The following is a 144,179-nucleotide window of genomic DNA, read 5'->3' on the forward strand; positions in this document are numbered from 1 at the left end:
CCACTAGGGTAACTGTCAGACCAAGACCCCCACCGTCCCTGAACTTGAGAACAGGGACCCTGCGTCTTCTCACTGTTAAAGATGTTGTCGAGAAGAGGACGGGATGTAAGTTAGTCCTCCTCGGAGGGGCTCCCCCCGGGCACCGACACAGGCCTCACCCCCTGCCGCCCTGCTCCCTGCCAGGACGCTCTCCTTCACCTGGATGCTGGCCCTTGAGGAAGTTTTGAGTGGAAAAGAAGCTCCCTAACCAGCGTTTATATAACAACAACATAAGCATTTTATTTTTTCATTAAGCTTCTTAGTTTCTTAGTATCACAATGGAATGATGAGAAAACAAGAACAAAAAAAAAAAACCCCATGGGTCTGCAAATCTCGGACAAACAGCAGAGACTTCAAGGCAATTGAGGGGGAGGGAGGGAGAGGCTTGACAGAAGTGCCAAAGTAGTTCCAACATCATGCCTCTCCTTAGCCGGCTGGGCCGGGAGGGGTGGGGAGGTGGAATGGTGAGAAGGTGGCACTGTCACAGCTGTCCTTGGCGTTTCTGCCTCGTGACTGATACACGCATGATCTGCACGGACCACCCCACAAGGTTTCCCGTTGCCTCCCTGGTACCTGGCCGCATGATCCCTGCCTGCTCCAAACCCCGGGACACCCCGGAGCCAGCTCTGCTGGGTGGGTGGCAGGAGAGGAGCGTGGAGGGGGGGTGAGGGCAGGCGACGCCGCTCCGGGCGTGAGAAGCCGAGGAGCAGCCGAGGCCCGTCCAGGAGACACCCGTGGCAGCAGGCGGAGGTGGTGCAGGTGGCGGCGGCAGGAGTCCACGTCCCTTGGGCGGTGAGCAGGCCGCGGCCTAGAGCTTCACGGTGCCGGGGGGCAGGCTGTCGTTGCAGAGTCTGTAGTAACGCAGGTCGTTGACGAGCCTGTGCACACTCTGGGTGAACGAGGGCAGGTCCTGGAAGGCAGGGGCACAGCTGCAGCCCAGCCCCACCCAACACCCCAAATCACCCCCACCCCACCAGCCACTCCTGTCCCACAGGGCGTCCGGAGCTCTGAGAACATTTGACAAAACGCGAAACTTCACTCATTCTTGCCCCACGTGTCAGCAAAGGCACGGTGGGAGAAAAAGAACAACAGCTGATACTGCCCTAGTGCCCACCACGTGCCAGGCCCTGTCCCAAGCAATTCAGAGACAAAAGTCATTTAATCCTCACTGCCAGCCTGCGCGGCAGGTTGTTAGTACCATCATTTGAAGGATGAAGAAAGCGAAGCGCAGACAGATTAAGAAACCTGCCCCGGGTTACACAGTCAGGAAGGGAGGGGATCCAGACTGGAGTCGCTCCCGAGCACTGATACGGCTCCCCTCCACCACGGCCAGCCGAGCCACATCTGCAGAACCCATCTCCACCCAGGGCTCCAGGCAGGCCCTGCCAATCAAGAGTCACAGTGGCCCATATGTCTCATGACACCTAGCCTGCTAGGCCGCAGAATAGCAGAATACAAACAGAGAAGGCCCCTCACAGCAGGAAGCTCACATTCAACCATGGACCACTACAGGACCACCCGAGGTCTGCTTCTTCATCTTTGGATTGGGATTACTGAAGGCTGGATTGCAGGTCCACAGGCAAAGTAACATCAATGGTGCCTGTCCACACCCCCAAGGCCACCTGGCTAACCTCTCCTCCTCTTCAAACTTCAGCTCAAAGCCTGCCTCTTCCAAAAAGGCCACTCGGATACGTCCTATTTCCTGGCTCCAGCGGGCTAGGTCGGTGCCTCTGCTCCAAGCTCTCTGTGGCCCTTGGTTCACCCTGCCTGTGGACAGTGAGGGCAGGCTCTGGAGCCAGAACCCCCAGCTCCAGATCCCGCTTCCTGGCTCTACCAATCCCAAGTTCTGTAACTGCCAACCAACTGCTTCCCTTTCTGAGCCTGGGTTCCTCTGTGAAGTGGGGTTAAACAACAGGACCTACACTTCAGAAGGCTGTTGGAAGGCTAAAAAAAAGCCGAGGCAAATAAGGTGCTTGGCTCAGTGTGGTCCACAGAGGGCGCTGTTGCCCATCTTCCCAGCAGGACTCCTTAAAGGCAGGGAGGCACGAGCTCCTGGACACCTGGCACAGGGCTGGAGAAGAAGCCAGCTTCAAATACACAGTGGATGAATGAATGAATGAAGGCGCTGATTCCTTTACTTATTTCATCCTCAAGAAAACAAACCAAGGGATATTTTTAAAATCAGTGGCACCCAAATGCCAAATTCGAATGTCTTGAATGGAACACGGCAGTACACTTCTGCATTTTTAATAAGCACCCCAGGTGCTCTGATGCATACCTATCAATAGCTTTGAAAACCACTGCTTTAAATCAAGAAGTTGACTGAGAATGACATCATTAGAAACTGATCATTAAATATTAGGATCTGGCCTCCAGGATAAGGATGACAAAATACCCAACTGGCTGAAGTGAACTTAACGAAGCTCAGGAGAAAACAAGATCAATGCCAGGGAGAGAAAGATTCCAGACAAGGGAAAACAGGAGCTGAGTCTAAGAAAGAACTACCCTGACACGTATCACAGACGAGACAAGCAAGGAAGACGAAGAGTTTGCTCCAGCAAGAGCAACACGCAACCCTGGACGCTGAAGTGGAACGTGGACGGGCTGTTCTCGCACGGCGGTCGGGTCAACACCACCAAGAGGATGTGGGAGAAAGAGAAGGTGTCACTGCATCAAGTGTGAGTGGCTGAAAGACGAAAATTACTTATTCGATAGGAAAAGTTCCAGGAAGAGCCTGTTGGCAGGCGAGCAGCCAAGACTTAGCAGCTGAAACTGGAAGGAGGAGGACAGGTGAGGGCCCAGCAAGGAGGCCCCAGGACAGGAGAGGCTGGGCACCACGGGACCCGGACACACTAGCAACGATGGCTTCACGTGCATCCACAGACCTCACCACCCCAGTTCCCACTCAAGGGGCTGCCCAGGCGGAACAGCCCACCTGACCGTCTCTGGGTGGACAGTGGGAGGCAAGAGCGTGAGCGCTGTGAGGCTCCTCCCAGGGCCTGGCAGCAGGTCAGCCCCGCTGAGCCTGGCATCTGGAAGAGCCCAGGGCCCCACTGCTAACCCCTGGTGCTTGGGCTCCCAAGCACCAATCTTCACGGCCTGTCTGCAAGTCCGGGCTGTACTGGCTCACGACCCAGAGGAAACAAGAGCTGGGCCCCAGTCAGAGGTGGGCTCGACAGAGTGCAAAGAAGCTGAGACAAATCAGGCGGACGGCTGGGGCCAGAACCGGGCCCAGTAGCTGAGACGAAGAATATACGTGCTGCAGAGGCCACCACTGGGGGACAGCGTGTGCCCCTCAATCCAGCCACGGCACCGAGTCATCCAGGAACCGCACAAGCTACAGTGGAGCCGCCGGGGGCACAAAGCACGCGCGAGGCAGCCTGCCCCCTCCTCTCGGAACAGGTGCCAGGCTTGAGAGCCCACGCCTGCCCTCCCTTTAGCCTGGCCTCTCTCTCCTCACCCGATCCATCTTGAAATTCCGCCCCAGCACATTTTTCTGGTTGGCATCCACACCGTCACAGCTGGTCAGGAACTCTGGGAGGAAGGCCGCGAAAAAGCCATCGAAGTCCACAGAGGCCATGTTGTAAATGGCGATGCCAATCTCCTCCTGCAGGAGGTCGTGGGACTTGTGAACCAGGACCTGGAGCAGCACGTTCACAAACTGAAAGAGCATGGTGGTCCGGAAGATCTTCTGCAGACAGAGAGGGAGCAGGGTGAGCGAAGGCCGGGCGGGCTCCCTGCCTACTTCCTGTCGTGCTCCGCAGCCACTGACCTGAGGAGGGTGGCCTCGGCCTGGGCCCACGACACCTCTGATGAAGAAACCTTCATCTGAGAGCTGGGGCACTTACCTTGTGGTACAGCTTCTGCTTGGTGTTGAGAGTCTCCAAGTAAAAGAGATTTTGTTTAAATAGGTGGATGTCAGGCTGGAGAAAGGACTGTCCAAAGGCCTAGGAAATAAGACCACCATTTTATAAGCAGCCTTTCAACACCCTCAGATCCAGCCCTTCTAGGGCACCTCCCTACGCCCAAAGAACTGACACTTGGCGGCGGTTCCCCATGCTGACGCAGGGCGGGGGCACCTACTGCCTCATTCTCCTGGCCTGTCTGGTCAGATCTTTGGAACGCTCCTGTGTAGTCTGAGCTCCCAAGTCCTCCCCACTGGGCCTCATTTATTTGGTCTCATCTTGCACCTTTTGTAATTAACCTCCACACCTTCACAGGATCTGTCTTTGAAGGAAGCAGCTAACACCCCTAGGCAAGTACCTCAGCCGTCTTAGCAGATACCAGAGGCTGCCCTCCCCGCCTCAAGCCAACCACTCGCCCGTAAGCCACCCTCTCCTTGGCATCCCAGGTCTTATAAACCACAAATCCTTGAAGGCTCCTTCACACCTGGCTGCCTCTGCCTTAGGGTTAAGCAATAGCAAGTTTTTAAACTGCTTTGCAGTTTCTGGGCTGTGGAAGTTTCCAGTTCACCCCCCACCCCAAACACAAAGAGCCCTGCTCCCCCAGAAAGTGACTGAGGAGGAGTGGGGGAGGCGAGTGAAATGCAAACCCAGTGGTGGGCAGGACACTCCCCAGAATAAGCCGGTGATGGCCTCGTCATTCTGTCCCTGGGCTCCTAAACTATGAGAAGGGGGTCTTATAACCCCTGCTGTAGTGATAAAATCTCCATGATGCCCAATTGTTTTATTTAGTTTTTAAAGTCGGGTTTATTGAAGTGTAACACAGAGTGAAATTCACCCTTTTGAGATTCACCATTGTGTAATTCTGACCAACACACAGAGTCATCTAACCACCACAACGATCAGAACAGAACATTTCCTTCTCCCAAAAAGTTCCCTCATGCCCCCTTTGTGGTCAGTCCTCTCCCCTTACCCCAAGGTAACCACTGCTCACTCTCTGTTCCCCTAGATTTGCCTCTTCCAGAACATGTGTCATATGATGGAATGGAATCAGCAGTATATAGCCCTTTGGAGCCGGACTCTTACACCTGGTGGAATGTATTGGGAGGTCACTGTGTTGTGCGAATGAGAACAGGTTCCTTTTTACTTGCTGAGGAGCAGGTGCCACAGTCTGTTTATCAAGCCACTGGCTGATGGATATTTGAATTGTTTCCAGCTTTTGGCAATTATGAAAAAAGCTACTATAACATCTGTGTATAGGTTGGGGGGAATATATGTTTTCATTTATCTTAGGTAAAATATTTAGAGGTGGGATTGCTAGATCACATAGTAATTACATGTTTAACTTTATAAGAAACTGCCAAACTGTGAAGCTGTTTTCCAAAGTGGCTTTTACCCGCCCTGAGTGGAGGACCAGCCATCAAAAGAGTCTTGAAAGCAAGGACAGAGTGGAAGAGGGAGGTAGGAGGGGAAGGAGAGAAGGCACTTGAATACTCCAAATCCAGGCCCGTGATGGGGTGTCAGAGATGGAAGTGCATGAAAATAACTGCAAAGACCAGGGGTGCGACATCCGCTCTTCCACACAGGGAGAGCGCGTGAGCGTGTGTGTGTGTGTGCGCACGCTGGGAGGAAGCCGAATGGAAGAACGGTAGAATCCCGCTGGTTTCCCCATGACGAAAAGCTAGCACTGAAAAACCAAAAAATAAAAATAACTCTCTACTTCAGCCGAGGCTTAGAATAAAAAAGTTGTACGACTGAGTGCAGAACAAGGAGTGCGCCTGGAAGCGGTCCCTGAGCAGCCCGCCACGCTGGCACGGGGAGGCCGCCTGTCTCCCACAGTGGTGTGTGCTCAGCCCCCCGAGCTCACTCTCTAGGGTTTAACAGTCGCACTTGATCAGAAAGGGAGACAATCACAGGGCAGTGTTTCTCCAAACACGGTACAAGCCAGAATTATCTCTCAAAAATGCAGATCAACTAACACAGTGCTGCAGGTAAGGAGGGCCCCAGGTGGTCCTGACGTGGGCAGCCTCCTCACACGTGGGGCAACTCTGCTATAAGGCAGAGGGAACTGAGACGTATCCAGCATCCTGGGTGCCAGGAACGCTGTGTACACTCTCATTTAACCCCACAACAAACCCACGAAATAGGCACTATTATCCCTACTTCACAGATGGAGAGACTGAGGCTCCAAGAAGTTAACTAACTTCATAGGTACTAAGAGGTAGAGCTGAGCTTCAGACCCAAGACCACGAGGCTTCAAAGTGCCACTGTGTGGCGCCTGCTGCAGTGGCCACGTTAGAGGCAGTGGGACCATATGCCACAGAAGCAAAGCAAGGGACAGTCGGCCAGTGGACCCAGGTGGTGTCCAGAATGATGCGTGTCTGTTCCCGGATCACAAGGCAGCCTCACCAGCTCTGCCCCATTACCTGCATGATGGCACTGAACTGAGGCTCATTCTCCATCTGCTCCTCAGCAATCCCCCTCTGGACACTGGCCAGGACGGTGGACCTGAAGAAGTACCTCCAGTTGTGATGCAGCGTCCGGAAAAGGAGCTCAAACAGCTCAGCCTTCACGTCAGGGGAGGGGCGCTGCGGAGACACACACAGACCCTCAGACCTTCAGGGAGCCACTCACAGCCTGGGCCCAGAGCAGCAAAGAAGCCTGAGAGATGCCTCCTAACAGCCAGCAGCGGGTTGGCTTTCCACCCTCACTCTCGTCCTGTCAAGCCCCCTGTGGGCCAGCAGTTCAAACAAGGAGTTCTTCAGCAGAGACATGGCCACAGTTGAGACACAGAATGCCTGGGTCGGTGCCAAGGGGCCCTTTTTCTGATGGAAGCACTCAGCTTTTTAAGCTAAGAAAAAAAGGCTACTAAATGGAAAACAATTAGGAATATGGATTTCCTGCTGAGCAAGCAGCTGATCTGATCTGTCACATCTTCTTGGTGGTGCTGTTCCTTTGCCAGTATTAAAAAAAAGCTGTCCCAGCTAACCTGTTGGTCTTATGCAACCTCTGAGGATAAAGACAAATAAGAAGGTTTAAAAGAGGTTCTGCCCTCTACAGAAAAGGAGTTTAAAGAGCACTTAGAAACCACCGACAGCAGCGTTAGAGGGCCTCCGGGCGGAAGCAGCACCCCGGGGGAGGCACAGTGTGGCGCTAACTGCTCTCCCAGCCTGTCTCCTTTCTCAGGCAAGAGGAGGGGGTGAGGGAGGCAGGCTCAGCAATAATTTTCACATTTATCCAAAAATCTCCAAGTCACTGAAGAGCATGACAGGTCACGTTATTCCACAGGTCTCGGCAGAATTAAAAATTATAAGGCCCAGATCTATTTAATTCAGCTTTGATTAAAGTTAAATTAAGACCAGGGGGCACCAACTTCCATGGCAGGAATCCTCAGAGGGCGCAGGTGTGTTTAATGATGCAAAGCAACTGGACTTACTTAAGCCTTAGTTTGGGCAGTTAGGAAGGTTAGCCCTTATTTACGTAACTATTACAGAAAACTTAAGTTAAATATATATTTATTCTGAATTTTGTCATGCTGAGTGGCTGTTTTCTAAGAAGGACAAAGAGCTTTCTAATGATGAAAGCTTTGAATGGTTCTAAGAACTTGTTTTGTATCCTTGAGATCATGAAAGTTCTTAATAGGAAAGTGTTATTACTACAACATTTGTTACGTTTGCTGGAGAAAACCATATATTCACCTAAAGTTCTAAATTATTTGCCATGGGACACTGATCTTACTTACCAACCAACCTTGTGACAATTAACCTGTTATGCTTACACTAGATTAGTTCTAATTAACTCAACCAATATAAAAAAACTATACCAAGCTAATGGCATTCTTTCTCAGAAAAAAAATTATAAGAAAAATAAAATAACTAACAAATTAGCTTTAAAACACAACCCATTTTCCTCAGTATTTCATTCCCTCCCCCATCTCAGGCAGGAGGCAGCACAGGGGACCACCCCAGCCCCTCATACCTCGGCGATGATGGGATACACCTGCTCCATGCACAGGGAGATGATGCTGGGGAGGAAGGGCTTGAACACCTGGCCAGGCTCCTGGACCACCACCTGCAGGATCTTCAGGAACTTCTCAACCACCCGGCAGCCCGTACTGCCTTCGTGGAGGATGCTCTCGGCCAACTGTTCTCTGCAGACAGAGAAAGCACACAGTAGCCAAGAAAACGTTTCTCTGGGGAGCAGTATGAAAACCAACACTTGTGGCAAGTGAAGGAAAGGAGCAAGAAGTCCCGCACTTTGTAGCCAGGTCGCACCACTGCTCATGTGGAGTCTGAAAACCCTGGACACAGCGGGTCTGTGGTTACCTGGTAAACATATTGAGGAAAGTCTGTATGATCTGCTCAGTGAAAGGCACGCCCATCTGTACTCTAAGGCCTCGAAACAGAGTGAGGAAGAAACTCAGCATCTCATCAGTCACATCTAAATAAAGGGACAAAGCAAATGATCAGAGGCACGTACACAGGGATAAACAGAAGCCCTTGGCTTGATGCACTTCCTTCTGCAATCTGCACTATCCTTTCTCTCTAAGGCTTCCTGCTGGAAGAAATTTTCCCAACACCATCACAGCCAATGACGGAAAGTGGGAAATGATTAAGGATGTGCTGAGAAAACTGCTCTGGCACAGAGAACTCTGCCTGATGGCTCACGATAGGAAAAGAAGGTCATCTCGAAGCCGCCCTCACTGCCCAGCACCCAGCGCCACGCAGAATTCTCACTGCAGGTGGGTTATTCTGTACTCGCTGATGCAACTACTGAACTGGGTCAGCCCCTGAGGGCTTCAGCCACTTCTCTATGACTGATAATCTGCAGTTGGGTCCAGGGTCAAGTAGCTGAAAGTGGACAGTGAGGGTGTACTCAGATTGCATGGCCCTGGGCTATTAAATAGATTAACTGCAGAAAATACTGGTTACATTTAGTGTGGCTCCACTTCCAGATCTAAACAATCATATTGTACAGTACGCTCTGGCTTGAACCACACACACTCAGGGGCAATCTGAGTGACTGAGAAGCCCTGGATATTTCTCTCATAAGACTGACAAGACCACTGTAAGTGGTCATGAAAGCCAGGCGAGTACATCCAGAGACCCAGAGAGAGCCTCTCTGAGTGACAGTGACAGTGTGCGGAGGTGAAGCATCTCAGCAAAATCCACCTTGCCATGTAAGTAAATAAGTGGAACTATCAGAAAAGTTCTCTGTCCCGCTGCAATGCCCCTCTTACTCCCATCCATTCATGTTCCCAAGTGACTCAGCGACACACGACATAACCGCCCTCCGCCTTCACCATCTAGGCCGACCGCACCGACTGACTTGGCCTGCCCTGCAGAGCTAAGCAGTTACTCTGGTCCTTGTCAGCACCACCCAGCAGTGAGGCCTGCGGCCAGCTCCTACCTGACTGATGGATAAAAGCTGGAAAGAGGGCCAGGGAGACCTGAACGGATTCCTGCAGGGACTGGTAGCAGATCTGTCGGGACTTGGTGGATTCCCCGGAGATATTCTCCACGATATCTTCTAAGACACTAAGTGTCTGGTGGATAATCACTTTGGCTGCAAACCAAGATTAAGTTGCCTGTTATGACTTGTCTGAGGATAAAGCACGGTAAGAGGGAACACAGGGAAGGGGAAGAAACCTGCAAAGTTATTCAGAGGACAATCACACAGAAGTCTCTCTTGAGTGAGTTATCAATCTCTCTCTGTATCTCTCTTTCTACATCCTTTTCTTCCTTTTTTTGTTCCCTTTTTACTGTCAGGACTCCAGTTGCCTGCCAGCCAGCCTGCTCAGTTTTTTGCCTCTATTCTGCCTGTATCCACCTGAAACATGTCCACAGAGAAGATGAAATGTCCCTCAGGTTAGGTGTCTTGGACTTAATCAAGACTGTAAGATGGTGAATAGACCAGTGAGAATGTTAAGTGTCACAAGGTAATCATCACAGGCAAGAATGGACACATGCAGATCAAACACCCTCCTTCAACTCCAGACATGGCTCCAGCCCGGTAATCCACACAAGCACCTGCCATGCACATCTACTGCTGCTGTGTTAAGGAATCAACTGCCTGATCAACCCTTGGTCTATTGGGCCTGAGGGCCTGAAAAAATATATACAATTATTGTTATTATGTTGCATTATATTATATTGTAATATATATTGTATTATATGTTACTGACAATAAATACTTCTAACAATCCCCTGATGTAAGAGCTCACTGATGACTCCATACAGCACACAGGGGAAACAGAGGCAGTGGCTAGCAAACAGGCAGGATCTCAGAGGACAGAGCAAGGGCCTGGGTCAGAGGGGCCTGGATGGGAATTGCACGTTGTCAACACAGCTACACATGGGGGCAGGATCCTCATCGGTACACCAGGGTTGGCCAATAGCCCCCACCTTTGCAGGGTTGCTGTGAGGATTAGAGACAAGGTTCAGAATGATTCTCGCAAAGCACCTGACATATCAGGAGATCCAGCACAGGGAAGTTGTCACCATTCCCCAGCACCTGTGGGGTTTCTCTTCCCACCGGCTGCCTCAAGAAGCCCCACAGGGCTCAGCCTGAGCTTGACAGACTCGACCCTGGCGGAGCTCCAGAGGAGGAACCGGAGCTGGGCTGAGAGCCAGCCTCCACCTGCTAGGGCTCTCCGGGTGGCCCTGACCCCGAGCCCACCAGACTCTGTGAGGGCTGCAGCAGCTTCCAGGGAAGGGGACAGCAGAAAGAATCCAGGCTTTAGAGGTGCACGGGACCAGATTTGACTCCTGACTCTGCTTATTCTGAATCTCGGGTTCCTCATCTGAAAACGTGGAGAGATGATACCACCTCACTCATAGGACTGGGCATGAAAGAAGACAATGGCTCGCAACAGGCCTGGTCCACTCAAGGCTGGTCACAGGGATGCTAGAAACTGAGCTCCTGAAGAAGCCATTCACTCACAACGCTACCAGCACACGGATGCTCACTGAGCCAGAAAACTGCACCTGGCAGATGCTTCCCCAAGAACACACAAGGCACAGGGAAGGCAAACAGAGTCAAGAGACCAAAATCTGACCTCTGATGTGAGCGTATTTAAACAAGAACCAAGATTTATTCACAAAAATGTGCAAGTGGAAAACTAAAAGCACAATTAAGTATGCAATAATAGGAAAATGGATTAAATATGCAAAAATTGGAAATATGTAAATTGGTACTTCCACAGGATAGGATGTTATAAAACCATTAAAAACACTGCTTTCAAGAAGAAAGGCTAATTAATAATAATAAAAAAAAAGGTGTGGGGGGGGCGCTTCCCTGGTGGCGCAGTGGATAAGAATCCACCTGCCAATGCAGGGGACACGGGTTTGAGCCCTGGTCCAGGAAGATCCCACATGCCACGGAGCAACTAAGCCCGTGTGCCACAACTACTGAGCCTGCGCGCTACAGCCCGCGAGCCACATCTACTGAGCCCGTGTGCCACAACTACTGAAGCCCACACACCTAGAGCCCGTGCTCTGCAACAAAAGAAGCCACTGCAATGAGAAGCCTGCGCAACACAATGAAGAGTAGCCCCCGCTCGCCACAACTAGAGAAAGCCCACGCTCAGCAACCAAGACCCAACACAGCCAAAAATAAACAAACAAACAAATAAATAAATAAATTTTTTTTTAAAAAAGAAGAAGAAGAAGAAGAAAGGGGCAATGTGGTGAAGAGCAACGGATCTGGAGCCAGTCAGACCTAAATCACACTCCTGACGCCACCACTTTCCCTGTGATCCAGAGCAATGTACACCTGCCAGGCCTGGGGTGGGGGGTAGGGGGTACGGGATACCTTTATTGTGGAGAGATTGGCAGACACTCCCTGAAGCTGGTGATCACACTGAGCATCACCAATAATGGGATAAACAGAAGCGATGCAGTGGACATACACGTCACTACCTGGGTGGTATTCCTGCCAAAAACTGCTGGAAACAACCAGACAGGATAAGATTATGGGACTTTCTACAAGAAAACAGGTCTGGATGCTTTAAAAATGTCAATGTCATGACAAACAAAAACTAGGAATATTTTTCTTTATTAAGAAACTAAAGAGATGTGACAATCAAATGTAACTCATGATCCTTGAAGGTATCCTTTTTTAAAAAGCAAAAAAGGACAGTTTGATAAGAACTAGGGAAAATTTAAATGTGGTCTATATATTAAACAACATTATTGTAACAATGTTCCACAGCTTGGTTGGCTGTGTTAATGGTGTTCTGGTAATATAAGAGAATATCTTGTTCTCAAAGATAAAGGTTAAGTACTCAGGGATAAAGTGTTGATGTCACCAACTTCCTTTAAATGGCTCAGTTAAAAAGAAAAAGTGTGTGTGAGGTTGGGGAGAACACAGATGTGGCAAAATATTAACAACTGGTGAATCCTGGTGAAAGATATCAGTTTCTCATTTACTTAATCTTTTTTTTTAAATTTTTTTATTGAAATATAGTTGATTTACAATGTAGTTTTAGTTGGAATGGGGGTTTAATTCTGTTTTACTACCATGTATTTTCTTGGTTGCTTTGGGTCTTCGTTGCTGCACGTGGGCTTTTTCTCTAGTTGCGGCAAGTGGGAGCTACTCTTTGTTACAATGCATGAGCTTCTCATTGTGGTGGCTTCTCTTGTTGCGGAGCACGGGCTCTAGGTGCACAGGCTTCAGTAGTTGCAGCACGCAAGCTCAGTAGTTGTGGCTCGCGGGGTCTAGAGCACAGGCTCAGTAGTTGTGGCGCACGGGCTTAGTTGCTCTGCAGCATGTGGCATCTTCCCGGACCAGGGATCGAACCCGTGTCCCCTGCATTGGCAGGTGGATTCTTAACCACTGTGCCACCAAGGAAGTCCCTCGTTTACTTAATCTTTTAACTGTTCTGTAGGTTTGGAAATTTTTCAAAGTATAAAGTTGGGATAGGAAAAACTTTCCAGCCTTCATTTCACCACTTGTAGAATGAGGATAACAAGACATAGCTCAAAGGGCTATAGGGGAAAGCTAGATGAAATAACGTATATAAAGTTCCCAGCCCAATGCCTAGGACAGAGTACACACTCAACAAACGTTAACTATGTTTTTCATTATGTTTACTGTGGAAATCATTATGCTATTCAGCAAATATTTTCTCACATGGTGGCAATCACACTTCCCACTTCCTCTGAAGTTAAGCCCTGGCCCTATAACCATTCACTCTGGCCAATGAAATGCGAGTGGAAATGACAAGCATCACTTCTAGGCAAGAGCTTTAAGAACCACTGCACAATTCGCCATGTTCCTTTCCCAACGTAAGCACAGACTACAACCGAGCCATCATCAGCCTGGGTCCCCGAGTGACTAGAATAAGAACAACCTCCCCAAACCCCTGACGCAAGCTGGACACATAGTAAGAGCAAGAAAATAGATGTTCTCCCTGCATTAAGCCCCTAAGCTTTGGGGGTTGTTTGGTACCACATAGCATAACCTAGCTTATGCTACCTGATATAAGTACATGCAAGATAAAGTGAGAAAAGACCATTAAGCTTTATAAAACACGATTCCACAACAGCTGTATGGAACCCCTAGGCAGGTTACTCGATCTTCACATACCTTAGTTTCCTCATGGATAAAATCAGGATAATTAACAGTACCTAACTCATAAAGCTGATACTAGAATTAGATGAATTACTGAATGTAAAACACTCAGAACGAGATTCAGACAAATACCAGACTTTGAAGGTTGATGTTGGCACAGCCAGAGATTTGATGAGGATGTAAGATCGCCAAGGCAAGAGCCTGGCACACAGGATGCCCTCATTAAGCCAGCCATTCTTATGCAGCTATATAACTATAAAATATTCTTACAAATAGAAAAGGGAAGACAATGAGGAATTAAACCTTAGCTAGACCAGGAGTCAGGACACGTCTGCAGGGGGAGCTATCATGCCCCACCATGTATTACTGTCAATTACTCCAAATAGGAAGGTGTTGCCTACTTATCCCGCAGGAAGAAGAAAACTATTCTCCCACCTGAAGACAGTCCAGCCAATCACAGACTGTAGCAGCCTAACCAGTGAGAAGAGTTTATACTTTGGACTCCCAGGTTCCTCCAATGGACTCTGGTTATTACAGCCCCTAGCAACTCCCCCTTTTACCCTATAAAAGCAAGTTCCCCTTCCTAGTTCTTTGGATTTGCCTATGGTCTGCCATAGTCCTCATATCCTGAGAACTGCAATTCCTCTGGCTATTCCCGAATAAACTCACTTTTGCTGGTAAAATAATTGGCTATTACGGTATATTATTATTAAGGTTGATAACAATAAGACGGTTAAAAAGGTTACTTTCTAAAATACTAAAAATGGTGAGATTTAAGAGTTTCTTTTTCCATCTGTATACCATTCTAGTATTTTTGTACAATTAGCATGTTAATATTTCTAATTATAAAAATAATGCTTTTTTTAAAGAATGTTGAGTATATATGACTAACATTTCACAAAGCATTTTTGTTGATATCAGCAATGTTCTATTATTTTCTTTCTGTGAAAATAGACTGTATTTTCAAAATATTTCTTTAATATTTGTTATTTCAGGAAGATTTTTCAGAGAAAGCTGATGCCTTCTACTTGAACTATTGAGTTCTCTTGATTCTTTTTTTTCCTCCTCCTTTAATATAAAAAATCAAACTTGAAGATACCAAGCTCTTTCAAAGCCTCTTACATATATTTGGAGAAAGGTTAGAAACGGTTTCAAAAGATAGTTTCATGTTTCCCAGTGTGTAGAAGTGAACTGCTTTGATTGCTTATACAAGTATCTGAAATGGATCAAGAATCACTATAGGATGTTTACCCACGGAAGGCATCATCAAATAATGTCTTTAAATGGATGTTTTCCTTATTTTGGACATTTTAAATAAGAGACGGGGGCAACCTGCATTCAAGAAATAGGTTCATCTGATGTGTTCACTGAATTCCACAGGTGAGCAGGATTCTACCCCCGAGTACGACTCTGCTGCTTAGCAGCTGCGTGACTGTGGACAGATGAATTCACCCATGAGCCCCAGATGCAAATCCCATCTGCCACAAAGGAAGAATGGTGCCTGCCCTACCTATCTCCCCAGGCTGCCCCTGCCTAGGGGCCACTTACTGTCATCCAGGGGCATCTTCCTCTGCGGGGCGACAGCACTGGGCTTCAGGTTGTGATAATCCCGGGAGAGCGCAGAGATGAGGCTGGCATGGTTGATGGAGCGCACAGGCCACTGCTGCTCATTCTCTGGGAGGTTTGGCCATGGAAGCAGCAGGATATTAGAGAGGGCTCGGCACACCAACACCTGAGCCTGGAAGAGACCCCAAGGCATCCATCAGAAGTTTACGAGCAACGTGGGCAGCAGAGCGGCTGTGCCTGACACAACCTTCAGTACCTACCGCACACAGTGAGCTCAGGCCTCAGGCTCCTTTCTTAAAACCTGGGCCTGGAACTTTGGTCCAACTCAGATAATCCAGGGAGAAAAGAGAAACTGAGGCAAAAACACCAAATCTGGGTCTAGCACATCTCAGGGCCAGCCTCCACAATCACTCTTAGTGCTGGCACTTCCCCTCTAATTCAGTACTTGAAGCATCAAAGAGGGAGAAATCACAGACACTGAATCCAACCTGTCCCTCAGCTGCCGGCTTCTGACACCCTCCGAGAAGCTACTCACAACAGTGCTGGTAAGAGTCTCTTACAGTCAATGTGCCCTTGGCGTCAAGTCAGAAGCAATACATTCACATCCCAGGTGCTTTTAAGTAACTGCTTTGACTCCCCTATGACCCCACCCGTTTTGTTGTTTTTAAACTTCTAGCCTGAGCCTCCCGGAGGATTTTAGGAGAATATACTTGTCTGGAGTGTCTCAACCCTAAGAAAACAAACATTTAACAACAAAAGCAGACTGTTTTAAACCAGAAAGAATGCAAAGAGGACTCTCCCAACACCAGCCAAATTGCCAGCTCTCAAAGCAGCACAATCTCCACGCCTCTTGGGAGGAACATTTTATGTGTGAATCAGCACACTGACTGTGTTAGGAAGGTCATGACAGAGAGCACTGAGGCTGCATCGGTGCCATGCATATAAGAAATCCATCTATGTTAGCACAGCCTGTAAGCTCTAAGTGCAAAAAGAAAGGCTAGACTCTTCTTCCTCAGCTTCCCTGAGCCTGAGCCACACAGCTCTGGGGACCCCAGGGTAGCCCTGAGGCCTCACCTTATCAACCAGCCGCTGGGCAGAGGCATCGGTGATTCTGTTGAATACTTTCTGTACTGCGGGGATGCTGATCAGAAAGACGGGTCGCACAGTGGTGGCCAGTGAGACCAGTAAATGGCATGCAGATAGCAGCAATTTGTCTTGGACCTGGAGAGGGAAGAGGACATGATATGTCAGCTCACGACATCTCCTGTGAGACTGGTATTAGAAGAACTTGGTGAGGCAGCCACGAGCTAAATACGGCTCTTGGATGCCAAATTATACCACCTAGGCTCTGGCTCAAAGAACTTTTCCTATAATGATGCCCAGCAACAAGGCATCCTCTTCCTTGCCACATCGATAGCTCCTGCCCTCAAGCCAGGACCACCCCCCCCCGCGCCCCCCTCAGTTCCTCCCATTCTCAGTCACCGGCATCTTTGAGCTCAGTCACTTCTCAGCTCAAGAATCTACAGTGGCTCCCGTCAGCTCTTAAATCACATGGCAAATTCCTTGGCATATCATTCAAACAGCTGGGGATTGTTCATCTCGCTCTTCTTGCTCCAATCAAGCCAAGATCTCCCCCCTCGCTTTCTGCACTCCATCAATTGCACCAGGCTCGCCTACTTCCTTCACCTCAACATGCCAATCAAAACCTTGGTTCACGTACCATTCTATCCCTTTCAAATTAGCAAAAGAGAAGACTCTTTGAAAACAGGACCTAATGTTAGTAAGACTGTGGTGAAAACAACACACCAAAGAGTCAGTGGCACACAGAATAATTTAGGAAAAAAAATTACATAATTTCCTAGAACCACAAAATATCCCTAACTTTTAACCCTATAATCCCACTTATTCTAAGAAAATTACCTAAAAGGACAAAGCTACATTCATGAGTACACACATTTCAGAGTTATTCATTACAGAGTGACTTTTTATCAAGCGGAGGCAACGTAAAATACCAGCAATGGGTAGGTAAGTTTTGAAACAACCCCTCACAGGATATCATAACTCATTTACAATTACAAACACAACAAAAATTTACAGAAAACAACACCGTGTTCTGTTAATAGTGGTACAGGATGCCATATATGATTAAAACTACCGCCCCCCACCCAAAAAAAAGAAAGAAAGAAAAGAAAAAAAGTATATGCTTTAGAAATATAAATTGGTGGTCTTCTTGGAGGACGACTTAGAATCTATCAAATTTTACATGGATATATAACCTTCGACCCAGCAATTACACTTCCAGGAATCTACCCTACAAGGATGTACACACAAGGATCTAATTTCCATCAACAGAAAAATCATTATACGCCCCCACTACAGAATAGCGTTGGTCAATTTGAAAAACTGAACTTGCTCGACACGTGTAAAGGTCTCCGAGGCATAATGTTAAATAAGCAAAAGAAGATATCTGAAGATATCTCTCCAACTATCTACAAACTTTTACTTATGCAGTATGTGAAAACAGGAAAAAGTCTGAAGGATATACAACAAACTGTTGACAGTGCTTCCCTTGGAAAGGAAAATGTTTTGAAGGTAGGGATTAAAGAGTACCATAATTTTTTAGTCTGTATATTGGAACAGTATTTTACCTTTTGACAATGAGCATGTATTCATGTGGGACTTAGAGAACTGAAAAAATAGTTATATTTGAATTTGTATGGACTACAACTAAAAAGGAACATGAAATACACGTAGTTCTATCACAGCGGTAAGAACTGGGTCCAATGCTTTGTGGTATTTTACTGTTATAATAAACGGGTCTATGAACAGAAGGACAGACGTGGAGTTAGAGAAAAGGTGCAGCCTTTGCTGTTTCAAGACCTTGGTGCTGATCAGGGGTGTGACTGCATCCATGGTGGTGGAAATGAGCGTAACAAACTGCTGCGTGTTCTGCCGATGAGCCTCGCTGCAGTACTGTGCTAGCCAGTGAGAGTAAGCCTGCAGAGCAGCCAGGGACTGAGCGTGCCTGCGAAAGGAGAGAAGACGCGATTTTAAAGGTTATGGTCAAAATATATTATCACTAAACGTGTTTCCACAGGAGGGAAGAATTCCATCCATCACATTTACTATTCTAGGACACGCGTGAAAGTCTGGAAACCATTTACTTGCTCACGTAGTACCTAAAAGTTAAAACCCATCATCTAAATATTGCCACCATTGCCTGGAACACAGAAGGCAGTTAGTAAATGTCTATCAGATCTCATTCAATCTTTCTGTGACACACGTGAGCTCAGCCGAGAGAATGGTAAATAATAAAAACAGAATCAAAGAACTTAAGTGATAATGTGTTGACTTGGGAACTAGTAAAAATTTTATATCCATAGCTACAAATCAGGATGTAGAAAACTACCAGGAATTATAGCTTTATAAATAAGCTTTGATATGAGTCTCTCAAGTTTAAGCTTCCATCATACCCTACATGGTATCTGGCTAGAGGCTTGAAGTAGCAAAGACTATGTTTGGTTTCTGCCAATTTTGTACTGCACCATACACACAACAAAATATACATCATAAAAGCTCACAATTCATCAAAGATAATAAATAATCAATCTTTTTAAAAGTGAGGCAGTTGTCTCAGAGCTTACAAAACACCAGACCTTCTAATAAACCTAAATGGGCTATTTCTCCCTCTTCTGAAAAAATTAGTAAGTAATCTTGGGGTGATACTTTGAGACTCTAAATAAATATACCATTCCCCAACGAACACCCATTGAGGAACCCTGCCTAAATCATTCTTACACTGGTGGTTGCAAACTAGTGGTTTTTCTAATTCTATCTTTCTTTTTCTGTTCATTAGCTGTATTCTTCTGTAAAAAACAGCTTTCCCTCCCTGATCTTTTTCTTGCTTTTAAATTATATGGATGCCTTATATTCAATATGTTATAACTCATTATCATCCTCATTCTTTCTTAATGATCACACTGTCAAGTCTGACCAGGAAAAACCCTTTCAAGCTAGCCCCTATATCCTTTTCATACGTTCCCAACCTTCCTTACTGACTCAACAAGATTCTCCAGGGTCAACCTGCCCCAGACTTGGAGCATTTCTCCAAGGAACTCTGGTTCCTTTTGATGGAGAATGTATTTTAGAAACCAAGAGCCTGAGTACTAGAGGTAGCATTGCTACTGGAGTGCCACTGCTTCTAGGAGCTTTCAGTGGATATAGCTAGGTTATAGGCAGACACTATTTAAAATCAAACTCAGTATCAACAATCCCAGGGCAAACTGACCTCAAGTGCCTCTAGATACGATGCAAGAAGGACATGTCATCACCTATGCAGTATTCTTGCTAAAACGTTTAACCTCAATCGAATACAGAGAAAAACAACTAGACAAATCCAGATTAAGATTTTCTTTAAAAAAAAAAAATTAGGATCTGGATCTCCAGAAAGTCAGTCTCTCTCTCCACCCCACCCCTCCCAAACACGCACAATTTGGGGAACCTGGTCTAGGCTACAGGAGACACACATAATGTGTGATTCATTAGTTAGAACTCGGATCCAAAATATGTACGTCTATAGATATATATGTAAAAAGGACATTCTTGGGATAATTAGGGAAATTTGAATACGGAATATATATACATATACACTTAAAAATAGGAGATGACATTACTGTATCTATGAAAGTTTCTGAGTGTTGTTAATGGTATTATGGTTACATAGGAGAATGTTCCTAGGAGATACATGCTGAAGGATATATATGTGAAGTGATGTGTTGTCTGCAATTTATTTTCAAACAGTTCACACACAAAAAATGTATGTGTGTGCACTTGTGTATACAGAGAGAAGCACAAGGGAAAAAAAAAACATGATGGCGCAGTGGTTAAGAATCCGCCTGCCAATGCAGGGGACACGGGTTCGAGCCCTGGTCTGGGAATATCCCACGTGCCACAGAGCAACTAAGCCCGTGCGCCACAGCTACTGAGCCTGTGCTCTAGAGCCCGCGAGCCACAACTACTGAGCCGATGCACCTAGAGATTGTGCTCTGCAACAAGAGAAGCCACCGCAATGAGAAGCCTGGCAGTGCAACGAAGAGTAGCTCGCCACAACTAGAGAAAGCCTGCATGCAGCAATGAAGACCCAATGCAGCCAAAAATAAATAAATAAAAATAAATTTATTTAAAAAAACAAAACAAAAAACAGCAAATGTGGCAAAATATTTATCATTGATGAATCTAGCTTGAGAGTATAGTATATGGGTGTTCATTCTATTTTCCCCTTTTCTATAGATTTGAACTTTTTCAAAATAAGTTAGGTAAGAGAAGGTACTAAGTACCTTAAAGTAAGAAAATATAAATATTATTTATATTTAAATATAAATAAGACTCTCTTTCTATTATTTATCTAATTTGAAGCTCAAGAATGCTCTAGAACAGGAGTCAGAGACTTTTTCTGCAAAAACCAGAGTATAAATATTTCAGGTTTTATAGGCTATCCACTCTTGTTCAGAACTATTCAACTCTGCCACTGTAGTGCAAAAGCAGCTCACAGATAATACGTAAATGAATGGGCATGGCTGTGTTCCAATAAAACTATTTACATAAGCTGGCAGTGGGCTGGATTTGGCACAGGCCATAGCTTGCCAACTCCTGCTCTAGTCTAGAGCAAGCCTTCTGGGCAGTGTAATCTCTGGGATATGGCCCCATCTCCAGTCCCCATTCCTCTATCCCTTCCATATGTCACTTTCCTAATGGCTTTTCACTGTCTGTAAAGTTTCTCAAAGTGTAGTCCCTGAATGCCCCGCTTTCAAAATCACTTGAGGTTCTTGTTTAATATGCAAATACCCGAGGCTTATGCCATCCTGCTACATCAGAATCTCTGAGGGAATATGTTTCCCAAGCAATTCTCCTGTACCCTGCAGTTTCAGTCACTGGTCTACAGGGTAAGAGTCATGGCATTCAAGGTGAAACACTTAGCCCTAACATGCCTATCCAGCCCCGCCTCCCGCCACACCAACCGCTCACCACGTCCCTAACTGTGTGACTCTGGAACACTTCTGTGGCTTGGCTTGTGCCGTTCTTTCCTCCTGAAATGCCTACTCCATATACCTTCTGCTGCCAGCTCTCATCTGCCCGATGAATTCCATTCACTCCAACCACCCCGGCCCCGAGATATCATCAAACAATCTTTCTCTTTCTAGGTTTCGAGGTGGGAGATTTTCATCTTTTCATGGCAGCCACTACGGTCCCTTTTTATCTGTAAAATCATTTGGGGCTAGACAACAAAGTCTTTCTGAGAATACACGAACATCTAACTATACTTACACATCAATGAGATCAGGCTTCAATACTGATGGCACGGCAGTCTCAATGTTGTACAATTTTATCTGAGATCCATACAAAGTGACTTTGACCAGCCTGTTGGCAAAGAAGAATATAAGAAAAAACATTCAGCTTATGGACTAAAATAGACAAAATGGACTAGGTACCAAGGTCTCGAGGACAGACTTCTTTTCAATCAAAAAGAATCCAGACCAGGTCTTCAATTTTATCCCAAAGACATAATCTGAGATGTGCATAAAGATTTATATACTAAGATACCAACTAAAGCATTACTTACATTGAAAACAATATAAATATCCAACACAGAGAACATAATGTAATGTAACAATATATACAATAAAAATGATTAGGATGGAAATTTTTATGCTATGTGTATTTTACCACAATAAAAAAAATTAGAAAAAAAGTGAATGTTTCAGGCGGATAGGTATATGACAAAGAAAATACAGCAAAATGTTCACTGTAGAATCTATGGGTATTTCCTACACAATTTTTTAACTTTCTGAAGAGTTGAAATGGGGCTGGGGGGTGGGAGGCCACAAAAGTTTCTAAAATAGATTAAGGTATTTTTAACTTCAAGCACAATTCTTTGAGAAGCAAGTTACTGAGCCCACTGGTTGCCCAAGGGCTCACTATATATCAGTACAAACGAACATTAAATACAGTAACTAATAGCCAGCTCTAGTGGGAAATGGGAAATGCATCTTTCATTAGAGACAGACATTCCTTTCTGAGTAAACATAAACAAACAAACCAAAAAAACTAGAGACCTGGCTAGGTTCTCTCTGTGCTTACTCTGTAAGGAAACCTGGGAGCAGGTCTGAGGGGGACGCCAGGGAAGACGGTGCATGTTTCTCTCCCCCAATCCAACAGTGAGGAGAGTCTCAAACTTCACTGAGCATAAGAATCAACTGTGGAACTAATTACAAATGCAGCTCGCTGGTGCTGCCCCACAGACTGACTCTAGCATTGAGGGGGTTCTGGAAATGTGCATCTTTGAAAAGCAGCCAGGGGACTCTGATGCATGTGGACCATACTCTGAAAAATGCTCCTCTCTGATGGCGGGGAGAAAGCAGGACTTTGTTAAAAAACCACAAGCTTGAGCCACAAGTTATTCACAGTTGGGGAGCAGTCAGAAAGACGTATTTCCAGTCAGTCAAGGAAATAAGGGTAAAAGAGCCAAGGGTTCTCAATCTGAAGTCCTAGGAAGCGGGGTGTGGTGGTGGCAATAACTAGGCATCAAATCAGTCACCATCAATAAGTAAGACGCCAATGCGCAGCCAGTATTTAATTCTTTAAGCTGCCCCACATTTTTCACATTCATACAATAAGTGTACAGTTCAGTGGTATTAAATATATTCACAACGTGCTACCACCCCCACCATCCATCTCCATCACGCTTTCATCTTGTAAAATTGCACCTCAGTACCCATTAAATAATAACTCTCCATACCCCTCCCACCCCGGCAACCAGCCTTCTACTTTCTGTCGCTATGATTTTGACTACTCTAAGTACCTCATATAAGTGAAATCATAATATCGCATGCGACGTTACATTCTGTTTCTTCATTCAACAGCATTCTTTAACGTTCTACACTAAAAATGAACATCTTTTAATATTTCTATGTTTAGCAATCTTAATATTAGGTTTGTTTTATGTAACCTATAAGTGAAAACACTGCTAATCACAGTGGCTATTAAGATCACATAGCCATAACAAGGAGGCTTCTCTCACACTTTATTCTAAATGAAGACAAAACAGCAAAGTATCTTTACGGACTGAGCCTGAAAACCTAAGCAGTGCACAAAGATGTATATATAAGGACCTATAAAATAGCAATCCGGGATCTCTGAACAGTCATCTCACTATGAAGTTGAAATGACTGATGGATATAATATATTGCTTAAGTTTAAATTAAATATAGATTTCAGACAGAAGGACATGTTCTATTCCTACTAACCATCAGCGGAAACAGGCCTAGTGCAGGAAAAAGAGGAAAAAGAACTTGAAGTAGAAGCTCTGTGGTTTGGAAAGAGCACAGTATTTGGACTCAGGAAACTGGTTGAAGTACCTGTGCTCCCACTCATGAACTGTGTGACCTGAGGTAAGGCACTCACCCTCTCTGGGTCAGAATTTACTCAGATAAAATGACAATACCTGTCCCTCAAAGTACAGAATGAAAGAAAATGTACAAAATTACTTTTGAAAATTTCCTACTACTGTATGCTGCTTTTATTATTAATATTAATCTGGCTTTTCAAGATTTATTTAAAATTCTTAGTTATCGCTGCTTTTAAGCTAAGAGTAACAGTTAAAAAAAAATCTGGCATGCAAGTAATTAGGCTTGAGCCCCAGCTACCTCTCATGTGTTACCAACGATACAGCTACTGGGTAAATGAAAGCACCAGGTGTCTCTCAACTTTCGGCTGGACCCACACCCACCCAGTTTTGATCGAATCAACTCACTGGTTACCTTGAAATGATCTGAAAACCTCCTGTCACTTTTATTTTAAGCATATGACTTTTTAAATGTAGGAGTTCATGAGAAGGGAGGGGGCAGACTAGGTAGTAGGAAATGGTCTTCAACAAATGCAGCCGTAAACCCTGTGGGGGACCCTCGAGGAAGAAGTAGTAAAAGGAGCTTGGTGGTGGGAAGGCTGGGATCCACCCCTCAGGTCAGGCTTGGAAGCTGCCCAGTTTCAAATCCTCAGGACCCTAAAAGGACTGGAAAAACCAGTCCCATTCTAAAAGGACCAGAAAAGGTCCCACCTCTGGCATCTGGCTGCCTACTCGGATAGTGCCTACTGCCTACTTGTTTGTCCTTTTATTACTACGGCTTTCTTCACGTCTCTTTATGACCTCACCTGGTTTCTTCTGAGGTTATTCCTGTCTTTAAATATGAGATCTTCTATGAAACAACAGCTTATATTTACTGTTTGCTACACACTAGGCCCTGTGCTCAGTGCCTTACCTCATGTAATTCTCACAATAAACCTACAGGATACTACGTCCACTCCATTTTACAGATGAGGGACCTGAAGTTCAGAGAGGGTCAGTGACTGCTCCACACTCCCCTGTATGTGGCAGAGCCTCAATTCACCTGGCGCCAGAGCACAGCTGCCTGGCAATAGCTGTTCCTCACACAAGCAGGTAAGCTGAGCTCCATGCTGTAACTGCCCACCCACCTCTCCACCACCGTGAGGGCGTCGCTGAAGCGCACGGCGAACACATCCCCGATGAAGTACTCGGCTAGGCGGCCCACAGCCTGCAGGAGGGAGCTCAGGTCTCGCAGGGAACAGTGCAGCCGCCGGCAGTCGTTCTCTGCTGTGATGTTCAACCTGTGTCCTGGAACATAAAACTTCAGATGGTTTTTCAACAGGAAGAACATGCTTTAATTACCACTACAGATAACTGCTCATTCAGGCAAGCTACATTCAGCAAAACCAATTTTTGAAACATAGCAACCCACAGGCTGCTTCCCAGTACCAAGCAGGGAAACTGGGCAGGCTCCACCTACAGCCAGACCCACATGCACCCCAAGGCCAGAGGGAGAAACAGAGACAACAGACAGCCAGGGCCGTGCTCACATGGACCGATCTGATCCATGACTGGATTCCTCTTGACCCTGTGAGGAATGACACCGCCAATTTTACATACAAGGAAACACACCCAGGGGGGCCCAGTAACTTGCCTAACATGGGTCGTATTTCCAGGGCAGAGCTAGACTCCTAAGCTAAGCCTATGCGACTCTGCGGGCTTTCTGCAAATGGCCCTGGTGCAGAATGGAGTCTCCATGGGCTGACAGGGTTCAAAGAACAGGGTGCACTCAGCACTCCACCCCAGGTTCGCAGGTAGCACCGTATGGACCAAAGGCACAGGACTTGGGATTCAGAAGACACAGGTTCCCTGCCACGTGCAAGCTCTGTGCCTCAGAGAGCCCTCTAAGTCTCAGTTTCTTCATCTTTAAAATGGAAACAAGCACTACTATCTAATTCACTATAGTAAGGGCTGAATTAGAATGTGTAAAAACCCTATAAACTATAAAACATTATTCAGTGTTTGTAATTAATAATGAATAACAAAGAGCTAGTGATTTTCTAAGGCCTGAAACTCTCCCTCAACATTTCTTCAAGCTGAGCAAGGAGGAAACAAAGATGAAGGGCAACAACATCCTCAACTCAGCCACCTCCTTGCCCTTTGGACCCCTCTCCCCACACAGGTCTACAAAATATATTAATTATTGCCAAGCCAGAGAAAGCGCTCTCCGTCTGACCAAGTCCTCCTCCTGCATCCAGGAGGAGGGAGGGAGGGGCAGTAACAGTAAGATCACTGCCATAGGGCACCTGCAATCCATCCACTCCCTAAATACTTTTCAAACCTTCTCCTGCCACTGCCACTTCAGGATTTTACTCTGCTGGAGGCAGGAACCTCCCCCCATGGCGCTCCACGGCATCTTCCTAGAACCCAGATCTAAGCACAAAGCTCCCAGCAGGCAAGGTGCCAAACCCTTCTGGGGCTCCCTCTGGCCAAAAGGGAAAATCCCAACCTCCCCAGCCTCAGCTGAGGTCTCTGTGACTTCACCTCCTCCTCCGATCCCACTCTATCACCTGGACCCACTGATGACCCCCTGGTGCCTCGTCTCTGCACCTCTGCACAAGCTGCGGTCTCTGCCTGGAGTCCCCACGTCACTCTCTGGCCACGCACACCTCACGGCCCTCATATAGCCTGCAGGCTCACCTAAGTATCGCCTCTCCTGGAAAGCCTTCCCTCCCCACTCCCCCAACAGAGGGAACTCACTTCCCCTCCTACATCCCCCCAGGGCGCTCCGTGCACATAAGGAGATAAACTACTGATTTATAAGTCTGTCTCCTCACTGACTGTGAACTCCTTCGTGGTGAGGGGCTCTGCCCAGCAGCCAGCACGGCACCTGGTACAGAATGAGTGACTACAGATGTGCGACTGAATTCGATACACAGAACAGAGAGCTAACTAGAGCAGGAGAGAGAAAGCACACACTGGTCAGAATGGCCATCATCAAAAAATCTAGAAACAATAAATGCTGGAGAGGGTGTGGAGAAAAGGGAACACTCTTGCACTGTTGGTGGGAATGTATATTGATACAGCCACTATGGAGAACAGTATGGAGGTTCCTTAAAAAACTAAAAATAGAATTACCATATGACCCAGCAATCCCACTACTGGGCATATACCCTGAGAAAACCAGAATTCAAAAAGAGTCATGTACCAAAATGTTTATTGCAGCTCTATTTACAATAGCCAGGACATGGAAGCAACCTAAGTGTCCATCATTGGATGAATGGATAAAGAAGATGTGGCACATATATACAATGGAATATTACTCAGCCATAAAAAGAAACGAAATGGAGGTATTTGTAGTGAGGTGGATGGAGTTAGAGTCTGTCATACAGAGTGAAGTAAGTCAGAAAGAGAAAAACAAATACAGTGCTAACACATATATATGGAATCTAAGGGAAAAAAAAAAAAAAAGGTCATGAAGAACCTAGTGGCAGGACGGGAATAAAGACACAGACCTACTAGAGAATGGACTTGAGGATATGCGGAGGGGGAAGGGTAAAATGTGACAAAGTGAGAGAGTGGCATGGACATATATACACTACCAAACGTAAAATAGATAGCTAGTGGGAAGCAACCGCATAGCACAGGGAGATCAGCTCTGTGCTTTGTGACCACCTAGAGGGGTGGGATAGGGAGGGTGGGAGGGAGGGAGATGCAAGAGGGAAGAGATATGGGAACATATGTATATGTATAACTCATTCACTTTGTTATAAAGCAGAAACTAACACACCATTGTAAAGCAATTATACTCCAATAAAGATGCAAAAAAAAAAAAAAAGTCATGGTGACCAGGCCTGCCCCTCTTCCCCTTTGGCCCCTGCATCCACGCACACATCTGAAGCATGGCCTTCCCCCAGCCTTGCCCCTCCAGCCTCTTCCTGGACACCTCAACTGAATACTAGAGAGCCCAATGCCTCTTGAGGGAGTCTTCCATCTTTGGACAGCTTCGTCAAAAACACAGGGGCCTCCCTATAATTGCTCCTTATTACCCCTGGTCCCGGCCTTTGAGGGGAGAAAAACAAGCCTAAGCCTGCTGACACATGACAGTCTTGGGGAGATATGCAGAGAGGGGTCACACTCTTGCCAGTCTCCTCTTGGCTGAAATACACCCCAGGGCCCCTTCCATTTTCTGTGTCACCCTCCCTCGAGAATCCTTGCCATCCTGACCACTCCCCTCTAAACCGACCCTAATTTGTCTGACAAAAAGCAGTACCTAGAATGAAAAACAGCTCGCAACTGCTATGTGTGTCTTAAACTATTAGTTTGAACCATATGAAATTGCTGATATTTGACCATCTCTGACCTAAGAAAACTGCAATTCCATATAATTCAACTTAATACATATGTGCCACCCAAGGTTCATATTAATCAAAATGGCAGTTGGCTCTTCCCTGCTCCGTCTGCAAGGCAGACAGACATACAGGCAGTAAGTACCCTAAATCAGTCTCCAGCCCCTGCCCCCCAGCCTGGAAACCACATACTACCACCACCACCAAAAAATCATGCAAGGTACCACACCTCAACCTGAGGGGGCAGGCTAGAGTTGCCACTGTGAAAAGCTGTTCAGATGAACCCACATTTCTTCTATTTGGCTAAGGCTTAGTTCCCTCCCTCCTCCAGTCAACAGCACAGAACATCCGCAAAGTGGAGCCTGCAGGGGAGAACACTGCTACGTACAGGTTTCAGAGACAGAAAATATCATGGCCACACTGAAGTCCTATCTTACAGAAAGCAAGTCACCCTGCAGCTGTCTAGATGTACCCTAAGCCACATCCAAAGAACAGCTCACTGGCAAATCACTGCCCTGGAAAGAAACATCTTAATGTTAAATATAATTCGGTCTTTCTTTTTTTTTCTTTTTTTTTTTTTTTTTGAGGTGGGGGAGGCTGGGAGATAAAGGTATAAAAATTAGCATTTAAGGTATTCCACTCTGAGAGAACAAACAAGTCATAAACGAACCTAAGCAGAACAAAGAATTTAAGTCCAAAAATCTATATATTGTAGATGGAGCAATCTCCTAGGCAGGGAAGTTTGCACAGCTAAACAGAAAAATTAACAGGGCTGCTTAGAGCAGAAATATTGCCCCAATGAGAGAAGATCTCAGTAAGGAGTGGCAGAAGCCAATCACCTACAAAATGGATACCTGAAGGCCACATAAGGACACAAATGCAGCACTAGGGGCACAACAGGGCTTTGAGGATTTCTCAAACCACAAAAGGGACAGACAAACAGCGAGGGCAAAGGATGACTCCCAGGGGTAAGGGAGGCACAGCGACTGACGTACCTACCACAGGGACAGCATGTTTTGCCTTGGACTTTACTGAGGAAGTGGAAGCAGGAGGATCAGCAGAAGCAGAGGAAAGAGTAAGACTCCCATCTCACAGGCTCTGGAATTCAGGCCGGGAGAAGGTCAATGCAAATGGAAGGAATGGGCCATAACCCATCAGGGGAAAGAGAACGTAGTTTCTGGTAAGAGGCAGTAAGGCTGACTAATATAGCATTGAGGTTATATGAGGGGTAAATGACCATGGGAACCAAGGAACAAAATGTACTCAGAGTTTCCATTTTTTAATAGCCTTTCCATTGGAAACTTGGCTTTTGCTTTGTCATGGATAAGAGAGCTCATTTTAAAACAGGAAATAAGGATTTCTCTGGCCTGAGAGGTTCTGCCACTGGAATATATGCACCAATGATCAGTGCTAGGGATGAGGTTTAGAAATGACCTGGAAGAGCCAAGTGCACTGTGAAATTGCCAGTAAATGGGCGGTAATGAGAGCAGGCATATGATATTTCATTTAGGGAAAAATCATTCAGATTATCCTTCTCAGATAAGAAGCTCTAAGTTATCAATTATGTCTCAGAAAAAGGACTTAGGAATCACTGCAGATTTTCACCTGAAGACCGACTCAATGTAATGTAAAAAAAGTCAGCTAGGGCTTCCCTGGTGGCGCAGTGGTTAAGAATCCGCCTGCCAATGGAGGGGACACGGGTTCGAGCCCTGGTCTGGGAGGATCCCACATGCCACAGAGCAACTGGGCCCGTGAGCCACAATTACTGAGCCTGCGCGTCTGGAGCCTGTGCTCCGCAACAAGAGAGGCCGCGATAGTGAGAGGCCCGCGCACCGCGATGAAGAGTGGCCCCCCCTTGCCACAACTAGAGAAAGCCCTCGCACAGAAACGAAGGCACAACACAGCCATAAATAAATAAATAAATAAATAAAATATGTTAAAAAAAAGTCAGCTACTAACACTGACTTTAGGGGTCAATTTTGGGGGAAAGGAATACACGCTCAACTTTTTTTTTTTTTAAGGTCAAGAATGTCTTCACGGTCCTGAGTATATTCTAATTTGAATAGTGGCCCTGAGGGAGAGATCACCACAGTACGATTTTTCCCAAGAATGGATTCTGGAAACATCTGTAGCATTTGTACACAGTCAAATGTCCATTAATACTGACAGCATTTTACAGGCGCATTTGTTTTGAAAAGTGGTCTTTTTAAAGTTCTGCATAAGCTGTTCTTACCCTATCTACACAATCAGGGCCTAAAGCTGGGGCATGCCAAGTCCCATCAACCTCCTGGGGCCCAGTGGATTATTTAGAAGCTAATATAGTCATGGAAACAAGCCGTCACAGGCCACCAAGAAGGGCAGCCTCTCGGGGAGGCTCTGCCACAAATAACAAGCTCATCCAGGCAATGGGCTACACCCTGGCTCATCCAGGCAATGGGCTACACCCTGGACAGCTCTGTGCCAGGCTGAAACAAGAGTTACACAAGAGAGGGGAGCCCGGCCAGGGCCAGGCAGAACTCCTGTAAGGAAAACTGTGAGGAAGAGCAGTGTGAAATGACACGTGTGTGTGTGTGTGTGTGTGTGTGTGTGTGTGTGTGTGTGTGTGTTTTCAGCTGGCAGAATGAATGTCAAATTTTGCTTAATTCAACTTTCTATCATTCCCTATTATACCATCTTGGTACTAGCACCAACAAGCCACATGACCTTGGGTAAACTAACATCTCTGAACATTAATTTCCTCTTCTGTAAAACAGGAGAACTATTATTAGTACTTACACCTCACAGGCCAGTTGAGAGAATTAAATAACATAAGCAAATAACATGGTGCCTGGCATGCAATGTGTGTTCTACAAATAGAAGCTATTATTTTATCATTATTATTAACAAAATAACCAAAAAATGCTAACCCTAAACCCCAAGCTGGTGAAACCTGCCAACAGCAGGCCAAAATCTTTCCAGCCGGCTACGGTCAGGGCTGCTGACACAGGAGCGCTAACAACCCCCCAGGGTGAGCTCTACCAGTCCACCTGCTGCAGGGCTGCTCCCATGTCCTCATGATTCTAAAAGCCAGAGAAGAACGAACTCGTCGCAGGAAAGTCCAAGGCCATTTTTTGCTAGCGTACTAGCTGGCTTAAAGGACACAGAGAAATATTCTAATCACTAGGGTTTTTCAAAAGTCCTACCTCTTTGCTCCAAACCAGCTTCCTTTCTCTCACTGAGACGCCTCTTTGGAATATGCGGTCACAGCCTCATCTCTTACCTCCCCCAAAGCTCCTTTTTAATCATGATTTTTAGTGTTTTTTTTTTTTAATTTTCCCTGTTTAGAAATGGAGAGAGAGGGAGCAGTAGGGAGGGGGCAGTGGAGAAAGCATGTTCTGACAACACAGAAGGCAGTAATTAAATATCAGTCCAATTTTTTCTGAACATTAAATTAGAAAATAAAAGCCAGCTTACCTGACGCTGAAGTAACTATAAACTGCTGTAAACCCAGATAAACTTCTAAATTGTCCTGAAGAACTGGAAACTGAAAACAAAGAAACAAACATTTAAAAACAAAAAAAACACCATAAATGCGAATTGTAACAGCATTTCAACAATGAAAGAAGTACCTATGGTGGGGAGGAACAGGATAAAAAACTTTTCTCTGGGAAGCTTTATATGCAGCCAAGAAGAGGTGGCACCCTTCAGCACCTCCCACCCCCGACAATTTCTACAATTGAAACCACCAGTTAATATTTGGAATAAGAAAGAAAATAACACACCAGTTTGATACTTTTTCTAAACAAAGCACTGGATGCTGGGTATGATTATTATGACTACTATGTTCTTAAAAGAGGACATCAAGCCCCCAAATGATCTACACCTTCTAGAGCTCTGAGACAGGGCCCACCTCCCTTCAAGTCCAAGGAAAACCCTGCCTTTGAAAGAAACAGCAGATTTGCCTTATTAAAGTGTATGGCAGAGTGAAAAGACAGCCAAATTATTTGGAGTCAGTTTGCCTTACTCATTTAGCAGACAGGACCTTCATAACCAGAGCTCTACCTTCTCTTTCTAAAGCTGCTAACTCACCATTAAGATAAAATTAAGACGTTAATACGACAGGTCCCAAAGAAAGGCAGATGGCAAAATAAAATGGCACTCTCCATAAGAGAATACAAGATATAGCTGGGCTGTGCAATGCAAAGCTGACCCCAATAAATTATCTTGCCTCTAGAGGAGAGATGGACTTAATGAAATCTCCTCAAATAACAAACACCACTTAGTAAATGAAATCAGTCCTTATGACTTAAGGATTCTAGCACATAAACACAGGCAGAGAGTACCCAGCAAATAATTTGTCAAGAGTGAGCTTTACAAAGGCTAACTTTTCAACGATGTAATTTTTATAAATAAATCTTCCACTTGGCTTAGCCACTTCTGAGCTACTGATGAAAGCATTAGTAAAATTCATATTACACCCAAGAGTTTAGGAAAGAAAAACAGAGTTTCCAAAAGTTGATTTTAAAATATCTGGGGGAAATGTTAACATTTTTAAATTTGAGGGTTGGTTATGGTAATTATTATTCTGTTTAAAATATATACATTTTATAATACTGGTGAGCAAAAAAGCCTTACTACTCGTGCTATATGCAGGGAAATAATTAGGCTCTTCGTTCCCCTCCAAGTGGTGAGTTACCAGTGTTGAGAAGGCGTGTGTGGGAAGGAGCTCCATCACTTTGGCCACTACCTCCAAGCTCTGGCGTAAGTACCGCTGCCACTCTGTCTGCTGCTGCGGGGCAAACACAGAAGGATCAGCTCTCCCAGACAGGCAGAGTCTCGTGATCTTCCCTGCCAACCTGTCCTCAACCTCAAGTCCACTCTCAGACATAAATATGTGAAGAAATAGCAAAGGATGGAACCAGGTTATTTGGTACTTTAAAAAGGCTAAGCTAAAAAAATTTTTTTAATCCAATGAGTTAATTTCACAGGAAGCTATTTCCTCAAAAAGCAAATGATCCACATAGAATGACCTACTTTTCTCCCTATTGTCATAGGAATAAGATATTTTTAAAAAGTCACCTGTGAAATGCCCAAGTCCCCTTTACGTCATCCCAGCTATAGGAATTGGTTCATTACCTTCTGAGACAGCCCGTTACTAAGCACGTATAAGTATAACCAACCACACCAGTGCCAGGCAAAGTACGGTCCTCAGACAGGCAGCATCAGCATCTCCTAGTGGTTTGTCAGAAATGCAAACTCTGTGCCCCCACCCCAGACCTCCTGAATCAAAGTCTATTTAACAAGCTGTCCCAGTGATTCTTATCCAGGCTAAAATATGAGATGCACTGGCCTATATCAAACAGGTAACGGGAAGTGAAGCTAAAATTTACCAAGCCTCTACTACCCACCAGGCACGTGGTCAGTACATCCACGTGTGCTACCCTCACATGTAACTGTCAACACAGGTCAGTTCAGATATATCCTTCCCCTTTTGGGAGATGAGGAAATTAAAGCTCAGAGAATTTCAGTGACCAGACCTCTACCTCCTTCCTACCCAGGGTTGCAGAGATTCAAATCCAGGCCATCTGATTCCAAGTACAAGGCTATTTTGAACCCAAATATGGCTTCCCTCAAGGTCTTGACCACACCACAGTGGCTGTTATTTTGAGAGTCATACCAGTGACCTGAAATTTTTTAAATGCACGGTGCTTAAGAAAAAGGAACACTGGAGTTGTGTCCTTACAGACATTTTCCTTACAAACGTTGGGCACACCAGCATCAATAAATTCAAGATTGATTTTAAGAGATATCAGTTTACAAAATATATATAGTCAAAAGAGACATCCTTTCATTCTAGCCTTATCATTTAAGTATCTCTTTAACTATTTCCACCAGCATCCAGCTAGCTTTTATTTGTTGCCCAGAGTGTGGGTGCAAGGCAGGGAAAACAGGAGGTAGATGCAGAGTTCTTACTAAACCACTTCTCACTGTACATATGGTTTCTCTACTTACCTCTCTAGTCCATATAGGTAAATGTCTGTAAAACTTTTTTTTACAGTTAATGAACCCAAAGAGACCAGTCGGATACAATTTCAAATGCATAACTCAAACCGTAAGACCACTCTGGCTTAAAAATAATCTCCAGAGCAAAGGGCCACGGATTCCAAGGCTCCATTTCGATTCATACCACAGCATGACAATGATTAAGGTCAATTAGGATGTGCTGCTTACATCGTCATCCAGCGTCTCGTCGTCCAACTCCTCCAACTGGGCCTGGTTGTATCTGAACTGGATTCGATTCAACACCTCCGTGAGCAAGAGGACTAGGGCGTCTTCGTACCTATGTGGCAGGGAGAAATTCAACATCACATGAAAGCAGGCTTTTAGCCTAGGATTTCAAAAAGGCCTCCTGTACTGTGAAGGGAATGGTGTCTGTGTTGGATCACCATACACAAGAAGCATCTAAACTAAACTTAGTTTATGGTTTTGCAAGTGCTATGTGAGAGTGGAACAGTAGCAGGGGTGTTTGTTTATTTATTTAACTATGTTCCAGGCACAGAACATACTGGATTGAACCTTCTTGATGAATTGAACCTTTTATCATTATATAATGTCCTTCTCTGCCTCAGGTAGCAATTTTTGTCTTAAAGTCTGTTTTGTCTGATATTAGTATAGCTACCCTTGCTCTCTTTTGGTTATTGTTTGCATGGAATATCTTTTTCTATCTTTTTACTTTAAACCTATTCGTGTCTAAAATTCAAGTGTCTTGAACAACATGTAGTTGGATCATGTTTTTTAATCCATTTTGCCAATCTTTGCTTTTTAACTGGAGAAGTTAATCCTTTACACTTAATGTAATTACCGATAAGGAAGGACTTACTTCTGCCATTCTGCCATTTGTTTTCTCTGTTATATCTTTTCTTCCTCAATTCCTCCAGTACTGCCTCCTTTTGTGTTAAATAGATATTTTCTAGTGTGCTATTTTAATTCCCTTGCCATTTCTTTTACCATATATTTTTAAAGTTTTTTCCTCAGTGGTTGCCCTGAGAATTGTAAGTACTATATATAAATATCTATTAATTCAATGATTCAGTCCTTTTAACAACTGTGACAGGTAGGTGGTATTATCGGTACTTTTCTGATGAGGAAACTACGGTTAACAGAAGCTAAATAAACTGCCCAAGGTCACAAGCTCTGGGCTTGAACCCAGAGCTCCCTAACTCAACATGTCATGTTCTTCTCTCTACACATAAACCACCAACAGGCTTGGATCCTGCTCCACCCACTCCAGAAAACCTCAATTCTAGTCAATTTGTAAGAACACTTAAAACCTAAAAGGAGAGATGGAAAAAGCCTAGGGGAACCCTGACCCTTTGATCTATGTCTAAGAATAATTTCTCAAAGAAACATGTGGAGCCCTAGGCTTGGATATTTCCCACATGTGATAAGAACCTAACTCAGAAGACACCATAGTTCTATGTGACAGTTGCTACCACAAGGGCCAACAAACCACTAATTTTCAAGAACAAATCAAGCAGCCTGAACGCTTGCCTGTCCTGAAATGTTTCTACGGGAAGTTCAGAGCTCGTCCTACTCACAAGGCAAACCAGCCACGCTGGTTATGCAGCTCTCAGTGCCAGTCCACTCTCCACGTTGTGTGATGCTGGGACTCAGACTACACAAAGCACATTCCTCCTCTGCCTGTTAGGCTCTGTCAACAGGGGCACTGGAGGAAAACTGGAAGGCAGAAGGAGGGGCAAAGGGACCCCAATCTTCCTGGGGGCTTGCTGTCCTGGCCAGTGTCACCCCAACAATGGTCACCCGGCAGTAATAGTTGGTTCCAGCTTCCACATTCCCCAAACCAGCCCCATCACGAACTCTCAGAGGTGCTGGCAGCAGCCAGGATACATCTTCTCAAAGGATTAAGTCCCAGCTCCCTGGGGCCTCTCCTCTGAGCTCCTGTGGCAGTTGGGTGATACCCTCTCCTCAGAGATCTGAGCTCTAGCTGCATGGGGGCCGTCCCTCTGATATTTGACATTTTAATGACCCCAACACCTCTTTCCTTTGTACTGCTAGCCCTAGGGGTGGAGCTGCTTCCCACAGTTATCATCTGTGTTGTCTCAGTGGTCAAGGACATATGGAAAGAAGTCATTTGGTGGGACCTCTGGGAAAGCTTCTTTTGTCTAACCTCTCCCTCTTATTCCTGCTGCCTGAATCATAGGTGTGATGTCTATAGATTCAGCATCCATCTTTGACCATAAGGTGACTGTGGAGATGGAAGCCATGCCTAAGGCTGGTAGAACAACAGGTAAAGGGATCCAAATATTAATTGACAGGGACTTCCCTGGCAGTCCAGTGGTTAAGACTCCACGCTCCCAATGCAGGGGGCACGGATTCAATCCCTGGTCGGGGAACTAAGATCCTGCATGCCGCACGGTGCGGCCTAAAAAACACAAAAACAAACAAACAAACAACAAAATATTAATTGACATACCAAAAAAAAGGAGACACTGAACATTTGTCAAGGGAAAGAAAATCAACAGATTGTCACAGATGACACATGTTGAATTATCGAAGATTTTTAAAGCAGCTGTTATAACCATCCTCCATGAGGTTCTTTCAGCTGGAAGGTGTTTTGGACTGAACTGTGTCCACTCAAAATTCATATGTTGAGGGACTTCCTTGGTGGCACAGCGGTTAAGAATCCGCCTGCCCATGCAGAGGACATGGGTTCAGTTGCGGGTCCAGAGAGATCCCACATGCCGTGGAGCAACTAAAAGTCCGTGCGCCACAACTACTGAGCCTGTGTGCTGCAACTACTGAAGCTTGCGCACCTAGAGCCCGTGCTCCGCAACAAGAGAAGCCACCGCAATGAGAAGCCCGCGCACTGCAACGAAGAGTAGCCCCCGCTTGCCGCAACTAGAGAAAGCCTGAGTGCAGCAACGAAGACCCAATGCTGCCATAAATAAATAAATAAATAAATAAATAAATAAATTCATACGTTGAAGCCCTAACTCTCAGTGTGACTGTACTGGAGACAAGGCCTATAAAAGTTAATAAAAGTTAAGTGAGATCATAAGGGTGGGGCGGGCCTTAATCCACTTATATGAAGCGGAGGAGACATGAGGAAGTACGAGCGTGCTCACTCTCCCCACTCCCCGTTCATGCACAGAAGAGAGGCCATGTGAGGTCACAGAGGGAAGGCAGCGTCTGCAAGCCAGGGAGAGCCCTCACCAGAAACCGAATCTGCCAGCACCCTGATCCATGACTTCCAGTCTCCAGAAGTATAAGAAAATTAATTTCTGTTGTTTAAGCCACCCAGCCAGTGGTATTTTGTTATGGCAGCCCGAGCTGATTAAAACAGAAGGTAAAGGATAATGAAAAAGAAACCTGGAACTTCAAGAATGAAGGGAAAGCAAGAGGACTGACAAATCTCTTGGTAAACACAACAGACTGTTTCTCTATTGTTTCTCTTAAGATCTTTAAAATATGAATGTTGGATGAAAGCAAAAATAGAACACTGTCTGATGAGGTTTTCAATGCACACAGATGTAAAATATATGGCAACCTCAATACAAAGAAGGGAGGGCAAAAAGATCTATATGGTGGTGAGGTTCCTATATCACACTTCAAGTGGTAGTATGTTAACTTGAAAAATTAAATATATATGTATTTTAATATACAGAGCAACCACTTAAAAAACTCACATAAAGAGATATAGTCAAACACTCAATAGATACATTGAAAAGGAAAACTAAACTTGTGTGAAACAACAGAGTCTCAAAATAAATGAAGCAAAAACTGATAGAACTGAAAGGAGATGTAGACAAATCCACAATTGTATCTGGGAGAATTCAACTCTCTCTCAGTAACTGATAGAACAAACTGGATAAAGACAACATGTACACCATCAACCAACCTGACCTAACTGACATATCTAGAACACTCCACCCAACAACAGCAGAATGCACACTCTTCTCAAGTGCACAATGAACAATCACCAAGAAGACTAGGTCATAAAACAAACCTTAACAAATTGAAAAGAATTGAAATCACCCAAAATGTGTTTGCAGATCATAATCAACTAGAAAACAATAATGAGAAGGTATATGGAAAACCCCCAAATATTTGGAAATTAAACAACAAAGAGGAACTCAAGAGAAATTACAAAATATTTTAAATTGAATGGAAAGGAAAATAAAACATATTAAAATTTGATAAAGCTAAGGCAGTGCTCAGAGAGAAACTTACAGCATTACATGCTTAAATATACAATGCAAATAAACCTATAGATCTGGGTGGCTCAAGCCACAAATGTGATTCCAAAAGCACCTCAACTTCTTCTGAGAGTTAAATAAAATTATACACGTTAAGGTGACTACATAGTAGGTGTCTGTAAACATATGATGAATGAAAGAACAAGAGAACAAACAAATGAATAAACATGCAGGCAATAAATAAACAAATCTACAAGTCAGATAACTACGAAGCACTGAAGCATAGTCCTGGATAGCTTTTTCAACTCAATGAAATAACTAAGATTCCATTCCCTTGCTCTCTGGGGCAATCAACAGCATGAATTTCTCGTAACAAGAGCTAGAAAGCTACTGAAGCCCTGGTACAACCCTAGTTAATACCTTTTATTAACTGTATCAAAATGTCATGTGTCACAATGGCACTTCCTCTCTATTCAGCAGAAAAACCCACTCAGAAAAAAAGAGCAGCAATTTTTCTCACGCTTACCCACATTTGTTTATAGTCCAATTGAATGTCACCCGGAATCCCTGGCAGGTCTATGGCCAGCACTTGCCAGTACTTTCATGACAAAGGGGTTCACAGGACATGACTCAATAACTTCAGGTTGCTTAACTCACTTCAGGTTTCCTCATCTTCCTGTAAAAATAAGTTTCTACACAGGTGTCTCCCTTCACATTAACAAGCGTAGAGAGAAGGGAGTGAGAGAGAGAAAAGGGACGAGAACCAATACTTATTTACTGAACACCTACTGTCAGCCAAGGTACTTTACACACACTGGTTCATTTAATTTGCTCAACAACTTGTAAAGTAGGAACAACCGTTCCCAAAGTACAAAGAGGAGAAAAGGAGACTGAAATTTAGGTCTTCCCACACCACAGATTCAAAATGGCAAACCTGGACAGTAAACCCCATTAGCAATTTCGTTCAGCTGGGTATCTTACAGAACATTTATTCCGTTAACACTGGGACTCGAGTTCTCTAAGTCCCCACCAGTTCTGATCAAGAAACTCTTGAGCATCCTCACTGAACAAGGAACATGCAGAGCTCCAATTTCCAAGCTCCTAGGACCAAAAATAAATCCACGTACATTTGTGCTTCTAAATTCGTAGCCTACAATGCCTATCACTTTGTTGTGATGAATGATGCAAAAGCTTTAAACCACAAGGGACAGGAACTGAATGCTTTCTCTGTGACTTAACCACACCTACGTTTTGCATTTAAGATACCAAGAAAACATTCTTGACTACTTCCTGCAAGATCAGTTGCTTCTGAAATTCTGGCTCAAGCCACAAAAGCCCCCCAACTTCTTTCAGATACATTTTCTCAGTTGAAAAACATTTGATTGCATTTACATGCTCTTCATTAAAATGAATGTGGTAATTATCTGTAGCCAGTGCTCTTTAACAGCTGCTTCTGCAAAACAGTGTATCTCTACTCTATTGGGATCTCTAATATAACCTAGAGCAGTGGTTTAACTTTCATTTAAAATTTTTTCAGGGCTTCCCTGGTGGCACAGTGGTTAAGAATCCGCCTGCCAGTGCAGCGGACACGGGTTCAAGCCCTGGTCTGGGAAGATCCCACATGCCGCAGAGCAGCTAAGCCCGTGCACCACAACTACTGAGCCTGCGCTCTAGAGCCCGCGAGCCACAACTACTGAGCCCACGTGCTGCAACTACTGAAGCCCATGTGCCCAGAGCCCATGCTCCGCAACAAAGAGAAGCCACTGCAATGAGAAGCCCGCGCACCGCAACAGAGGAGCCCCAGCTCGCCGCAACTAGAGAAAGCCCGCACGCAGCAACGAAGACCCAACCCAGCCAAAAATAAATAAATAAATTTATTTTTTTAATAAATAAATAAATTTTAAGAATAAATAAAATTTTTTCAGTGCACACTTGTGTAAATATACAGCATAAGAGGTGAAAGGAAAAACATGTAAGTTAAAGTTCAACTATTTTCTTTGCACACCTCAGCAGACTACACCCTTCTTTGTAGTCTACTACCTTAGACCACTAGAGGGTGTCTGATTGACAAGCAGTTCCCCAGATGATGGTTACCATTTAACAGCATAAACGACAGACAAGCTTTGAGGGTTTGGGAGCTTTTTGTTTTTTAAAGGCATAAAAGTGTTATACATGTATGTTTAAAAAAAGAAAGTCACGAAAAATTAGAAAGCCTTATTTAGGATAATAATCAAATGATCAATGAGAAAAATCCCTAGTGCTTTTTTTTTTAATTGGAGTACAGTTGCTTTACAATATTGTGTTAGTTTATACTGTACGGCAAAGTGAATCAGCTGTATATATGTATACATATACATGAATGTATATACATATACATATATTCCCTCTTTTAAGGATTTCCTTCTCATTTAGGTCACCACAGAGCACTGAGTAGAGTTCCCTGTGCTACACAGTAGGTTCTCATTAGTTATCTATTTTATATACAGTATCAATAGTGTATATATGTCAATCCCAATTTCCCAAATCATCCCACCCCTAGTGTTTAAAGCCGTCAGCAAGAACCACTGACAACTGTGACAACAGATGACAGATGCCTAGGCAGGTAAGACAACATCTGCAAGTGGGCTGAAGGCCTTTGCTATCCAGGGACCCTGTCATTTAACTCCACAGTCACCACCTCAGTCAAATGACAGCAACATCTTCTATTACTTATTATTACTGTGTAGTCATTACTATGTCCATTTATTGAGTGCCTAATACGTGATCGATAGTGTGCCAGGTATTTTATATACAATTTCCTTGAATCCTAGCCATTCTGCAAAAGAGGTATTAGTATTAGTATGCTCATTTTGCAAGAGGAAACGTGATTACCATATAACTTGACAAAAAGTAACACTGCTGCCATGAAGCAGAAAAGAAATTTAAACTGCACCACTGCTCCTTCTATTGGTGCAACAGTCTGCACAAGTATATATTTTCTCAATGGAACCATATTCTCCACACCTAAAGCACATTTGTACTGCGCTTTAAAAAGCATTTTCATATTAATCATGTCCTCAGTTTATTCTTCCAACAAGCCTGAGAGATGTGAAAGAATATCTACCACTTAAATATAGCAAAATCAGGCACAGTCCCAGAACCAAAGGATGCAACTGCTCAGCATACAAGAAAGAGAATTTGGCGGAAGTGCCTTTTCTTTGAACAATCTCATTCAACAACACAATTACTCACAGTTGGCAAATTCACCGAAAACAGGATCCACTGTTGTGTAAGAAGGTTTCTGACACACAAATATACTACCCATAACCACATGTGACCTGACACCATAACAAGATGGAAGCTATTTTGCAATCACAAAAATAGTTTTGGAAATGAAAGTACAAATGCTAAACTTGGAACGCAAATACTGTTTCGAATTTTAAAAACGCATAAAACCTCAGCAATGGAAAGGGTTTTAGAGGTTCAGTCCAACTCTCCCCAGTTGGGGGGTCTCCTCACCACCTCCATTTGGCACATTTCTGGGGGAGGGGCATTCACTATCTCCACCATCAACCACTAATACTATTTACTGAGCATCTGTAATGTGCTGAGCGTTCTAGATATATTAGCTTCAAATAATTAGATATATAATGACCACAGTGTACAGGAACCATACTTTCTGCCTGCAAACAAGAAAAAATGGGCTTGAGAAACGTGGGGAAAAAAACATTTCCCCATTTTCTGTTTTTTAAAATAAAATTAGAAGTACAAAAATGATTACCTCTGGATTGCGGGATTATAGATAACTTTTCTTTATATTTTTCTATCTTTGCTAGTTTTTAAAATAAATATTTTTTTCCTGACAAGTATTTATTACTTTATTTGGGAAATTTTCAAGCACATACAAAAGGAGCGAGGCTATAATGAACCCCAAGTTCCTATCAACTAAGTTCAACACCAATTATCAACACATGGCCAACCCACTTCCCCCTCTATCCACAGGGAATTATTTTAAAGCAAATCCCAGATATCATATCATTTTATCCAATAAATACTTCAGCTTGTATCTCTAAAATAAGGGCCATGGGGGAGGATGGGGACCACAAAAGCATTATCATACCTAAAAAATTAACAATACATATTACTTTTTTAATCAGAAAAATGTGTTTTTAAAAATGAGATATTTAAGGGGAAGAAAGAAGAAAATGCTCAATGGCTTTACTACCTAAACAGCTTACATGACTCAGTTTCACTGAAGAGGTCTGACTGCATGGTTGCCTCTTTAGGCCACAAGAAAAACTGACAAAAATGTTTATTTCTAGTTATCAATGTTTCTGCGGTTTACCTGTTGAGAACTGCTTCCTTGTCTCCCAGACGGCTTTTAATTTTACTTGTCAGATAGTCCAAAAAGAGCGTCCAGATATCCAAACAAGAGAAGTAACCTTCATGAGTAGGCTATGGTGCAAAAGAAATCCAGACAATGAAATTACTTAATGCAACTACTCCTTAGAAACACACCCACCAGTGTTTACATCCACCAGAATGCTACAACCATAAGCCTAGGTTCCCTCGGCTTCTTGGTAACCACAATTGGTGTCTTTTATTCGGTCTTCACGATTGGGCCCTGTTGAACCTAACAAGACAAGGGTACCATGGACCACATCATTAAGGAGATACTGTACTACGCAGGGCAAACCAATTTACAAAATAAGCCGAGCGAACACCTGTTTTAAAATCTGAGACTGTGATGCAGAGAGCTCTTACAGATCATCCAATTCAAATCTGTTTTAGAGAAAAAGAAACTGAGATCCAGAGATATGTTCAAGGTCAGGGGTAGGAACAGGTCCCTTTACCCCCAGCCAATGCTCTTTCCACTACATACTATTACAAAACCAAAACTAAGTTTCAGTGGCTCCAAAGTGACAAGTTTACACATTTGAACATTAGCAAAGTAACATTTGCAGTCTTCCTACATAACAGATTGAAAATGAGCTCGTTAAGACTGACCTACAGGCTTTAGCTCATCTGCAAAGTAGACGTGTCAAACAGGCTAACAGCAACCTCTTACCAGGTGTCAATAAGGACAAAGTAAGGAGAAAAGAGCAAGTCTTTGTAGGGTCCTAGCGCCTGGACCACTGCACTGATCAACTTTCTCAAGAGCCTTGAGATTCTATTTCATGCAAAATCCAAGCACTATATTCTCCAACATCTAGTCCTTCTCACACATATTCAGTTTCATCTGTGGCCCCCCAATCCCTTATATATCCACTCAAATTCTTGCTACCTACAAGAACTCTTTGGCTTTACTTGTGATTACTTCATCGAACCACATATTTGATGGCAGGATTAGATATGGAAAGAAATAATACCATCATCTTCTTGAGTCAGTTTCCTTCCATCTCTGAGCCAAAGAAATCCAGAAGTTTACAAGGGCATGTATGGAATCTGTCCAAGAGATAACTACCAATGACAGTGGTGGTGTACCCAGGCTGGGTCTGAGACAGAAAAACTGTCAACTTAAAAAATGTGGCGGGTGTTGAAAGTAAATAGCTCTGAGCGCTGGGCCACCAAAGCTGGGACTTCGGCGCCCCGACTGGAATCTATTAACATCTCGGTCTCCTTCCGCCCCGCCCCGCCCCCTTCGGCGGCTCCTCATTCCCAGTCTTCGTGTGCACTTGCTAATTGTTGGAGACAGATGTATAAAGATATAAGACGGTGAAGAGCGAGGCCCGCTTAGCCTGTGGAGACTGAGGCTATGCATCTCAGCAGCTCCAAGAGCGGAGTAGTGCTGGCTCCAGTGTCCCGAGGTCCTGATGCCTGTCAGATGATAACCAGAGCCCAGCTTGGCCAGGATCCGCCACAAAGAACAGTACTAGGGGTGCTAACTGAGAATGGGCAGTACAGGAGGACCTGTGGCCAGGGGATCACAACACTCAGGTGTTTCTCTGGGTCAGAAAATGTCTTCCCTCCAGCTGGAAAGGAAGTGCTGTCTGACAGCGGGGTTCAGGTGCCAGCCAAGCAAGGATTTGACATGTACATGGATGAGCCTGAGCAAGGGGACAGAGACAGCTGCACAGGGCGAGAGGGGATGGCATTTGAGGATGCCTATGAAGTAGACACCAGCACACTCAAGTCAGACCTTCACTTCCTGCTGGATTTTAACACAGTTTCCCCTATGCTGGTAGATCCATCTTTCCACTCCCAGTCTGAAGATGCATCAGATTTTGGTACAGATGTGATAAATGTGACTGAATATGCTGAAGAAATTCATCAGTACCTTAGAGAAGCTGAAATAAGACACAGGCCCAAAGTGCACTACATGAGGAAACAACCAGACATCACAGAAGGCATGCGAACGATTCTGGTAGACTGGCTGGTTGAGGTGGGAGAAGAATATAACTTTCGGGCAGAGACTCTCTACCTGGCCGTCAACTTCCTGGACAGGTTTCTTTCCTGCATGTCTGTTCTGAGAGGGAAACTGCAGCTTGTAGGAACAGCAGCTCTTCTCCTGGCTTCGAAATATGAAGAAATATATCCACCTGAAGTAGATGAGTTTGTCTATATAACTGATGATACCTACACAAAACGACAACTGCTGAGAATGGAACACCTGCTCCTGAAGGTCCTGGCTTTTGACCTGACAGTGCCAACCACCAACCAGTTTCTCCTTCAGTACTTAAGGAGGCAAGGGGTGTGTGTCAGGACTGAGAACCTGGCCAAGTATGTAGCAGAACTGAGTCTCCTTGAAGCTGACCCGTTCTTGAAATACCTTCCTTCACTGATCGCTGCAGCTGCTTATTGCCTGGCAAACTATACTGTGAACAGGCACTTCTGGCCAGAAACCCTTGCTACGTTTACAGGCTATTCATTAAGTGAAATTGTGCCTTGCCTGAGTGAGCTGCATAAAGTGTGCCTGGGTATACCCCATCGACCTCAGCAAGCGATTAGGGAGAAGTACAAGGCTTCAAAGTACATGCACGTGTCTCTCGTGGAACCACCCGCAGTCCTTCCTCTACGATAAGTTTCAGAACTGAAGCGCTTTCAGAACTTAATCTCCAGATCAACAGAATTGGTCTTGATTTTTATAGGTTTCTGCAGGTTGGGTCAAACTAGTGTTGCTATGATATAGGTGACATATTTTTTAGAATGTAAATGTATTGAGGTTCTCTTAGACATTGGTAGCTTGTAATATAGTCTAAACTTCCTAAAGAATAAACAACTTGCCTTCTGAAAAAAAAAAAAAAAAAAATGTGGCAGACCCCACTCACAAGCCACAGGGCAGCTCTGGAACTGGACTGCTACAGCTCAATCAGGACCACTGGCAGGGCCATCCTCAGAACACGAAATGAACCAGAAGAATAAGCAGAAAAAACGATAAGCCGTGTGGAAATAATATGGGTAGCTTGTGGACAGGCACTTGACTTGCAGCCAGGAGATGTAGTCTCGTCCTGGCTTTGGCTTGCTGTGCTTCCAGTAAGGAGGTCACCCAGCCGCCCTTCCTTGCTTTGAAAATAAATACCTACCAGATCCCTCACCAAAAAATATAACTGATCAGATGCATGTGGAGGTGCTTTTGAGAAAAGCCACCATATAAATCCAAGTGTTATGGCTATGTCAAAGTAGTTTACAATTATACACGTCTTTCTCATGAGTTTGAATTGAGGATTTACTGTGTGGCTCAAGGCTGGAAAAAAAGTCGGGCAAATACACCCTCTGTAGGACCTGAAACACTACCATTCACATCCATCTCTACAGGCCCCACTGTGAGGCCTTATGCACTGCCCACAGTCTGGCCTTTGACAATTGCTCTGGGCACAGATTGCTAAGGTCATAAAGGCAATAGGCTGACTGCACTTTTGGAGTCATACAACTTTGCAGAGCCCTCAGGGACCCATTTTTAAAATGTACCCATATTCAGATTTTTTACTTTTCAGATTCCAGGGCTAGTTAGTCACTAAAGATCCTGGCAAGTTCCTTTAAGAAACTAATGATACTACTCTTCTCTCCAAGTGGTTTGTTTTCATTTGCATTGGTCTATTTGATCTTCACAACAGTCCTGGAAACCGGAGAGATGTTTTTCTTCTTCCCATTTTACAGATAAAGAAACCAGAAGTCAAGTCATCTGCCCAAGGTGACAAGATAAGGAACAAAAACAGAACTAGACTGTGGATCGTAAGACTCCCCCGGTCCAGACCCTTCCCCCTATGCCATACTATCTCAGGCATGTTTTAAGAAGAAGGGGCAAAATGGAAACTGCAAGACCAAGAAGGAATTGGTAATGATACAGCAAGAGAAGGAGCAGGAAGACAGAAACCATATGTTTATACAGACACCTCAGGGGCTCAGCAATGGTAGAGGCAAACACCTGATGAGCACTAGTGGCTGGAGGGACTGTGGCAGGACACTTAGGTGAAAGAAAAAATGCAGGAAAATAAACAGAAGAGAGGAAATGGTTACAGGAAGATACTACCACCATCTTTGTCTTATTACTATTCTTTAAAAATATGTTGACCAGGGACTCCCCTGGTGGTGCAGTGGTTAAGAATCCGCCTACCAATGCAGGGGACACAGGTTTGAGCCCTGGTCCGGGAAGATCCCACATGCCGCGGAGCAACTAAGCCCGTGCGCCACAACTACCGAGCCTGTGCTCTAGAGCCCGCGAGCCACAACTACTGAAGCCCACGCACCACAACTACTGAAGCCCGCGTGCCTGGAGCCCGTGGTCCTCAACAAGAGAAGCCACTGCAATGAGAAGCCTGCGCACCGCAATGAAGAGTAGCCCCCGTTCACCGCAACTAGAGAAAGCCCGCGCGCAGCAACAAAGACCCAACAGACCCAAAGATAAATAAATTAAAAATAAATTAAAAAAAAAAAATGTTGACCAGGACTAATATTTCCATGAATTGTAGGAACAAAAGGCAAAGTACATTGAGAATAACCCTCTAAACAAGAGAAAAGACACATTTTCCCACTTTACAGAGAACTAAGCTATAATACAGGAAGAGCACGCTGTTAATGAACAGATGAGAATTTAAAGCTCTCTCGAGAGCAATTTAATTTCTTATTCTTAAATCTTATCCTAAAGAAATCTTTTACTACCAGCTCCTGGGCCTAGAGTGTGCCCTGCCAGCTTTCTCCCGCCCTGCCTCTCCAGCAAAGGGCAGCTTCCCCCGGAGCCTCTTCCAGGTTCCTGCCTTTCTGGCCAGTGCTCAGAATTGGCTTCTGCCTGCACCTCGAGGCCACCAACCCACACAGCCCAGAGTCTGCACCCAGAAATGCAAGTCTTCGCACAGGAGGCCAGCAGAACACAGGGAGCTCAGCTGACAGTGACCCGCTGGTGAGGGAGGAAGACAGAAGCTTGCTGTTTGCCTCATGACCAATCTATCTCTTCTCCCAGTATGTAATTAAAACATATATAAATATATAAATCCACCACTCTCGGTTCAATGGAAAATTAACCCGTAGGATTCTAGTGAAAGAATCATAGAAGATGAATATGGAAAGACCCTAAAGATGCCCACTGCAGTCTATCTCCTTAGGAAATTTAAAAGACTTGTCCAAGGACAGAAACCTAATAGAAATAACCAGAGCTCAAACACAGAACTTTTGGGTCCACATCCAAAGAAGGAGGCATCAGACATGCATACTTCAAAACACTTTTTAGCTTTCTTCTACACCACGTATACTAAAAAGGTCCCATTTTACACAGGGAGCAAAATCGCAAGACGTTTCATTCTGTTTCCCAAATAAACCCTTCATTCTGCCCCCAGCACTGGCTCCTTATCTCTAGTTCATTTCTGCTGCACTTATTCTAAGGTATCTATCAAATCCTTCCTTTTTTCCTGGTCCCCTTTAAGATTTCTCCAGATCCATCTCAAATCTCTCCCACTTCTGATGCTTCTCTCCTACATCCTCACCCTCCTACATCTCATCACCTCTTCTATCCCTTCTAGGCCTAGTGAGATCAGCGTGTTTCCTTCTTGCTCTGCACTCACCGGCCCCTCTATCAGACATCGTGTCACTTCTTTAACCTTTGATCCTCCTCCATCCGCACCCTTCCAAATCCCCTTTTACATACACACACCCCTCCCAGCCTCCACCCTTACCTCTCCTCTAGCCTCATTAAGTTACAACATCAGTGATTGAAACAACCAAAAAAGACTGCTTATAGAATCAGATGCCCTCACTGACCCAGCAGTTTCATCCCTGGTAATATACCAACATACGCAGAAAGAGCTACGTATGTACATCAAAAGGCAGGCACAAGAATGTTCACTGCGACATGATTCATGACCACCAAAAACTGGAAGTGGCCCAAATCAGCAGTGGAGTGGCTTTTCTAATGACTTCCTATAAAACAATGAGAACAAACTACTGCCACACACAACACAGATGAAGCTCACAAACATAATGTTGAATGAAAAAAGTCAGACAAAACAAATCTACATTGTATGCTTCCATTTAGAGAAGTTCTAAAACAGGCACAACTCATCTGGGATATTAAAGTCAGGTCTGGGGTTACTTCTGGGGAGGATGTGGAGGGGAGTGATGAAGGACATGAGGGGATTTCTGGGGGTGCTGGTAATGTTCTACTTCTTGACTTAGGTGGTGGTCACATGTCTTGTTCATTTTGGGAAAACTCACGAAGCTATACATGTATGATTTATGCACTTTTCCATACGTGTGTGATAGTTCAACAAAAAGTTTTTTTGAGGGGAGTGGGGGGGGCTGCACCGCAATGCTTGCGGGATCTGAGTTCCTCGACCAGGGATTGAGCCCGGACCATGGCAGTGAAAGCCCGGAAACCTAACTACTAGGCCACCAGGGAGCTCCCCAAAAAGCTAATAAAGACACACAAATGGGCACAAGTGATAGGGCATGACAGAAATGTTTAAAACTGGACTCTGATGATGGCTGCATAAGTCTATAAATCTATCGAACATCACTGAATTGTACAATTACAATGGGTGAATTGTCTAGTAAGTAAATGTTATCTCAATAAAGCTGCTGAAATATATATAGAAACAAAAAATATTGAGTCATCAGAATGTAAATTCAGTGAAGGCAAGGACTTTGCTTACAAGGGTTATATGCCTCGCTCCTGGAACACAACAGGAGCTCAAAAAACATTTGCTGAATGGGGAAACAACTGGATCCACCAAAACTGAACTCTTGAGAGCTTCACTATTTACAATCTCCTTGTCGTAAGTCTTAATGACAGTTACAGACTAGAACTAAAGGCCCTAACTTCAGACTTTTTCTATATTTTGCTTCTTCAACGTAACAGTGATTAAGAGCAGACTCTATGGGTTCAAATCCTGGCTCCACCGCTTACTAACTGTATGACCCTCAGCAAGTTATCTTTGTGCCTCAGTTTCTTTATCTGTAAAATGGGGATGATAATAATACCTACCTCATAGGGTTGTTATGAAGGATAAATGTGTTAATCTTCATATAGTAAGCACTATATAAATGTTTGACAAATAAAATAAAGAAGTTCTTTCTCCTGAAAATAACAAAGTAGACATTTTGAGTGGCAAGGGATAGACATGGGCAGTTCCAGTGCTTTACCTGATGAAATGTGTACTTGAACAAAAGTGTCAAAAACTCCACCACGGGGAACTGGGAGTAGGACTCGATTCTTCTTAGGTGAACACTGACAAAGAGCCGCAGAAAGTCAGTAAACTTCTCGATGTAGCTAAAGAAGACAAGAAGACAAAAGGTGACAATGAGAAACTCGGCCACCTCCCTAGAAGAGAACTCAAATTCAATCCAAATTTCTTTCAGTACAAAACTATACAGATTTATAACAAATATATTTTCAGTTAAAAATATAAAGGCCTGCAACAATTACCTACAGGTCAGGCAACCCTTCATTCCATTACCACCTGAAACATAGCAGAAAAGCAACTTTAATCCTCAGACACTATCTAGGTAAGGCATCTTATAAGCTAGCATCCTCATATTTTCTAACTCAGTGTTATGACCCAATTAAAGTGAAAGGAAATGGTACTCAAAAGGTCCATGGGCAGATCATCTGTCATTTCAATGTGGCAAGTCTAGAGGGCTGGTTTTCTTTGCTAGGAGGCCAAAATATTAAAACGAATGTGCTAAAAACCCAAAAGCAAAACAAGGCTATAGGAAAGGGATGGCATCCAGGTAAGATATATTCAGTCTTGCAACCTAATGTTCATGTTTTTTCCCACCCTCTGGCTCCTGGTGCTAATTAAACATAGCACATCCCAATCCATTCTAAAAGTGATTTCAAATGTAAGGGAGGAGGACTGTTAGAGCTGGACAATACTCAGGGACAATTTAATGATGCATCATTTTAGAGATGAAGCCCAGAGAGATAAAGTGACTGGCCCAAGGTCACTCAGCCAGCTCACAAAAGAATTGGACTACCATCTACTCCCAATCCAGTGCTCTTTCTTTTCACATCACAGTGAATTCCCAATTCATTTGTATTCAAAAATCATTTCACAGAAGAGTGTGGGTCACAGCTGCAAGGATAAGATATTTCTGTTATTGAATACACAGCACATCATCACTCTCACATTTCAGAAACTGTCATTTTAAGCTCCTAAATACCAAAAGGTGATTAGAAAATGAGATGGGCATACCTCCATAAACCACATTTCAGAGACAGATTAAAAAAGATAAAGATACACTGGGCCTTAGCCAAATATTGAATGATGGCTAAAAGCAATTCTGAAACTCCTAACTGCAAAAAGCTGTGTTTTTTTTTTTTTTAAAGCAAAGATGTATGAGATAATAAAGGGGAAGAAGACTACTCCTCAGAAGAGCAAAACTGGCCCATAAATAAAACGCCCCATATTGTTCCTGGAACCTAGCACCCTCAGGGTGGCCAATCTGTGTGGCCGCCACACACAGCTAAGCTTATTTGCAGCTTAAAAAAAAATTAATTTGTTTGATAAGGATCATGGGGCCAAATACCTGAAAAACAGTAAGGCACTAATCAACTGTTTTTAGAGATAGCAAAGTACAAAAAAGCTGCTCTGAGGCCTTCAGTCACTAATACTCAAGAGCAGGAACTCCTCATTCCTCGCTCAGCCTATTGCACATTTTTATGTGGTTATTCAAAGACATCAACCAGTTTGCTGCTCTTCAGGAAGATGCACTCAATTCCCTACCACCCATTAAAGAATAAGGAGAAGTCATGGGTCAAATACCACACAATCTCAATTTTATTTGAATCTCCAACCCAATTTTTTTAAAGAATACAAGCAAGACTGTTCCGTAGCTAAAACTCCGATTTTATTTCACCTCATTTTCTTTCCCTTGCCCACCTTCTGGTACAGGTGCTAATGAGCAGTAGAAAGTTAGAAAAAAAGGCAGTAGAGGAGAAGAGAGGAAGAAACCTGGTTAAGCAGCTCCTAAACAACTGAGAATGGACTTAGCTGTTTAGAATTAGTGGTAAGGGACCCAAGAGCCAGGAAGCAAGCACACAGTGTTGTTCATGTCACCTTTCTGCTTCCAGGCACCTCTCAGCTTTCACAGGGCAATAGGAAGCATAGGATTAAAATATAAAACCAAGAGCACAAAAGTTACACGTAACAAAATCAGAACACAGATCATCCATGATGACATTTTTATACCACCCAAATGTAAGCCATAACAAACATTACACCACAAGTAAAAGTCAGAACAACTGATATCTGATGGTTGGTACAAGCAGTTGGGTTACTGTTGTGATTTTTTTAAACATATGAAAATACAGCCTTTCTTAACCAAAGCTAGAAAGGATATAAACATATAAGCTGTGTCTGAATGTTGATGCTTTTGAATTCATATAGGAAGCCATTACCAAATAATGAAAAGTAAAACCAACATATTACCATATCAGATTATGAGTTCTTTTGTGATTATACAAAGAAAATTTCACACAAAGCTTGTTTACAATGAACCAAACCAAAATAATCTCATGTACCAATTTTTTCAACTTTAGAAAAACTTATTAAAATTGCTAAATTTAGAAAGCACTAAAACTGTCTTAACTTTAGGCACTTGACTTTATATCCTGCTGCTTACTCTAAAGAAAAAGAAATGGCTTAACTCTGCATAGCTTAACAACAAAAACAAGCCAAGGAAAATTGATGAAAATACTAACAACTTTTGCTGCCAGGCAATCTATAAATATTTACTAATTCAATACAATTTATCTGCTTGAAAGTCTCTGAACAGTCAACATAATGTTCTTAATATAAGCTTCCAATTTTCCCTTTTGTTTTTACACAGCAGTAGCATCATATTAATGAAAGCTGGAAGATACATAAATGACATCATCTGTAAGGGAAATAAATGAGACCATGCCTCAGCATACTGTGGAATCATCTGCTAAGAGTCCTTAATAAAGAGAGGCTAAGTGATTTTAGGCTCCATTCAAGAGGACAGAAACCAAGAAACACAGGTGTGTGCCCCATTAACAACTCTCCTTTCTTTTGATGAAAACTTGCCATCAGTGTAAAACTCACAATAGTGACAACATTCCTATACACTGCACGACGTTCACTTGAGAAAAGTCAAATAGGAAGAACCAACAAGCAACACCAAGCAAGGAAGGGCAAGTGTAACTCCTGTACCTCCACGGGCCTCCTCTCCTGTGCTTGGCTACGCATGAGCAGCGGTCCCAGTTCCTGCACCACCTCAGACCTGCAGGCAAAGAGTGAGGAGAGGGCGGACAAGGGTGGAAGGGAGGACAGGAGATGGACGGGCAAAGAAGACAACCAACCTACACAATTCACACAATTCACAACTTTTCCAACTCAACTCCTTTCCCTTAACCACCCTAGCCCTTCCAGCTAAGCTCGGACTTACTGGTACACACCTACCTCTCCGTTCCTCACCAGGAGCCCCAGATTCTGAAACCAAAGAGGATTACAGACACTATGCAGTGCAACGTGATAAACAGTCAAGGCCCATTCTCAGGGCACAGCCGATGCCACACCTGTTTTCATTACCTCTCATCGAGTTCTTCTAGCCTGCTCTTCACCGTGTGGGCATTGTTATCCTTGGTGATTTTCTGCAGGAGGTAGAAAGTCTGCTGGAACATACGCAGTAAGTACTCCTCGAACTCCATAGGCACACAGTTCTTGGACATGAGTTCATTGATGCAGGACATGGCCAGGACCCCAAGCCGGCCGCGCTCCTGACCCAACACACAGTTCTGGCTGCTGCCGTTAACTGATGCCATCTTTCTGGCCCGGATGTCACAGCCAAAGCGCGCAAAGTGGAAGATGGTGGTAAGGAGGGATGGGGTGATGCTGGCAGACAGAGGAATCCAACTGAAGAGATGGGCCAGGCACTCCAAGGCCAGGGAACAGATATACTCACTCTCCACATCAAGGATGGGGATTGGCTGATTCAACAGTTTGGCTGAACTAGGACTCTGCAACAGGTTACTCAGTAAGTCACCTGAAACACAAAAGGCTTCTAAGATACACACTATCAAATCTCTTATAAACCAATTTAAGTAATTCTCCTTAAAAAAGAACAAAAACAAAAAACCAAGCATTAGCATAAAGCAGAAGTTCTCAAAGTTTGGTCCAGGGACCCCTGAGAGCCCCCAGAACCCTTTTCGGGGTTCACAAATTCAAAACTATTTTTAAAAGAATGTTATTTTCCTTTTTCACTTTTACTATCTCACAAGTGTACAACGGAGCTTTCCAGAGGTTACATTCCAAGTTACAAGCAACAGAGAAAAAGCAAACGCTATCTATCATTAAGCTACATATTAAAGAGATTTACAAAAATGTAATGCTGCTCTTCTCAGTAAATGTTTTTGTTTGCTTTGGAAAAGTTATTTTTCATTAAGATATATTATTTGTTAATATGCACTGAATTCATCACAGTTACTTTTAAAAGAATTAATAAATATTTCCAAATTTTCTCAGTTTGAATATCAATAGATAAAACCCACAAAGCTCTTTGAGGACCTCAATAATTCTTAAGAGTAAAGGGGTCCAGGGAATTCCCTGGTGGCACAGTGGTTAAGAATCCACCTGCCAATGGAGGGGACACGGGTTCAAGCCCTGGTCCAGGAAGATCCCACATGCTGCAGAGCAACTAAGCCCATGTGCCACAACTACTGAGCCTGCGCTCTAGAGTCGGCGAGCCACAACTACTGAAGCCTGGGGGCCTAGAGCTCGTGCTCCACAACAAGAGAAGCCACCGCAATGAGAAACCCATACACCGCAATGAAGAGGAGCCCCTGCTCCCCACAACTAGAGAAAGCCTGTGTGCAGCAACAAAGACCCAACGCAGCCCAAAAAAAAAAAATAATAATTAATTAATTTTTTTAAAAAAAGAGTAAAGGGGTCCAGGGTGGGCGAAACAGGTGAAGGTGGTAAAAAGGTACAAACTTCCAGCTGTAAGACAAATAAGTCCTGGGGATGTAATGTACAATATGGTGACTACAGTTTACAATTCTGTATTGTATATTTGAAAGTTGCTAATAGTGTAAAATAAATTCTCACAAGAAAAAAATTTGTAACTGTGTGGTAATGGATCTACAGTTACTGTGGTGATCATTTTGCAAATATACATAAATCACTATCTTGTACACCTGAAACTAACACTAACAGTGTTATATGTCAATTATACCTCAATTAAAAAAAAAAAAAGAGTAAACAGGTCCAAAGACCAAAAATTTGAAACTGGGCTAGTCAAGGTGAGGTCTGTGGACCTGCATCATCAACATAACCTGGAAGTTTGTCGGAAATACAAATGATCAGGCAACACCCACACCCACTGAAGTAGAACCTGGGGGGCGGGGGCAGGAAGCTGTGCTTGTACCAGCTCTCCAGGTGATTCTTATGCTTGCTTAATTTTTGAGAAGCACTGAACACTAGAGGAAATCACACAAAATGAAATTGGGGGTGGGGGTGGCTATAAAATGATTTTAGAGAAGACAAAAGAAGAAAAACATTCATAACTATAACAAGAAGAAGCCTTTCCTGAAATAAAGGTGTGACTATACAAAATGAAAGGGCTTATTCTGCCCCAAGAAAAAAAATAAGGCGTAATCAATACAAAAACTTCAGGAATAAGGAAGGAATGTAGGCAGAAAAAGCACATACACAAAGGAGAAAACCCCGAATTCAGACTTCACAGTAACAGTCAAAGCCAAAAAACAGTGGTGCAGTGTCTACAAGTTCTGGGGCAAAGAATGACTTAACCCAAAGGTCCCCTTTGAGTATAAAGGAAGGTGACATTTTTTTCAAACATGCAAAAATTCAAATAATATATTGCCCACAGATTCTTAGGGAGGATACTGAACAATGAAACCATGCAAATAAAGAGATAAATAAAAACGAAGAATTACAGAATGGTGAAGCTCTGGCAAAGGGACTAATGCAAGCACTGAATTAAATACAGAATCAAGACTAAACAAATGGTGGAATTATAAAAGGGTGTGCTAACTAACTTTCTCACCTTTCACAAGCACGAAGTCTCAAAATACATGGTCTAAAATTAAAATATGTAGTAAGAAATTGGTTTTCATAACCTTTTTTTCTTATCCTTGGAGATATCTTTTACAAACTAATATTCCTTGTGGAAAAAGCATCTCAAGGTCAGCAATTCCTTCCATTTAATACTTCCTGTTAAATTCAAGTAAAACTAAAACTGAATAGTCTTCAGCAAAAATATATGATACCAAAAAAAAATACATGATACGATGCCATTTGGTCCTTTTATTCAGTTTAATCTATCTTTAACTGCATCTATGTAGAAAGAGAGGTCTGGAATGATGTTATTTCTGTATGGTGGAATACTGGGTAAATTTTTACATTTTGTTTTTTACCTTATAGCAGCAGTTCTCAAATGTTTTAGTCTTAAAACCCCTTTACACTCTTAAAAATCACTGAGGACAGCAAAAAGCTTCTTTCTGTTTATGTAGGTTATTGATATTTGTCATATTAGAAATTAAAACTAAGAATTTTTCAAATATTTAATTCATTTAATAATGATAAGCCCATTACATGTTAGCATAAACAACATTTTTAAATGAAAAAATTGTATTTTGCCCTCCAAAAAATTAGTGAGAAGAAGAGCACTGTTTTTACATTTTTGGAAATCTCTTTATTGTGTGGCTTGAAAGAAGATAGCTAGATTCTCTCATCTGGTTCTGTACCCAATCTGTTGTACTATGTTGTTTTATTGAAGTATATGAAGAGAACCCAGCTTCACACAGATATACAACTGAAAGAGAAGGAAGTGGCCTTTTCAGATAACGGCAGCTATTCTAATACTAAAATCTGATGAGTACTCATTTCTTAAAGGTTAATTGCAATGTGGAATCTGAATGAGCTTTTTTTACTCGGTATACTCATGAGAGTGAGAATAAAAATGACAAACAACGTCTTAGTATTTTTATGACCACATCGTTGACCTTTGGGACCCTGAAAGGGTTTGGGGGGACCTCCAGGGGTCCCCAGACCTATTGAGAACTGCTGCCTTATACTAATGTTGGATTAATATGAACAGAGTAGTTAACCTTTCTCAGCCTCAATCTCCTCAGCCATTAAAATGAGGATTTTGTGATTTATTAATAAGGAGTTTAATTTCCATTGTTAAAACTAGATTAAAAAGTTGTCCTCTGGCATCTATCTTGAAAGGTGTTTGCTGGTTTCTGTTCTGAAAGAGCTGCATTTGATACCAGATGAGACTCATCATGATCTCAGCTACTCAAGCTGGTAATCAGAAGACCTGGTTTCAAAGAATAATGCAAGAAGGATGTTCAAGCAGAATCTGCAAACGTTTCAGTTTGTTTATTACTGGATTAATCATTTTGATTTTTGGAATTGCTGTGGTGGCTTTCCACTTGAGTCATACAACTTTCTCTCTATCAATGGCTGTTTCTGGTATTGCTTTTTTCATCGTTCATGGAATGACGGCCATTTATGAAAGATGCCAGTTAGAGGAAATCACCATTACCCAACTATTAGAATTATCAGGGCATTTATCAACCAGAATCAAATTGAGGCTTTAGCAATGGAGGAACCAACAGACACCACCTCAGTATGATCTTATACTAAACACTGTTGGGCCCTTGGGCCTTTTTCAAGTCTCTTGAACATTCTTAAATAGAAATAAATTCTGGCTTTAAAAACAAAAACAAAACAAAAAAGTTGGCCTTATTCTTCAGCTCAGAAGAATTTTTCCAGAATGGGATTCTAAGGGGGGGGGGGGGTGTGGGGAGAGCAACACATCAATGATAACACTGGTGTTAAGAACAGCTACTAGGATTTCCCTGGTGGCGCAGTGGTTAAGAATCCGCCTGCCAATGCAGGGGACAGGGGTTCGAGCCCTGGTCCGGTAAGATCCCACATGCCGCGGAGCAACTAAGCCTGTGCGCCACATCGACTCAGCCTGCGCTCTACCTGCGAGCCACAACTACTGAAGCCCGTGCGCCTAGAGCCTGTGCTCCGCAACAAGAGAAGCCACTGCAATGAGAAGCCCGCGCACCGCAACAAAGAGTAGCCCCCGCTCGCCGCAACTAGAGAAAGCCCGCGCGCAGCAACGAAGACCCAACACAGCCATAAATACATAAATAATAATTAAAAAAAAAAAAGAACAGCTACCATTTCATGTGCTATTATTATTTGCTTGGTGCTGCACCAAGCACTTTACATACATATTCTCATTTTATGCTCCCAGCTCTAAAGTAGGTATTATGATTATCTGCACTTACAGACAGAATAACTCAAACACAGATGAGGCATCTCCCCCATGTTCCTCAGCTAGTCAGAGGCAGAGCTGAAACTAAAACCCAGGTCTAGCCCCAAAGCCTATGCTCCTTCCCAGAAGCCAGGTCAGGAAAGATTATGCAGCCAAGAAAAATGATCAGTCAGAAAGCTAATATTCAAATATAGAAAAATATATAAGATCCAAAGTCACATGTAAAATAGCATGTGTACACCATGACAGAAACTATAGAAAGGTATAAGCACAAGGACAAAGACTGAACGGGAGTATGCAAAGGTAAAACCTATTTATGTGGATAGGATGATCTCTTACTATTTTTTCCCCTCAAAACAAGTATCTTTTAATGTTGTTTCTCGATAAAAATTATTTTACTCAACTTTAAATGTTTCAGGGAATTTTAGTAAATCATAGAAGAATTTTTCCAAAATTGTATTTTAATCCAAGTGAAGGAATCGCCACAGAACAGAGACCCTGCTTCATGCTGCAGCATTTCCAAAGCTATGCTGAGAGAGCTTTAACAAGCTCTTGATTATAAAGAGGGCTTGTAAGAGGGCTCTTCGATTTTAAAAAACCTGTGACCAACCTCATCGTCCCTGAATTGGGCCAGGCCCTGGTGGCAACAGGCACCCACGCCCCAAGTAGTATGTAGGCTACTCTGGTGCATTTACTAACTTGGAAGTAACCCAGACATGGTTGGAACACTTGTAATGGGCTTTCATGCAAAGATCCCCTCAGCTTTTTTCTTTTCTTACCTACTGAAATTCCACATGTTTTCTATTCAGTTCTACATTTATTAAGAGTTTCTCAACCTCAGCACTATTCACATTTGGGGTTGGATAATTCTTTATTGTTCTGTGCACTGAAGGGTATTTAGCAGCATCCCTGGCCTCCACTCACCAGATGCCAGTAGTACTCTTTCTTCAGTTATGTTAACCAAAAAATTTCTCCACATTGCCAAATATCCCCTGCAGGGCTAAATCACCCCAACTAAGATCCTCCGACCTAACTGTAGTCTCAGTCCAGTAAAATGGGGAGAAACTCTTTTTAAGGAACCTTTGGGAGGAGGAAACAAGATCACAAGAGTTGTGATCCCAAGTCCCATTTTTCTACAGGTGAAAAGATCTGCAAGTACACGAACATGTACATCTTGTAAAGAGTTTGGGAAAAAACCCGGAAGGTGTAAACTGGTCGCAATCGATTAGGGCTAAGACATCTTCACCCTAAAAAACTTTCCATAGCCAGTATATATACACATTTATATTTAAAACTAAATACCATCTGTGCAATAACGATATGGTCCCTTAATTTTTATTACAGAACAATCAAAGCTAGCTCAGAACTACAGTATTTATGTAATTTCGTTTTGTTCACTTTTTTTCCCATTTTCCAAGCAAAAAGAAGCGAGGACAAGAGGAGAGTAACTAAGGAAGAGGGCTGAGGCTGCACGAGCGCAGAAGGAAGCCGCACCACGGCATACAGACGGTACATCCACACCTCCCCTCACTCACTCCTCAGAGCAGAGTTGCTCTTCTACAGAGAGGACATCCAAGGTCAGAGAAGGTAAACCAAGTAAGCAGCGAGCCAGGACTCAACCAGGGGAAGGAGGAGGCGGGCAGAAATGGTGAGAGTGACCGAGACAGCAAACTTAGAAGAAAGACAGTGCGCCTCGACTGGGAATGATGGGTTCACGTCACTGTCCCACCCCTCACTGGTGATGTGACCTCTGGCAAGTCACCCGCCATGAACCCCAGCTTCCTTTTTGTAAATAAGAGAGAAAACCATCATCAATTTCACAGGATTCTGGTCTAGTGAGGTGAGTTTAGGAGATGAGGCAATAATTTGGGGAACTATTCTGAGAAATAAACTACACACACCCATCAAAACTTTTTCTATAACCAGACTGTTAGAGCAGTTGTTGCAGGGACTAGTCCCTGGGTTTTATTCTTTGAAAGTGATCAGACAGAAAATGACATTACAAGAAAACATATGAGAAAAGAGACCAAAAGCCCACAGGGCCAAGTCTGATGGGCAGCTGGGCAGGGCAGTGAGAGTCTGGCAGGGACTGCTGATGGGGTATGTTTAGGAATTATCTGAGTTTATTCACTGGGCCCCATGGTTTCTCAGAATTTCCTCTATAAAACTGAACTCACAGTCAAGAGAGCTAAAGAATTTTCTAGACATTTTACCACTTAACTTGGTGTCTTAAGGGCACAAAGGCAGTTGAGCAAAAGCATCAAAATAAATGTTGATTAAATCATTAGCACTGCCCATATAGTGAAGCAAGATCTGATGACTTCACTCACAACTCTCATAGAGTTAACAAGTGAACATGCAATTTTTTTTTTAAAAAAGGAAGTGTACCAACTTAAAAGCTTACTTAACTCCCTAGTCCACCCCCCCACCAGTCTCAATTTATTTTGCTTTTTCTCAAATACTAATATTCAAGACTTCAAAAATTTTAATAGTGTCTAAGAGGCAACTCTCAAAAAGCACTCATCATATTTTTAGGTTTTGTTTATATGGAATGTCAGCTGAGTTCTTATTTTATTTCCCCTAACCTCATAAACAAAACCTAGGCAACACATGAAAGAGTCAAGCATTTATTTTTGATTTGTATTATCTAATATTCTCCAACGTGGCCTCCAGGATATAAGTCTATCAAAGTATAAACTGAGTTAGCTCAGAACATGTACCTGAAAGAAGCCAACTAAAGCTCACAGCTTTTGGTACTGGAAAACGATATTAGAAAAACAAGTTTTACTAAAGTAAACTGCTGCTGCTCACTTAACCTGGATACTAAGATAGTATTCAACTATCAAAAGAACCAATTTTTGCAAACTACTATTGAAATGAGATGACAAATTTTTTTTTTTTTTTTGGCCACACCACACGGCTTGTGGGATTCTAGCTCCCCCACCAGGGATTGAACCCGGGCCCTCGGCAGTGAGAGCACGGAGTCCTAACCATTGGACCACCAGGGAATTCCTGAGATGACAAATTTTAAGATCAGCCAAACTGCAAGAGATTCCAAGGTGTATACTCAAAAATCAAATCTCTGCATCTTTGCAATTTTTTCTTTAATCATTCAAATATTGCAAAATATAAATCTGCTAAGTCACCTCAAATATCCACTTTGAAAATGAAGGTTTGCCACCAAATACAAATAAAGTTCAATTTCCTGTAGGCTTCTAATATACTCTAGAACTCTGTAATAGTTTTTAACCTAAGAAGTATGACAAATGACTCTCTAACAGTTTTTAATCCAAGTATGATAAACAGAATTGAAATAAATTAGTAAACTGTAAGCAGTCCTCAAAACTTCATGATGTATTTTCAATTCTACAGTAACTCTGCAAGAATTTCAACTTCCACATATTAACAACAGGCTACATGAAACAGCTAGGGCTCAGAGATGTCTGATTTCAACAGCCTACTTCCTTGAGGTAAAGGAGAAAGATGAGGAAACATTTCTCATTAGCCACATCAACCTTTACAGTAGAGGAAGTAGTATGTGCCATTTCACAGGATGTACTCTACTTGAAAAGCATTTGTGATCATTTAATGTAAACAGAAGCCATTTAGAAACTAAAAGTTCCTGCTCAGACACAATTTCCTCTTTCCATCCATCCTTGAAAGTAGCCATTTTTAGGTGAACTGCACTCTGACTTTGGAAACAGTTATTAATATAACTATGGACAATAACTAGCCACCAGTAAACTATTTAATGGCCGCTGTAAATATGCCCACACTTTATCAAATGAATCCGAACTTTTGTAAAGTCAATGCTGATTACTGCACACTGGCTCCCAATCTGTCCAGGCCAAGATGACTTTTCCCTGAGCCCATGAGGAAGTAAGCACTCCACATGCCCACGTCCCCTCCTTCGGGCTGCCACCCACCTCCTATGACCTGACCCCTGCATGACTGCAAAGCAGACACATCACGCCCACAGGCTCATACCAACCTCAGCATGAGCAATACAGCCATGAAATATGAGAAAAAGGGAAAAATAAGCCAGGAGGGACAGCAGTCATAAGCTGAAGGTGCCACCTTCCTGATGGGCAAGGAAGAAACAAGCTATGTTGTTCAAAATATTATATTAGAAAGTACAAGTACTTACAAGGAACTAAGAAAGTCAGCTACTCAGAAGACAAGGGCAGAGAGGCCAAAAATAGATTAAGGAAGAATGTGCATCTGTGTCTGGCATAGATAAGCAATTGTTACCCTGCTGAGACCCCAACTGCATTTAAAAAGAGGAACACAATGTGTGGTGCAGACCATACCACTTTCTCCTGAGGTCGGGGATGGTGGTGGGGTGGCAGCAGTCACGCTGTGTTTGTCCCAGACAGTCTCCAAGATACCTACAAAGAAAGGAGAAACTGAGTTTAAGAGAGAAATAAAACCTAACATATAAAAATCAGATTTAGAAAAACAATGTATTGATATATTTGATCAAGAATCAGTATTTAAACATCTATCTCTATGTCTAACTGCTTTTTCTGGACAACACCACTTGGATATTCCAAACTCAATTTATCTTTCCCCACAAACCTGCCACTAATATTCTCATGCTCCTCACCAGTCAACAGTACCATCCGCACAATCTCGGCATCTGGCCTCTGCTCTCCCCGTCAGGCCTCACCCCCACCCCACACAAAGGCTTCATCACGCTGCACTATTTACTAGCTGTTCCTTTCTCATGTGTTCTCCTTCTTAACCTCTGAACTGCTCTCCCCCTTCCAATCCAACTTGACCTTTCACCAGACTAACTGCTACCTGTTTGTCTCTCAGAATTCCACTCAGCTGTCACCTCCTCCAGGAAGTCTTCCCTGCTCAGTTTTGCCTGCACATAAAACATACCTCTACCATAACTCTTAACACATTGTCTTTCTCCCCTACTAGAGTATACATTACTAGAGGGCAGGGACTATGTTTTATTCCTCTTTATATCTCCTTACAGAACCTGGCATATAAGATGATCATAAAAGCTTTTAAAAATATTTTGTTCTCAAAATATTTAATATTATAACATGGAAAACATTGAAAATATCATGTTAAGTAAAAGAAGCTAGACACAAAAGGTCACATATTCTATGATTCTATTTTTATGAAAAGTCCAAATAGGAAAATCCAGAGACAGATAATACACTAATGGTTGCCAGAGGTTGGGGTGATGAAAATGTTCTGGAATTAGACAATGTGATAGTAGCACAACCTTGTGACTATGTTAAAAACCACTGAGCTGGTACACTTTAAAATGGTAGATTATATGATACGTGAATTATATCTCAATTCAAAAAATTTTAGTGTCCGCAAAAGTAGGACACAGAGATGTCAGACATGGTCCCTAACTCTAGAAATTTAACAACTAGTTGGGGATGTCAATAAATATGCTTTGAATGAATAAATGCTCTGAGGTTTGGGTTTCCCCTAGGGATTTGGGGAAGGATGGGGGGTAAATGGCAAGTTTACTTTTAATCAAAACACTCTTATAACCAATTTTAAGTGCCCACCTCATGACGACCGCTTTTGTAACACATGCAAAAAAAAAAAAAAAGTCCCTAGATATCCAAGAAGCAGCCTGAGTAGAAGAGCTGGAGATAGAGACCCTTCTTGTCCCTACAACACTCCCTCCAGCGCGCGGCTTGGCCTCATGGCCCAACACCGCCCCTGCACCTCAGAACCAGCAGCTCCACCGGCAGCACAGCGGGCACGGCCCTCGCCCTGTCGCCCTTGAGACACAGGGGCTCCGTTCTCTTCCTACCTTCCTGTCTCATTCTGCAGTTTGCTTTCTGTTTATTCTTACTCTTCACTCATAGTCACGAGGCTCTAACGCAACAGACCAGATGACGAAGCAAACGCTACATACAACTACAACCTGGCGCACAGGGTGCTGACTCCACGCCTGGTCTCACTTCCCTACTCAGAATTTGAAATGTTCACATCTTCCTCCTCCTCCTCCAACTTCTCCTGATTTAAATTCAAATCATCTTAAATAAAGTGCCTGCCACCCACCTTACTTAGAATGCAGTAATCAGCATTTCAATCACATTCCTATGACCTGGTCTATACCGCATTAATCATGGCTATAGTGAGGACCAAATAATGAAAGACTTTAAAAGGGAAATAAATTACAAACATTTTTTGAGACCCTATCCTGTGCTAGATACTGGGCTAGGTGCTGGGAATATGGCACCACATTCTTTCTGTTTTTACGTTCGGTCTCAGTAACAGCTAAGGCAACTGCTCAAAAATTCTGAGTGCCAGGGCCTGCACTCCGGGCATCTGCAGGCAGGCCTCTGGCTTCTGCTGCCACCCAGCTGCTCACCTGTCAGTAGCCCAAGCACCGTCTGCACCTGTTCCAGCAGCAGCTTTCGCAACTCCTCCTTCCGAGCCACGCTGAGGTCCTCACGGGGACAAGCCAGCTCTTCTGAAGTTGTCTTCAACATGATCAGCCCGAGGGGAGTTGTCACAGGGGACTGGATCAACTGCCAGGAAAAAGTAAGTTTCTGAGCAGAGTGCCTGGCTAATTAAGGTACAAAGAAGACTGACGAATGGTGAATCTATTAAGTACAGTCGTCCCTCGGTATCCATGGGGGATACCAAAATCCAAGGATGCTCAAGTCCCTTATATTCAATGGTGTAGTGCGGTCAGCCCTCATACAGGAGGGTTCAAATCCTATGGATACGGAATGTCAACTGTACCTCTGTGTTTAATCTTACATGAACAGGCTACATAAATCAAACCTTTAGAAAAATGACCGAGTACACTTACGTACCTTTTTAACCATTCAAAATATATTCTCATCTTATTTTAAAGACAAAATTCTAAGTAACACCATGAACTTAAAAACAACAAGAAAACAATGCTCTTTTACACCTAACATGGCGATTTTTATACATGTCCATACTCCCAACAGAGCCTTGGTTACTCTGCCCAGGTTACTATATTAGTGATTTCGGTATGTGTAAACCAATTTGTGATATCTTTCCAACATTCAGGTGTTAAATCAAGTTTACAATTCCAAGCTTTGAATGCTTCATAAAAGTTCAAGATTAAACACGTGGCAGAGCAGAAACACACATACACGTCATTAAACTATGATACTGATACGGTTAGGACTTTGCAAATATCTACGTAGCAAATTAAGGTACTTTTTCTATCACCTGCAATATCCACTATGCCATAAGAAAGTTTCCTTAAACAAGAGACAGAAAAAAAGGTACACTTTCAACAGCATAACACTACTTATATCTTTCTTATCAATTTCACAAAATTCAAAGCATTTATTTTTTAGTTTCCAGAAACGGTAAAAAGTAATCAAGGTATCATTAAAATCCTATTGGGTTATATGCTACAATCTATGAAAAAGCAAACAAATTTAAAAAAAACTTGACCATTTTCTTTAATCATAATTAACTTTAAATGTAGTTCATTCCCTGATAAAAATAAGTTTTTTATTTACTCAATCTATAAAATATAAGCCTTAGGGAAGAGGATGTCACCAGGAACTACACCCAGATAGAAAGGATATTCTCCACTTCAAAAAACACAGGGAAAAAAAAAAAAAAAAAAAAAAAACCACAGGGCACTTTCCTGTCCCTTGAAAACAACTCTTCCCATCGCAGACCAAGGAAAAGCACATCCCCAAAGAGCAGGACTCAACATTGGGAACTTAAAGAGAAATTCAACTGCCCTCAGCAGCAAGTAATAGTGTGTTGAAAATGCTCTCTATTAAATCAGCTAACACTTCAAGTACATCCTCCACAAGTTTTCCCTTCATGCGCTACAAGTTCGGGCTGCTTCTAACACCGACTTAAAATTCAGATAATGCAGTAGGGGAGAAACAGGAAATCCCTCCTCTAACAATTTTTCTTTACATGATAAAGTGAATAGAACTTTATAAGCATCCCTTTTCATTCAGACACCTTTGGATTATCAATCTGTATTTTAAAAGATTTCCATTACTTCTCTCCTTTCATTTCCTTCTTTCTGTTCCACCCCTTTTGTCTCTATTTTCCCCCAAGACCTCATTCTTACTCTCTCAGCTGGGAATGACTCATTACCAAATATTCCACTGGGCAATACTTTCCTGTACATATGAAATGCTTCTGTGCTCTCCAGAAATAAAAAATCCCTACAGTATGGAAAACGTATCTTAAAGGTCCTCCTTTCTCTCATCATTTGGGAGAAGGGAAGAGAGTCAGGCAAGAAGCTGGCTGAAAATGAAAGTTATTCTTTACTTGAAAGAACAGCCTGATAAAATGTGTAATTTTCCTTCTCACTAGCTTTGTTTCCAGAAAGCTTTTTATTAAAAGAGTGTCTCCTTTCACCATCTTCACATACATAATTAAAGCTCATGACATAGGTAATCTCTGCAATTTATTTTAATAGAGAATAAGCACCTTCAGGTTGCAAATCAAGTTCAGGTCCTTAGTGTTAGCTTCAGAAATTTTTATCATACCAGCCAATCAGAGAAGAAACATCAAAATTCTTTCTATGCTTCTTTTCAATGCTTGCCCCTTAAGTATCTGGCCCCACGCACAATGTGACCAGAAGTCCAGCTCAGCAGATTCCAGGACTCCGAAGAACAGACTCTAGAAAGGTGTGATGTACGTGCTAGTGCAGGCGGGGGGGAGGTGGGGAGAACAGGGGTCGGTTCTGACTTCAACAATTCCTTCTCCAATGGCCTAGAAAGGCTATAACCAACACACAGAACTGCAAGTATCTTTCTGGGGCCCCAAATCAACTCCTCTTTGCCTGGTATGGTGGTCATCATAATTATGGCATAAACTGCACAGATGCCCCAGGCCAAACGTTACAGAATTAAAAAAAAAAAAAAAAAAAAAAAAAAAGGCTATGCACCCCAGACTGCAGACCATAATGGAACTAAGCCAAAAAAACCTTTCAGATGGGTTAATCAACAGATTATATAATTATGAAGTTGATTCCAGAACCAGTTTGGTCTTGTTTACCAATGCCTAAAGAAAAGATTTTCTTTATTATCATTATCAGAAATGTCAGCAATTTAGCACCAATCGTTCTTGACATGGCTTTCATGCCACTGACTGGTTCTCATGCATGAATAAGAAGCGGGGAATAATACAACTGGAAAGAATTTTAAAGATCACTTAGTCCAATCCTCTCATTGTGCACAGAAGGAAACGGAGGCTCACATAGGAGTTACTAAAATCAAGGTGATTTGTGACAAAAATGGACACAGACCCCAAACCCACTGCCTCCCAGTCCAGTGCCCCTTCCACTATGGGGTGTTTCAAAGTCATGAAGGCTGCATGAGGTGAAAGGAGTCATTTCTGAAGGGTGGAAAGCGGGAGGTGGTGGCGAAGAGAGGAAGACAGCTACCCTTTTGAAATCTCCATGAGCACCTCACCTAAAAATGCTCTTCCGAATTCTCATTTATCATCATTAATCATACTTCATGGGAAGACAAGAAATGTCTGCTTTGCATCGAAGGAAATGATCCCAGCTGGGCGAAAACATGGTTTCTCCTCACTGCTGCCGACAGGACTCGGCTCTCTGTCTGGCTCACATTCTTGCTGCTTCACACAAGACACACCACTGACCAACCCAGGATGGAATCCACTCAGACCCCCCCCCCACCTTCCTGGTTCTTTCCATCTCCGTGGACTTCCTGGCTCCCTCTTAGAGAGCCATGGAGACTTACCACAACTGCTTTTCAACTTGGAGTGAAAGCAAGTGTGTCAGAGAGAGCCAGCAAAGCCTCTGGCCTCCTAACCCACCACTCCAGGCTCCCCGCCTCCTCGCCATTCCTCGGGTTCTTTGCACTGTTATTCCCTCTGCCTACAACACTGTTACCCTGGAAGCCCACATGGCTCACTCCATCACTTTCACTCAGTTTCTGCTCAAAAGTCTGCTTCTCAGAAAAGGCTTCTATGATCATCCCATCTAAATAACACCCCTGATATTCCCTCCTCCTCACCCTAGATTTAGTTTTCTCACAATACTTATACCTACCTGAAAGAATTTATCTGCTTATTGTTTACTGATGCCTCCCCCTTGGGATTATAAGCTCCATGAAGGCAGCTATTTGTTCATTACTATACCCCCCCACGAACCTAGTTATTAGTACATGGCTGGTATTCAACAAATAGTTTATGGAATAAATGCATGAATCTCCTTTACAATATCAATTCAATAAATCTCTAGATAAATGAATCACCATACAAAACAAAATAATATTGAATGAAGAATTTCTGTGCCACCTTGAGAGGCAATCCAAAAGAAGCAATATGGATGCTGAATTTTTTAAATTGCTGCATCATTCAAACGGTTTGCAGGGAGAGCAAGCAGAACATTAGAAAATGGTATTGTTCCGGAAGATTCTGCCGTCACTAAGACTATAACCAATTTTCAAAGAATTTTATTTCTATAATCTGTACATAATACCCATTTCCTACATACCCAAGACTGCCTCGATAATATAAACGTTTCCAACTTTATCACAGGAGTCAAATGAACAAAAGCATCGCCCTCTTGGCTTTTAGGTCCCACCTATTCCCTGATGACTTCCAAATCCTGAACTCCAGATCCACATTTCCTAATGTCTCCCTAGACGTGCACAGAAGGAACACGCAAATCTTAAATGCATTTTCTGCCAAACTGAATTCACCATCTTCTACCCAAACACATTTCCTCCTCCTTCATCCCTGGCCTAGAAAATCTGCCATCTGAGCCAGGAACTTGGAAGGCATTCTAGCTTCCTCCTTCCCTCCTCCCTACAACCTAGTCCCTGCCCAAAGCCTCCTCCGTGCCTCGCTGCTGTCCAGCAGGTAAGCCCCGGCTTGGCTCAGGCCCCTCGGCTCACTCAGACTTCTCCAGCAGCAGCCTTCCAGGCCTCCTTCGCTCTGGCCTCACCCCTCTGCAATCCAGACTCCACACTGCTGCTAAAGTCGTCACTCCAACATAAACATGTGGCCACGTTGTCTCCCTTCTCCAAACTTTTCATTAGTTCTCGAGTAAGGACTATGAATTAAACACTGACGCCCCCTGCAAACGCAAAGCCCTCCCTGCTCTGGCCCTGTCCGTCAGCCTAGCCTCTCACTCTACCACTCAAGCCACCACCTCGCATCTCATCACCAACAACACTGAAAACACCTCAGCTCCTTGAGTCTAAATGCTGTGTCCTCACTGCACTCGGCACAATACTCCACTACAGACATTAACATATTGTTGGGTAATTATTATTTCCATCGCTTTCTCCCCACTAAACTATAACTATCGAAGGCCTCATCCTGGCACCCAACACCTGGCACAGTACCTAACAGGCTTTCAAATACTTGCTGGACAAAATTTCACAAGAGGTTAACAAAGTGATTGGGGCTCCCCATCCCCCACCTTCTCCACTGCACCAAGGTACAGCATGTCTCAGGAACACAAGGTTAAGTGAATGAGATAATCCACCCCACAATGACCTCACCACTGCAGTTCCAAAACGCTCATCTTAAAAATTGTCTTCAAGACAAGAAAATAATCACTTCTTCAAACAAATTATTTACAAGATAAAGTTTCCGTAGGTTATCTCCTTACCTGTAAAATGTTAGTAAAAAAGTCATGGTAGAACATGGGCCAATCTTGACGGCCAATGTCAACAATCACTTTGCAGAGCTTGTTCCGGATGAAGTAAGGTAGGGTTTTGTGGTGAGCCAAGAGGAGTTTGGGCAGGCAGCTACGGATTTCCATCTTATCCTGAGATGGGACCCCAAGCCACATTTTATTGATCAGATTCTGAAAAACAAGTATACATCTTGTAAGTTAACAATCTATACACAAAACAAACTGGTTTTCATCCAACAGTAGCTATCTCCCTCAAACAAGAAACTCTGCTTTTAAACAAGGGTTTGGAGCAATTTGGCAATGAGAATAATAAAATATTCAAATTTTATGATACAACAATCCCATTCCTAGGAACATAATTTAACAGCTACATAATTTAACAGAAACAAAAAGGTGTAGGTGCAAAAACTTTCTATAACACCATTGTCTCTACCAAAAAATAATGACAGAAACAACTTTAATGTAAGAATAGGAAAATGGCTTGGTGAATAATGGTACAACCACTTATAGGAATATAATATAAAGGTAAGTGGGGGGAAAAAAACAATGCAAAATGAAGTGAGCAATATGATTATAATTAGGTTTTTTGAAAAAAAGTGTGCACAGGAAGGCAATGATTGGAAGAGAGTTGAAATAAATGAAGATTTTTGTGGTTGGGATGATGGTATAATGGGTATCATCCCTCCTCCCAACTGTTTTTCTTTAATCATCTTTCTCTTTTAAATGAAAACATGGAAGGAAAAGTTATATGTTACCACAAATGACCTCCCGACCTCACCTATCTTACCTTTTGGTGCTGAAGATGGAAAGGCGCCCTGGAAAACCTGACATCTTGACAAAGGCAGTATGTGGGAAGAAGCCCCTGAGCTGAGTTACCACTATTTCCCAGCCATGTACACATCAAAACTAAAGTCTAGTGCCAATAACAAGGCAATGTGACTAAAAAATACTCTTCAGAATAGTATAAAAGTATCTGACAACTTACCTCAAAAACCGTTAAACTGTACATCATTACATAGTCATTCCTAGTGCTGGAGAGAAAATACAGGCAGAATCTCCAGGCTCCTATTTGCTGAGCAAAGTTATTAAGAAGTTCCTCTGGAAAAGTTAAATAGCAACAAGAGAAGGCTATGAAAATACACAAAATTAATATAAGGCTGGCTGTCTTATTATTTTTTTTAAACACACCTCTCTCCACATAATGTAATGATGTCAAAACCAACTACAAAATCCAGCTGATTCTTCAAGATAGAAAGGACAAAGCATACAATATTTTTCTGACTCTGAGGTGACCATGAACACTGACACCTAAATAACAATAATCTAGCTACGGACACCTTTTTTTTATGGGCACTTTTTTAGGCAGAGAAACTTCCACTGCTGAAATTCTTAACCTAATGTGTAGACGGATATAAGAGTATCATTTTTACCTTACAAATGATGGCCAACTGGTAACTTACATCATCTGGAGTACAGCTATATATTACCTCCTCACCACTCACTCAACACTGGTCTTACACACTTATACACACACACACACACACACACACAGAGTGATGGCCAGAAAAGTAGGAAAAGAAAAAATTAAGACTAATCTTATAAATACAGGATTGGAAAAAATGCAAGAGAATTCAAGATGGCTAACTCTTCATCTGAGTTGGTTTTATTTTAAAATATCACCCACAAGTTGGCAAATAAGAGCAGCAGTCATGGGAGCTGCCAGGAACCACCCTGTCCATCTCAAATCAGTTAGAAATGGTTTTCTTCCTCCTGAGGCTGCTGGGCAGACAGCAAGCATTAAGAGTCTATCACTGTGTTTCCGGACATGCTGCCCCTTAGTCACCTTGACCTGCTGCGCTGGTCATAAAATATAACACAGAGCAGGTAAAAATACAAAGGCAACAACCCTGAGAGATTCTAGGAAGCCCTTGGAAAAGCAGCAAGCACAGCAGCCCGTTCTAATCCTAAAGTCACTGCTCTGCCAGTGCCCTACAACTCAGGCTAAGTGCACCAAGGCAGTCTCATTACAAATCCTATAAAAGGAAGCTGATGGTGTGTTCTTATAATTAAGCAAAAGTTTCTATGACTTCCAGAGGTGAAGTGCAACCAGAGTGATCTCTGGCTGGAAATAAGGAACTCTGGGCTCTGTTCTAGACTTTGCCACTAATTCACTGAGTCTGATCCCAAGCAAATCACTGCTCCTCTTTGATGCTTCAGCCTTCTCCACTTTTAGAAATGACCAGACTGTCTCTTAAGGCTCCCTGCTAACAGCTCTATCTCTAGAGCACTAATAACACACTTTTGGTGGAGGATGGGTGGAGCCCCTATAATAAAAGGTCTCCCCTCCTTTCTCCCACCTAGCTAGGAAAGACTTTAGTTTATCCTAAGACATCAAAAAAGAAGCAAGAAGTGGTTCCAGCCCACACACTCAAATAAAGCTATGGAGACTAGGTACAAAAAGAACTAAGACACGCCTACTACCAAACCCCCGGATTCCCCTTAGCCGGCATTTAAATTAGACTTTTGTAGCATCTGGTTATTTAAAACTATTTAAAAATCAGATTAGAATAAAAATATGTTAAAAAGCTTCCACTTTTAATTCATGAACACTGAGGTGAACAACATTAGCTTTGCAATCCAAAATTTAAGAGAAAAACCAAAAGCATATCAATTATAAGCTAAAAACAGGACTATGGAGAAATTAGATGTAAGGGAAAGATCCTTCACCTCCTTTGGTAAAAATCACCAGAGATACTTTTACTATGAGGTACTTTGGTAGCGTAAAACTAACAAGAGGCTCATTCTGGGGGCAAGAGGTGGGTCAGCCCAACTGAGTAATAAGAGAGAACCTAGGGAAGCAAGCAGAGGGGATCTTCTAAGCCAGATGCCTGATCATCTACTGGGCTCAGCTTCCGTCAGTATCCCCTGTTTATAAACGCTCTGGTTCCCTACAGCACAGTCCCTCAGAAAAGAAGGCATATACAGGGCAGGCCCACAAGAGACCACCACATTTAAAATTAAGAGATAAGAAGCTGCATCCACCAGGAGCTGATGTGATACTCAAAGGATGCAAGGGAAAATGGGCTGCAGCCGAAGGTTTACTGGCCACCTGAAAATCCAAACGCTAATCAAGCTTTGGACCAAGGGCAGAAGTCAGCCATAACACTCAGCTGGCTAACAAGACTTAGAGAAGCCACGTGGGACATAGAAATGGCTCTGCAGAGACCTGGAGACACAGAAAAAGGCCTCCAAGGAAGTGAAAGCAATGAAGGTCAGTACAGAGCAGCCAGACACACAGGGGAAAGCCTCGAGGTTTGGATCAAGAAAAACAGTTTTCATCTTCAAGTTCAGGGCTTAAGTGAGGGCTCAGAGAGAGAAAAAGATTACTCTAGGACTTCAGTGCAGCATGTCCCTGAAGCAGAGATCTCACAACTTAAATAAACCTTCTAGTTTACAGTACGCTTTAATGAATATTGTGCATGTCAGTGAGTATTAAATTCAAAAAGAGGTTCTAGAAGGTGCCAAGGTTCCCAGAAGACCTGAAATTACACCCACATCTCTCTGCTGTTTGAAGCCTTTATTCAACAAAACTTGCAGAATGAGAGCGGTAACAGTGGCAATAAGGAAAAAGCAAGAAGGCCCCAAAGGTTACACCCGTTAAAGGATCTCTGGGAACTAGATGAGGTTCAGGATAGACTTCTACACACCAAAAACATGTTTGTTTTAACGCTTTCATGAGTTTTTTCTTTAAATTAAGTCACAGACTTCTTATAAAAGTTTAACATTGCTAAAATTAAGAGCAAAGCAGGGGGAGGGGTTTCCACACATGGCCAAAGGAAAGAAAATCCATCACTATGGATTATAGTGGGCTCTGCCGAATACAGCCCTTGCAGCTAGGTTTGTAGACCTCACCAGCCACCAACCAGCAGGACTGGATTAAAAAGAGCCAGAATTCAAGGGGAAACATGCAGGCTTGACCAGGCTGCCAACATCAAGGCTACCAACTCTTTCCTCCCCATTGGGGCCTCTTCGTTATAAACGACTCTTTACTACTCAACATTTCACTTACCTATCTCACGTTTTCTTTCATTGGTTGTACAGTCGTGGAAAAACTCTGTCATCAGACTTTCCAGTGCCCTGAGAGAGGCTTCTTCAGATGCCTAACAAAGAAATTTGAAAAAAAAAAAAAAAAAAATCAGTAACTGTATTTTCAATTCTACTGTTCCTCAGTTCCTTCAGGTCACATTCAACAGCCATAGTAATTTACTTCCTCAAAACATCTTGGTTCAACATTCTTCAAATACATGATATAAGCCAGAAAAACTGCAAGGAATTTCCCAGCTGACTCAAAACCCAAAGTTTTAGTATACTCTATAAATTCATGTTACCGTGCTATCAATTTTCAATTATTTATGCTAAGGAAAAGAGAGCAAATAATTTAAAATTTAATTCTGGAAACATACTGAAAGCAAATTAACAGCCCCTGGCCCTGACTGAATAGGCAGAGTGAAGAGATTCAGAAAGGTTAGGGTGCCTTATAGACTATCTGTCAACAATGTTATTTGCCCCATGTCTGAATAGTGAGCCATATTCTAATTCAGAGCAACTGTAGTCAAACTGCTGCATGGATTCCTGGGGTTTTCTGAAGGGACTTCAGGAGCCAAATATCCACTCAACTCTCAATCTCACATGAGCAGCCAACAGAGATTAAGGTGCAGCTAAGAGCCAAGCAGAGCAAGGACTCAAAATGAGACAGTACCTCCCAACCTCAGACCCACAGAGAGCCAGACTCTCAGCAGAACCACTCAGGCGGAGAATAAGAGGAGAGGGACCCTAAGCCCCCAAGGCTCATCCTCTCCCTTTTCCATACGTAGCCCCAAACCCACTTCCTCTTCTCTCACTGAAGGAGGGGACATCAGGTGCAGCAATGAACTTGAGTCAACACTCCTTCACATAACCAGTCTGCAACAAGGTGAGCATTCGCAGGCCCTTTTTGAATCCTCACTGGCAATAATCTACCTAGAGATGATCAGGAGCCAACAACAGTTTTGATTTCTTAATCATCTCCTAATTTCCTTCTTCCCACCCACCTTCCCTATATCCTCTCCACTGCCCCCAGAGTGAGAGCTGACTATTAAAACTGCATTTTAAAACAAGCCCACAGGGACTTCCCTGGTGGTACAGTGGTTAAGAATCTGCCTGCCAATGCAGGGGACACGGGTTCGATCCCTGGTCCAGGAAGATCTCACATGCCGTGGAGCAACTAAGCCCGTGTGCCACAACTTCTGAGCCTGTGCTCTGGAGCCCGTGTGCCACAACTACTGAAGCCTGCACGCCTAGAGCCCGTGTGCTGCAACAAGAGAAGCCACTGCAATGAGAAGCCCGCGCACTGCAACAAAGAGTAGCCCTCCGCTAGCCGCAACTAGAGAAAGCCCGTGTGCTGCAACAAAGACCTAATGCAGCTGAAAATAAATAAATAAATTTATTTTAAACATTAAAAATAAATTAAAAATAAATAAATAAATAAAATAAGCCCACACTCAAATGTATCATGTATCAAACTGTAATATTACCAAGGGCCTCCATTTGGTAATCGGCTTTTTCTTTTTCTTTTTTTTGGTAATCGGCTTTTGAGGACACTGAGGAACTTGGGCCATTTCTGTGAATCAACGAGCACTTCTTAGGACTGGCACTAATTACAGAGGCTGAATCAGGCTTGCACCAGCCCACCTACATCAGCCAGCACATGTTAGCACACTAGCCAGCACACGGGGGGGCCACGTTCAAGCAGTGCCAGGCACGGCTGTCGCTCCCATGCTGCAGTCATGGTGACAGCTGTGCAATGACAGCTGAACTCTGACATGCTGAGTGATGAATTATTGTTTAATAGTTCTAGCACTTGTGAGTTTGAGGAACGTTTTTTCTTTTTTTTGTAATTTAATTTTATTTATTTATTTTTGGCTGCGTTGGGTCTTCATTGCTGTGCGCGGGCTTTCTCTAGTTGTGGCGAGCAGGGGGCTACTCTTTTATTTATTTATTTATTTATTTATTTATTTATTTTGGCTGCATTGGGTCTTCGTTGCTGCGTGTGGGCTTTCTCTAGTTGCGGCGAGCAGGGCTATTCTTCGTTGCGATGTGCGGGCTTCTCATTGCAGTGGCTTCTCTTGTTGTGGAGCACGGGCTCTAGGTGCATGGGCTTCAGTAGTTGTGGCACGTGGGCTCAGTAGTTGTGGCTCGCGGGCTCTAGAGCGCAGGCTCAGTAGTTGTGGTGCACAGGCTTAGTTGCTCTGCGGCATGTGGGATCTTCCCGGACCAGGGCTCGAACCCGTGTCCCCTGCATTGACAGGCGGATTCTTAACCACTGCACCACCAGGGAAGTCATGAGGGACTTTCTGGTCTGAATTTTATGATAAATATTAGCCCTCTGCTCTTTTTTCAAACCAATATACCAGTTCAACTAAAAAATATCCTTGGATTGCAAGTCAAGCTTTTTAATGCAGAAATAACCAGAATGTGGAACAAAAATAAGACTGCAATCCTATTTAACCTGTTTCAAGTTGTTTGTGTTGATCAAAACAGCCTCACTGTTCTCAGTGACAGATTTTCTAAGTGTTATAAATTCATATTTCAAAATGAATTTGTATAAATAAAAGAATGCTTCGGTCTGCTTCATGAATCAACTTGGTGTACCATTTCATTTGAAAAAACAATTAGCTGTTTTTAAAAATGTTTGTGGGAAGATTTAAAACAATCAAAGGAAAATCTCCTATGTTAAAGTAACTTATTGGCAAGAAATAAACATAAATCAAGACATATTTCTTGAACCAAAATCAGCTATTTAGTTAAAATAAATCGATAGTTTTTCTGGAGCTAAAATAGGTTCCTGAACACTAAAGATACATCTTCAAGTCACACCTGCTACACAACTTATTCTTTTTTTTTTTTGGCCGTGACGCGCAGCATGTGGGATACTTAGTTCCCTGACCAGGGATCGAACCCGGGGCCCCCTGCAGTGGCAGCGTGGAGTCTTAATCACTGGACCACCAGGGAAGTAAGTCTCTCCACAGCTTATTCTTGCAATGAATCATTTTAGAGTAGATCCTGGAAAAAAACCTGAGCTTATCACATTCAGGCAATCAACTGTCAAGGTTTATTTCATATGGGTTCTTGAGGCAGAAGTTTGTGCACTTGACAATTACCAGCCATACATCAAAGGCTGCTGAAAGCAAGTCTCTGACTCCCCAGAGAATCCAACCCTATCTCCATTCCCAGTCCCATCAACCCCACCCTCCCAGCTCCAACCCAAGCTAACGTTCCCACAGAAAGTGGAAAGACAAAAGTATCCACAAAAATTACAGGATGATAGTCTCGCCTGATTTCGTAAATGATGGTTATACGAAAAAGGAAACTCTAAAACCTAATAATCCAGTGGCATCACCAGGTGTTTCTTAGCAAGAACAAATAACGTGCTGTTTGCATTTTCAATCATTTCTCTAACTGCAACAGGAACACCTACCCCATGGGGTGTTAGGAGGACCAAATGAAATGCTCCATGTAAAGCTGATATGTAAACTCCAAGAGGTTATCTAATTCACAGTTATGGCTGCTATCATTTTTATTTGGTCTCAGATACCAAATGAAAACAGACCAAAGCAAAACAACAAAAGTGGTCAGGCCTACTTTGAAACTGGAGATTCATGCCTTCAGGCTTAAGGGCTTTGTCCCACACATATCTAGTGGGGCTTTTTTCTAACTGGATTTCAAAACAAAACTATCTTCAGGAGAAGAAAAGGAGGTTGAGACTTTGCCAGGATCATACAATCGGAACAGAGCTATAAAGACATGAAGGATATGTTCAAGACCTGCAAATGGTTGAAGGATATTGGAGAATTAGCCCCATTTGGCAAGAAGGCCACTGGACCCTTTGCTAGCTGTTTTAAGCAGGTGGTGAAGCCAGAATTCAGACGGCAGTGGGTTAAGAAATTAGTGGCCTACTGAAGCCCGCGTGCCTAGAGCCCATGCTCCACAACAAGAGAAGCCACTGCAATGAGAAGCCCGTGCACCGCAACAAAGAGTAGCCCCCGCTCGCCGCAGCTAGAGAAAGCCCACGCACAGCAACGAAGACCAAAAATAAAAAATAAATTTATAAATAAATTTATAAAAAAAAAATTAGTGGCAAGTTAAGTATCAATACATGGGAATATTCCATACAGACTACACTTTCAAGTTATAAAAGGACAAAGACATTTTTTTTAAAAAGTGTCATGGTGTGGTAGGAAGAGAGGTTTCAATTTAATTCCCAAAGGCTATTCAAGCAATGCTCTGATTAACTGATGAAGAACATTCAGGATTCAGACACCTGACTGCTTCCCATCTTGGACTTGGGATTTAAGACCCAGATCTTGCAGAACTAAAAGACAAGGTTAGCTTAAAACCAAGCGAGGCACATTCACACACAAAAAAAATTTCAGTTACATGGCAGACAAAAAATGTAAGCAGTAAAACAATAAAGCTTCTAGAAGATAATACAGATCATCCTCATGACCCCGGGGTAGGGAAAAAATTCTTGGAAACACTAAACATAAAGGAAAAGATTGATAAATCAGAATATTCATCAGATGGCACAATGAAGAGAGTGTAAAAGAAAGCCATGAAATGGGAAAAGATATCACCAATATGGATAACAGAGAACTCATATCAGAGTATAAAATAACTTCTACAGATCAATAAGGAAAAGATAAATGACTCAATTTTTTCAACAGGCAAATAGTTATAAAAGAGGATATTCAAAAAGCCGATACATAAAACAAGTGCTCAACCTCATTAGTCATCACAGAAATGTAAACTAAAAACAAGACAGTGCTACAAATCTACCAGAATGGCTAAAATTTAAAAGACAGTAACAAGTATTGGTGAGTATGCTGAGCAACTGGGACATGCATACACTGCTGCTGGTGGGACTATAAACTGGTATAAGCATTTTGGAAAATGAACATATGCATACTTTATGACCCTGTAATTCTACTCCTTGACAATATATCCAACAGAAATTTGGATACCCCACAAAACGTACACAGATATTCACAGCACCATTATTCATAATATCCAAAAAGTCTAAAGAACCCAAATGTACATCACCAGTGGAATGGACAAATAAGTTGTAGTTTATTCATCAGGAAGATATTATAAGACAACAAGAATGAATGAACAGGTACTTCCGTGGTGGCGCAGTGGTTAAGAATCCGCCTGCCAATGCAGGGGACACGGGTTTGAGTCCTGGTCCGGGAAGATCCCACATGCCGCAGAGCAACTAAGCCCGTGCGCCACAACTACTGAGCCCACGTGCCGTAATTACTGAAGCCCGTGCGCCTAGAGCCCGCGCTCCGCAACAAGAGAAGCCACGGCAATGAGAAGCCTGAGCACCGCAACAAAGAGTAGACCCCGCTCGCCGCAATTAGAGAAAGCCCGCACGCAGCAACGAAGACCCAACGCAGCCAAAAATAAATAAATTTTTAAAACAAAAAGAATGAATGAATACTGCTTCATACAACAACATGGATGAATTTCACAATGTTGAATTAAAGAGGCCAAAATACATCCTTCATTATTCGTCTTATATTAATTTTTAAAAACAAGCAAAACAAATCCATGGTGTTATAATCAGAATAGTGGTTATTAACCTCTGCGGAGGAGGGATTCTGGGATGCTAGTTATTCTGTTTTCTTGATCTGAAAGTTACACCAGGATGACTGTGCACTTTTCTGTAAGTACATATACACAATTTTTGAAACTTAATGTTATACTTATTTTTAACATTCAGGTTGGTATTTGCAGACTCTGATTTTAGAAATTGTGTTTTTCCTCTATTAGCACAATTATTAAGAGCAGTTGGGAGGCCCACAGGTGAAGTCTGAGCATGAGACTCCTGGATTCCTAGGAATCATCACCGATTTGTCTTCAAAGCTGCAAGGGTGACAACAAAAAGTATTACAATCCCATAAGTCTATGCTTCCCCTGAGCTTATCTCAACAGCAAATTAAAATCCTTAGGATGATGAATTAAAAGTGGCTCAGAATATATACACTCTCGGAGACCTATGTATATATCTAAAAAATCATTTGTGTTCCAAAAAGAGTTAAAATCTGCCAAGTGGACCTTTCAACTATGCCTGCCTTGCCTTTATCTGCATTTTTATTGCACTGCTCATGGTCCAGCAGTTCAGAGACTATACTATACGTCTGACTCATTTATTAAGGAACTACTAAGTCAACCAAGACTCACAATCACCTAATAAATTATAAGAAAAATTGGCAAGAAGGGCAAGGGCCACATAATTTGAAATCTTCTTTGACTTTTCCCTCACTACCACTTCTACCAGGCCCTAATCACCCCTTGCCTAGATTACTATAACTTCTTTTACCTAGTCGTCCTGATGTCAGCTTTCCCAATTCCAATCCAATCTGTACTTCACTACCAGATAAATACTCCTAAATATCCATTTTCTGCCCCAATTAGTCTAAACCTAGCTTTAAATAGGCTTTAAATCTGGGCCAACTGAGACACTCAGCTATCCACTCAACAAATAAACTCAATATTCACTAAGTAACTGATACTGCATTAGGTCCTCGAGATACCAGGATGAGTAAGACTGTCCTTGACTTCAAAGAACTGGAGATGGCCTGGGGGGCGGGGGGAGAAGGGTAGAACCAATGAATAAAAACATAGAATGTGATGGTCTACATCCTATAGTAATGACATATGTATAAATGGCTTTAGGAGCCTAAACAGAACTAACTCTGTCTGAGGGAGACAGGCAAAGCTTCACAGAGATGATAATATACGTTGGGATTTGAAGAATGCAGAGTTTACTAAGAAGAAAAAAGGAGAGCATGCCTGATTCACCATTACTCACCACAGGAAGCCATCACTCCACTCTGAATACTCATGGTCTCAGAACAAATGTCTATTCCCATCCTGCATTTGCTCCTGGGTCTGCAATTCATAGTTCAACCTTCATGAAATTTCTTACAAAGTTTACAGTGCAGATCCCTTCCTTGTTTTCATCTTTTGTCTTTTCTTGTAATCGGTATCACAGAATTTTGCCCATGGCACTGTTCTCTGCTCATTTCGGAATGGCACAATGAAAGAGCACAGGCTCTGGTGTCAGGTTCCTTGGGTTCGAATCAGAATGCACCTTGGCCTAGTTATGTAACCTATTACTCTTTCTCCTCTTGTGCAAAACTGGGGATAATAAGAGAACCTAACACATGGGGTTGTTCTGAGGATTACATAAAATAATCTATGTAAAGCATGTAGTAAACATAATGCCAGGAATAAAGAGTTGAAAGTCGTATCTGTAACTATTAATAATTCATAGATATTAGGCCTCTCTAACCAGAACATAAACTGTCTGGAAAGAGATTCTGCCTAATATGTTTGTATTTCCTGTAATGTCCAGTATGGACTGGTACTCAAATATTTTACAGACCAAATTCAGGAGAGTAAAAGGAACAAGTAGACTGTTAGTATCAGTTCTATTTTCTCAGGAATAATGGTAATTCCTCCGAATTCAAGATACATATGACTCTGTTTAAATTTCCCCCTTTAAGAGCTCTGATCATAATGACCTTTGCTCACAAGCACTCAATGAATACATTTTGAAAACCAGGAGACTGCTAATAATTTATCTTAAAAACACCAAGACTGATGATGGATAATATGGTGCTTTGTTTGTTAAGACACCTAGGTGACAGTTTTCTCAAATCCTGATTAAATCTGTAACCTTTTACCTAATTGCCTCTATAACACCCCTAACACATAAACTTTTTATAAAATTGATACTGGGAAAAAAATGACTCTTTTTTTAAAGAAGGTTTTTATCAAGCTTTTTGCCACTTTTGCCAGGAGCCACATTTTGTCTATCCTTCAAGGAGGTGAATCACATGAGCCTTCTGTATTCAGGTTCATGCTTCCTTGATAGTAAACCTAAAAAAATGACGGCAAGCATAGCAGAGTCCCAAGTCAAATACTCCTGTGGCATATCTAGAACAGTTTTACTACTCTATTTACTTATATATAAAGAAGGTTTCTGAGAAGTGATTCTATACTAACTGCTGACCAAGGTTAAAAATAAAAAGTATGCAAAACATACCTGGTGTGTTACAACAGATGCCATTAGCAAAGAAATTCAATCTCGGGCTTCCCTGGTGGCGCAGTGGTTGAGAATCCGCCTGCCAATGCAGGGGACACGGGTTCGAGCCCTGGTCTGGGAGGATCCCACATGCCGCGGAGCAACTGGGCCCGTGAGCCACAATTACTGAGCCTGCGCGTCTGGAGCCTGTGCTCCGCAACAAGAGAGGCCGCGATAGTGAGAGGCCTGCGCACCGCGATGAAGAGTGGCCCCTGCACCGCGATGAAGAGTGGCCCCCACTTGCCTCAACTGGAGAAAGCCCTCGCACAGAAACGAAGACCCAACACAGCCAAAAATAAATTTAAAAAAAAAAAAATCTTTAAAAAAAAAAAAAAAGAAATTCAATCTCATATAAACTCTGGGAGCTAACAGGATTACCATGGATGTCTAAACTCTCAAAGAACACTCTCATTCTTCCCTATACCCTTCACCACTGCAAAGAAAACAGACGAGGGGAAAAACCTCTTTGGCCTTTAGGCCTGCATATAAGTAGAGATGAAATACTAAGCCTAAAATAACACACAATAGGAATCAATGTGACATCTATCCATCCCCTCCAGCAGTCAGCTCAAAATGCTAAGAAGCGCACCAAGGAAGCCCCAGGCAGAAGGATACGCAGAACAAGTCTTCTTCCCACCTTTCCCATCACTGCTCTTTGTGTCTCAACCTGCAGATACTGTCCTTTTAAAAAACAAACTAAACACACCATGATGAAGTAGAAATCTCACTTTATTTCTCTGAAAGCAAATTGGTAAAACCAGTTGAATCTTCAAAGTCTATCACTCAGAAGTGCAGTCACCCTGGGGGTGTTGAATGCTTCCACCAAAGACAGAGGGGAGACAAAGGGTACAGATACATAGTGAAGTAATTAACTCTAAAAGTTATATACCGGGCTTCCCTGGTGGCGCAGTGGTTAAGAATCCGCCTGCCAGGAAGGTTAAGCTGGGACAAAGTAAGAGAGTGGCATGGACATATATACACTACCAAATGTAAAACAGATAGTTGTGGGAAGCAACCACATAGCACAGGGAGATCAGCTCGGTGCTTTGTGTCCACCTAGAGGGGTGGGATAGGGAGGGTGGGAAGGAGACGCAAGAGGGAGGAGATCTGGGGATATATGTATATGTATAGCTGATTCACTTTGTTATACAGCAGAAACTAACACACCATTGTAAAGCAATTATACTCCAATAAAGATGTTAAAAAAAAAAAAAAAAGAATCCGCCTGCCAATGCAGAGGACACGGGTTTGAGCCCTGGTCCGGGAAGATCCCACATGCCGCAGAGCAACTAGGCCCGTGCGCCACAACTAATGAGCCTGCGCTCTAGAGCCTGAGAGCCACACTACTGAGCCAGCGTGCTGCAACTACTGAAGCCCGCACTCCTAGAGCCCGTGCTCCGCAACAAGAGAAGCCACCGCACCGCAACAAAGAGTAGCCCCCGCTTGCTGCAATTAGAGAAAGCCCGCGTGTAGCAACGAAGACACAACACAGCCAAAAATAAAAATAAATAAAATAAATTTTTTTTAATTTAAAAATAAAAAAAATAAAAGTTATATACAAAAGTTGCAAGGAATAAAAATATTTTCTACTGGAGGAAAGACATGGAGAGCCACACCATGTTCCGGGAAAGCAAGGCCGGGGCAGATGCACTTACCACAACTCTACGAACACATGACTGGAACTAACTACTAAAGTTATACGTGTGCCTCGAAAGGCTCCTGGTTGTCTCACCTACAGCTTAAATCTGAACAATATTTGCCCTTTGAGAGTAACTATAGACGTAACTTTGTATGATATCATCATGCAGATACTTAATATTTGATTAAAACATATACTGTGGCTGTATCTAAACATAACTCTAATCATTAAAAGGCACCTTTCTGCTTTAGTCTAAAACTATTATAAAGCTGAGCAACTACAAGACATTCCCGCCCCCCCACCCCAATATTTCTTCCGTTTGCAGAAAGTGCCCAGTCAGATTCTCCATCCCTTCCATGAACAAAAGGATTTGTTTACTGCTGAGGACCAGGAGTTAGGAGCAGGATGACTGCCAGGCATCTGGGCCAGAAAGCCCAATGGGTCCCACTATGGTAGTGAGAAAGCCAAAGCAGTATATTCTGTACCTATGGGAACCAATTAGAGGAAACATCTTATACACAGAAGACAGTGTGTTTTATGCTGAGAAAAACCAATCCACCTACTACTAGACAAGCTATAATAACAAGAGGCAACAATTAGCTACGAATGGACAGGTGCACTGGTTTCAAAAATTTCCAGCAAATCTAAAGAAAACTACAGAGTCATGACAAGTAACTGTCATTCCTGATTCTAGACTAGATCCTGTACTGGAGGGAAAAAATGCTATAAAGGACATACTGGGCCAACTGACAAAATTGGAATACAGATAGTAGACCAGATAAAAGTACTGAATCAATGTTAAATTAATTAAAGTTGACAACTGCACTATGGTTATGTAAGAGAATATCCCTATTAGGAAATATACTATCTAGGGGCAATGGACCATGATGTAGGCAACTTACTCTCAAATGGTTCTACATAGAGAGGAAGTGCAAATAATAAAAGCAATCATGGCAAAATGTTAACAGTAGGTGAGTTTGGGCTAAGAGTATAAGAGTGTTCTTGGTACTACTCTTTCTTTGCAAGATTTCTGTCCATTTGGAATTTTTCCAACTAAAAAGTTTTTAAAAATCTCATCTGTTGGATTGGTACCCTCCACCTTGCTCCTCACTGCTCCAAGCTAGCTGGTCAAAGAGGAAAGAAAAAGTGACAAAAGAGTACAATAAGAAGGAAAGAATTATTTTACTCTCTCAGATGCCAGATTTATTATCTCACACTGTTTCTGAAAAAGGATAATACATAGCCTAGACATTAAAAATTTTGCATCTGCTGGTTGGACAAGAACCACATCCCACTAAGAGCTAAAATACATATAACTTATACACTTATTTATTTATATTCTAGTCCAAAGGCTTTAATTAGACAGCCAAAAAAGCAAATGATAAAAATAGTTATTCTGCAAGAAACTGCCTAAAATAAATGAGTAATACAGCCAAGAACAGGCTCTCTTCACAATCCCATCTGCTTCTCTTTCCCAGGTACATATCCCAGGAGGATGAATGTATACATCAGCATGCCTAGTCAATTAAACTCAAAAGATACTTAGTGAGCACATTAACACAAGGCATGCTACCAAGAATTCCTAAAAGAGGACCACGGAATCTTAAGAGAGAAATAAACAAACCCCAGAGAACAGCAAGTCCAACCTCATTTTACAGATGAGGAAAATGAAGCTCAGAGTATCTTGCCCAAAGTCAGCCAGCTATTGGTCAAGTCACCGGGCAGGGCCACCAGAGTCCTTTCCCAGCGATGGCTCCTCTACCCCTTAAAGAAGCCCAGAGGAGTTCTGCTCCAAGGGCTGTGGGGATGATGAATGAGCTGGCATTACCCTGCATTTGATGAAATCAGGAAATGAATGGGTGCAAGGTTGATGGACCACTATAAAAACACGCTGCAGGGCTTCCCTGGTGGTGCAGTGGTTAAGAATCTGCCTGTCAATGCAGGGGACACGGGTTCAAGCCCTGGTCTGGGAAGATCCCACATGCCGTGGAGCAACTTAGCCCGTGCGCCACAACTACTAAGCCTGCGCTCTAGAGCCTGCGAGCCACAACTACTGAGCCAGCGTGCTGCAACTACTGAAGCCCATGCTCCTAGAACCCGTGCTCTGCAGCAAGAGAAGCCACCGCAATGAGAAGCCCACGCACTGCAATGAAGAGTAGCCCCCGCTCGCCACAACTAAAGCAAGCCCGTGTGCAGCAATGAAGACCCAACACAGCCAAAAATAAATAAATTTAAAAAAAAAAAACATGCTGCAAATCTGAATCACAATTAACACTACAGCTCAAATGTAAATAATTTCATTTCACTGCTGTTACCACCTGCACCATTTAAGAGCAAGTCTCTTGTAAAACCCATACCACCTTCCTCCTGAATTACTCCCAGAATGGCCTTTTAAATAAGTTAAAATAACATGTTTGTAATTTTGGCAAAAATCTCCAGACTATATTACAGACTGTTGGAATCTGGGGGAGCATAATCACTTCCCTTCTCTCACCCTCCCTGGTTCTATCCATTGATATACAGTCTCAAGAGACCAAGTACAGGTCAAAGTCTAATGTCCTCCTCAGGACGGGTAAAGCTGCAACCCCTTTCTCTTTCTAAACTGCCCTGGCCCGCCCAGGCCTAGCCACGAGAGGAAGGCAGGACACAGAGGAAGACAAGCTTCTCCTGAGGGGAGGCAAGTGAGAGGGCACAGGCACAAAGCTGGGCAGTGTTCTGATGCAGTGAGTGACCTTGCACCTAGCAGATACAGGCCTTGGTGCTGGGCTCCCCCCAGTGCAACCATCAAGAGATCAATCACTCCTGTGGGAAGGAAGAAATGCAAGGAGGGAGACAGGGCCCAGAAGACTGTGCTCCAGTACTGCTCCCACTTGGGGTACAGACGACAATCCCCTGGATGTGCACCAAAGCAGGAATGAGGGGACACAGAGAAGGTGCTCTTTACACGAGCAATGACAGAACTAACAGGCTTCATGGGAACCAATGCTACCACTGAGAGGTCCTCAGCCACAGCCTGGCAGGCAGAGAAAATACCAAGTGAGAGCCGGCCCCAGCTCCAGAATACAGCCTGCGTAACTTTGGGCAAATCCTGCCAGCTCTTGGAGCATCCTTGGTACTAAATGCAACCAGGTGTGTGTACTGCATGTTGATTATAAAGCACTATGTAAACGTTGGCTAATATAGTAGTTCCTCTCTCACTACAAGTTTCTCTTAGCCCACCCTCATGTTGGGATTTGTTTTTATAAAGGCAAAGTCTCCTAAGTTGTCATTAGCTGTCCCTCTCAATACACCCAGCACCACCTTAATGCTGTAATTCTTAATTTATGATCAGTCACATTACTCTAAGGCTCTCCAAGTATCACTGCCGACTGCCAAAGGGTGATTATGTATCCCACACAATGTAAACAACGATGCCCACGAGAGCAGCTGCTGAAGGACCTTTGACGGTGCTACATTCTGCAGGAAGTGTGATGCTGCTACACAAGCAGAGATCTGCGTTCAGTAGGAAGTGACTCTTCCTGACTGGGGAGTTCTAAATGCTCCTCCCATCACCATAGATGACTACTAGTCACCAAGAAAGAAGACACCACATGCTCTGGTGAGAGCAACTCTCTCCACCAGGGACTGTCCTGGGTGCTGGGTTCTGCACAGCACTATTAGTCGATGCAATTTTCTTAAGTTTTACTTTCAATAGTATGCTTGGTAATCACAACTGTGATATTTAAAAAGCTGTAACTTTTACAATATGGAAAGCTATCATAACATTGAAACTATTCATGATTTTCTTCCTCCACCCCATTGAAGATTCACTGGGTTAGAAAGACAGAACAATGGCAGTTCTGGGGGTGTTTTTTAGGAGTGGGGGAAGTGGAGGTGGGAGGTGCACAGGAGAAAGGAAATGGATACTTAGCTCCTGTCCAATTGTCTGATCCTGCCAGGAACCCTGGCCTTGCTCACATCCCTGGATAATGAAGGGATGACTCAAGAAGCAGCCTTCTATCAGCCTCCAAACCCCACACAACAAGCATAATTAGCTTGAGACAGGAGCATGTAACCGCCCTTCCTACAGTTCGCAACCGACCCTGCTAGAACATGGGGGAAAGGAGTGGAACAGAGGTAAAGATAAAGTGCTGCTTTTGATTCCCACCTCCCAGCTCTGCTCCTTCACTCTGGGCAACAGCCCAAAGCCAAGGATTAGAAATTCCACACCACTCCACCTGAACGTGCCCTTCCACCATACAGCTGGCTGGGTACTCCCTATCCTGGGAACGCCTTAAAATGAATTGTCACAGCGTAACTGTGAGGGGTGTGGACTCTGGAGTCAGCCTCAGGTCTGTATCTGACCTCTAACTTTACCACTTACTCTGTGCATGACCTGGCACAAAGTACTTAACCTCTCTGAGCCTCAGTTCTTCACCTGCGAAGTGGATTTACAACAGCTCCCCACCAGGTAGCTGTGAGAAGTAACTGACGTAACACACAAAAACCCCTTGGCACCTTTAACCATAAATGAGCAGAACTCTCTCACTATATATTTCACTGATGAGTCAGTAAGCTTTAAAAAAAGGAAGAAACCAAATAAACAAAAATCCCACATAAGTCAACTAAATGCTCAAAAAAATTCCAAGAATGCCACCGTCTTCACTTTCATTTTTATAGCGATCAACCTACCAGTGCCGCAAACAAAGAATAAAAGAAAAGCACCATCGTCTTCCAGGCTTCTATTTGTGTTTGGGACAACACGGGTTGGAATTAGATCCATGATTCCAGCAGCAAAAGCTGTTTGGTCTTTTTTTTAAGAAAAAAATATTACATAGAATCCCAATACATAAAATAGACTCAATCAGAGACTGCTTAATTAATGGGGCTGAAGGAGGAGAACCCAAACGCCTATCCAGCATTTGGGACACTTCCAAGAAAGTACCACATTAAAATTCCTCAGAATTAAAGCCCTTCCAAAAAAAAAAAAAACCCCTTCCAGCTTTGCTTCAGGTTCTACCAAGTCTGGCAAGTTTTCTTCAGGTAATAAATGGTTGCTAAAAGACTGGTTTGCAAATTCTCCCTCAAGTATCTTTCAACTGCAAGCCTCTCACTACCACCCAGGGTCTTCGCCACCTGACCATCAGGGGTGATCAAGTCACCCCATCACCTGGCCCTGACCTGCCCCTTGGACGTCACCATCCCCATGCTCCCTCTTCCAGTTTCCTCACCCACCCTGTGCCCCAGCCAGACCCAGCTTCTCCACATAACAGCTCCATGTCTTCACAGATGCCATTCCTGCTACCTAGGATGCACTTCTCTACCCAGAAAACTCCTACCTATACATTAAGACTCCTTGAAAATGGCACCACCTGTGTGAAGCCTACTGAAGTTCCCCCGGCAGGGCCGGCCATTCTTTGTGGGCTTCCTAACATTACACTGAACACGGTGAACTGAAATGACCTCTTTCACTTTTCATACAACACTGGCGAGATCACAAACCAGTGCCACCACAATGGAAGACGATTTAGCAGTTATCTACAAATTTTAAATGCATCAACAACTTCACCCAGCGAGTATACTTACAGCAGTTTTTTTTTCCATCCAAAAGTTTATGTGTGAAAGGACCTTCAAGTCAACACTGTTTGTAAAACAAAAGATTGGGAACAACCTAATTTTCCATCAAAGCAAGACTGGTTAAATAAGGTACATCCCTATCATGGAATACTATGCAACTGTGAAAACCAGTGAGAATGCTCTATACACATAGGTATGTGGAACTACATCCAATACATTAAAATTTTTTAAAAGGCACGAAACAGTGTACCAGTATGTACAGTACGCTACCCATTAGTAGAGGTAGAGTAGGGAATGTGAAAATACACACACTTTTCTTTAAACTGGTAATGGTGGTTGCCTCTAGAGAAGAAAATGGGGTTCTGGGGACAGGAGAAGGGAAAGAGGCTGACTTTTCTCTGTACACTCTACTGTATCATTTAAATTTTGTACAATGTTCACTTGTTTAAAAGAGAAAACAACTAGAGAAAAAAGAAATTTCCTCCTAATGTGTGGGTCTCTCCAGTAGCCTGGAGTGCACAGGCAGAGACTACTTCCTACTCATCTCCGTTCCCAGGGTCTATCTAGCACACAGCAGGCACTTAATAAACACTTGTTACAGGAATTATTTTAACTCTTTCTCTTATACTAAGTGAAGCTATAAAGTAGTTACTCAATGGTGATAACTTAAAAAACTAACATTTACTTAGCACTCAGTACATACCAGGCACTGTCCTAAGGACCTGACATCAACTCCTTTAATCCTCGTAACAATCCCATTACAGATGAGGAAAATGAGGCCCAGAGAGATGAAGTAACTTGTCCCAGGTCACGTACTTGGTTAAGTGGCAGAGCCAGGATTCAAACCCAGGCCCCAAACCCATGCTCTTAAACATGAGGTTATACTATTTTTCAGATACCTAGGAATGTATTAAAATTGCTAAACACTGAATGCATTCCTTACTGAATACTTGCTGCAAAAATCCGTCCCTAACTGCTTAATCATAAGCAATGTTGAAACAAAATGAGTTAGGCCACTGCCTACGTGGGGACTGAGGTATCTCTAATCCAAGTTCTGATCACTGGCTTTGCTGATTCACACTGACCCCACCCCACTCTCAAGGCGATCCGGCTCTGGGGAAATAATTAACACACTGACTAATGAAAACAAGACATTGACTTGCCCACAGAATTTACCATGGAAGCTATACTTTGTTCCATAAATAAAATCCTCCATCTACACCAAGCATTCCATTTCAGTGGGTGCCTGATCAAACTCTGAAGGCCTTTGGAAAAACTACACAAACAAAAATGAAAAACCACACAAACACACAAAATTTCCCCCACTACCAAGGACTTCCAATGAAGATGTCAAACACGAAAAAGACACCCCAGACCCTCTCTGGTTGTCCTTGTTGTCCCCAACAACACTCTTACTCCTAAGCAAAAATTCGTATGTTTCCTGAGGTCTTATACATTAGATACTGTCACAAACGTATTCATTTTTAGGCTGGCTATTTTGTTGCTATTGTTGTTATTTTTTGATGACACAGAGGGAAGCACCTTACCTAAAGTTCTCCAAATCATGCTGCTGTAGAGGTTAACTTCTAGACGAGTTTCCTATATGGTCCCAGCCATGGAATGTGCTGTCATTTCACTGGCTTCCACTCTCCAAGCCCATATTCTTCCTATCTTTGTCCCTATTTTAGGTTCCCTCCTCCCCCAAGGCCTGTAGCCCCCTGTTCACCAACAACAACCATAAACTAGGAATGGGACATCTTGAAAAACTAAATATGCTGAATTCAAGACTGTTGCGGGGACTTCCCTGGAGGTCCAATGGTTAAGACTTCGCCTTCCAATGCAGGGTGCAGGTTCGATCCTTGGTCGGGGAGCTAAGATCCCACATGCCTCGCGGCCAAAAAAAAAAACAACAACAAACACCAAAAAACATAAAATAGAAGCAATATTGTAACAAATTCAATAAAGACTTTAAAAATGGTCCACATCAAAAAAAAATCTTTAAAAGAAAAAAAAAAGACTGTTGCCATAGATGGACTGTCAATTTTCAAACTTTAATATTAATACACAGACTCAATTCAAATTTTATTTAATCTAATTCATCTTTTTTTCTGCTTTAAAAGATATTGAGATGCCAGGTATTATATGATTCCATTTATATGAAACATCCAGAATAAGCATACCTATAGAGACAGAAAACAGATTTGTGGTTGTCAGGTGCTAGGAAGAGGCAGAAATGGGGAGTGACTGCTCCTGGGTACTGGGTTTCCTCTGGAGTGATGAATCGCTCTAGAGCTGGAGAGTGGGAGTAGTTGCATAACCTGGTGAATGTACTTTAATGTCACTAAATTGTACACTTTAAAGTGGTCAACTTTCTCTTATGTTTATTTAAAGAAACAATAAAAATCAACTTAAGACTATGGAAAAAAAAGTTAAAGGCACCATTTCTAATATATTACAGTAAGCGTAAAGGATACTTAAAGTAAATAGTAACTAAAGTAAGCATAAGGGATCTGTCTCCTATAAACAAACAAAAATAAAATCTAACTTGGTAAAAACTTTCCCTACAAAAAAAAAGATATTAAGGAATAATGAAAAGCCATTTTTTTAACCTACTAATTTTGCAACAATTTTCTTAAAGACTACCCAATGCTGATGAGTATTTATCCATAGCTAGTGTAAGAATAAATTGGTATAACTTTTCCAGAAAATAGCTTACAACATACCTTAAAAATGTTCATACTAAATCTAAAACTATTTTAAAATAAAAGATTTATTTAAAAAAAAATCTTCATACCCCCTTGGGCCCTTCTGGGAATCTAGCCTAAGGCAATTTTCTGAAATACAGAAAAAGCTTTTTGCAAAAACATTAATCACATATTATTTACAATGGCAAAAAATGGAACAATCTAACTGCCAAAGAATCCATGCAATGTGATATTATAGAGCCACTGTAAATATTTATGAAGTATTTAATGATTTGGAAAACTACTTATACTAATGTTAAGTGGAAAAGGCAGAAGAAAAAAGTACATTTACAGTGTGATCTCAACCATATTTAAAAAGTAAATAGAAAAAAAGACTGGAAGGAAACAAAAACGTTATTAGAGGTTGAATCAGATGGGGGTAATTTCTTGTCTATTTTATACTATCAAATAGTCTACAGAGTTCAAAACACTTTTTACAATCAGGAAAAATAAGCACAAATCAAAAAATGGCAGAGAAGGCCTTGTGATCACATCACTACCTACTTTAACTGCCAAGCAGTACTAGAAGGAAGAAGGTGCAGAAACTGAGCTAAATTACTGGAAGACTTGGCTACTGTGGTTTTGTTTTTGTTTTTGTCTTTAATAAATCCCTATGGGAGAAGAGTATACAGGAACTCCCTGTACTATTTTTGCAACTCTTCTGCAAGTCTAAAATAACTCAAAGTAAGATGTTTAAATTGAATAAATAGGGACTTCCCTGGTGGTGCAGTGGATAGGACTCCGCGCTCCCAATGCAGGGGGCGCGGGTTCCATCCCTCGTTAGGGAACTAGATCCCGCATGCCACAACTAAGAGCTTGCATACCGCAACTAAAGATCCCGCACACGGCAATGAAGATCCCACATGCCACAACAAAGACCCAACAGCCAAATAAATAAATAAATAGTTTAAAAAAAATAAAATAAAATAAACAACAAGGACCTACTGTAGAGCACAGGGAGCTATATTCAATATCTCGTTAAAACCTATAATGGAAAAGAATCTGAAAAAGAATATATAATGTATATACATATACTCTCTCTATATACACATATATTATATATATATATCTAAATCACTTTGCTGTACACTTGAAGCTAACACAACATTATAAATCAACTATACTTCAATAAAAAATAAAAATTAGGGACTTCCCTGGTGGTCCAGTGGTTAAGACTCCATGCTTCCACCTCAGGGAACGCAGGTTTAACCCCTGGTTGGGGAACCAAGATCCCGCATGCCACACAACATGGCCATAAAAGTTTTTAAAATAAAAATTAAATTTGTCTTTCTCTAAAAAGAGAATGCAGAATATAGAGGAATAATTTCCTAGGCAATAATAAAGCACATGGCTCCTTTCCTCAATAATTAAATAAAAGCCTTTCCAAGAGTAGCTGCCTTCACAGACGTCACCTGCACTGCCTATTAGAACTCCTTATTCTTCAACATTTCAAAGCTTTCATCTTCACGACCTGACCTAAACACACTGCGTTTTTTTACTCTTCTGTGTATACCTGTGGTTCCATCTGTCCAAAATGGCCCTTCTGCTTCCCCACCATCTCATGCCCCAAATTCTATGCCTAGGGACTTCCTACTTCTGCTTTGAAACCCAACTCATTTGCCACCTCCTTTGGGAAGCCTTCCCTGATACAACCCTCCCATCCCCAGTGTGGCCAGGCTTTTTTTTTTTTCTTTAAGTACAGTTGTACCTCTTACAAGGTTCTTTTTCTGTACTTATTCCCCAGCACTGTAATCATTTGCTGACATGCACATCTCTTCCAGAAGTTATAAACTTCTATAACTTCTAGTCACCCTTTTCCATGCTTACATTCAATAGCTGTAGGCCAGCTTCCAGTTATCTTGCAACTCTGTTGCAACTGAGCCCCCAAATTCACCAACAATGTTTCCTCCAGCTCCTGACTTTCCATTTCAGTAAAGAATTACAAATTACACACATTCCAGTGAATAGACTAACACCACAAATTAAGTGTCTTTTCAACTTTCTCTAAATAATCAGCAACATTTGCAATGGCCCAGCATTCACCTAATATGAGGAATTGCTTTCCTTTCCTTCCAAATCTAGAGTATGGTGGATCCAAGGCACCAAGTTTTTAACACTGTTCTCTAATTTGTCCATAACTCCTTTTTGCTAACTAAGAACTTTAACTTCCTCAGATCATTTCACTTGCATCACCAGTTCTATTAGTTGAATTTCTTTGCGGGATTATCTTTCATAAAGTTATGAAGATTTTCATAACTCCCAAGTCATAACCCTGAAGAGTATAGAACCCCCAGGCTGTACTGAGCTAGGAGATCAGCCGGGCCCACTCATTTGCCAGCCAAGTGAGTTGCTCCAGACACCTGAAGGCATTGCAAGTCATACTTTTTTAAAATAACAAATGATTTATCAAAGGCTTTGAAGGTTACTGACAAATAATAAAAAACACAAGTGTTACGTACCAAGGGTCTACTGAGTATGCCAATAAAAGCAGTCTACTCAAAGCTCTCTTTCAATCTGTTCCCTCTTGAGGTGTAAAGGGGTATTCTCTCAAAATGTTTTCTTATATTTCTTTGAGGTCTTTTCAAAAGCCTTAAAGTTTTTTCTCTTCATAAGAAGTCTCCTTTACAGATACACCAGGATATTTTTCAACGCTCCTCATAAAAGTATGTCTGTCCACAGAGCTCTGGAGACGTGGAGCAGTCACCCCCACAGTAAAATGTGATGATGGGTACAGATGAGCCGGTTTGCAGGGCAGAAGTTGAGACACAGATGTAGAGAACAGACATATGGACACCAAGGGGGGAAAACTGCGGTGGGGTGGGGATGGTGGTGTGCTGAATTGGGCGATTGGGATTGACATGTATACACTGATGTGTATAAAATTGAGGACTAATAAGAACCTGCAGTATCAAAAAACAAACAAACAACTAAAACTAAACTTTCATTGGGTTATTTGTATGGAAATATGTTAATATAAATGTTTCAGACATTACATGAAATTTCTAAAAATCTTATATGTTCTAGTATAATGTTATAAGTCATAATCCTAGTTATTACTTTAAAATGTATATCTCAGAAATAACTAATTTTCTTGTCAACTGCATTATTATGAACTTTCATCAAATCTTTAACCGTGGTCATTTTTAAGTCTTTTGTCATTTACAGACAGTTCTGGGTGTACTCTGATGCTTTTGCAAATATGTTCCTATAAAAGGGTTTCATCTTCAAGAAATTCATGGAAAAGACTCTGACAAGTACAGGTTTCTGGTAACTGACTGTACTGCTGAACTGAATGAATAAGCATTTTCAGAACTCTAATGAAAAACTGATGAACTCATAAAAGTGCTAACAAAAGATCAAGATGAAAAAAAAAAATTAATTACATGGGACTGAGTGAACTGATGAGGATGAGTATAATTTCTGTGACTTTGTTTGAATTAAAAAAAAAAAAAATCCCACAAGGACTCAGAGGCAAAGAATATACAAATCAATTTTCACTGCAAAGTAAAGGAGCTGCTACAGTGGAGGATTACTGGACTGAATGTCAATATTATGACATAGTATGAGTGTGTTTCATGTTTGGTAATTGCAATCATTGTTGCTTTTGTTGTGGTCAACTATGTACAATGCTTGATGTCAGTCTATCTCTTGTAAAAATAAAATACAGTGTGTGTGTGTGTGTGTGAAAAAAAAAAAATGTGATGATGGCTACACAGTGCTCCTCAAGATAATGGATGTGCCTGGATCGTTAATTTGCTTGTAAAGATTGGGGAGGGAGGGAGAGAGGAAGAAAGAAAAAATATATATTGACTTTTAAACAACACAGGTTTAATGTACAATTCAAGATTTTCAAGAAATTTCAGGTTTACAGAGAGCTGCTATGACCTAAAGCCCCAGGACAAGGGCCTTCTCTTAAGCAGGTGTAGGCTCTCTCTGCCATTAGAGGAATTTCAGTAGAAAATCAGAGAAACCCTAAGCATGATCGGTAAACTCTCCTATGAAGCTACTTCATATATCTTTTAACATTCTAAATTCATGCACCCAATTAACAGAACCAGCAGCAAATGATTACCAGAAAAATCACTTCACCAGGGTGAGCACTGCAACTTTCTGGCAATAGAAGTGCTTTCCCACGATTAAACCTGTTCTTACATCATGTTATGACAAATACATATGAAACCAAGTGGGAAGGAATAGACAACTTAATTACATGGATCATCAGACAAAAGGTCTGATGGTTCAGAAAACTATCAGATTACAGCCCCCTCACCAAGACAATCTTTTTATTCAAGTCCACAATACTAGTACACAAGAAATGATAGTGTTCTCTGACTAAAATTAGTGGCATGAGATTAATCAACCAAATGTGCAAGCTATTCCAAACCTAATTAAAATCAACATTCTAAAACTATTCAGCCAAATTACATAAAAAAAAAAAAATGTTGGCTGACCCAACAGAAAAATGTACAGAGGTCAGGAATGGTCAAGTGACATTGGAAAAAATACACATGGAAATAAAACATCAAAAGATGTTCCACTTCACTCATAACTAAAGGACTGCACACGTTATTCCTGAAGTGCCATTTTCATCTTTCACATTAAAAAGTTTTATTGGTGTCAGCCAGAAGGTGGGAAACAGGAACTATCCCACTAGTGAGAATATCAACTGATACAATCTTTTTGTAGAAAAAGCACTAAATACCAGAATTTTTAAATGTACTTTTTGCCCCACAATTCCACTTCTAGAAACTTATCCTACAATCTCACAAAATGTACAAAGAGAAATTTGATGTGTTTATTGTAGTACTGATGCAGCACACACTGGAAATCTAAAATATCCATCATTAGGGAACTAGGTAAAAACATTAAGGCAGGCATACCATGTTCTAGGGCAAAATGATAAAAGAATGATCCACACTTAAAGATATGCTAATTGAGTTACTGAACTTCAGCAATACAGAGTTCTCCTAGCAATCATGCAAAAAAAGGCAAGTTCTCTCTCACTGAGGTAAAGGGAGAATGAATTAGGCTAACCAGGCTTTTCCACGCAACAACCTTCAATGGAAGAAAACAATGGAGAAATATCCACAGAATTCTAAGGAAAAGAATGTATGACCCATTAGTATTATACCCAGCCAAGTTACCATTTATGGATAAGGACGACAGACATTTTCAAAACAAATAATTCAGGGAACAGAGCAACCATGAACTCTACTGGAAAAAAAGTATATATATATATATATATATATATATATATATATATATATATATATATATATATATATATACATACATACACACACACACACACACACACACACACACACACACATGTATCAGCTAATCAATGTTAAATAGATTAAAAGGTTCAAGAAAACACTGAATCCCAGATGGTGGAACAATGTTTACAAGATCTGAGGATGCACTCCAAGAATTTTTTTTTTTTTTAAATAACTAAATCAACCAGAGCTGAAGCCTGGCCTTTTATCTTATTTTTATTTATTTACTTGGTTGTGCCGGGTCTTAGTTGCAGCAGGCGGGCTCTTTAGTTGCAGTGTGCATGTGGGATCTAGTTCCCTGACCGGGGATAGAACCCAGGCCCCCTCACTGGGAGCACGGAGTCTTATCTGCTGCGCCACCAGGGAAGTCCCCCACAATCCAAGAATTGTATACCTAGCCAAGACATCCTTCAAATATAAAGGGAGAGAGACATTCTTAATTCACTAAATAAGGCACCGTTTCTTAAAACTGACAACAAGATCTAGCTAACAGGGAAATGAATCCAAAAATTCAGATATGGAAAGACCGTAGTTAAAAGAACTAGTGGGGGACATTTGAATCCCTTAAAATGTAAAACTAAGACTAAATACTGAGGGAGTTATGGTTATAGAGCAGACTATAAATGCTCTAAAGACACTGACAAAGTAAAATAACAAGAGTGAGGAGGGAAAAGGGGAAGGAGTACAAATTTTCTTATTTTTCCTATTATGAAGTTCATTGATACTGCCTAGAACTGAAACATGGAATATATTTATTTATTAAAAATGATGCCATCTTGTTTGTAGAGACGTGGATGGATCTAGAGACTGTCATACAGAGTGAAGTCAGAAAAACAAATATCGTATATTAACACATATATGTGGAACCTAGAAAAAATGGTACAGATGAACTGGTTTGCAGGGCAGAAATAGAGACACAGATGCAGAGAACAAACGTATGGACACCAAGGGGGGAAAGTGGCGGGGCAGGGGGGGTGGTGGTGGGATGAACTGGAAGATTGGGATTGACATATATACACTAATATGTATAAAATAGATAACTAATAAGAGCCTGCTATATAAAAAAATAAATAAAATTTAAAAAAAAATTTTTAAAGTATATGATGCCGTCTTGGGACTTCCCTGGTGGTCCAGTGGTTAAGACTCCACGCTTCCAATGCTGGGGATGTGGATGCGGTCCCTGGTCGGGGAACTAAGATCCCACATGCCTGTGCGGCATGGCCAAAAAAAAAAATTGATGCCGTCTTCATATGGTTTTCATAATCTTTTTCCTTAACCTATGGGGATTTATCAAGAGCTAATAATTATTGTGGCAAAGATTATTTGAAATCTGACAACTTATTTTTCAGTTTCACTTGTTTATTTTTCTGCTATTAAATTCAAGTGAGGGGCTTCCCTGGTGGCGAAGTGGTTGAGAATCCGCCTGCCAATCCAGGGGACATGGGTTTGATCCCTGGTCCGCGAAGATCCCACATGCGGCGGAGCAACTAAGCCCGTGCATCACAACTACTGAGCCTGTGCTCTAGAGCCCGCGAGCCACAACTACTGAGCCCACATGCTGCAACTACTGAAGCCCGCGCACCTAGAGCCCGTGCTCCGCAACAAGAGAAGCCACCTCAATGAGAAGCCCGCGCACCTCAACAAAGAGTAGCCTCCACCCACTGCAACTACAGAAAGCCCGTGCGCAGCAACAAAGACCCAACACAGCCAAAAATAAATAAATGTTTAAAATAAATAAATAATAAAATAAAATAAATTAATAAATTCAAGTAGACGGAGAGACCTCAAGAGCACTGTGCTCAGTGAAAAAAAATCAATGTCAAAAGGTTACGGCCTGCAGATTACATTTACACCACTCTCAAAATGACAGAACTGTAGAGATGAAGAACAGATTAGTGGTTGCTAAGAGAGAGGGAGGAGGGTTACAAATAGAAAGAGTATTAGGAAAAAAATACTCAGGCATGAGTTAGACCTTCAGCGGTGATGGGACAGCTCTGTACCTTGACTGTGGTGGTAGTTACATGAATCAATACATGGAATAAATTGCATAGAGCCAAACACACACATGAATGCAGGTCAAAAAATGGTGAAAACTGAATAAGGTCTGTAGTCTAGTCAACAAATGACATGTACTAATGTCAATTTCCTGGTTTTGGTATTGCACACAGCTATGTAAGGTGTTACCGTTGGGGGTATCTGGGTGAAGGGTACAACAGGAATCCTTGCACTCATTTTGCAACTTCCTGTAAGTATATAAATATTTCAAAAAGTATTTTTTTTAAAAATGCAAAGAATAGTAAATTGATTTTTATTTTAAAACTAGCATGACCCAAAAAATCAGCATCACAACTTTAATAAGAGTACTTATTTTAGATATCTATCCTCCTTATCTTATAGACAAATAGAAACAAAGATATATGGATTGTTAATCATAGTTCAGGGTAGAAGGATTTAGGGGATTTCTTTTTTTGCCATGTTCTTTGTATTGATACCTTTTGATACTGCTTGATTTTTAATGAGCATACATAATTTTTATAAAAATTATCCAATTGTTAATCTAAAAAAAAACCTGATCTATCCCAGGTCTGATTATTAGCCAATTTAAAAACTAACGACTTCCCCCCCAAACTGCATTTAACTCATAAAATACCTTTACCTTTTCAAGGAGTCTGAGATCAGAGATATTTTTCATTATAACCTTCATATAAAACAGCAGCAGACTGTTCTGATGTAAATTAACTACTGCGTATGCTAAGCCTAATGGGCTTAACTGAACTGAAATACATAAAGAAGCCAAGCAACCTTCCTCTCTGTTGCCCTGTAACGTGCGTGGTCCAGCTACCACTTTGCCCTCGAGTCACATTTTTTCTATTCTATCACATTAGAGCATATGCAGAAATATCTATTTTCTCGTTTGTTATCAGTGAACTTTTACCATCTTGCCCTTTCCATTACCAGGTGTAAATTATGCAGGTTTTAAGGTTAGATGACTAAATGTACTGTTTTTCCTGGGACAATATACCCAATTGGGCTACATTTCAAGTAACGTTTGTCATCAGCAAACTTTTACCATCTTGCCCTTTCTATTATGAAAGGTAAATTATGCAAGTTTTAAGGCTAGACGGCTAGATGTACTGTTTTTCCTGGGACAATATACTCACTTGGGTTACATCTGAAGTAAATATACCTATGTAAATGTGCATAGGCTTAAGAAGAAACCTAGTGCTACAGAAAAAACATGGGCTGTGCGTTTAGAATCTTGGGTCAGCATCCCATCTCTATCAACTTGCTATGTAACTTTAAACAAGCTACTTACATTACCCTCCCTGAGCCTCGGGGTCCTCATCTTCCTCAACTGTAAAATGGGAACAGACCGTAATACCTACCTTGCAGGGTGGCTGTAAGAGATGAAATGAGGTACTGTCTGTAGTATACATGAGGGCCCCTAAACAACGGCTAACCCAAGAGTGTAATTATGAAACACTCACAGACCTTTTTTCTCCCTCTGAGCCCCAGCTTCCTTCCCTTCCCATTAGCCTCTTTCACCTCCCTCACTTCTCTCTGCCTTGTGGGTTTCCTCAGGTACATCCACAGCTCTCACTTCACCCCACCCCCACCCCCACTTGTTCCCCAGCAGTCCTCCCAGAAGCAATCAGTTTTTGGAGCCTCACAGGAAGTGTACCATCTGCACAGCATTTGTTCTAACAACACCTCTTGCTTACCTGCTCCCCACCTCCACCTGCCCAGGGCAAAAATGCTGCTATCTGAGCTTGCTGGCTGCATGGCTTTCGGAAAAACAAGGTGTTTACTATATTCATACTCTATTTCAAGCTTACTATACTCTCTAAATGCTGCTACTAGCATTTACTAACCTCAAGGGCATACCTTGACCTTCTTGGATTTGTTTTCATACCTCTTTTTTTTTGTGGGGGGGGGCACACCACACAGCTTGTGGGATCTTAGTTCCCCGACCAGGGATTGAACCCAGGTCCTTGGCAGCAAACGCAGCGTCTTAACCACTGGACCACCAGGGAATTCCCATCACACCTGACCCTTTCAATTACCTAAATATCTGTTGAATGCTTAAGGGGCACTGGAAATGTAAAGAAGACTGAGATTCATTCTGATATGGGCTCATAAAGAGAAAGAACTAATCCTCTCCACTCCCAGGCTTGGAGGGGGAGGAAAGGAGAGGAAGCCAAGGAAAGGATGGAGGAGGTTCACATTTTGCTCTTCAAACTTCTGAGTTATTTGATACTTACTACAAGAATGTAGCCTTGTAATTCTTATATAATAAAAACAAATAAATCAAAATAATAAAAGCAAAAAAAAAAACCTAACTATAATCAAAAATGAGAAATGTTAAACTAGTGGCTGGAAAGCCTCAAAGAGGTCACGTTCATGGTAGGTAAGGTCTCAAAAAGAAGAAAAGGACATTCAAGCAGAGGAACAGCACTGAACAAAGGCAGAGACGTACGAAAGCGTACTCGGTGTTCTGGGAATGACAAGTGGCTTGCTGTGGCTAGAGAACAAGATATAATTTGAGAAGTCTTGAAATGATATTTCGAATGAATCACTTTAAGCATTTAATAAATCATCTTCTCCTTACTGAGAGGAGTAAAAGAGAAATTGTGAAAATCCAGGACCCATGTGCTTTCCACTACTCTGCTGTGATAAAAACTTGGTCTCTGACAACACTGGGGACCCTCTGCTCGAAATAATTTGGGGTCAAGTGACATGACCACATCTGAGTTCCATGAGGTAGCTCTGGCAGGAATACAGAAAGAAGATGGACTGGTGGAGGAAGAACCTGGAAGCTGTCAAGACACCACCCATGAAAGCAAGAGATGACAATGGCCTGACCAAAATGGAGGGAATGGAGGGAAAGGCCGAGGTCAGGACACAGATAAGTTAGCTGCAGCATCAACAGGTCTACAAGTGGAGGACTGATGGCAAAGAGGACATTAAAGATGACTCAGGTTTATCACTTGAGTGTCCAGTGAATAAGATCATTAAGAGAACTAGGGCATGGGGGAGGAGGCACTAACCTAACGGGAAGATGATGGATTTGGTTTAGACACGTTTAATTTGATGTCTACAGGACACTCCGGTGGATATCCAAGGCTGGAGAGGGTGGTTGAGTTCTCATTGGTACACAGGCCATAGCTGAAGCCATAACAAAGAAGATCGGGCTTCCCTGGTGGCGCAGTGGTTAAGAATCCGCCTGCCAATGCAGGGGACACGGGTTCAAGCCCTGGTCCCGGAATATCCCACATGCCGCGGAGCAGCTGGGCCCGTGAGCCACAATTACTGAGCCTGCGCATCTGGAGCCTGTGCTCCGCAACAAGAGAGGCCGCGATAGTGAGAGGCCCGCGCACCGCGATGAAGAGTGGCCCCCACTTGCCACAACTGGAGAAAGCCCTCGCACAGAAACGAAGACCCAACACAGCCATAAATAAATAAATAAATAAAATTAAAAAAAAAAAAAAAGAGATAAGCAAAACATTCTCTCTATAAATTTGATCTTTAAAAAAAAAAAAAGAAAGAAGATCAAGGGAGACTGAACCAAGAGTTATATAATGGAAGCCAAGGGAACCAAGAAAAAGTGTTTCGGGGGGGGGCGGGGAAAGGAACCAGTGTTTGCCAACAGCCAAAAGATGGCATAAGGACTGAAAAGAGGCTATTTATGCATTCATTGTACTACGCCAACTTATGTAAGGAACTTGAGCATCCGTAGATTTTGGTGTATGCAGGGGCTCCTGGAACCAAGCCCCCGTGGATACCGAGGGATGACTGTATATACTTGGAGTCAGCACACAGCGGTCACTGGTGATCTTGAAAAGTAGTGAAGACAAACAATCAGTCTGCAGTGGGTTGCACAACAAACCACTGGTGGAGAGGAAAAGGGAGGATGAAAAAGAAGCAGAAAGTAACAGCTACACATTCAGGAATTCCCTCCCTCTTCACCCCAGCCGGTGCAGTCACGTCTCCCTTGACTTGGACACATATGTCAACAATCCAACTACCTAAAAGTTGTCAAGATCCTTGTCCTGCCCAATGCCAATTACCTTCATCTCAACACAGCAGCATCTGCCTCCCTACTTACAGACAGAGCCAAATCCCTTCTTTTATCGGCACATGGACCGTCTCCTGTCATCTCCCTGTCAGTTTCTTTACCTGTCATCTCTTCCATTCCTACCAAATCCAACCACCAATTAATTAAAATTTCCTACTATTCCCAATCACCAGTTTAGAGGCTTCCAAAATCAGCTTGAGCTCCTCCCTTTTCTTCATCCCTTGAATCTGCAATCAGTCAGTTTTAAGTGATGACTCTCTTGGTCAAGTCTTCCTCTCCACTCCTAACTCCAAATCCAAGAACAGGCCTTTATCACATCCACACAGGCATGGTGTCCTATCTGGTTTCCCACACCAATCTAACCTACACACAGTAGATGGATTAATGTTCCTTTAAGGAAAAATCAGCCAAAAAACAAAGCCAAACTCCCTTGAGTAGTACTGGAGGCCCTCCATAACCCCGCCCTTAACTGCTTTTATAAGCTTTCTCCCCAACTACTTCTTCACAAAAATCTCCACCATTGCCAAACCAGTCTATTATAGATCCTTTCTTAACGCTACACATTTAGTTACACCCTTCTCTTCTGAAATACCCCCTCTGTGCAAGTTCTATTTACTCCCTTTTTCTAAAGGTCTTGAACACCCAAGACCTCCACAGCATTCCTAACTACAATGTAACTGTCTACTATGCCAGGAATTGTTCTAGACTCTCGGGATACATCAGTGAACAGAGCAAAGCTTTAGGGGTTAATATTTTAGCACAAAGAGATAACAAAAAATAGATTTCATAAATAACATTAACCATGTAAAAGGTGTAAAAGTGTAAATGCTACAAAAAGTAAAGCAGGATGTGAAGGACTGGGAGCTCTGAGATGGGATTACAATTTTAAACAGGGTGGTAAGCACTGGCCTCACCGGAAGATGACTCTTGAGAAGGCCTGAAGAAGGTCACGCTGGTCATAGAGATATCTAGGGGAAAGTGCAGTCCAAGCAGAGGCAACAGCCAGGCCAAAGCCCTGAGGCAGGCACACACCTGGAGCATCTGAAGGACAGCAAGGAGGCCAGGGTAGTTGAACAGAGTGAGCCAAGGGGAGAGTAGCAGGAGATGGGTTCAGAGTGTAACCATGGCCCAGAATATGGAGGGCACAGTAGGCCATGGAGGCGCATGTGGGCCACTGTGGCCTTCGCTCTAAGTGAGATGAGGAGCCATGGGAACAAAACAAAGACATGATCTGCCTTAGATTTTTCAAAGGATCACTGAGGCTACTGTGTTAAAACAGTCTGTCATGGGACAAGGTCAGAAGCTAGGAGAACAGTTAGGAGGCAACTGCAGTAATTCAGGCAAGAGATGATGAAGGCCTAAACTAGAGAGACAGCAGTGGAGGGAACAAGAAGTGATAAAATCCTGGCTACATTTCGAGGGTAGAAAACAATCAGCCTTCCTGATACGGACCAGATGTGGGAGATGAGAGAAAGAAAAGTCAAGGACGACTCCAAGTTTTTGCCACAAGCAACTAGAAGGATGGAGCTGCCCCCAACTGAGAAAGAGAAGACTGTGGGTAGAAAAGAATTAAGGGGAAAGTCGGGAGTTGGGTTTTAGACAGGTTACATTTGACATGCCTAACAAACAAGCTTGCATGTCAAGTAGGCAGCTGGATACATGAGAACTGCGGCTCAGGAGGGAGGTCTGGCCTGGGAGCTAACTAGGTCTGAGGCCTAGAGCACTCCAGCTGTTCAAAGATCAGTGCGATGAGGAAGAAATATCCAGTAAGATGGCGGAAAACCAAAAGCACATTTTAGTGTCCTGGAGGCCAGGTGAAGAAAGACTTTAACAGAAGGGGGAGTATTCAACATGTCCAATGCTACTGACAGATTGACTAAGATGAGAACTAACCCCTGCGTTCAACAGCAGTGGGGTGGGACCTTGACAAGTGAGCTTGGGAGAGAATGGAAGGTGAGGAATTAAAGACCACTCCTTCCTGGAGTTTTGTTGCAAAGAGGAACAAGGAAATGGGGCAGCAGCTGGCCAGGAAAGTAGGAATAAAGGTATTCACGATGAGAAAATATAGCATGTTTGTGTACTGTGCGTATATATGCACATAAAGCCCTACAAAGTCCTAAGCACTCAACAAATGTTAATTCCTTCTTTCACTTCCACCCCGACACCTATTATTTTCTATTATCTTTATTGATTTATATCTAATCTTTGTAACTATCTGCAAACTTTCAATTAGAAGGCCCTTTTTTTCCGTGTCCAACTGTCAAACTCTTCCTAACCCTTCAAGACTCAAATATTCCTCCTGGGAAATCTTCCCTGTTCCCTGTCCTGAGGTATGCCACCTTTGTATCAATGCATTCTTCTACTATGGTCACCCTTACCACAGCCTCTCATAATTACCAGAATATATGCCCCATTTCCTCAATAAACTGACTTCTAGAGGGCAGGGACAATATTATCCCTCCTGGGGTGAAAGTGTAACAGTTGAGAGCACTGACTCTTGAGGCAGACTGCCTGGCTCTGAATGCCAGTCCCGCCACTTGGTTGCAGTGTGAGCCTGAGAAGCTGCCTAACCATTCTGGGCCTTGAATGTTCTCATCTATAAAATGGGAAATAAGAACTTCCCTGGTGGCGCAGTGGTTAAGAATCCGCCTGCCAATGCAGGGGACACGGGTTCGAGCCCTGGTCTGGGAAGATCCCACATGCCACGGAGCAACTAAGCCTGTGCACCGCAACTATGGAGCCTGCGCTCTAGAGCCCGAGTGCCACAACTAATGAAGCCTGCACGCCTAGAGCCCGTGCTCTGCAACAAGAGAAGCCACCGCAATGAGAAGCCCGTGCACCGCAAGGAAGAGTAGCCTCCGCTCGCCGCAACTAGAGAAAGACCGAGCTCAGCTGTGAAGAGCCAATGCAGCCAAAGATAAAGAAAAAAAAAAAGAAAAGAAAATGGGGAATAACAATAGCCTCTGCCTCCTGGAATTGTTTGAAAGAGTAAATGAGTTAACATATGTAAACTCATTAGCCTGGCATATGCTAAGCCCTATAAATACAGACTCTTTAACATATTGTATCCACAGTACCTGGGATTTTAAGCTTGATGAGGGAAGTCAATAAACAAATGAATAAACTGAGGCACTCAAAAGCTCTGGCCTATTGTACAGAATTACTTCTCTGTACCACATTAATAGTGCTTTGGGGGTCTGCTTAGCAGGTAATTTTATCATTTGAACCATGTCATCTACTAATTTTTTCAAAAGCTGTTCAAGTCATTTCTGGATGTTTACTTGTCTCCCAGACAACCTCTAATGCCGTGACTGCCACAGAGACCCTCTGAGCACCGCTGAACCTTTCCCTGCCATCTCCCTCCACCACCACAGCTTCTTTACGCCTCCTGCCCCGGTGCACAATCCAACACAGTTGCTGAACTAACGGAAGACACACCAACTGAGTGGCCAAATTTAAGGTCTGATTTTCCCTCCATTACAGGGACCATTCATGGAACGTGACAGTCAAAAATAAGAAGGTAGGGCTTCCCTGGTGGCTCCGTGGTTAAGAATCCACCTGCCAATGCAGGGGACATGGGTTTGAGCCTTGGTCCAGGAAGATCCCAACATATCGCAGAGCAACTAAGCCCGTGCGCCACAACTACTGAGCCTGCGCTCTGGAGCCCGCGAGCCACAACTACTGAGGCCCATGCACCTAGAGCCCGTGCTCCCCAACAAGAGAAGCCACGGCAATGAGAAGCCCGCACACCGCAAAGAAGAGTTGCCCCTGCTCGCCGCAACTAGAGAAAGCCCACGCACAGCAACAAAGACCCAACACAGCCAAAAATAAAATAAATTAATTAAAAAGAAAAATGAGAAGGCGGACTTCCCTGCTGGTCCAGTGGTTAAGACTCAGCACTTCCACTGCAGGGGGCACAGGTTCGATCCCTGGTGGGAAACTAAGAGCCCACATGCCTCGCGGCATGGCCAAACATAATAAAAACATAGAGTTCAAAAATGAGAAGACTTTGTAACCAAAGCAATCGTCTAAGCAACTAAAAAAGAAAAAAAAATGCTAATTTAAGTAAGGGTTCAATTTTGCACAAAATTTCCATAATAAGCAAAGCTCATTTGATATTAAGTAACAACTTTTCAGAGAAGTAGTGGTAACCTCTAAGATGTTACATCACTTGAGAACTCATGGGAATTCAACCCAAAATGATGATTTAATCAAATGTAGTTAGAGTTTAACTGTTCTAGGAATTCTGTACTGCAACTACAAATCTTTTTTAACTAGTTCTAAATTTGCAGGTCAAAATCCCTCCTCCTAGAAGGACAGTTTAAAGGAAATTCCCATGCTCCCCAGCCCTCATCACTATCTCAGAACCAAATAAAATATAGTCGGATGACATTCCCAACCAACTTCCACGTGAGGAAGCACCTGTACCTCAAGGAGCACAGGCTTTGGAGAAGAGCACCTTGGACCCAAATGCCAGCTCCACCACTTGTTAAACAGGTATCCTACACCAGGTCTGTTCATCTCCTCCTCTGGTAGTAATGGCAATAAGGTAACCAACCTAGCAGTGTTGGTGTGCTTAACTGATACTGAGTGACTGAAAGAAAAATCAAATAAATGAAAAACAGCTAGCTTAGTGTAGATACTTAATAAATGGTAGTTCTATCATATTACACCATTTTCATCTTATTAGCGAGTTGAAGTTTTAAAAAGAAGATATTACAAAGGCCCAAACTTACTTGCCAACTCTTTAAAGGCTCTTTAAAGTAAAAATGGTTAAGTCAGTAAGAAACGGAAAAAAGTTCCTGGAATAAAGAACTGTGATCCCAGGCAAAAGACCCTCCTCCGGTAAGACACAAATCAGGCAATGGGTTCCTTGCATTCAGGGACAAGGCCTGCCCCATCCACACCCCTGAACCTGGGACACCTACAGATGAACCCCCTGGTGTCAGTACTGCAAAAAGGACGTAATTTGACAGTCCTATTCACTTTACATCCGCTGTGGTCACCCACTGTGTGCTAAAATAAGTGAGGGATAGGTTACAGAAAACTTGACTCAAAACTTACCTCAGAAAAAATTGTAAATGGTAATCATGAAGTCAACTACTACTACTTTACAATTAATTGCTCAAAGGTGGTCATTTTCATAACGCTCTCCTGACTGCCAATTAAAATGAAATGTGAATACAAGAGTGCTTGGCCAGCGTAAGTCGATAAACAATAAAATTCTGTCCAAAGGTTCTAAAGCAACGTTGTCAGCTACCCGAGGGGAGGTACGTGTCTGTCTTGTTTACCTGACATTCGGTAGAGCCTCGAATATAGTGGCTACTTAAAATTCATTAAAAGATTTGTACACCCATGTTCACAGCAGCATTACTCACAACAGCCAAAAGGTGGAAGTAATCCAAGTGTCCATCAACAGATGATCGGATAAACAAAATGTGGTCTACACACACAATGGAATATTATTCAGTCTTAAAAAGGAAGGAAATCCTGACAGATGCTACAACACGGATGAACCTCGCGGACATTTTGCTAAGTGAAATAAGCCAGTCACAAAAAGACAAAAACTGTACAATTCCATTTATATGAGGCACCTAGAGTAGTTAAATTCATAGAGACAGAAAGTAGAATAGTGGTCACTAGGGGACAGGGAAGAAGGGAATGAGAGTTACTGTTTAATGGGTACAGTTTCAGTTTTACAAGATGAAAATAGTTCTGGGGATGGACGCACACAATGTGAATGTACTTAATGCTACTGAACTATACACTAAAAAATGGTTAAAATGGTAAATATTATGTTACGTATATTTTACCACCATTTAAAAAAAATTCATTGAAAGAATCAATGAAGGATTACTGAATACTACTTTCATCATTCACTAAATATTATACCTCATACCTTTAGATTATTCATTAGAAAATCCCTGTCTCCACATTTTATAGCTGAGGAAACTGGGACTCAGAGAGCTTAACTGATCTGCCACTATCCTACATGCAGTATCTATTATACAGTGCTGCTTGGCATTAATGGTGCATTTTATCTGACTGGTTGTAAGCCCCACAAAGGCAAGGGCTACGCCTTAGGTCTTCTTTCTCCGCCCAGAACCTAACACATAACCCACAGGCCCCTTGAAACGTCTGAAAACCCACTGGCCTGAACAAGCTATATTACAGATGTCACTGCATCCCCTTCTCTACTGAACCACTAGTGTGGAAGGTGTAAAATGGGCAACCTTAAGAACACTTCTGTAACTGGAGGTGGTCAAACACAGGCCAGGCAACCAGCCCCTGTGGGCTTACTATGTACCAAAAGCTGGGGCAGATAAAAGTTCAGACAATTTCATCTTTGAGAGAACTGAGTCTACTGCAATAGACAATTACAATAAGACAAATGCTTAAAAACAGATGTGACTGCACAAACCTAAGGGAGTACTGACAGTGCCTTTGGGTCTGGAAAATGTGGAATGTTATCTTCAGAAGTGGCTTCTGAACTAGATCTAGAAAGATGAAGAGTTCTCCAGGCACTACAAGGGAAAAGGCCAGAGCATGTAGCAAAAAGAAAGGCAGAACGGGTGTCAAAAGAATAGGACGGTTCCTGACTTCTAGTTCCTATATCTAGGTAAGTAACCTCTGAAAACCACAAACCCTCTCAGCTGCCCCCTATATAAACCTACAGCAAGACCCCCTCCAGCTCTGTGAAGTGTGTTCTATCAAATAGGAGCTCTGAAATCAGACTGCCTGGGTTCAAATCTTGCCACTGTTACTTAAGAGTGACCTTGAGCTGGGTAATTAGTTGCTCTGTGCCTCAGTGTCCCCACTTCAGAACACAGGGCTCGTGTGCTAATTAAATAACACATGTCAATCACTTTAGCACAGCTTCTGGCACATAGTAAGCCCTCAATAAATAAATGATAGCTACCATCATGATGAGCTGCTACAATGTAGGAGAGGCAAACACCAGATGCAAGGGTTGTGTCCGCTCCGCGTCCAGGTCCCTCCCAGTTCTGAGCGATCCCGAGGTGGGGGGGATGGGAGCTCAAAGCCCGGCTGCAAACCCTGCACGCATGTGTCACTGTCGGGCTCGGCACGCGCCTCTCCCCGCCCTGGGGAGAAGCGATGGCTCAGCAGTCCCGGGCCCGCTCCCACCGCTCAGACCCGGCACCCGGGAGAGAAGGGGCTCCGACCCCACTTACCATGCTGGCCGGGGAAGAGGGCGGCTCAGGTGAGCTAGCTCTCGTGCTTCGGACACGTCCCGCTCGCACAGTTCAGGTCATGGTCCCGGCAGGCTCGGGAAGTCCCCCATCCATGCAAAGACAACCGCCTCCCCACCCGGGCCCCGCGGGGACCCTCTATAAAGAGCGCGGCCCCCCGGCCCGCCTCATCGGGGACCCCCGGAACAATTCATCCAGACCCACCCACCCCTCCGCAAGGAAACTGAAAAAGCAGGAAATGGGGCTCGGAGGCCAGCGAGGAGAGCAGTGGTTCGGGGCCCCCCGCCCGGGTCCGACCCCCAATGGGAGGCTCCGGGCCCAGGCAGGGGCTCCCCGACCCCCGCGTTCAGAAGCGGCGGTGGGCCCGACCCCGAGGCTGAAGGGGCGGAGGCTGAAGGGGCCTCGGCGGCGCAGCCCGAGCGGCCGGCTCAAGGGAAAGGCCCGAGGGCCCGAGCTATCCTTGCCGCCTCAGCACACACGGCCGCCGCCGCCGCCCCCCGGAGCATCCCTGCGCACGCCCGCTCCAGAGCTGCCCGCTCGCGCCGCGCAGCCACCCCCAACCAACAGCCCCAACGCGCCGGAAGTGGCGAGTGCCCGGCGCGGCCCCACGGCGCGGCCGCCGGGCTGCGGCGCTGGAACCGGACCAATCCGGAATCGAGCGGGCGGAGGCCGGGGGATGGGGGGGGGGCGCGGGGCGGGGCCGCACCTGACGGCTCCCTCTGGCCCCGCCCCCATTCGGCCCCGCCCCGCGCCCGGCGCCCTCCGCCAGTCCACGCGGGCCGGCGGCCATGTTGGTAAAGGGTACCGGACCTGCCATCTTGGTAAAGTGGCGATTTCTCTTTCGTTTCCTGCGCTCATTCATTCCCCATATCTTCATGGAGCGCCTTCTGCGTGCCCAGCACCCGGCTAGAAGCCGGCGGCACGCAGCCTCTGCCCTTGTGGAACTTACATCCATTCAACCCACACATTTTAGCCCTGCCGTGGACCTGGCGCCGCTGTGGGTGCTAGGACTAGTGTAGTAAACAAGACTACTGTAGTCTCTGCCCTCAAGGAGGCAGATAAGCAGCAAGTAGAGAGCAAGTGAATAAATTAATTGTAAGAAACGAGAAGTGCTGTGAGTGAAATGAACGCAACAACACGCAGGGTCCCGAGATAGAAAATGGAAGGGAGGGATGGAAATGTAAACTGAGGTCTGAAGGATAAAGTCAGTAGCGGGAAGCGTGATCAAAGTCGAAGGAACAGCAACTGCAGAGGATCTCAGAGGGCAAAGGTGTGTTGGGTTCCTGTTCCTTTCCTCCAACCACTTTACTTGGGAAAGTGCTGAGTTTAAGAAACATAAGCAAGAAACAACCCCAGGCAGCAGAGGTGCTGCTAGTGTGCATAGGCTGGGTAGCAAATCTGTATAGTGGCTTTCAAACTCCAGCATGAACCAGAATCACCTGGAGGACCTGTTAAAACACTGATTGCCGTTCCTCACTCCTAGAGCTTCAAATCAGTAGAAGCTCATGATTTACATTTCTAACAAGTTCCCAGGTGATGCTTATGCTGCAGGATCACCCTTGGAGAACTGCTGATATAACTCACGGCTACAGAAAGCAACCTCTTTCGTTTATTCTTTCATCAAATATTGTTGCCCACTAAGTGACAACCACTGTTCCAAGGATTCAGTGCTGAGCAAAACAGACACACTTGGGCCCTTATGGAATAGAGAAACAAATTATTTTAAAAGTATTACAAAATAAGTCGGGCTTCCCTGGTGGCGCAGTGGTTAAGAATCCGCCTGCCAATGCAGGGGACAAGGGTGGTCCGGGAAGTTCCCACATGCCGCGGAGCAACGAAGCCCCTGCGCCACAACTACTGAGCCTGCACTCTACAGCCCGCGAGCCACAACTACGGAAGCCCACGTGCCTAGAGCGCGTGCTCCGCAACAAGAAAAGCCACCGCAATGAGAAGCCCACGCTCTCAGCAACTAGAGAAAGCACGCAGGCAGCAAGGAAGACCCAACGCAGCCAAAAATAAATTAATTAAATAAATTAATTAATTAAAAAAATAATAAGTCATCACTTACAATTGTGATAAGAGCATTAAAGTAAAATACAAACCACTTGAGAGTTAATAGCCAAGGGATCTAAGCTAATCTTGGGGGTTGGGATGGAGAGGCAGTCAGGAAGTGACATTTATTTAGCTGTGGCCTGGATGACATGTTGTAGTTTGCTAGGCAAAGACAGGGGACATAGAATCTCCTAGGCAGCATAAACTGCATGTACAAGAGAAGCCATCTCAGAAGATAAACAGGGACTTGCCTGGTGGCCCAGTGGTTAAGACTCCGGAGAGTGCCACAACTAAGAACGGGTGCAGCCAAATAAATATATAATATTTTTTTTAAAAAAGATAAACAGATGAATCAGGATCGATGCCAAGTGACATGTCCTTTCTTGGCTCAGTTTAGTGAGATGAGCAAAGGCTTTAGGATGAGACAGATTTGAAGTGGGAAACCCAGCTCTTACCGCTAGCTGAGGTATATTGAGCAGGGGACTATAGAAGTCTTAATTTTCTCACCATGTAATTGGATGAAATAACAGAAAGTCAACTCACCCTCAATAAGAGTTATGCCTTTGGCTCGCATAACTCCCATGACTGGACAACCAGAAATAAGTCAGCATCAGGCTGGGAGTGATGGGAGCCCTGGGTCCATTCCTCTAGGATTTTCTTGGCTCTGCGATCCTCCATGTATCAGCCTTGTCCTCAAGATGGCTGCCAGGGCCAGCCAGGGCCACAAAATTCCCTGTTCACATCCAGCAAGAGAGAGCACCTTTTCTCATGTCCTATCTCATGGCAGTAAGCTTTATCCTACCGGTCCTAATTGACCCAGGCCTGCCCATCCCTGAACTAGCCATGTGGAGGAAGATGGAATTGCTATAATTGACTTAAAGAATTCTCCCCTTGGGCTGATTTCAATTCCCCAGAATAAAGTGGATTTGTTGGAGTCACCACACGTCCATCATACCTCCATTGCCAGGCTAGAGTAAAGATTAAATTTAATGTACACAAAACATCTAGCACATAAGGCATGCAATAAATCACAGCTATTATTAATTTTACTCCAGGGATTTTGCCCAAGTCAACTAAATAACATTCTGTTATTAATATTAATCTCAGGCCTGTCTATTCCAAAAAAAGATTTAAGGCTGCTATTACTTTTTGTTGACACTGCAGGGATGGCCCCCATCCATCTCCTCCTGCCCATTCCTATTGCTACTGCCTTGGTCTCATTCATTCAGTTATTTGTTCAACATTCAATGAGTTAGTATTAACTTTCTGCTAGACCTTTTGCAAAACCTAAGAGTTCCAAAATGAATAAGATTCAGGCAAATTGTTCACTGCCTCGTGGTGGAAACAGCCACCCAAAATTACAGTATAGTGTGAGAGGTGCTATAACAGAGGTGTGTACAAGCCTTCTAGCTATGGCAGGGGGAGTAGTTGGGAGGCTAAACAGAAATTGTAACATTTTAGTTGGATCTTGCTGGATAAATAGAAGTTCACCTGACTGCTGCAGTGTCCCCAACTCCTCTTCCCACTCCAAGCTGTCTTGTACTGTGCCAAGACTCTTTCCACTGCAAGTGACAAAGTTGGGACTATAGAGTTGGAATTCTAACTATCATATGGAAAAAAGGGACTATATTGTCTCTGGGAGAGATCCAAATGGTCGCATGCATTTTAGACATGGCTGGATTCTGGATCTGAAGTGATGTCATAGAACTCAGTTTTTCTCCATTTCTTGGTTCTGCTTCCTTGGTTATGGCAGTCCACATGGTGGGCTCTACATACCCAGGCTTTATCTTCTCCCAGGTTGAGGCCTGGTAGAGAAGAGAGTATACCTCTTCTACAAATGTTCCAGGAATATAATCCCATTGGCTTTCATTGGATCGCTCCTGAACCAATCACTGCAACCAGGGGGAATATGGTGCTCTGGTTGGCTGGACCTTGGTCACATGCTCCATCCCAAGCTCCACAATAGCTCTTTCAATGGCCAAGATCTCTCTGAGCCCCACCACAATTCTACCAGGCTGTTAGAACCTGGAGGATTCTCCCATTTTGCAGATGAAGAAACATGTTAGTTTCTCAAAAGACATAGGTGTTAACAGTAGCACTCAATATGGACTTAATGAAAGAAGGGAAAAAAGGGTGAGTGTCTGGCACCCTCTATAGGTGATGGGAACACACTCTCTTTAACCTGTCATTCAAGGCCTTTGACAGTCTTTGAAACTCTGTAACCAGAGTCTCTGGGTTGAGTCTTTACTCTGCCTCTTACTGGCTGTGTGGCCTTGAACAAGTCACTTAAACTCTCTGTACCTCAGTTTCCTCATCCATCAAATGGGAACAACACCAGTACCTAACTGGCTGGGTAGGTACCTGTGTCAGTCAGGTTCTATCAAGAAACTCTAATTCAGATTTGAAGAATTGACAAAGGGGTGTTTCAAAAGGGGTTTAAGGAAACCCTACAAAGGATAATGCAATACCCCAGGTCTAGTAACAGCAGGACTACTAGTACCCCTAGGCCTAAAGGGGCTAGAGGAAGAATGGTTGCCTGAATCTGGCAAGGGAGAATCATGTGAGAGCAGCTGAAGGAAGCATCCAGCCAAGGTGATCCTGCAGGGAGGAAGCCAGTGGAATAAATACACTGACCTCACTCTCTTCCCTCCCTCTCTCTCCTGCTGGGGCTCCCCATTGCATAAATCCAACTAGAAGCCAGAGACCAAGGGAGGCTGGTGATACAGTTCATAGAGGCCAACCTCCTGGGCCCAGGGTTAGGTAGAGAAGGGGAAATGGAAGAGACCCAGCAGAGCACCATGAAATATTTAGAACTATGTCTGGCATATTAAAAGATTTTCAGTCATTTTAGTTATTAATTACTATCTCCATCCTAGTTCCAGTCTTCCTTTCAATCTCCTCTCTCTCACCTAGCCAGAATCCTCATGGCTCCTGGAAAACAGAAGCCTCTTTCATGTCTCTGAGCCTATGCTTAGGTTGTTCGACCTTTTTGAATGACATTTTCCTAATCCCTTTTCCTTCCTTTCAAAATCCTACTCATCCCAAAGACCAAACTCACATGTCTCCTACCAAGTGTCCTCCTCCTGTGGAATAAAGGGCAGTTAATAAACAGTCATTAATATGATATCGGAGAAATATTGTCTGAAGACTTAACTAGTTGTAACATCCACCAGAAATATCCAACAGGAATCATCCATGGGTACAGCATCATGGGGGACAGACCCCTAGTGTCCAGCAATATCTGCCCCTGTTCTCGTCCAAGTACAGAGGAGGATTACATGTCCCTATTCCTTGCAGTTGGGTAGGATGATGCCAACTGAGTAGAAGTGACCCATGTCACTTCTGGGCCAGAGCATTTCCTTGCCTGGGCAATTCCCTTCCATTCTGCTCTCCCCTGCCATAGTGAACCCTGAGGCACCATGTTGAAATTGTGGTAGCATGAAATGAGTGACTACATGGGACAGAACCCCTTCCAGACCCACACCAGACCAGAAGAACAAGCAATAAATAAATTTTGGGTTTTGAGGCACTGAGATTTTGAGGTAGTTTGTTACTGCAGCGTAACCTGGCCTTTCCTGACTGGTACACATGACCATGTGTGCAAAGATGAGCCCCCTCTGAATCATATCTGTCAGTATTCTCAGGCTTATGTAGTCCCCTGCTCTTGAACCTGGGCTGGCCCTGGGAATTCAATTCTGACCAATGAATTGGAGTGGAAGGGAGCATGACTTCCAAAGTTAGATCTTAGAAAGCTTATAGCTTTTGCCCAGGTTTCATGGAATATTCCCTCTGGGGCAAGTCAGCCACCATGTAAGAAATCCAATTATGTAAGAATGCCATGCTGTGAGGAAATTCTGGCTAGCCACATGGAAAGATGGTGGGAAGAAAGAGAGTGTTGCCTGACCAGCTTTCATCCATCACAGCTGGCCCAGTGGAGGCACCAGCCATGGGAGGGAAGAGGCCATCTTGGATGGTTGAGCCCAGTCATGACTTGGGAAGACTCCAGGCCCAGCACGTGTCTGACTACAACTGCATGAAAGACCGCAAATGAGAACCGCCCAGCTAGGCCTGGTCAATCTGCAGAACTGTGACAGATAATAAGTTGTCGTTTTAAGTCATTAGGTTTTGGGAGACAACAGTACATACCCAGAACCTGCAGCAATCCATAACCAGAACACTATAGTAAGGGTCTGCCCTTTAAGGGAACCCATGAGGAGCCATCACAGCTCCTTTCTTGTAGGACTATGAAAACCAGTTGTCCACAACCCCAATCAACCACTGGGCAATCCCTGGACAGGAGACCTGGCTAATCGTCTGTTGACTGTGTCCTTAAAAGACAGAAAGTGCCTGAGGCTCACATCATGCAAGAGCAAGACCATCCAACCTCAAGACACACTCAGGCCTCCTACAGCTTCACTGAGCTCCCGGCAACCTTCAGATCAGAGACCCTCCAGCTCAAGCCCAACCCCCGCCTCCACCTTCACCATTAGCTAGTTGTTGAAATGGATTTCTGTTGACCTGGCAAACTTTGGGAGAATGAAGCAGGGCATATGCATTATTAATAGAAAAAAATGTGCGAAGTTGCAATACCTCAATTCTGAACAGTGTGTTTAAGAGTTATTTTTACCTAAATTATTTCCCAAACAACATCTAAATTTAGGAAATCCATAGATAATTACTTTTTTAATGGCTATCAAAAATGGTGAGGGTAATAAAAGATCACAAATGGTTCCAAAAATATGGTGCCGACAAAAGAGAAGATGAGCCCTGGTCTGTGGACAAATGAATACAAATTGAGTGCAAAATACCTCTATTTTATATGCAGATTAGACTTAATGGGAAAAAATGTAAAATGCAGAAAATTAAAAGGACACCTTATGGGAATTCCCTGGCGGTCCAGTGGTTAGGACTCCAGGCTTTCACTGCCGATGGCATGGGTTTGATTGCTGGTCAGGGAACTAAGATCCCACAAGCTGTGCGGTGCTCTGGCCAAAAAAAAAATTTTTTTTTTTTTAATTTAAAAAAGAAAAGGGTGATTTATTATGAAGCAGACAACAAAGAGGAAATAAATCTAGGGCTGTAATGAAGGAAGATATAAAAAGAGAAATTAAGTGATGTAGCTACAATATAATCAAAAGTCTTTTTTTTATAAATTTATTTTTTTAATTTATTTTTGGCTGCGTTGGGTCTTTGTTGCTGCGCGCGGGCTTTCTCTAGTTGCAGCGAGCAGGGGCTACTCTTTGTTGTGGTGCTCGGGCTTCTCATAGCGGTGGCTTCTCTTGTTGCGGAACACAGGCTCTAGGCATGCGGGCTTCAGTGGTTGTAGCACGTGGGCTTCAGTAGTAGTGGCACGCGGGCTCCGTAGTTGTGGCTCGTGGGCTCTAGAGTGCAGGCTCAGTAGTTGTGGCGCACGGGCTTAGTTGCTCTGCGGCATGTGGGACCGTCCCAGACCAGGGCTTGAACCCGTGTCCCCTGCATTGGCAGGCGGATTCTTAACCACTGCGCCACCAGGGAAGTCCCTATAATCAAAAGTCTTATATGCAGGTGTAACCCAGGTGTCAGCTGTGTCTTTGTCCTCTGGCTCCTGTGTGCTCTGCTTTTTGCTTTACATCAACCTGGATGCAAAACCCAAAACATCTTCAAATTTCCCAAAACAATTGACTCACACCAAAGCAGTGTTTCCAATGGGGGTGCGACTGGCCATGTGTGAGAAACATCTCACCAGTTAGCATGATCCTGGCCACCGAGACAGTAATGACCATGCCCTCACCCCCAGCAGTCATTGTGACCAGTAAAAACAGCCCACATGTTTCTAATGCTGCTGGGGCAGTGCCATCCTCAACAGAGTAACCGTGCACCAAAGCAACAGGGACACATCTTTACTAAAGATTTCATAAGGATACAGAAGAGGAGACTTACATCACACACCCCATTGCAAACAACCTAAAACCCTCATTCACACTCTGCTTTTTTCTACAATCCTTCATCAGCAAAACTGCTACTGGCTCATTTTTTCTTTAGCCCATCATCTCTCATAGTGCCTGGCAGTCTAGTTCATTTCTCTCCCAGCAGAATTTCATTCCAAATCTCAAGTTTCTCTCCTCACTATTATACAGAGAGGAGACTTATCATTGCCCTGGATGCTACCCCATATTTGCATATGCACACTCATCATTTGCTCAGCAAAGCAAAGGGCCCTCATGTCAACAGAAACTGCCATCCTTAAAAGGTGGTTTAACCACCATCGCTGGTTACCTGAACACACCTTGAAATCTTACCACAAGTGTCATATCAGCTGTGTTTGCTCTGGAACATTCTGATGAAGGAAGTTGTCTCCATCTTGTTACACTGGAGGAACATAAATGACGCAGGGGACTCCTGTTTTTTTCCTGTCCCTTCTTCTGATAACCTCAGTTTTGCTTAGAAGGTACCTCTCCTCCACTCTCAGTGTTTAAAGTTTGGGTGGATTGACTCCATGTCAGGGTTAAGCATGTGACCCAAGATAATATGTTTTCCATTCTTTTACTAACAAAATCAATACTGTAAAAAATAATCTTGGGGACTTCCCTGGTGGTCCAGTGGTTAACAATCCGCCTTCCAACACAGGGCACACGGGTTAGATCTCCAGTCTGGGAACTAAGATCCCACGTGCCACGGGGCAACTAAGCCCGTGCGCTGCAACTACTGAGCCCGTGTGCCGCAACTACTGAGCCCGTGCACCACAACTAGAGAGAAGCCCACGAGCTGAAACCAAGAGCCCGCACGCACCGCAACAAAAGATCCTGCGTGCCACAACTAAGACCCGACGCAGCCAAAATAAATAACTAACTAAATAATAAAAATCTTGTGCATCTACATACATAAGTGTGCCAGAGTGTCCATAGAATAAATTCACAAAAGTAGAATTGCTGGGTCAAAAGGTGTTTTTGATGGACTGTGCCAAATCACCCTCCAGAGGAGTTGTGTACTGCTCTAAACTACACAGAGAGTATCTATTTCCACACAGACTGGCCAGCAGGATATATTGTCAAACTTCTGAATTTTTTTGCCAAACTGAGAGGTGCCATCACAATTTTTTTGTGAACTGTCAATTTATGTACTTTGCCCCTCTTTGCTATTGAATTGTTGGACCCTTGCCTACATTTCTAGGAGTTCTTTATGTAATTAGGAGATAAACTATTTGTGATACTGACTTGCAGGTATTTTCCCCAGATTGTCATTTGTCTTTGGATTTTGCTTATGGTTTTACTTTTGCAAGAAGAAGTTTTAAATTTATTTTTTATACTTGAATTAATCAGTCTTTTATGATTTCTGGATTTTGAGTCATACTTCGTAAAGATACTCCCATGCCAATGTTTGAAGGAATTTGTCCATGCTTTCTTTCTTTTTTAAAAAAATATTTATTTATTTATTTATTTGGCTGCGCTGGGTCTTAGTTGCAGCACACAAGATCTCTGTTGCTGCGTGCGGGATCTTTAGTTGCGGCAGGCGAACTCTTAGCTGCGCCATGTGGGATCTAGTTCCCTGACCAGGGATTGAACCCCCGCCCCCTGCATTGGGAACACAGAATCTTAGCCACTGGACCACCAGGGAAGCCTCTGTCCATGCTTTCTTCAAGTACTTTTATAGCTTTAAAAAGAACACCCAACAACAACAGGTAAATCTCTGATCTACTTAAGAGTTTATTTTGGTGTACAGTGTGAGGTATGAATCCAAACCGTTGTTTGAGAGAGAAGACTCCAAACCCAAACCAGGCACAGACTAAGGTGACTTAGTTCCCAGAAAGAGGCCAGGCCAGTTGCTAGGACCTGATACACAGAATGAAGAAAAGTGCCCAGAACTGGCCAAGTTTAGACTCCAGGACAGCAGGAATGAACAACAGGTCCCAGCAGAATGATAGCAAGAAGCAGAATCAGCTGGCAAGCCCAAGGTCCCAGGCAGCAGAGGGACAAGGAGACCAGGAGAGGACCTGGGAAGCTGCTTCCAGCACTCCAGACGAAGCCTGCACGTGCCTAACCTCTGGTAAAGTCTGTGGCTCCAGGCCTGCCAAGCCTCATGGTCAATGTCACCTTGAACCCTACTAACCTGACACATGGAGAGAAGTGGGAGAGAGTCCTTGCCCTCAAGTTCTCATTCTTAAGGGAGAGCCACAGGGAATTCCCTGGCGGTCAAGTGGTTAGGGCTCCACGGTTCCACTGCAGGGGGCCCAGGTTTAATCCCTGGTCGGGGAACTAAGGTCCCACAAGCTGCCTGGCACGGCCAAAAACAAAAAAACAAAAACCACAAGGGAGAGTCACAGCTATCTGCCACCAATTCTAATAAAAGATTGAAAGCAGAATAAAGGTCAAGGAACACTGAGCAATACATTCTGACTGGGGGGCTTCATGTAGGGGGTGATGGCATTCGTGCTGAGCCTTAAAGAATTAGTGAGCTCCGAACAGATGGAGTTTTTTTTTTTTTAATTGCAATAGCATATATTATATAGATCATCTTGGGAAGAAGCGACATCTTTATGCTGTTGACTTTTCTTTCAAGAATAAGTCTGTCATTCCATGAGTTCAGTCTTCTTTTGCATCATTCAGCAGCGCCTTAAAGTTTCCTTCATATACATTTTTCATTTTTCTTTTTATAAATTTATTTATTTATTTATTTTTATTTTTGGCTGCGTTGGTCTTCGTTGCTGCGCGTGGGCTTTCTCTTGTTGCAGTGAGCAGGGGCTACTTTTTGTTGAGGAGCATGGCCTCTAGGTACGTGGGCTTCAGTAGTTGTGGCACGCAGGCTCAGTAGTTGTGGCTTGTGGGCTCTAGAGCACAGCCACAGTAGTTGTGGCGCAGGGGCTTAGTTGCTCTGCAGAATGTGGGATCTTCCCGGACCAGGGCTCGAACCCATGTCCGCTGCACTGGCAGGCGATTCTTAACCACTGCGCCACCAGGGAAGCCCCAGACCTGGGTTTTCCAGATACAAAACTATATCACCTGCAAGTCATTTTCATTTTACTTCCCTTTATCTATTTTCTAGAGATGATGGAAAATCAAGGAGGGCATTTCTCCTGATTTCAAACCCTACATGGGAGAAAAAGGAGAGAAATTTGCATCTACTGTAGTACCTCATGGCCTTTACATATGTTCTTTCCTTTGCCACTACCTCTCCCTTTACATAAGAGATCCCCATTGAGACAGGAGGGAAGAGGGCAGGGCACAACCATTAAAAGAATGACATAGCTGTTGAGGATACGACAAAAACTTGTTAGAACCAACTAGGTCCAAGATGGCGGAAGATTTGACTTCCAGTAGACTTTGAGCCTCATTATACACGCATAATAATGCATTACCACGCTAAATGACACACCCACAGGTGCCAGGACAGTTCTGAGGCTAACCATAAAAGGCCAAAAAGTGGGTGGTGACCCAATTCCTGGAAATCTCCACCCCTTCCCCAAAATAGTTGGAATAATCCTCCCACTTATCAGCCTATGAAACTACCCAGCCCATAAAAACTAACCACCCCATATTTCAGGGCTGCTGTCCCTTCTGAGATGGACTACATTCTGTCTGCAGAATGTGTATCTCTAAATAAACTTGCTTTCACTTTACTGTGGCTCACTCTTAAATTCTTTCCTGCGTGAAGCCAAGGACCCTCACTTGGCAGCCAGTCCCAGGGACTCACCTGAGACCTGGGAAGTGACCATCCTCTTGCACCCCATTTTTTTCTTGCAGCACCATCACTCTTTTTTTTTTTAAACACTTTTTTTTTTAAATTTTTATTTATTTATTTATTTAGTTTTTTTTGGCTGTGTTGGGTCTTCGTTTCTGTGCGAGGGCTTTCTCTAGTTGCGGCGAGCGGGGGCCACTCTTCATCGCAGTGCGCGGGCCTCTCACTGTCGCGGCCTCTCTTGTTGTGGAGCGCAGGCTCAGTAGCTGTGGCTCACGGGCCTAGTTGCTCCGTGGCATGTGGGATCCTCCGAGACCAGGCCTCGAACCCGTGTCCCCTGCATTGGCAGGCAGACTCCCAACCACTGCGCCACCAGGGAAGCCCCAGCACCATCACTCTTAAAGCCTGAGATCAAATGTTGCTTCCTCTGGGAAACTCTCCCTGACCACTTGGCCCAAGTCTGGTTGGCTTGTAATTCTCCATCATGGAGGTCACCCCAGTCCATTGTACTGCCTTGTGAGAGTATGTGATTAGCCTGGGCCTCCTGCAGGCTGGAACTCTAAGAGACAAGGAAGTGTGCTCATTTGGGGAGCACTTGTTTTCAATCTGCCCGACATCCATCTCCCCCTCAGTTCCCTTTTGACGTTTTCTTCCTCTTATTAAATATGAAACCGATCCCCCCCTAAAACTGAGTTCTCCTGCTGAGTTTACGATTAATCTCTCTATCCAAAACTTTATTCCCTTTCTTGTCCCGCCCCTGTTCCCCTCAGGGTTGAGGAATATCAAAGAAAAGGGGGGATTAAAACCGAGCAGGACCCTGCGGGGCCTTCCCAGGTACAAAAGTCCCTCTGTGTCCCCCATTTCTTGCTTGTAGAAAAAAAGGCTTTGGTCTCCAAGGGCTTCCCTGAGTTCCAAAGAGCAGGTTCAGGCAATTAATGATTAGGGCAAGAGCCACAGGACTCTAGTTCCTCCTAAAGGGAAATAGACAACAATCTGATGCATACCTTTGAGTTGTTCTGCAGAAACTAAGACCCCCCACCCAGGTGGAGGATGGTGACTTCATGCTGCTTCGCAGCAGACCCCAGGCTGATTGGAACCAGAAGGTTGAGATTCCTGAAACATCACCCTGTTACCTCACCACCAACCAATCAGAAGAAGGTCCACAAGCTGATCAAGCATCCTATGACCCTCTCCACTAACACTGTCTTTTAAAACCCTTGCCTGAAATCCATTGGGGAATTCCGGTCTTTTGAACATGAGCTGCCCCTTCTCCTTGCTTGGCTGCAAACACCCACTGTCAGAATTTGGCTTTCTCTGTCGTGGGTACATGAGCCCTTGCTCCGTAACAAATACAATTAGCAGGGATTGAAATCAAAGATTTTCTCTCCTCTAGCAAAGGGGAATGTGTGAACCCCATTACTCATGTAGTCAACACTTGTTGGACGTGACAGGATTGACATTGAATAAGAAAGCCTCAGTGGGGCTTCCCTGGTGGCGCAGTGGTTGAGAGCCTGCCTGCCAATGCAGGGGACACGGGTTCGAGCCCTGGCCTGGGAGGATCCCACATGCCACGGAGCAACTAGGCCCGTGAGCCACAGCTACTGAGCCTGCGCGTCTGGAGCCTGTGCTCCGCAGCAAGAGAGGCCGCGATAGTGAGAGGCCCGCGCACCGCAATGAAGAGTGGCCCCCACTTGCTGTAACTAGAGAAAGCCCTCGCACAGAAACGAAGACCCAGCACAGCCATAAATAAATAAATAAATAAATAAATAAATGGATCATCACATTTAAAAAAAAAAAAAAGAAAGCCTCAGTGTAATGAAGGAAGGAAATTATTCAGTGATCCCTTAATCCTGGGTGACCAAGAAAGTTAGTTTAGCATACAGCCAAAACTAGGTCAGATGGAGCCCTCCTCCTAGGAATTTGAATACTGAGACAAACAGATCGAAATGATTAGACTGTGATTCCAGATGCAGTGCCCGCTCCATGTGACTATTTCCCCTTCCTGGCCTCTGGAACTGCCCATCTCCAAGCCTCCTGTTGACTCCATGAGCAGTCCATTTCCTTCCAAGAAATTCACTTTTGCTTAAGTTGGTCACAGGTGATGTCAGGGTAGGCTATGCTGCTGTAACAAACAATCTAAATTCTCAGTAGCTTATCACAGTAGAAGGTTATTTCTTGTTCATGTCACAGTCACAGTGGCTTGGCAGGAGGGCTTCACTCCACACAGTCATTTGGGGTCCCACACCTTTTCCATCTTGGGACTCAACCCAGCTTTAGGACCTTGGAGTCCTTCATCGGATCCTCTGCATCTGCTGGCAAAAAGAAAAAGAGAGAGTGTGGAGGATTCCACTGGAGTTGCTTTAGGAGAAAGGCCTGGGAGTGTCATATATCACTTCCGCCCCAAAATCCTTTGGCCAGAACTTAGCCATACGGCCCCACCCAAGTGCAAGAGAAACTAAGAAATGTAGTCTAGCTGTGTACCAGAATGAACAAAGAAACAGTGTTTGCCACCATTGCTTACTACCAACCAAATTATATCTTGACTGATATACTCGCCATTGTATTTTTAGCTTCTAGCCCCATACCTGACACAGAGTGTGCACGCAATAAGTATTTACTGGGATTTCCCTGGTGGTGCAGTTGTTAAGAATCTGCCTGCCAATGCAGGGGACACGGGTTAAAGCCCTGGTCCGGGAAGATCCCACATGCCACGAAGCAACTAAGCCCGTGCGCCACAACTACTGAGGCTGCGCTCTAGAGCCAGGGAGCCACAACTACTGAGCCCGCACACCTAGAGCCCGTGCTCTGCAGCAAGAGGAGCCACCACAATGAGAAGTCGCGCATCACAATGAAGAGTAGCCCCCGCTCACCGCAACTAGAGAAAGCCTGCGTGCAGCAACAAAGACCCAACGCAGCCAAAAATAAATAAATAAATTCTATAAAAAAGTATTTATTGAATGAAGAAACAAATGAATGACATTTTATACTGTTTAGTGTTCACAATAACCCTGATGAGGCTCAGAACAGTTAAGTAACTTGCTGAAGGTCACCCAGATAGTAAGTGGCAGAGCTAGGATTCAAAGCCAGTGTATCTTCCATTGTCCCATGCTGCCACCCAAAAGTTCCATCTGTGCGCAGAGCCCTAAGCTGTGTAGAAAAATGAAATCAATAAGAACCAGTCCCTGGCCTGGAGGAGTTCACATAAAAAGAGAAAAGTTGAAAAGCAGCCCAAGTTTGCCAAGATTTAAAGACCAGCTAAGGACAACAGATGAGATGGCACATAATTTAGTGCCAAATGCACTGCACAAACAAATGTGGAGAGCAGAGAGATGCACTTTGGGCTGGAACCAATGGTCTGGGAAATCCTCAGGGACAAGGCAAAGCTGAAACATCAAGACAAGCTATATGCACCCAAATTCTCCCAGGGAAACTTTGGAATCAGGCTCTGGTCATCAGTGCATTGCAATGGATCTGACAACAGGCAATGTGGGCCTTAAGTCTCAGCCTAGCTGCCTAGAGGCCACACTGCTCTTCATGAGCTGAAATTCTCAAGACATTTTTACTTTGTATGAAAGAAAGCAATTCAAATTAGCTTTAAGAAAACAGTGATATATTCTGAGTCACATATATCCTTTTATAGTTTTTTTTTCTTTTAATTTATTTATTTATTGGCTGTGTTTTGGGTCTTCGTTGCTGCACACGGGCTTTCTCTAGTTGCGGCGAGCAGGGACTACTCTTTGTTGCAGTATGCGGGCTTCTTTTATTGCGGAGCACAGGCTCTAGGCACGGGCTTCAGTAGTTGTGGCACACGAGCTCAGTAGTTGTGGCTCGTGGGCTCTAGAGCGCAGGCTCAGTAGTTGTGGTGCACGGGTCCAGTTGCTCCGCGGCATGTGGGATCTTCCCGGACCAGGGCTCGAACCCGTGTCCCCTGCATTGGCAGGCAGATTCTTAACCACTGCACCACCAGGGAAGCCCCACATATATTCTTAAAAGTTTCTGTGTAGGTGGTCTTCAGGCATAGCCTGATCCAGGGGCTCCTACCATGTGCTTGGTCTCTATCTCTTTGGTTTTGCTTTGCTCTTGGACAGGCTCTCCCCTAGTGGTGGACCCTGGTTCCTCCATACTATCATCCTCTCAGGAATAATTCTAAAGGAAAGAAAGGTTTTCTTCTTGAATTGCTCTGGGAAGAGTCCTAGGGCTTATTCTAGGTTGGCTTGGCTTGGGCCATCACTTTTGAGCTGGATGGAGTCAGATTTGAAGTTCTGGATAGTACACATTCTCCACACACCAACCATATCTGTACTCTGTCAACCCTCTATTTTCAGGCCTTGATGACTTCAGCTGAAGAAGGATGCAGAAGGAAGGGACTAGCAAAGGGATTTCCCCTTGCATAAAGGAAGACCTCAGCCTGGCACCTTCCTCTGGAGCAGTCAGGAACCTGCCCAACGTATCATGACACACCTGTAGAAGCCCTCTAGTAGACAAGTCTGGATTTTCCTCAAACACTCAGTGAATGATGGCCTCTGCTGCCCAAAAAGGGGGCCAAGGAAGTGTGGTGGGTCCCAAGGTTGACAATAGTTGGTGGACTATCTCTACCCTTCAGCCTGCTTGAAAAACCAAGATTTTCCACTCAATACCCCTCAGCAGAATTTACTTACCTATGTGACTCACTTTGAAACATAGAGCCTGGCATGGGGACCACCAGGACAGAACTGCTGGCTGGGTCTGGGCTGAGCGTGTTGGAGGGTGGTTAGGAATACTCTTGCATCCACATGGCCCAGAATCCAAGACACTGTCACTGTCTGGGCACCAGTCATGACAATAAAGAGAAACCCGCTTGTGCTAACTTAAATAAAGTTATAGTATATACATTAGGAACGGTTTCAGCAGCAAGAAACAAAGACATAAAAATGAGGACTTATTTTTCTTGCTTAATAGTAAATAAGTGATGCTGTGTAAACTCAGCTGCTCAACGGGTCAGTGGCATCTCTGATTCTCTTAGCTTTGCCTTCATGGTGGCAAGATGGCTGCTGCAGCTCCAGGCATTGTGTTCACATTCTAAGTAGGAAGCAGAGGGAAAGAGATGGTGGCAGCCACACCTGGCCTCTTTTTTTGGATAAAGTAAAAGCCTTCCCGTAAACCTTGAGCAGTCTTCTGCTCCCATCTTATTGACCAGAACTGAGAAATACAGCTTCCCTAAGCTGCAAGAGAGGCTGGGAAAGAAAATCTTTAGCTTTTCCAGGCTGTACAGTGGCAACAGCAAGAGAGAGGAGGTAAGGAATGCCAGATAGTGTCAACCACAGGGAAGTTTATTGAAAATATGGCAGGACAATATTTTGGGGATATTAACCTACATTTTTTTCAATTTCCTGATATTTTCTTTTTTCTTTCCTGCTGTCAAGCCAAAACCTGGGCTTGTCACCTCACGAGAGGAATGTGAGTGGGTAAAAAGCCATGAGTCTGGCTTTTGTGTCCCAATAGCTTAAGTCGTAATTGGAGAAACATAGAGGCTTGCCAACTTGAGATCAGAAATATTCCCCTGAGGTATGGGACAAAAGAGAGAGGCAGAGGAGAGGTAATGAAAAAAAGAGAGTTTGGGAAGTCTCTGAGGGTGAGGCCCTGAACTCAACTTCTTGTGGGGAAAGGAACAAGACCCCAGAAAGAGGTTTGAGAAGCCCAAGGGCAGATGGAAAGAATGTGGGCACGGGAGCAGCAGAACGATCCCTGAGCCTTGAGGATGGTCCAGAAGAGGCCAAAGGAGCTGCAGAGACAGAAACGAGGGGGACTGTACAAGCTAAAGGTCAGTGGCAGACAGCTGAGGGCTGATGTTTTGGGCACACCTGCATGGACAGAGGACTTTACGACAGACATCGCCCACCATAGCTGGGCATTTCAAAAGCCACCCAGGGGGCTTCCCTGGTGGCGCAGTGGTTGGGAATCCGCCTGCCAATGCAGGGGACATGGGATCGAGCCCCGGTCCAGGAAGATCCCACATGCCGCGGAGCAACTAGGCCCGTGAGCCACAACTACTGAGCCTGCGCTCTAGAGCCAGTGAGCCACAACTACTGAGCCCATGTGCCACAACTACTGAGCCTGCACTCTAGAGCATGTGCTCCACAACAGGAGAAGCCATCGCAATGGGAGGCCCGTGCACGGCAGCGAGGAGTGGCCCCCGCTCTCCACAACTAGAGAAAGCCGGCACACAGCAACGAAGACCCGGTGCAGCCAAAAATAAATAAATAAAATAAAAATAAATTAAAAAAAAAAAATAAACAAAAAATAATAATTAAAAAAAAAAATAATAATAATAAATAACAAAAGCCACCCAGGAATTAGACACATTCACACAGTGAGGTGGCAGTGCCATCCTGGCTTGCGATAGAAATTATGCTAAGTTGCGGAAAACGCAAAGAAAGTCCTTCATGTACCCTTGAGTACCTGGACTGAGGTCACGGTCTGTGGTTGCCTCCCCCAGGATCCATTCTCCCCTTGCTCCTTAGGAATAAATCCTTGCTTTTAGCTGGGCACATTTCCCAGACTCCCTTGCAGCAAGGTTTGATCATGTGACTAAGCCATAGCCAATAAGATGTAAGCAAAACTGCTCCATGGGACTTGCAGGAAGTTGCCTTAAAAAGGAGGGACCCACTCTTTGTCCCTTCTTCCTTGATGCTGCCTGGAATAAGGCAACTCCAGCAGCCATCTTGGTCCAAGAGGTGACCTTGAAAATAAAAGGTGGGAGAGAAAGTGGAGCCTGAATCTCTGTGACATGGCCATACCATCTTGGACTGCCCGCCTCCAGACTTATTTGACATGAATGGGAAATGAACTATATTAGTCTGCTCGGGCTGCCATAACAAAGTGCTGTAGGCTGGGTGGCTTAAACAACAAAATGTATTTTCTTACAGTTCTGGAGGCTAGAAATCCAAAATTGTCGATAGGCTTCTCTCATTGGCTTATAAATGGCTGCCTTCTCCCTGCTTTTACATGGTCTTCCCTCTGGGTGTCCCTGTGTCCTAATCTCCTCTTCTTATAAGGACACCAGTCATTGGATTAGTGCCCACTCTAATGACCTCATTGTACCTTAATTACCTCTTTAAAGACACCATCACCAAATTCAGTTGTAATAGGGAAGAACAAATTTGACTCTGTATTAGATCTGTTTCTTTTACTTTAACCTTTGTGTTCTATTGCCTTTGCTTCCAGTTAAGAATGTTGCCTATATCCTGAAATATACAGGGTAGCCCATTCTCAAGGCTCTGACCTTTAAGAGTATAACACTCTTCCACTCATATAGAGATAAAAAGTTGCTGAACAGAGAATAACATTTGACTCACTGGAGGTTTACAGGAACATTGTGACCTGACCTATGTGGACAGCTGCAAGAACAAAGGATTCCCACACCAAGAAGTTTGCAACAACTAACCACTCCCCTTCCTTGCTTTTAAAAATGCTTTGCTGAAAACCTTCAGGAAATTCGGGTTTTGGAGGCTGAGCCACCCATTCTCCTTGCATGGCCCTGCAATAAACCTTTCTCTGCTCCAAACTCTGACGTTTCAATTTATTTAGCATCACTGTGCCTCGGGCACAGTAACATTCTAAGGTACTGGGGTTAGGACTTGAACATATGAGTTGGGGGAGGGGGACAACACTCCAGAACAGGTACTTGCTAGCAGGGGCCAGGCCCACCTTGCTGTGCAGCTCTGGATAATTAGCCCCCCTGACCTTTCTGAGCCTCAGTTTCTTCTGTTGTGAAGCAAGGGGTTTAACATGCTGATGGCTGCTGTTGTGCATTTTGCTTCTCAAGCTCACTCTGGGGCTGCTTTTCAGCTAAATTTAGGGCCAATCTGTCCCCGCCGTGGGCTTGTGGAGCTGGAGAAGGGTGTGGGTGGACTTGTGAAGTGATGGCTGCCAGCCTGCAGCCTCCCTGCCCCTCAGCCTCACTTGCGGTCTCCCTCCCTCGCATGCAGTGAGGCTAGGGCCTGGCTCAGGCCCTCCACTGACCATTGACTATCCTCCTAGGATGCATTTAGAGGAGTTATGGACAAGGTCTTTTCCCAAAGCTGACATATGCACCCAACCTACTCAGGGCCTCAGAGAAGAAGTGAGAGCTACATTTGATAAGTCAGTGCTAAGTGCTTTTCATGGTTAGCTCATTTTACAGATGGCAAAACTGAGGCAAATCCCAACACTTACACGTGGGCCTTGAATTCCAACCCTCCTACCCTCTTGCGAACCTTTCTATTCTATATTTTCAACCACTTTCTCTCAACTGGAATCCATCCCATTAATTTTTTTTTTTAGATATTCATTTATTTATTTATTTGGCTGCATTGGGTCTTAGTTGCAGCGCGTGCAGGCTTACTTGCCCTGCATCATGTGGGATCTTATTTCCCCGACCAGGGATCGATCCCACGTCCCCTGCATTGGAAGGCGGATTCTTAACCACTGGACCACCAGGAAAGTGCCCCATTAACTTTTTAAAGAGTAAATAATTTACCGGTTTAAAAAAAAAAAACTAAGAACAAAAATAAAGTTATATTTGTCATTCCTATTCCCCATCCTCCCTATGTCCCAACCTTTTGTGATAATCATTTTTTACTTTTTCCCCCTCAGTGTTTTTTTTTATGTAAATAAAATATATTTTCATATTTCCCATTTCCCCCATGTCTTACACAAAAGATGGCATTCTAAATATACTCTTCCTTTTCTTGCTTTTTTTTGGCTTAACAGTGTCCTAGCGATTTTTCCACTACAGCACATAGAAACTTTCATTTTTTTATAGCAGTGAATCAGTCTTTTTTTTAATTTATAGCAAGTATTCATTAAATGTTTATTACTTGAATGACTAATAATTTCAATCCAACAATCTTTAAATTGCTTAAAACTATGACACTATTTACCTTTTCAAATTTCATATAATCTTATTCTTTCTCTGCTCTAGTTTCTAAAAGCTTGATAATTTTTTCTATTTCTTATCAAAAATTCTTATGCAACAAATTAGTCCCCTATTGATGGCTTCTTGGGCTATTTCCAGTCTTGTAAGAAAAAAAGTCAACAGAAACAATAACCAACATACATACACACACACACACACACACACACACACATTTTCATCCATGTCAAGTTGCTCTATAGCATAAATTCCTGGAGGTGAGACTGCTGAGTCAAAGGATAAAGGCATTTGTAATTTTTTAAAATTTTATTGAACTATAGTTGATTTACAATGTTGTGTTAATTTCTGCTGTACATCTAAGTGATTTGGTTATACATATATATATTCTCTTTCATATTCTTTTCCATTATGGTTTACCACAGAATATTGAATATAGTTCCCTGTGCTATACAGTAGGACCTTGTTTTTATCCATCCTATATATAATAATCTGCTAATCCCAAACTCCCAATCCTTCCCTTCCCCACCCAAGGCATTTGTAATTTTGATAGATAATGACAAATCGCCATTCACAAGAATTGTACAAATTTGCACAACCCATGAGAAATATACACAAGGGCCTATGTCTCTTTTGCCTCACAAGAGTCAAAAGAAAAATGACAGGGCTTCCCTGATGGCACAGTGGTTAAGAATCTGCCTGCCAATGCAGGAGACACGGGTCCGAGCCCTGGTCCGGGAAGATCCCACATGCCACGGAACAACAAAGCCTGTGCGCCACAACTACTGAGCCTGTGCTCTAGAGCCCACGAGCCACAACTACTGAGCCCGCGCGCCACAACTACTGAAGACTGCGCACCTAGAGCGTGTGCTCCGCAACAAAAGAAGCCATCGCAATGAGAAGCCTGCACACCACAACGAAGAGTAGCCCCCTCTCGCCGCAACTAGAGAAAGCCCGTGCGCAGCAAGGAAGACCCGACGCAGCCAATACATACATACATACATATATACATAAATAAATAAAATTTATTTTAAAAAAAAATGACAAGCTAGGGAAAAATATTTGCAGCTCATATCACAAATGAAGGACTCTTTTGCCTAATATATAGAATTCTTAAAGTCAACAAGAAAAAGACCAATGAACCAATAGGAAAAATGGGTAAAAACATGAAAAAGATAGTCTCTAAAGAAAAATTTCCCCTAGACCTACGAAAAGATGCCAAGTTCACTCACAATAAGAGAAATATACAGTGAAACCATACTGAGAGGCTATTTCTCACCTATCAAAGAGTGGCAAAGAAAATTCAAAAGTTTTCACACTAATATATACAAAATAGATAACTAAAAAGAACCTACTGTATAGAACTGGGAACTCTACTCAATACTCTGTAATGACCTACATGAGAAAAGAATCTAAAAGAGTGGATATATGTGTATGTATAACAGAAACTAATGCAACATTGTAAATCAACTATACTCCAATAAAAATTAATTTAAAAAAAGAAAATTCAAAATTTTGCCACTTCATCGTTATTTATACATTTTCAAAGTTGCCCTCTCCGGCACTATTTCTCTTCTCTACAAGCAATCTTCTAGAAACAGCTACCTAATGTCACTGCCGCCATTTGCATGCCTACTCAAAACACACTGCCAAGGCAGGGGTTCTCAACGGGGGGCAACTCTGCCTTCCAGGGGACATTAGGCAACATCTGGAAACAATTTTGGTTGCCACAGCTGGGGAGTGGGGTGCTACGAGCATCTAATGGGTAAAGGCCCGGGCTGCTGCTAAACATCCTCCAAGGCACAGGACAGCCCACAACACAGAATTATCTAGCCCAAATGTCCACAGTGCCCAGGCTGAGAATCCCGGCATTCAGGCTACCTCTGCCATAAACGTTAAATCCAGTGGGCTTTTTCTAAGTTTTCATCTCTCTTGGCCCCTCGGCAGCGTTCAGCACCGCTCACCCTCCCTCCCTCTTAAAAAGCTGACTTCTCTGACCCAGGTTTCCTTTCTTCATCCCCTTTCCTGGCTCATCCCCGTCTATGTGGCAATTAAATTTTGGGGTTCCTCAAGGCGGGGTCCTAGCCCCTCTTTTCCTCTCACTCCACACTAACCCTCCTTGTTGTCACTTACTCCCTTGAGTTTAATCACCATCTGCCCAAACCGACCCTGGAGGTTCAGTTCTGCATGTCTAACTTGTTGCTCCTCAATTCCACCCAGATGTTTCCTACGTCCGTGGGACCCATCAGGCTAAGCTTGCCCTCACGATGCTCCATACCAATTCTCTTTCAACGTTCCTTATTTCAGTGACTGACAAAACTGTAGGTCTAGATACGTGAGCCAGGAGCCTAGAAGTCCCCCTCTTCCTCCAACCTCACCAAGGCCTGAGATTTACCCTCTACATATCTTTCTAGTTCATCCGCTTCTTCCATTCCCACTTCCTCCAGTCTGCTCCAGGCCACTGTCACCTTTAGCCTGGACCACTGCGCCATCTCCCGCATGGGTTCCCCACCCCGACCCTGCCCTCAGCAGCCAGAGGGAACTTCTCAAGTCACAAATCTGATCATGTCTTTTCCTCCTGATTAGCCTCTGTTTACTCTTAGGATCAACTCAAAACCCTTAACCTGCTGGCATGGCCTGGTCCCTGCTGGCCTTATCTCACACAGATGACCTTCCAGGGGCCTTCCCACCTTAGATATTGTGAAATTCAGGTCCCTGGTCATTTATAGCCCTTAGACTATACAGTGACACTTGAGTGACACAGACCTGAAGGAACCTGTGGCAAGTGATGTTGCTACCTGGGGGAGGAGTGCTCCAAACAAATGAACAGGAAATGCAAAGACCCCTCAGGGATGAGAGGAGTTGAATATCTTCCCCATATACTTATTGGCTGTTTCTATTTCTTTATTTTGGAACTGCCAGTTCACAGTCTCTGCTATTTGTCCTATTGGGTTCATGGTCCTTTTCTTTCTGATTTGAAGGAGCTAATTTTGTATTAAGGACACTAGCTCTTATCTATCATTTGTACTACACACTTTAAAAATAGTTGGCCAGGGCTTCCCTGGTGGCGCAGTGGTTGGGAGTCTGCCTGCCAATGCAGGGGACACGGGTTCGAGCCCTGGTCTAGGAGGATCCCACATGCCGCGGAGCAACTAAGCCCGTGAGGCACAACTACTGAGCCTGCGCGTCTGGAGCCTGTGCTCCGCAACAAGAGAGGCCGCGACAATGAGAAGCCCGCGCACCGCGATGAAGGGTAGCCCCCGCTCACCACAACTGGAGAAAGCCCGCGCACAGAAACGAAAACCCAACACAGCCAAAAATAAATAAATAAATAAATAAATTTATTTAAAAAAAAAAAATAGTTGGCCATTTGTGTTTATTTGGTTTGTAGTTTTTGCTGTGTAGAAACTTTTAAATTTTTTATAGTCAGATTTATAATTTCTGAACTTGGTTTCTCACCAGGAGAACACTTTCTCATTGAGATTATTTTTAAAATTCATTCAAATTTTCTTCTAATTCTTTTATAGTTTTATTTTTAACTTTGAAATCTCTGATCCATCTGTTGTTTCCTATGCTTTAACGAGTGAGGTATCCAGTGAGTGAGGATCCAGATACATATTTTTCAAAGACTATCACGTAGCCCATCTTTTTCTCACTAATCTGAAATGCCCCGGTGCCAGGTATTAGGCGCAAACCTACCCCTTCTATACTTGGCCTCGTAATGCAGAGGCCGGGGCTGTGCAAACCACCTTTCTGCTGGGTCAGAGCTCTGCGGTCATCTCTGTCCATAGGGGGCGCTAGAGGTAGACTTCGAGGATGGAGGACTGAGGACGCACACTGGCCCTGGGGCAATGGTGATGCTTAGGGGTGACTGAGCGGCTTAAGCCCTTCCCACCACGTCATCAATTCCCCCCACAAAGTCATCCCAAATAAGCATTCTAAGTTCAACAGCACCCTGGCTCTCCACTGCTGCCTCAAAACAAGCTCCTCTTCCTCTTCCAATCAGATTGCCTTCCCAGAGATGTCTACGGAGAAACTCTGGAACTGACCTTACTTGGGTTCAGATGGAGAGATCATCAAGGTCCAAGGGGGCTGGTCTCCCAGGTCCAAGACCCGCCTTGCTGAGATCTGCACACAGGTCACCCAGCCCACAAAACTTCTCTTTGCAAAGCTGAGCCCACCCAGGTATATTGACCCAAAGACAGCATTCCCTGCATCCCACTCTCTGGTTCCTCCTCCCCACCACATAACACTCCAGAAGGGGGATGCAGACCTGAAGGCAGAGTCCCCCAGTGCCAGGGACTGACCCTGCTGGGCTGGGAATCCAGTCGCGTCTCTGAGGCCACCAGGCTTCTTCAGCTGTGGCCAGTGCCACCGTAGTTCTTTGGGCAGCTCCATCACAACACAGGGCCACGAGGCAGCCGCTCTCTGCCAGTCAGCTGGCATCTGACGGAAGGGTTGCTGTAGGGAGGGGAGGGATTCTACTTCCTTCGTATGGGTCCCCAAGGGTAGACGTAAGGCTAGTGGGTGGAAGGCACAGGGGCCCTTCCTATTGCTAGTAGCAGTCTTGGAAGGCAGTGAGCTCCCCATCTGTGATCCTTTGTCAGGAATGGTTTTCTCCCAAGTATTAACATAACTCACCACTCACCTCCTTCAGCTGTATCACTCAAGTGTCACTTTACCAGTGAGGCCATCTGCGACCACCTTATCTAAAATTGCAAACCTCCCTCTCCATCCCTCTTCCTTGCTCCACTTCCCTAGAGCTTATCATCATATATTTTCTTAATTGATCTTGTTTAGTATCTGTCTTCCACCAGTAGAATATAAGCTCCACAAAGGCAGGGGTTTTTATCTGTTTTGTTCATTACTGAATCCTTTGTGTCTAGAACAGTGCCTGGCACAAAGTAAGTGCTCAGTAAATATCTGCGGACCAGATTCCTCCCAACCACCTTCAGAAGTAAGTAGTATTTTTATTTTTTATTTTTTGGATATGCTATGCAGCTTGTGGGATCTTTGTTCCCCGACCAGAGATACAACCCGGGTCCTCGGCAGTGAAAGCTCGGAGTCCTAACCACTGGTCCTCCAGGGGATTCCCAGTAAGTACTATTTTTATCCCCATTTCACAGCTACAGAAATGGAGGCATATAAAGATGAAATAACCGGACTTAGCAGCAGCCCTGGGTCTCCAATCCCAGGCATTCTATGTCCAGGGCATGTGCCCTTAATTCCACACTGTATTGCAGTTACAAGATGCTTATATTCCAACATTGTCTGTAACAGAAGAAGGCTAGAAACAACCTAATTTCCCATCAGTAGGGGAGCAGTTAAATAAATTACAATGCTAGGCATCCTGTAATAGCTTATAAAAGCAACCTATAAACGAATTAAGCAGATCTATATGAGCTTATCTGGCGTGACCTCCAAGTTATTGTTGAGTGAAAATAGAAAGATGCAGAACAGTGCATTGCATGGGCTCTTATCTGTAAAAAAAAACATAAACAGAATAATCAGACACAGATAGGTTGGATGTGCAGAGAAAGGTTCTGAATGGATACTCTAGAAACTGTTGACAAAGTGAAGGTCTCTAGTGGGAGAAAGCCTTTACATTCCATTTGGTATTTTGGGGATTTTATTTTATTTTATTTTTAAATTTATTTACTTATTTATGGCTGCGTTGGCTCTTCGCTGCTGCGCGTGGGCTTTCTCTAGTTGCGGTGAGCGGGGGCTACTCTTCGTTCCGGTGCGCGGGCTTCTCATTGCGGTGGCTTCTCTTGTTGTGGAGCACGGGCTGTAGCGCGTGGGCTTCAGTAGTTGTGGCACGTGGGCACAGTAGTTGTGGCTTGCGGGCTCTAGAGCGCAGGCTCAGCAGCTGTGGCGCACGGGCCCAGCTGCTCCGCGGCATGTGGGATCCTCCCGGACCAAGGCTCGAACCCGTGTCCCCTGCATCAGCAGGTGGACTCTTAACCACTGAACCACCAGGGAAGCCCCCCTTTGGGGATTTTAAATCATGCACATGATTTACTTTTTTTCAGCAACATAAATCTTCCTCATGGTTTAAAACTCAAATAAAACTACAGGGCTTAGAGACTTCCCTGGTGGCACAGTGGTTAAGAATTCACCTGCCAAAGCAGGGGACACAGGTTTGAGCCCTGGTCCGGGAAGATCCCACATGCCGCGGAGCAGCTAAGCCCGTGCACCACAACTACTGAGCCTGCGCTCTAGAGCCCGCAAGCCACAACTACTGAGCCCGTGTGCCACAACTACTGAAGCCTGCGTGCCTAGTGCCTGTGGTCCGCAACAAGAGAAGCCACTGCCATGAGAAGCCCACGCACTGTAATGAAGAGTAGCCCCCGCTCACCACAACTGGAGAAAGCCTGCATGCAGCAACGAAGACCCAATGCAGCCAAAAATTAAAAAAAAAAAAAAAAACCAAACTACAGCGCTTATATCAAAAATTAGCAGTCCCCTACCCCACCTCTCTTGTACTCCAGGTCTCTTCCTAAAGGCAATGAGTTCAACTCTTTCAGCTGTTCCTTCTGTTTGCCATTCTCTTTCTTTTCTTCTTTTTGTTTTTTTTTTCCATTCTCTTTCTAAGTCAGGGTTGCTCAAACTTCAAGGAGCACGTGAATCACCTGGGATTTTGTTAAAATACAGGTTCTTATTCAGCAGGTCTGAGGCAGGTTCCAAGATTCTGCATTTCCTTATTATTATTTTTTAAAATATTTATTTATTGATTGATTGATCTGGCTGCTCTTGGTCTTAGTTGCGGCATGCGAACTCTTAGTTGTGGCAAGTGGGATCTAGTTCCCTGACCAGGGATCGAACCCAGGCTCTCTGCATTGGGAGCATGGAGTCTTAGCCACTGGACCACCAGGGAAGTCCCTGGCATATGCTCTTAATTTGTCAGAAGATTTGTTTGAGCCACTGTAATTGAAGGCCTCTTTGTTACAGCAGCTTAGCTGCACCCTAATTAATAGAGAGTGAGGGGCCATCTCTCACCCATCCCCTACTGGGCAGGGAACCACCCCCCACTGGTGGGAGTGTTTCCTCTCTGGACCTGTCTGGGCCCCCACGTGCACTGCCCAGCATGGGGGGCCTGGTCTAGAGTGTGCACCCAGTGACTACTGAATTTGAATTTGAAATGGGAGCTATTTGTGTCTGTATTTGCTTCGCCCTCGGATTATGAGCAATTTAGGTTCTATCATTCAGGTCTCCGATGAAGGACTTTGAAAAGCACCAGTCATGCTCAGGTGTGCCAAAGGGGAAGGTGCTTTGTCCAAGCTTCAGAGGCCCCTGGGCGAGAGAGCCCGTCCAGTTACTGTGTACCTGGCATTTCACATGCCCTGGTTCACATAATTCTCTCCACCATCCCCCGAGGTAGGTATTTGGAGTGAACCTCAGTAGATTTTGCCTGCCCACCATCCACGGGGGTGAGAGGGAATGAGAAATGAATCAAAACAAGAAAGGGTCCTGCGTGGACCAAGAATGACAATGTGCCATGAACTGAAGGGAAAGATTAACCCCGCCTTCTGCACACCTGAGTCCAAAATGGAAAATAAGGGGCGTGGGGGAGTGTTCGCTGGGGCCTGGGTGGACAGGACAGGTGAGGCCTGGCTGTCACTGTTCACGTCCCGGTTCCTGGTTCACGAAGGCCAGGGTGCTAGGCTAGGAACCCGGCAGACAGCCCCTGCGGATGGCCTGAGTGCTTCCAGCCAGCAAAGGCGTGGGTCCAGGGTCCACCAGGAAAGGCCTAGGCTCTCAGGTAAGGAGGTGGGTGGGCCTCTCCAAGGTCGACACATCTCAGGCCTCTTCCTTTTTAAGAGGCTCACTGTGTTCTGGAAACATTAAGAAGTGCCAAAAAAGGCATTACGAACGCCACAGTGTATCTTAACTGTTTATACTTGCCTAATTAACATACATGCAAATACAGTGCAAGATAGTTGTTCCGTTCACAAGGTAATGACAGGATTCATAAAGGACAGTGACTCGGGGATACCCCATGGAGGGGTCAGGGGAGGATGTGGTCTGAGATGGGACAAGCTCTTAATGTCCCATAAATGTTCTCGGTTCTCAATCCCATCAGAGAAATTGTCATGCCTGAATGTATAACTGCACGTAGAAATCATATCAGAAGCTTACATTTAAGTCTCTTCAGGAATGTGAGATTCCCCCCATGCCTGAGACAGGTCTGTGAGCCGAGCCTGAGCCCAGGAGGATGGCTGGGGCTGACCCTGAGTGCCAAGGGCGGCAGGCCTGACTCCAGCCCCCCAAAGCCGGTGGGGCTGCCCCTGCTGACGTGTTTCTGGCCCATAAGTCTGGTGCGGGGGCCACCCCTCGTGGAGGGGGGTCAAATGGCCGAGGTGTAGTGCTCAGACTCTCCCGAGATGCTTGGAGAAGTTTGGAGCCGCCTGGTGACTCTAATCTTCCCTCCCCAGGCAGGGGTCAGAAGGGGGTGGGGCCGAGAGAAGGAAAGGCAGAGTCTCAGGCTCCTGCGAACTGGGTCTGATCCTCTACCCCCATCCCCAGCCCAAGAGCAGACCCAGCCACCCAAACAGTAGACAGACAGAGCTTCACAGCCACTGAGAATTAAAACCTATTGATTTTCCCCATTAGCTAGAGAACACCATCAGAGTGCATTAAAACCAGGCAAAGCACCAGCATCATGAATAATTAACATCCACAAATGACAAACCCAGGGGGCCCAGGGGAGGGGGAAGGGGCGCCTGGAGGCCTAGGGCACCTGACCCCTTATGACTCCCACCCCAGGGAGTCCTAACCTGGCCTGCCCTCCCCTCCCCTCCCGTCCCCCTCCTCCATGAATCTCTACTAGTCCTCCTAGCCCCTCTCATTGCCTGTCCTCTCCTCAAAGGAACATCAAGTCTCCAAGGCAAGCAGCCTAGGAAGACAGAGCACTGAGATGAGAATCAGGAATGCCCGGCCCTGCCGTGTGTCACTGTGTGACCTCCAGGGAGTCTGCCCCTTTCTGGGCTCATTCCTCTGGCTAAGTCTACAGATCTATGGTTCCAGAGAGGGACGGTGACTGGCCCAAAGCACACAACAGGTCTGTAAGCAGAGCCCATACTAGAACCTGGGGCCCCTAGTCCAGCCTATGGGGCACCTTTAGGCAAATCAGAAAAAAGTCCCCCGCTTTGGATTGACCATTGGAAAATGGCACCCCTCTGGGTGAACCAATTAGATGAAAGCATGCCCTCTGAACAGATCAATTCAAAAGCGACCCTCCCTCTAAGTGGACTAACTTTTAAAAAGGCACTCTTCAGGCTGACCAATAAGAAAAAGGAACTCTTTTGAGTGGACCAATTAGAAAAAGGTGCTCCCCCACCCCTGCATGCGGTCAGAGTTTTAAAGGTGCAAGACTGCAGAGCAGAGGTAGGGCTGCATGTCAGCCCCCCACTCCCCACCCACCGGGCTGCCCTGTGCAGTGTCTGCAGCCTAAACGACTGTGTGTGGCGGGCTGTGTCCCCGCCCCCACCTTTTCTTGGCCAAGGAGGCCCAGATCTGTCCTTCCAGCGGGTGGAATTCAGTTCACTGAATTGATGTTTCCTTCCAAGCCGCTCCACCTCCCACGTACTTCCTCAGCCCCTCAGCTGACCCAGGTTCCCACTTCCATCCTCCTCCCACCCATTCTTCCTCCTCAGAGCCCCGGGAGGGGCAGCGCTGGAATGAATACCTCCTACACCTCTGACCGGGTTACCTGCATCTTCTTCCTGCCCTGCAGGGCACCCTGCATCTTTCCATGCCTCTGAGCCTTTGCAGGTACACTGCTCTCTGCTGGTGATGCCCCGCCTCTAGAGCCCCTGGGAAACATCTACTCACTCTAAAACTCAGCTTAAAGACCTTCTCCTCTGCTGCTCACTCTCTTCCGTAAACATGCCAGCTAGTTCTTGCCTCTGAGCCTTTGCACCTGCTGATCCCTCTTCTTGGACCTGTTCTGCCTCCAGATATCCTCCAGATATTCCAGCTGGCTCCTCCTCCTGCCGGTCACAGCTCCAATGTCCCCTCCTTGTGAGGTCTTCCCTGAACACCCTGTCAAACCACCTCCCCATCAGCCTCCCTCACAGCTCCATGTTTTATTTTTTCATAACACTTTTCACGAGATGAATTTATTTTTCCTTTGTTTACTGGTGCTTCCAAAGCCACTATGAATGGCTGTGCATGTTGTAAGTTGCAGAGGAGGTGAGTGGGGCTGGAACCCAGCCTGCCATGCACACTACAAGCTGGTGCTGGGGAGAGGGGCGGGTGTGTGTGTGTGGGAGGGGCTGCACCTGCCCAGAGGGAGCGCCTTTCCTAATTCACACACTGCCACCAGGTATACAAGCTTCAGCCCCAACGGCCTCCAGCTATGACAGGCAAGCCCACCAACCCAGGAAGTGTCTGCCCTCTCCATTGCTGTGAGTCCAGTGTCCAGCGCAGTGCCTGGCACGTAGCTGGTGCTCAATAAACATTTTTCAGTTTTTTTGGGCTGCACCTCTCGGCTTGCGGGATCTTAGTTCCCCGACCAGGGATTGAACCCGGGCCTCGGCAGTGAAAGCGTGGAGTCCTAACCACTGGACTGCCAGGGAATTCCCAAACATTTTTCAAGCAAACAAATTCTACTCGGATTCCCCGACTCCCACCCTCTCCCCACACTCTTCAATAGAATACACCATGCATGTGGTCCATTTCTGGGTCCCACAGGGGCTGCGTGTAGTTCATTGTGGTGGGGGGGGGTCCCACAGGAAGCCAGTGACAGAACTGGACCCAGACTTGGTGATGGTAATTGTCTGTTAAGGGAATGCAGAGGGGATCCAGGAGTGGATGTGTAAGTGAGGGAGTCCTGGGGATGCTCCCTGCAACTCAGTGCCCTGCTCATGACAGGGATGATGCCCTGAGACCCCAGTCTCACCCGGCTCCCTGGAGAAGCGCGGGGTGGGTTCAGGTGGCCCCGGGCACTCTGACCAAGATCCAGATGCCGAGCGCTGCACAGTCATTCTTGGGCAAGAGGTGGCATCTGAGGGTCTCGTGGGAGGCAGGCCAGGCTCAGGCGGGGGCGGAACTCAGGCGCTGCCTTCCCTCTGCTCCCTGTGGCCACCCGCCTACTGGCCTCCCAGCTCTGGCAGGGAAGGAGTTAACCTCCCGGCTTCTCAGCGTGAATGTGGAGCTATTAATACCCACAGCCAAGCCGGTCTGCCGGAGCAGCCGCCGCTGGAGTCGGAAGAGCCGGGAGCAGAGGGAGATCCAGTCAAGCCAGCGCTGGAGCCAGGACTCCAGGGTCCAGAACTTTTCTCGGGGATAGCGAGGGCACTGTGCCAGCCTCACCTGGTCCTTGCCCACCTTCCAGCGTCAGGTCCCGACTGTCTTTCCCGGAGGCCACCCGTGCCGTGCCACCCACCCCAGCTGGGGAGAGCAAACTTTCTTAGGGAAACCACCACCACTGCTGTGCTGGCTGGACGGGGAGGAGCAGACGGCTGGACAGACAGATGAACAGATGGACAGGACATCTGCGAACCTGTCCTCCTGGTCCTGCCTCTGACAGGCTGCAGCAGAGCGGGCAGCTGAGGGGCCTCGGGCGCCACCAGGGGCAGCAAGGGGCCCTGCTGGACCTTTGTCCACCAGCCAGCTGCCTCTGAGTCCAGGCGGCTGGAAGCTGCTTCCCGGGGCCCAACCCCGTGGCTGGAAGGTCTGTGGGTCAGGACAGCAGATCCCACCAGACAGAGCCCCAGGCTCTCCCACCCACCGAGGCGACGGGTAACCTGAGTGAAAAGGCACAGGTGGCAGGTGGGCAGGTACAGGCGCGGGGTCCTGAAGCCAACAGGCTACTGACCCTGGAGCACGCTGGCTCGGGGACCCCTGCCCAGGCAAAGGACGATGCTGCCGAGGCCGCCACCAGCCACCCCTGCCCCGTCCTGGAGCTGCCTCCGGCCTGGCCCCTGGGCTGTGGAACAGAGGATGTGCCAGCCTTCTGCTTCGTCTGTTTCCACAGGGAGGAGGAGGAGGAGCTGCTGGAAGAAGTCCCACTGCAGAGGTCAGTGCCCAAGGTGGGCAGCGGGTGGGCAGGGTGAGGGCACAGGGCTCGAATGGGGCCCCTGGGGGCCTGGAAGTCCTGCTTCCGAGTTCCTCATCTGTCCACTGCTTACCAGCCACCGCCACCTCCCTGTATCAGACTCTCAGATCTCTCACCTGGGTATCCCCACAGCCTCCTCCCTGTCTCTCCCATCCTGCCCCCACAGTGACTCTCCTGTCCTTTTCCATTGTGGTCATGTCCTCCCTGCTCAGAGCCCTCCATGGCTCCCAGCTCCCACACGATGAAGTCAATACTCAGCTGGGCATTCAAGGCCTGTGAGATCAGGCCAGCCCCACCCACCTCATCTCGCTCTGCTCTCCTGTATTCACCCCCAGAGAAACCACGCCCAGACTTCCCTTCCCCTGGCTCCCCTCCTTCCAGGCCCAGCTGCAATACCTCCTCCTCCAGAAAGCCCTCCAAGAAGCCTCTGCCCCATCCCAAGCTGAAAGCCACCTTTCCTCCCTACACTGCACTGACACCTAATAGTGATAGGTTTTCGTAGAATTAGTAAGTGGAAATGTCTGTGTGTGCATATGCATGCGTGTATGTGAGTTTGTGTATAAAAGAAAGGGAGGGGAGGGGAATGAAGGTTTGTGTGTGTATGTGATTGGGTATCTGGGTGTGAGTATGTGGGATTGTGAGTATGTGTACAAGTCTGTGGCAGTGGGTGTGAGTTCTATGTACTTATGTGGGGAAGGGGGTGTGCACTGGGACCGGGTCGGGGGGTTCATGCCCTAGAGATCATTGTCTCTTTTGCCAGCTCTCCCTACCCCCACCTTCAGGAAAACCCAGGCTCCAGCCAAGTGCATTTCACAAGCTGTGACCACAAGCTCCAGGAATAGATGGAACATCTGTAGGGGAGACAGGGGTCACCTCTCTCCAGCCCAGCCTGCCCATGCCTCCATCACTGCCTGAGTCAGCACTGCCCTGGGTGGCGAGAAGGGCAGGCTCAGGGCCAGCCCAGGTGTGCCCTCCGGGCCCCTAGTAGGAGGGCAGGGGTATGGGCTCCTGCAGCCTGGGACAGGTTCCTCCCTGAATCTCACTGTTGGACCTGGATCAGTCATTTCCTTCCGCGGGTCTCTGTCTCCTCATCTGGGAAATGGTGGGCTGCTCCTTGCATGGTTGTCAGTTCATCATTCAGCAGCGACTGAGAGCTCATAGTGCGCCAGGGCCCCAGCCCTCATGGGGTCCAGCCTGCTAGGAGAGACCCGAAAGCAAACCAATCAGTTTGGCAGCGCGATGGGCGCCTTGATGGGCGTGAGTGCACTGCGCGCAGGGAGTGAGGGGGAGGGACTGACCACCTCTGCCCGCAGGAACCCTAGGAGCCCCTGTGGGTGTGTCTTAAAGGACAGGTCCTCTGCCAGGTGGTGAGTGAAGTTAAGGAAAGGACACCCCAGGCAAGGGGTACGGCAAGAGCAAAGACTTGGTGATATGAAAAAGAAATTGTGTGGACATGGTGGAGATGGGGCTGACAAGGTCTGCGGGGGCCAGATCACCAAGGGCCTTGACTGCTGAGCCAAGG

The 144,179-nt window shown here is 44.1% G+C and overlaps 2 protein-coding genes across 4 annotated transcripts; one reads left to right on the plus strand and one right to left on the minus strand.

Annotated features, from left to right (window-relative positions):
- Positions 1 to 275: 275 nt before the first annotated feature.
- XPO6 (exportin 6) lies at positions 276 to 110,598 on the minus strand. 3 transcript variants are annotated; one of them, XM_061208498.1, is made up of 24 exons: positions 109,986 to 110,598; positions 73,378 to 73,468; positions 70,294 to 70,406; positions 69,282 to 69,479; positions 64,041 to 64,200; positions 61,996 to 62,073; positions 52,966 to 53,419; positions 49,556 to 49,682; positions 42,330 to 42,439; positions 34,020 to 34,128; positions 32,485 to 32,574; positions 31,263 to 31,332; positions 24,609 to 24,768; positions 21,405 to 21,497; positions 17,961 to 18,105; positions 16,155 to 16,301; positions 15,063 to 15,252; positions 9,351 to 9,506; positions 8,267 to 8,381; positions 7,920 to 8,091; positions 6,368 to 6,529; positions 3,888 to 3,986; positions 3,500 to 3,730; positions 276 to 949 (listed from the first exon to the last, which is right to left on the minus strand). In XM_061208498.1, exons 1-24 carry the CDS (start codon positions 109,986 to 109,988, stop codon positions 848 to 850), a joined length of 3,375 nt encoding a protein of 1,124 aa, XP_061064481.1. In that variant the 5' UTR covers positions 109,989 to 110,598; the 3' UTR covers positions 276 to 847. The 3 variants fall into 3 exon arrangements, with proteins under 3 accessions (XP_061064481.1, XP_061064480.1, XP_061064482.1); XM_061208497.1 differs by having other exon boundaries at positions 32,485 to 32,577; positions 109,986 to 110,597; XM_061208499.1 differs by lacking the exons at positions 70,294 to 70,406; positions 109,986 to 110,598 and having other exon boundaries at positions 32,485 to 32,577; positions 73,378 to 73,457.
- On the plus strand, positions 43,728 to 45,005 carry LOC133103606 (cyclin-A1-like). The gene has a single exon (XM_061209052.1). It carries the CDS (start codon positions 43,740 to 43,742, stop codon positions 45,003 to 45,005), a length of 1,266 nt encoding a protein of 421 aa, XP_061065035.1. The 5' UTR covers positions 43,728 to 43,739.
- Positions 110,599 to 144,179: the final 33,581 nt, after the last annotated feature.

Source organism: Eubalaena glacialis, chromosome 13 (genome assembly GCF_028564815.1).
Source record: "Eubalaena glacialis isolate mEubGla1 chromosome 13, mEubGla1.1.hap2.+ XY, whole genome shotgun sequence".
NCBI lineage: Eukaryota > Metazoa > Chordata > Mammalia > Artiodactyla > Balaenidae > Eubalaena > Eubalaena glacialis.

Excerpts from the sequence above, each read along its gene's own strand:
- LOC133103606 (XM_061209052.1), top strand. The coding sequence starts at position 43,740 with ATGCATCTCAGCAGCTCCAAGAGCGGAGTAGTGCTGGCTCCAGTGTCC.
- XPO6 (XM_061208497.1), bottom strand. Across the intron at positions 21,498-24,608 it reads GCCCTCACGGTGGTGGAGAG|GCTGGTCAAAGTCACTTTGT; the intron begins GTGGGTGGGCAG and ends CTTTGCCAACAG. Across the intron at positions 3,987-6,367 it reads AGTTCAGTGCCATCATGCAG|GCCTTTGGACAGTCCTTTCT; the intron begins GTAATGGGGCAG and ends CTTATTTCCTAG.